Source organism: Candoia aspera, chromosome 11 (genome assembly GCF_035149785.1).
Source record: "Candoia aspera isolate rCanAsp1 chromosome 11, rCanAsp1.hap2, whole genome shotgun sequence".
NCBI classification, from domain to species: Eukaryota; Metazoa; Chordata; class Lepidosauria; order Squamata; family Boidae; genus Candoia; species Candoia aspera.
Genome location: NC_086163.1, coordinates 19,320,451 through 19,464,629, shown reverse-complemented (window position 1 = coordinate 19,464,629; position 144,179 = coordinate 19,320,451).

Below are 144,179 nucleotides of genomic sequence, written 5' to 3'. Positions count from 1 at the left end.
AAATCCAATGTCTTTTTTTGAAAGGTAAAATAACAATAGCCAGTTTATTATCAACACTTATTTTATTTTCAGTTGACAAAAATAGATGACATCAGATTTTTGTCATTGCTAAGGAATGATATTTTCTGTTAAGATTTCACATTACCTTGTTTTAGAACTGTTGGCTCATTATGATACTGTGATGACTATTAATATATTTCATATTGCACTTGGTGAACTGGCTCACATTTTTTGACGCCTCTGTGGCATGTTAATGAGAAGAAGGAGAAGAAGAAGCAGAAGAAACTTTTTCCTTCTTAAGTCTCCTTAACTGAGAAGGACACTCAAATCTAATAGTAAGTAGACTTAAGGGTGAACTCAGTATATATATATTGAGTTATATATATATATAGTGACTGGTTCATATTGGAACACAATGTTCTGCTGTCCTAAAGGTTATGTTGGCTAGCAAATCTGCAAATTAATAGGTTCCTGAGTATTGTTTTGATTTTTTTATTGTTGGCCTTACCCTTTGGATATGTAGCTTGAGTTCTTTGCTTGAATGAGTTGGGTTTATTATAGCCTTGGTCTGCATATGCTGTGGCCTGAATTTCTCAACTGAATCTATGGGGAGCAGCTACTGGAGAGGGCTGAAATTCTCTTCCCCTCTTCCAGATGCACAGAACCCAAGCACAGAAAAGCCCAGGGCATTCTAGTACCCAGATGTTTTGCTTGAGGACAGCATTGTTTTCCCAGTGCTGCCTAGTTCTTTTTTAATCCTGCCCACTCCCTTGTACAGTACTACGGTAATATTACATTGCTGCTTATCAGGAACTCCTTCAGCAAAGAGTAGAAGATAGGCTGTAATCAAAAATCAATGATTCAAATTGAGCTTTCTTGTACTATGATGCAGTTATGTAATTTGATAACATCAATCCTGATAGAGTTAAATATAATCTATTGTTGTTTCAGCATGCAGAGGTTAACAGGGAATGCAATGCCTCACTTCCCAGCAATTACCACTGATTACAGGGACAGCATTTTCATGCAGTGACTCTTCCTTGCTTCTATAAATAATATTTGGAGAACATGGCAGCAGCAGTCAATAGCATACCATGTTCTTGCCACAGCTCCACTGCTGGATCAATACAAGCCCTTCAGAGACATGAGAACACCTCCCCCCCCCCATACACACATACACACACACCACTCTAATGAAACTGCCTTTTTATGATGCTGAAATCATATATGCTTCATTCTTGGTTTGCTATTTAGGTTGCCAGTGATGGTCAATGGGATCTTTTTTGACACTAACCTTTGTGTGTGTTTCCCATGCTAAATTCTATTATGCTCTAGTATTAGTTGAAATGCTAGAAAAGATTATCATTGCCAATATTCTCTCCCTGTGAGCATCCTTGAAGCATCTGACTCTTTAGCTAATCATTGTTTGCATGGATAAAATAGACAATGTAGCCTGATCACTCAATAATCTTCCTTCATATAGAATGGAAATCTGACTCCATTCAACTTCCAGTCCCATTAGATTTCATATATGAACCAAAGCAGCACTGCCTTTTCTGGTAATCGCCCTGCCACCTAATGCAAACTGTTGAAATGCAGTATTCATTAGGAGTGTGCAAACTGGGTCTGATTTGGAAATTAAATCAATCCAGTTTGGATGTTGAGATGTTTGACGTGGACCTGATTTTTGTCCTGAACCAATTCTGACAATTAAAATTAATATATGTAAAGTATCCAAATCTGTATGACTGTGTCTGCTTCCATAAACTGAATTGATCCATTAGTTTAATTCATTGAAATGATCTGATCATTCCAAATGGTCCTAAAAAAACAGGTCAAATGAGGTTGCAGAACCATTGGGTTCATCTTACCGTATTTCCAGGGGGAAAATGCAAAGAGGATAGTCAGTTTTTCCTTACAGTCTGTTCATATCTTCTTCCCAAACATCTACTCTGGGTGCAGAACTTGGTAGAAACTGCATTTTCAGATCTACAGTGTAACTACAAAATAAGATTGCTGTGCTGGATGGGATAAGAGCCAGAGAATAAACAGAACTCTTGAAAAGAAGCAGTTGGAATCTTTTATTTTTAAAGAAGTGTAATGAATGTGTCATTGAAAACGATAGATGGTTATGTTTATATTAACACATCAATGATATCCATGTTTAAATCCTGCATATGATCAGTAACTGACATATGATTATAATAAGGCAGTTCTTGGTAACGCAGCTTGTAAAAGCACATTGATTTTATAGCTCCCCAAACCAATTACATTAATATCTGTGTATAATTAGTTTGCGCATTACTAAATTACTGACAGATTAAAAGTGAAATAGTGCAGTTCATACTCAGCCGCGTAACTGCCAGAAAGGAAATTAATATGAATTCAAACGGTCCTTAGAGACGTACGTTGAAAAAAGCAGGAATCGAAAAAGACTTGCTTGCATTAGGAAATTTCTACCTCCAACATGTTTGTGGCCAATGGTTTTTGTAATTTTGCATAATGTGGGCAAAAAGTTAGTTCAGGAAATGATGTTTAAATGATGCTTTTGCTATGGGGATTTTAAAAAAAAAAAAAAAAAAGTGTGTGCATATGTATGGGTGTTTTGAGCGCAGTTTTGATGGCAGCATTCAGCAGGCTCATTAGATGAGAATGCAAACCTGGAAACCTCAAACATTTGAAATGTTCCTAACTGTATTCCATGCCTATACAGGGTCAAAGAACAATAATTTACTCCAGCTGTACTCCCAGGAGCAAGAGTCTTAGCTTCTCTAGTGTGCCAGCTGCCAGTTCGGTGGGGAGTAACCACAGGAGGCAATGCAGAAGCGAAGTACTTTACTGGCAAGGTTATTGCAGGAGTAACACTACTACTACTATTTGCGAGGATGGGTGGAGACGGGCCCTGAAATCTAGCTTACATTTGCAAATGGTTATTTCCACTTGATTATTCTTCTACAGTCAGATACCACTTTGATGGCTGAAAGCGAAGAGGAACTGAGGAGCCTTATGATGAAGGTGAAAGAAGAAAGTGCAAAAGCTGGCTTGCAGCTAAACCTCAAAAAAACCAAGATTATGGCAACCAGCTTGATTGATAACTGGCAAATAGAGGGAGAAAATGTAGAAGCAGTGAAAGACTTTGTATTCCTAGGCGCAAAGATTACTGCAGATGCTGACTGCAGTCAGGAAATCAGAAGACGCTTAATCCTTGGGAGAAGAGCAATGACAAATCTCGATAAAATAGTTAAGAGCAGAGACATCACACTGAGAACAAAGGTCCGCATAGTTAAAGCAATGGTGTTCCCTGTAGTAACATATGGCTGTGAGAGCTGGACCATAAGGAAGGCTGAGCGAAGGAAGATCGATGCTTTGGAACTGTGGTGTTGGAGGAAAATTCTGAGAGTGCCTTGGACTGTCAAAAGATCAAACCAGTCCATCCTCCAGGAAATAAAGCCAGACTGCTCACTTGAGGGAACGATATTAAAGGCAAAACTGAAATACTTTGGCCACATAATGAGAAGACAGGACACCCTGGAGAAGATGCTGATGCTCGGGAGAGTGGAGGGCAAAAGGAAGAGGGGCCGACCAAGGGCAAGGTGGATGGATGATATTCTAGAGGTGACGGACTTGTCCCTGAGGGAGCTGGGGGTGTTGACGACCGACAGGAAGCTCTGGCGTGGGCTGGTCCATGAAGTCACGAAGAGTCGGAAGCGACTAAACGAATAAACAACAACATTCTTCTACAGTAGAAGGAGTGGGACTCTACTGCAAAGACGGACAGAAGCTCTGATCCTGCTCAGCATCATTTCTGTCACCATCTTGACCTGTCCCAAATTCCCTTTCTCCCCTGGAGAGAATATGAAAAGTAGATGATGGATGCACTAAATGTTCCTTAGATCCTAACAAGAACATCTTTTCCCACCTGGGGCTGCCTCTTTAAGCTCAACAAGCAATTGAGCTGTCCAAGAAATAGTTATTGTGGCAGTCAGACTGGAGAGGGGCCAACAGACCAGTCAGTCATACTGAGAGTTAATGCAAAGGATGAAAGACAGAGCCAAAAACCTGATTAAACATAACAGAGCAAGGAGGCCTAATGCTAGGCAAAGACAGCCATACTTTATAGCTCTACCTATCCAGGCTGCACAATGGCCCATTAACCCAAACAAATCTTATTGGTGGTTCTGCTGGCACCTAATCTCAGTTACTAGGTCAAAAATCAGCAGTTTTGGAAATACAGGAGCCCCCAAGTTGGGGTAACCTTTGACCCTTTGCAACAGAAAAATATTGGAAGGACATGGCATGGTTGCTCTAATCAGTCCATGTTTGGAACCAGTGTTAGTAAAGCAGAGATTTGCTATTTTAGTTGTCCTTTCTCTTGAACTCTTACTCTTCATCAATCAACATTAACTCTCTCTGTGTTAGTTGACTATGTCAACTAAACCCTTTTTGGGGTACAGAGCACATAACCTCTCTCCAGTGATCTGGTTAAGCACGTTGTGAGAATGGGAGAACAGTGTTTTGTGTGAATGCCAAAACCCAGTTGAACTACCCAGCCAATTAACGCTGAAGGATTTCGTTTTAGTTCTAAACAGAACTGGATGTTTTAATAGCTAAACCAACTCCCCGTAGTCAACAGTTTCTCCATGTTACATGAACTGTTTACTTGAGAGTTAACTGATACCCATGATGAAGATGACATGTTTGTGTGCACTTGGCATAACTGTGCAATCATTCACTTGGTTTTTTCCATATTCCGACTGATCCCTCCCTTAAATTAACATGGAGGCTGATCTCATGAGGTTTCAAAAGGCCCTTAAAATACTTTTCTTTTATGGTCTTTTTTGTAACTGGAAGAACTGTCCTTTTGGGTACAATACCAAGTACCATCTTAAATTATGGTAGTGTTTAGATAATGCTGGTTAGATAATGATTTTGTGTGGGGTGTGTGTATGTGTGCGTACTTTATATTACGTTGTTATTTTATTGCTATCTGCTTATGCTATGCTTTTACTGTGCTTAGGTATAAATACGTATGAAATAAAAAAATCTACTCCCTTCTGCAAGAGAGCTGCTGTGAAAATGGGTCTGTTCTAAGCATCCTGTACTGTATCTTTGCCCCATCACTTTTGACTATCATGGGCATGCAGAGGAGTGAAAAAGGTGTAGAAAGGAGTGATGGATGGACACAACCGTTCAACCTTGTCTGCAGTAACCCTGATCAAGTCACCACAGGCAAATAAATATATAGTCAGGAAATGGGAAGGAAAGATTTCTTCTTCCAGCCTCCTTTGAAACATTGCTGCTAGATGACTGAGTAATCTTGAATCATGTGAAGTCAGTACATGGAGAGGGGTCAGCTGGCTGAGACAAGGGCATCACTGGAAGACCCAAGTTGTATGAACATGGCTATTGTGAGGTCCCCATTATGCAATGGGACATACGCATCTTTGGTTTAAGTATGATCCCAGCCCTACGTCTTCTATCAAGTAATGGCAAAATACAAAGTTAGGTTAAAAGAACTAAGTTAAACTTTTGCTCCAACACTTTAGGGCAGTGTTTCTCAGTGCTGGCTAGGGACTTCTGGGAACTGTAGCCCACCCATCTTAAAGTTGCTGAGACTGAGAAGCACTGCTATAGGAAATGGATTGACTTGTTTTTCTTTTTGCTATGCTCTGAAAGCCAAACGTTCCCATTTAACAATTCTCTGACCTGGAAAGTCTGGATTAAGACAGACCATAAACTAACTTCATTCTCTCTTTGAAATTCAATAGGCTGAGGCCAAGGTGGGACAGTTTTGAAAAACCTAAATGAAATGGCTTTTTTCTTAAGCTGTTTTGAAATTATTATTCTTTCTGTTACTTAAGAATGGTGAGAAAGCTGGCAGTTCTTGAAAGACTGGACGGCCTGAATTTCCTCGCATGCTCTCCAAATGAGTTAACCTAGCTATATTGTTGCATGATTGTATCGTAATTGTATGGTCACAGGGAGGAAGGTGAAGGGAAGGAAAAAAGAGGATTGCTTGTCACTGGATAGAAACCTAAGTCTTGCAGCACTAATGTGAAAGGAGGTAGGGAGGGGATTATTCAAAAATGAAGCAACGAGTAAGTCTGCCTCACTGTTTCATGTTATGCAGGAATTCTCTGCCGAAATGTGCTTTGCAATGCCTTAAAAGCTTGCCTTCTCAGTGAAAAGCTTCTGTTTTTCTGTTTCAGACTGAGGGTGCTTGAGAATTTCTTCTGAAATTTTCTTGGAGGGGCTTGTTCATGAGCTTGGCTGAAGGTTGGAGATGCCAGAGAGGATGCTGTGGCCTGTGACACATCTTCCCATTTGTAACAGTATGTGGGAAAGACCTTGGGAGACAGGGCGAAGAGATGCTGCCAAGGGAATGGTCTGGTAAGAGACATCTGAGCCTGCAGCTGGATAGTGGGTGGGGCAAGAGGGGTCAGAAGGGACCGTCCCTGATTTCTTGGGCTGTAAAGGAGATGGTGGGGGAGAGATTGTACTTTCAGACTTGCAAGATTGATGTTGGCCTTGTGGGATAAACAAGATAGGAATCACAACAAGTTGAGCTAATTCTACTTTATTGTAAAGCTAAAGTGACAGAATCTTGCTAGTCTGAATGTACAATTCTCCCCCTCCCCCATCTCCTTTACAGCCCGAGAAACTAGGGACAGTGTCTCCTGAGCCTCTTGCCCCACCCACTATCCAGCTGCAGGCTCAGCTGTCTCTTCTCTGACCATTCCCTTGGCAGCATCTCTTGGCCCAGTCAGGTCTTTCCCACACACATTATTCTGTGACTCTCTGGCTGTTCCCACTTCCCAAGCTGGAAAACTCCCAAGAGGGGACTTCTCTTCTGATGACTCCTCTTGTGACTTAATGGAAGCTTAAGGGATGTGTGGGAACCTAGGGAGGCTTGTTGGAGAGATGAGTGCCCAGTGAAAGGCAGGACATTTGCCCATGTTCCTTGGCCACTTGTTCACTAAACAGATGCAAGAGCACTCCACTTCATCTATGAGAATATCGGTGAAGTTCCCATATCCTTTGAAATAAATTTTGAAAGCAAATCTAAAAGAAATCATATCATGTCTCCAAGAAAGTTGAACACTCCCACAAGCTGCTTTGCCTTCTCTAAATCCCTGGCAGCCCCCTGAAACCAAGTTCATGAATATTCAGCGTTTCCCCCCTCTCCACATTTGATTCTCTTGACATGCTATTGATTCACTTTATTTTCCCAACAATTTCCTGACAGGCTTCCTGATGTAGATTACGATAATACTTTGATATTCATCGTGGGTCTGCTGTTGCAAGGCATGTCAAATTGAGAGCCTCAGCCAAAGAGAATGAGGCGGATTTCCCTTGGAAACTAGAAGCTAGAATTGGAGATAACTCATGCTCTATGTTGCACCACAAAAGCCCACTAGAGAAAGATCTCCTATATCCCTGACAGAGCCAGAGGAGGAGGAGGTTGCAAATTGCCAATATCTTGGTCCCAATATCTGGAGAGATGGCAAATGCAAGAAAGGAGGGGACTAACAGGTGGATCTACCAAAGTTGACTCCAGATTTATTGGCTTGGGGGCCCTCAACGTCCCTTTCTGATAGCAGCAGTGGGTTGGTAGATGGGTCAGTTTTTATTTTTCCTTAATTTCTCATCATGCAAATCTTTTATGATTCCTCCTCCCCCGGCTTCTCATTTCTGGAGAATCTTTTGAGTTCAGTTTTGTTTACTCTTTTAAACAGTTCACACCCAATCTTTTATATATATATTCTCAGGTTTATTTCTCTAAACAGATTTTTTTTTCTTTTCGTCCATCTAATGCACTCTCATATGTTATTTTCATAAATAAATGCATTTTGTGCAGACTCTTCCCTAATCACTTTTTTTAGTAAACGGTCCTGAATAATTCAGATGGCTTCAAATGTGGAATGATTGCCAAGATTTGCTTTGTGTATTGGTTCATCATGTATCAAATTCTATACTGGCACTTAGAATTCCATCCACTGAGACATGAGAAATGTGGGTTGGCCCATAGCTGTTTAGGGAGCTTTCTACAAAATGTCATCTGGTGGGTCTTCTCCTACACTGACTGTAGTGCTTAGTCCCATGATAGCTATCCATGGAAAAGGGTGCTGAATGCCGGAATAGAAAGCAGGAAGGGTTTTATAGAATCAGACCAAAGGCCTTTCTTGGTCATCCTCTTTCCCATTGTGCCAAAGCTGTCCCCAGACATTTGCTGCTCAAGGTGAAGAACAAGAAGATGATTCTCCATACTATGTATGAAACAGCTGACTAGCATGGTCTTTAACACTGCTTATGGATAATGTTCTTCAGCATGCCTGGAAACAGCAAGAAACTTAGGAAGTATAGGGGTGGTCAACTGCAACATAGACCCCTCCTCTACACTGTTATTTCCACCTCCCAGAACTTGCTATCTGGGACAGCTGCTTTCCTGGGCCTTATAGCAGAACTAGACACACCCACGATTAAGCGAATGACAGGAAGAGCACAGGTGTGTTAGCCATGTTCTGCTGGCTGCTCCCAGTAACTGGATTTCACTGATGTGTTGATACAAAGTCTGAACCAGTGCTCACATATCTTTGAAAGAGATGATTTAATTGCAAACCTATCATTGTTCTGGTCACATTTTAATGAATGAGTTTAGCCTTCCAAAACATATTATTTGTCCGGTCTTTCATGAAGTCTCATAAATGAGCACCAAAAGTTAAACATAAGATGTCCTTCACCCCTTTCTCTTCTAAAGCCTAGTTTCATATCAGCACACCCCCCACCCCCTGCCACATCACGCAACTGTATTGGGAATAGCTACAGACTGAATAACAAGCACAATGACCTATGGAAGGGACAAACATACTATCGGCTACGTTAACTGCTAAAGAGCAATCTATGAGCCTTGACTTTGAATTAATTATCTCATTAACCACAGCCATTTGGACCTGATCTCAGTAAGAAGGTCAGGAATCAGGAGGCAAGTGGCCACAAGTCAGAAAGAATTTCCAGAGTGGCTGTGAGCTCAGAGTATATGTTTTAGAGCACTTTGGAGAGGAGAGGGGCTTTGTTGTGTTGTGTTTTGCAAAAAAAAGGTCAGAGGCTGGGAAAATAATGTGAGCAGGTTTCTTTAAGGCAGCTTGAAATGCCACTGCCCTGACACAGCACTCAGAGAAAATGCTTTTTCCTGGTGCCACATCATGAGACAGGCATGAAAAATCTCTTTTCTGGTGGTTCATCCAGGACATGGAACATCTCGACTCTGCAATAAGGTCACCAGATTAAGGCCAAGCTGAGATGCTTCTCCTTGTCTCATCTGGTTTTAAGATAGTAAAGGTGTGCAGAAATCACTTGCATTCTTTTGAAGGGAAGGAAAAAGAAATATACATTCTGGAAGAAATATGTTGTGTGCGGCTAGGACCCTTCCTGGTATTTTGAGGACTGGAAGCTATAATTTCCCCTGGCCCCCCAGGCAGTAGGAAACTGTTTCTTCAATCTGAGGGATCTCCTATTTGACTTTTTTTTGCTTGTTGTATTTTATATAAACCCAGTTTCTGGCAGATCCCAGCAGTTGACATCATTAAATCAAACAGCTGTATAAAACAGATTACAAACGAACAATGTATAAACAAATAAATAATTGTTTTCTTTCCTCGGGCAAAAATGCAGTCGTCAGAACATCTACTACAGGACCATGAAATTAGCAGTAATGGTGGTGTAAGCCATAGAAGCAAAAAAAACATTAAGGAACCCTTACGGCAAGTTGCCAATTTTTCAGACTGAGGACATTTGGGTTATCTTTACTTGAGGTGTGCAGTATGGGTTTAGAAGCTCTGAAGACATCTGGCCTTATTTCTTTCTTTATTTGTAAAATTCCTCTATTCTCCTGAAACCAGACAGGCTCTTGGTGGCTTACAGAAACGAAGTGGTAAACACAAGATGTACAGCTGCAGATATGGATTTATTTTTTAAAATTTTCTCAGAACTGGCTTTTCTTTCAGGGTAGTGTTAATTCAATATTTCTTTTTTATTGGTAGGTTTTAATGTCTTTCTTTCTGATTGAAGGGTTCGATTGATTGATTGATTGATTGATTAATTCAATTTGTATGCCCTCTCCCCACAATGCAAAACAACTTTGGGGAGTTCAGAACAAATTTAAACACCATCCAAAAAACATCAACCTCGAAACCGAACGTAGAGCAGCCAAAGACCAACATTCATCTCCATAAAACTTCTCTTAAAACATCTTTGAGATTCAGAGTTGGTAGCTCATTGTCTGTGGGAACAGCCAGGTCCTCAGTGCCTTTCAAAAGGCCGACATGGTTGGGACCATCCAAATTTCAGGAAGTAGGGAGTTCCACAAAGTAGGCATTTTATCTGAGAAGGCACACTTCCTGGTCTCATCAGATGGCATTGCTTAATAGAAGGAATTGGAGCATGCCAGCTCTTTTGGATCTGGTGGGGTGGGCAGAATTAATAGGGGACAGGCATTCTAGCAGCCAATGCATCTCTGGAAATCAATTCAGCTTAGAAAACCAAGATAAAAATATTGAGTAACAATAATGTCTATTGTTGTTTCAATAGGCACAACAATAATGTGCCTATTGAAAAAGCAAAGGGGGGGGGGCAGAGCTAGTAAGCAAACCGCCCCCCCCCCTTCCAAACCTGTGTGAAGTATTTTCCTTGACCATCAATGACTGAAAAAGGAAAAGAAAATAGTAAGAAAATTAAAGGATAAGCTTCAAGTCAGCAACATTCTGGACATCGATGCTATTTTTAAACAGAAATGTGTATTTAAACAGCCATTAAATCAAAACCGTTCCAGATGTTTGTAGCTACCAAAGCCCTCTATTGGAATTATTAGGAATAACTTCTTCACTGCCCACTTTGCTGAGTTTTGAGTATTGTGCCAAACGGTTTCCTTTATGACTCTGAGGTGGAAATGAAAACGTATATGTGAAAGCCTAAAATATTTCATATGTACACAAACTCACAGATATGCTTTTTGCTTGATTGAAAAGGGAATTTTCCAGGCCTGCCAGAGTCCTGTAATAGGTTTCTAATGTTCTTACCTGCTGGTGTAAGTTGCATCCGTTTATTTTAAAATGCATGGTTTATATAATATGCTTTTTATACATAGTACTTTAATTTCATTGGCAGCAAGACATGACATGGAAGGGTAGGCATTCAGTGAGATGGTTCAGTAAAATTTCCTGCCAGTTAAGTGTGCGAAACATTGCAGCCTTGATTTGTAGATATATGTTGATATTCTTGCACACCCAAATTTAAGCAAGTAAAATCCCCTTTTTCTCCCCTCCTCCTCCTCGTCCTCTCCCCGCCCCCTGCCCCCAGTAGCCTAAGAAAAGATTTTGGACACAGTAGCAAATACACATGCTTAAGTTTTCATTGAATAGATTGTGTTTGACGAAAACAGCCTACACTAGCTTTTGGTAGCAAACCAACAGTATTTCAGGTTTTTCAAATACAAATCACTTCTTATTCTTCCACCTTTACCTCATCTTTCTTCATTGCAGCCTCCAAATCTGAAGTCAAGGAGACTTTTCATTCTTCCAAAACAATGGGGAATCAGAAAATTCCCTCCACTTCTAGGTTGTAGACATCTACCAGAAGTGTCATGGTGCATTTAGAATAATTTCAGACCCAAAACCTTCATGGTGGTATCTCTCTTTAGATAATGTGATTGACTTCACTCTGGAGATGGGTTGGAGGGTGGAATCTGCCCATTCAGCAGAAGGATGTCTTATCCTGCCTATACTGTCCTGTTGTGTAGATTCCATTCTGCTGTAATTTGAATTAAGAGGAGGGTTGGGGTGAAATCCAATGAGCCACAGCAGGATATTAGTGAGCATACTTCTAATACCTCCCATGCAAAAAGGAATGTTTTCTAGTGCTGCCACAAATGAGAGATCTCTCCAATATATTGTGACACTTGCAAAACACATTAGAGCCATACAAGCAGGGTTGGGCAAATCCGTATTCTGGTCCATGTCAATTTTGCAGTGTTCATCCTAAAGTCTGTGCCACCATATTTCCTCCTACAAACCAAAATGCAAATATTCTGATTTAAATATATATTTCAGTATGTATTCTTGGAAAGACTATTCATTACTTTTCCATCCTAAACAAGCATCCTTAAGCATTTTAAATTAATTTTATTAAGACTTTGGACAAGAACTATATCAGAACATGTGACAAATGAAAATGTCAGTCCCTAGCCCCACATTCTTCTCCTCCTGCTGCTCCTTCTCCTTCTCCTTCTCCTCCTCCTTCTCCTTCTCCTCCTCCTTCTCCTCCTCCTCCTCCTCCTCCTCCTCCTCCTCCTCCTCCTCCTCCTCCTCCTCCTCCTCCTCCTCCTCCTTCTCCTTCTCCTCCTCCTTCTCCTTCTCCTTCTCCTCCTCCTCCTCCTCCTCCTCCTCCTCCTCCTCCTCCTCCTCCTCCTCCTCCTCCTCCTCCTTCTCCTGTTCCTTCTCCTTCTCCTTCTCCTGCTCCTTCTCCTGCTCCTTCTCCTCCTTCTCTTTAAGAATGGCTTGAAGTTCTTCAAGGAGGACTGCCTTAAACATTCATCCTTATCAGGAGGTGTTCAGAACCTAACGTATAAGAACAGAAAGCCTTCGTCAAGAATGAGATTTTGCTCTGGTTAGAATGTTTTTCTACTCTGTAAAAAAATATTTATTTATTTATCAAATTTTTATCACCGCCCTTCTCTCCCACATGGGGGACCCTGGGCGGTTCACAATAAAAACAATTTAAAATTTCAGTAAAATCATAAATACGACCAATAATCAGTCAGCATAAAATGCAATGAAATCCAAGCCATGGCGGATCTAATTCAAACCATAAGGGAATAAAACCGGTCCCCGCAGAACTGGGGGATCTCTCTCTCTCTCTCTCTTTTTTGCTACTGGTCTTTTCAAGTGGATCACATCTATACCATGAAAAATTGGGTGAAATTCTGGATGTTTTTAAATTCTCAGACTCAGGTACAAAACTAGACTCCAGTTCCTTGGCAGTAGTAATCCTTGATCCTTGAAACCAGCAGATGGTGCTGGAAAGCATGATATAAAATTCTATTGCCAGTGGTGAGCAGAGTTTTACTATGACTAAAAGTTTCTAATGCAATTCCTGAGCTGAAACAAATGTTTGTAAGATTAAGCTTTCCTTTGGACTGGAAGACTACTTTACTGGCAGTGTTTCCAGCCTTCACATGTTAAAATGTACCATCCGCTGGTTTTCTTAATCCACAACGTGGATCCACGAAGTGCCAGTTTAACCTGAGATTGCTGCTGACTTCATCCAATGACGGTGAACACATCTGATTCCAAAATACATCCTTGTTCACACTGATCAGGGGGGAACAAAAAGAGGTGATAACAACTATAAATAATATCTGCAGCCAAAGCTTAATTTTTTTAATACAGAGCAGGGAAGAATATGTTTTTAAAACCATGCAAATATATTGTGGTCTGTTAATTTAACAGTTCTACACAGTGTAAATATTCACCCAAGGATGTTGATAAGATAACTGCATAAAAAAGTATAATACTGTATGCTTCCACTGATCTTCTTTGTTTGTTTGAAATCTCGTCTTTTAAAGATACGTTAAGAGTTGAAAGAAAGGCAAGGGTGAAAATGCAAATCTTTTCAACTGTAGATTGGATCATTCCAAGATTTTCAATTTGGCTGTATTAGTCTGTGACAAGTGCCATGCTTTTTAATGCATGCCATAAGAGAAACCTTTCTCATAGTAAACAAGAAGTGATCTGTGTGCGTTTGCAGGAACTGGCTAAGGAGATTTGTATACAGTGTTGTTTCAAGAAATAGATTCAGGGCTCCAAAAAAGGAAAACAGTGTACATTAAACAGATCCAAGGCAGAAAAAAATCTAGTTGCTGAAATCTTCAGCCAGGATGGAATAAATGGGAACCTGCCAAGATGGGAAACAATTCCTTGCATCAGATCAGAAGGAAATTGGTTGATTAGTGCCTTTCCTATGGGTAACTTCTAAATGTTATATCTTCAGACATGGAAGCATGCCTGTGTGTGTTGTCGTTTACTCTTTTTAAAAACCTTTTTCTGATTTTTTTTTTTCAATTTGAAGAAATAAACTGAAGTGCAGAAGCTGACATCCCACTAAAGTAGACAAACCTTCTTAGGAAACTACCCTGCAAATCTCACTGTTCAAACTGTAATAAATTAGGAATAAATAAAAGAGTTTTATTGCCCCTACATAAACAATATGCAAAATCGAAGAGTTTTTTTTAGGAGGGGGAGTGGGGACAGACAACGAACTGAAGGACTGTTCCTGGAGCAAGTACAAATGATCACCAAGAGTCTTGCTTTACAAAATGTATGAAGGAGGCCTTTTAAAAGCAGATTGTCTGAAAGCGAGTAGTAAAATGATAAAATAAAGGCTAAAATTGTTGCTTAAAGGAATCGAAAAAAACATGGGAATGACAACCTCTCTTTTCATTTAGTTTATTTTTATGAAAAGCAAAATCCTGACTAATAGCACACACAAAATAATAAAGTGTGGGGTTTGAACCTTTTGTTTAGTCTACAGATATTTATGGAAATGAAATTTAATGGAACACTTTGATTTAATTTGAAATGAAAACTGCACAACATTGTGCAACGTACTGTAGGTATGGAAAAAATGTTCTCTCTCTCTCTCTCTCTCTCTCTCAATACATACTTCTTTTATCCCTTGCTTAAGATGTGGTTTAGAGCTTGTGTGTGTATGTATATGTGTGTTTTAGGGCAGATTAATGATTGAAAATGACTAATACATTTTATGACACATTGATATAGTAACTATATTTATTTGGTAATACCACAGACTTCCTTAACTCATTTTTTATTAAGGAAAGCAGTGCTTTGCGTTTACTGTGCTCTTGATAATCTGGGAAGCCCAGAAGACAAAGGAAATGTAGAACATAAAACTAGATAAGAAAACAGTTTTTCCTTTAAAATGCATATTAGTTGCTAAAGGAAGGTAATAAATTCTGCACAAACTATTTTATGCGCCCACATCCCCACCCTAAATTTTTATAGAACTGGAACTATTTTCCACTTGCAAATGATGCTTTTAATGCTAGCTAGGTGTTTACCAGGTTCACTGTCCCAGTTAAAAATGCATCCTAATCTCTGAAGTCGTATGCCAAAGCAAATGTTCAGAAATGAAACATTTTGAAAACGGTTGCAGCGAAGGCCTATTGAAATATTTGTGAAGAAAAAGATGTGCAACAGAATGCAAATGGAGAATGGAATTACAAGTTGGCATTAGAACGATTTTTAATCAAAAGGAATTGAATGCAACTTTTTCTCAATTATTTAAAATCATCTTTATTTTTCTTAAAGATAACGATGACAGCAAATGTTTCTAATATAAAATGAACATTAAAAAAAAACTTTCTAAGATTTTGTTGTTATATTTTATGGAATGAATTAATCAGCTTTTCTGGTGAAAATTTATGCCTTCAGTTTATATCCGAAAGTAAATGACAGGGGAGAATGTATAATCTTATACCATGTCCATATTTCCAACTTTTCAACCTTAAAAAATGCACAGAAAATAAGTTTTTAAAATGGTGTATTTAAATAAGCAAGATGCTTCTCTTAGAATTAGAGGAGGATGCCCTCCTATTTCATAATTTAATTTGGATTGTTATTAAATCATCCTGATTATTGGGTCATAGTCCACTGATGGAGGGTAGAATACTGTTCTAATAAAGCAGAAACAGCAGCCTAATTACTCAGGGAGATGAAGCTACATTGGCAGAACTACCTTCTTAAATTTCTGAAAGATTTTGTCAAATCTTCTCAATGAGTAAGATGTATAAATGTTGGCAATATAATGGAACTGGAGAGGGGGGCAAACTGCATTATTCTTAAATTAATACCCAACTCAAAGCACAGTTGTTTGGGAGTCAAATCCAGTTTCTTTCAATGCAACTTGTTTCCAAGGTAAGACTATATTACATTACAACCTCATCGTGTGGGGTGTGCATGCGCATGAGCATATATAAAAATGTCTCTATATTTTCAATCTTCCAGACAAGGTAGATTGTTGTTCTTGATGGGGACACATCAAAATTAAAATGTCAAGGAAGCATGGAAAATGCAGGTTAATAAAGATTTGTTTGTTTGTTTTGCAAGGTTTTACAAATGTATTTCCTAGGGATTCTTGAGTAATTGTGTAGGCTGTCAATTGTGTGAGAGACAGAAATATGGATGATATAATTCACCTCCAACTGAAATTGCTGTTTTGCAGTGAGCTCAGTTTGCATAGGTTTTGCCTTGGCCCTTTTCCTTCCACCTATACACAGACAATGTCCCACTCTATCCATTAAGCCATGCATTTAACTGAATTTGTTAATAATTACTTTGCATACTCATTACATGTTATGCTATCATGCCTGCAATTAAATATTATTGAAACACAAAGAGTCTGGATTTTGAGGGAGGATTTAACACCATAGATTTACTTGCATACTTAAACTTATATTTTTTAAGAAGCAAATCTTTTATCAGAATCTGCCATTTTGTTGTTTCTGATGGCTGATAATAGTTCTGCATAGACATCCTGCTTACTAGATAGTGGACAGTCAGATCAACACTGTTCCCTGCATAAACCAGGAAATAAAACATTTTAATTACGTACTCTAAGCTACTGTACATGCATCTGTGTTTTGAACTAAAATGAAATTTCATACATAGTCTGATTTTTACATATATCACTCCCTGATCTATCTGCACTAAGCATGTCTCGGAGTATACAAGTCAGTGTCCGGATGTTTTCTTTATGAGGATGACAGTGTAAAAGATTAAGCTGTTATTAACAAGACAAAATATTTATAATGTGTATATTATGAAGTAGAAGAGGGCAAAAACTGGGTTTAAGTTAGCCTCCTCTTAGTGATCTGTGTTTAAAGCAGCCTGGAGAGATTAACTCTATTTTCATTTCAGCTGAAGTTTTACAATTCAACCCTGCGCTGTCTCTATTTTTAATGTAAGTGGATTACATTCTTTCAATTTTTTTTGGCTGCACTGACAAAAATGGGCCATATTATGAGGTATGGTGAGTTCATTGTCCCCCAGTCTATTAAATACATAAAACCATAAGAAGCCTCTTACGTTCAACTCATGCTAGAGAGAAGATGATAGATTAATATTTGATCATGCAGAAGTGCTCCTTAATCAGATTGACTGATTTCTCGACCGAGTGTTTCTGCAATTATCATAATTGTTATGCTAAATATATTTGTCTTTATATCTGGCTTTGAACGTAATCTTTTCTTCCCTACCCCTCCACCCCTCTGCAAGACAACCCCTCCCTGCAGTATTGAGATTCCTGCACAAGACCCAATTAATATTAAGATGGCAATCCCCAATGAGTTTGCAGGAGGCAGCAGTTGAGGCCATTCTGTAACATCCTTAAATACGAGCTCCTTCAGTGATCAAGAGCATCCAAGGGAGATATACAATTCAATAATCTCCTTTCTCAGGCAAGTCAAGGGTTCAGCGATATAAGAGCGAAATCAAAGGAACACATCAGAAGGAAAATGACTCGTACAGTCTTGTAGCGTCTCTATTAAAATGCAAAAGTTATGGATTTTTGTTAAGGATGATGGGAACCTTTTCTGATCCATTGATTTCTTTTGATAGTTTGATGATTTCTCAGAGATTATCTTAAAAGCTTAAGGGGGGAAAGAGGCCTCATCAAAAGGATATCTTACATGACAGGTGCATACGCCTTCAGTATGCATCGCTACTGAACACGTTGCACAGATTTTTCTACTACTGCTCAGGTGAAAGTTATCAGAAACCATATTTTAAGGAAATTTATTCTTTGCCTTCCCCCTCCAAGAAAGTAAGAAAGAAAAAAAATCAGAGCCCACTTTTTGGAAGTTTCTCTAGATTTTTTCTGCTGCCACAAATTAGTCAGGAACTGAAAGATGTTGCACTTAATTTTTCTAAATTTATGGTGTAGCTACAGGATCTTTGCCTGCTTCTGAACAGTTTAAGAAACCAAATGTATTTAAAGCAGAAGTGCCTATTTACAAAGATGCTTCTCTTTTCTAATGCTTCTTGGAATGACCATGCAAACATGGTTACTTATTTCCTATTCTGGGAAATATTGGGGGGTGGGGGGTGGGGAAGAAGCCTTCTGATCTTTATAAAGTCCAGAAATGCTAAGGTCTGCATTCTTGGAGTTTTAATATAAAAAAGTGCAAACTCTATCCATCTCTGTAACAGACATTTTTCTAGGAAAGGACAAGTGCAAGGTAAGGATAAATCAGACTTTATTCCTGCCAATATATATCCTATTGGGAATTACTGATTACTTCAGTAATCAGCAGTATATCAAGATAAAACAAGAAACAAATAATAAAATAAATAGGAAAAGAAGCACCCAAATTTTCTCCCAGGAAGATTTAAACAGAATGCTTTATCATCCTTACTCCGTCATCTTCATTCCAACATCAAGGATCACCATCCAAGCCCACTATTTTTGTGGCCTGGTGTTCTCTGTATTCATTTACTCTATAGTTGTCAGTACTCTGCTGCTGAAAAGGATAGGAGAATGTCCGTGTGTTTTAGGTAAGGACACATTCCAAAAATGTAATTTTTCCTACCAACTGTGACAAACTGTTTAAAATATATCTCAGCAGATGCAGGGTATGAAATAACAGATTTCAGTGTAATGGCCATGCACATACACTGATATACAAAAATATCTGCCATGGCTTTCATTTCAGTTAGTTCTAGGAGCAGTTGAGAATTAATTCCTCTCAATTTTTTATATTTTTTTCCAAAATTCACATGTTTCTTCGCATTTGAAAATAACTGGTTGGATTGCTGCATCCAAGCAGAAAAAGTTTTGAGTGATAAGTTTGGAAAAGTCTAGCTTTGATATCCTAATCAGCCAAATAAGTATTTCTACCCCCCCCCCCTTTTTTTTTTAACATGTTGCTCAGAGTTATCAGCTACATGGCCTTTTTCCCATGCTGGGAATATCAGTGCCTGTTGAACATTGCCAAATTTAATTGGGTTCTTTTTTCTAAAACTACTTCCCAAAATTTGCAAGGTCCTTCATTCATGAAATAGAAAGAAACAAAGTTTTAAAAAAAAACTGGGAACAAATAATAAAAGAAACTTGACAGATTCTTCCTCAGGTCTTCCTGACATGAGCACTACGCTTACTGTACGTTGGATAGGGTTGATCTTTGTGAGAGTCTTGATAGTCAACTGAATCTTGAAGAATTCACAAATGTTTATATAAGTACAGTACATATTATTTCTGGTTGGGCTTCAGGCCTGGGGGCCATGTGGTTGCTCTTCGTGATGAGCTATGAGTTGATAGGGGTGAGATCCTTTGGTCCTGCTAGAAGATCCTGCTAGATCTTTCAGATCATTGGGCCACCTGCAAGAGTTGGAATTGGGGCACTGTTTTACACTGGGTCCACTTCTTTTTGAGTAGGCAGTTCTGATCAGTGTAGTTGGAGGAGAAGTTGAGCCTTAAGCAATCCAGTGTGGGGCAACCCAGAACTCAGCCCAATTTCGTATTCTGTTCAACATAGCCATGAAATCACTGGGAAAGTTTTTTTTATTAATAACATTTAGTTACTTTTATTGCTGCTGCTGCTGATGGTGATGATGATGATGAAGATGAATATGGAAATCTTATTGTGTGCTTTGTAAGCTGTCTAAAAAGAAAAGTGTCATTATAAATAATTGTTAATTAATTAATTAATGAGACATCTCCACCAAGGCGGAAAACTGAAAAAAAATGCAGTGATTTACTGAGCAGCAGAAAACAGGGAATATCACTGGTAAACAGAGATTCTAGAGCAGACACAGCTTGCTTTATACTTACAGTATTACCACATAACAGCCACTACCACTAGTTTTCCTGGCCGGAGATGACAACCTGCAATCAGATATTGGTTTCCTGTCATTTTCATGCAGATTGAAGGATCATCTTGATTTTTTTAGAAGGCAGGTTGATTAACAAAACTCTCTCTCTCATTCAAGTGATTGTGCAGGTCTCTGTGAGAATCTGTGAAACAGCAGGGCCAACATTATCTTCTTTATATGTATAAATGAAGTATCAACCACATTTTGGAGGGGAATTGAACGTCTGGTTTTATCCCTCTGCCCAGTAACACATCATTGAAAGTACATAGGTGCCATCTGCCATAATTACTTGTGATGTAGCAGAATTCACACAACTTTTCTTCAAAGGAGCCCTTCAGTGAAACTTTGAAACAAAGGACCTATTTTGACAATTTGAGATTTGCACAGCTCTAGTTGTCTCAACAGCAAGGCAACACTCTGCTTCACATAAAATGCTAAGGGATAATCTAGTTTACCTAGTTTAGTGTGGGATGTAAACTGACCCATTATGGCTTAGTATTAAGTATGAACTGGACTAATTTGTGGGAAACATTGTAAACTTTCTAAAGTTCTAAACTTTTCCCAGAGTTGGTTCAGGTATGATTTTCCAAAAAGGAAAAGAAAACAACTCTGTGCGTTCCTTGATATGTCTGGACACACAATCAAAATAAGAAATTCAGCATAAATTGGAATATATCTCAAGAGTGGGGAAGACTGGACCCAAGCAAATTATATTCTTGCTCCAGCTTCTTTCCAGTGGTCAGTTTTGATGAACAATCTCTAGTCTTTCTAATCTCCTTTTTTAAATGTTTTTTTTATTTTAAACCTAGACTGGATTTTGTCAACTAGATTCAAGAGACTATCCTCTGTAAAAGATATATGACTAGAGGCCTCTTGTCTACAATTTTCATAAATTCCCTTCATCAGACTTATATCTATGCCCTTTTGCGCTGATATTCAAGAAAATAACCACTTATTTGGTTAAAATCCAGTGGAAGCACCAGTACACAAAGGTGATTGCTCTGTAATCGTAGACGTACCCATATAAATGTGGGCATGTTACATCCCCACCAGAATCTTTTGATAGTAATTATGGTGCCAAAGCGTCCCGTTGGCACAATTATACCAAGGCACTAATTAGTAGCAGTAAGATTAGAATCCCTACATGTTAAATCTGTAGCAGCAACGCTGAGTGAAGGGTTTAAAACAGTTTCAAAACATTGTATTGTCTTTATTACAGTCTTTATATTTCCGTAAAGAAGGGTTTTCTATAAAATGCACTTTAAATAATCTGGTCCTGTCACTAAAAATAGGGAAGGAAGAAAGTAATCGCATAAAAAATTGTGCCCAGTGACTTTTCTATTGAGAACCTTTTATAACCAAAGTGGCAAAAATTGTGAACTTCATAGGCAGTGGCATACAGTTGGATTTATTTGATTTACCCTTTTTTCTTTTCTTTATCTCAGATGGTCAAAACTTTTATGTAAGTTCTCTGTAAGAGCCCTGATGAAGACAAAAACATTTGGTTGTTCTCGTGGTTGCCAGGAATTAAGACAACAGATATCTTAACCTAATGATTGGTGAATCTCGTATTGATGGGGCTCTAATCTATAATACTATTACCCAATTGGGAACAGGCTGTGTGCCTGCTAACATGGCAAGTGACAAGGTGCAACAACTTGTCTTCTCCTGGGCTTAGAGTTCGACATCTGAGAAACCATGATCTTTACATTAGATTTCTGGGTCAGAATTCTTCATGGCTAAACAGCAAAAGAACCCTTCTTCGGAGGAGGTCAACCACTACATATGGTATATTGAGAAACAGACATAGAGATGCCAGAAATTTCACTGTGAGGCTTGATCCACCGTGGGGTTGGGGGCCAGTCACAAGTCACACTGTGAAAGCAAAGTGCCAGCAAAAGCCAGGTATTTGCAGATTCATGTTCAAACAGCTTCAAAAGTAAAAGCTACCTAGGTAGGGAATAGATCCTTATTTTGAGGAGGAATTCTTCCTGAAGGAAGAGGAAAGCCAAGTGTGGCCCACCTCTGTAAGAGAATTTGCGTATCCCTAATCTTTATAAAGTATGTGGATTTCCATAGTTCCTTCATTACCCAGCTTGATCTGTGAAACTGCTTCTCACAACCCTGCCTTTTCTTGAGTGGACAATCTCATGGTGCGGTGGCCAACGATGTGTGTGGATTCCCTCTCCCTCTGTTACAAATTTCTGTCTCTCTGCAGCCACCTTAGTTAACCTCACTTCCTGTTTTGGGGAAAAAAACACACACTAGGCTTTCCCACATGATATCTTCCATTGAGATATTCTTAAAGCTTATCTCAAAAGCCTGGAAGATTGCTATATGCTACTATCGATAGTACCTTGAAAATTCAGGCTATTCACACAGATCCTCTGGATGCTTTGTAATTACAGTAAATACAGAGGCCCGAGCAACCCAAGTATGAAAATTTTACCAAAATATTCTTCCTTGGGAGAAACAAACAAAGATGAACACAATTTATTTTCTATCACTTTGAATGACAGTGGTAAACAAACAAAATATCAAAGCCCCTTTTTGGTACCGCATCAATTTTTATTGCTTAGTTTCATTGCATTAGATTACTTCTACTTGATTGTTTCCCTTTGCAATTTTCATATAGGAAAGTCACAATTCTTCTTTTGAATGGCAACTTTCCCCAAACTTCTTTTATGCATTATAATTTTAAAGAATCTGAAAAAAGTCAAAGTATATTTTTCTTGTTGGTGAAGAACTATTAAATGTATATTAGCTTGGTTGTTTTTATTTAATGGAAACAAATAACTGTTAATCTTGTTGGAAGGTTAAGTGGGTTTACTCTGTAAAGGGCAAATCCCAAATGAATGTTTCCTTTAAAACAAATCAAAACAAAAAATAGCATTCGCCTCTGACAGATGGCCTCTGTCTGCATCTTTCTGTAGACAGATACCGTGTCTTCTTACACATTTATGAAAGTTGTAGATATACATATTGATGTTTATGCTCCAACAAAAGATGAGGATGATCAAGCAGTAAATTAGCCAGAATGAGTGGATTAGATTTCTGATCTGAGACAGATGGTTGGTTTAATAAAGGGATATATCCTTCAGAAGACTGTTTACATGCAAAAGTTATGAGTGCATTGCACAAAATAGCTAGACTCTGAAACTCAAACCACACAAGATAGGGACAGAGTCATGTTCTGGATTCATACTAAACTATAGTTTGTTTAGTAAACTGTGGTTAAAACACAAGCAACTTTGGGGTTTTAATTTTAACCATGATTTGTCTAACCATAGTTTATCTTAGCTTTAACTGTGGTTTGTCTAATAATAGTTAAACAAACCATAATTATCTAGCTATCACATAATGCTAAGGTTTCCAAGCAACAGTGGCAGGGTTCACTCATTATGCTAACTCCAGATCAAATTACAATGATGGCTTCATGCCATGTGGGAATCCAGCCATTGTTCATTGTTCCGGCCATATGGGAATCCAGCCTGCGATTCTTTTTCTGATTGTTGGGATGGAGGCTAATTCCTTGATCAGAATGACATTCAGTTTCATCCTAGAAATTATATCATTTAGTTTTGATCCAAACTTTTATAAGACATGGCTTCATCTTCAATTTATTGACAGATAAAGCAGGAGCTTGGTGGTAGAATTTACAAAACAAAAGGGAGATTGTGGAGAAGCTTCTATTTCCCTGGGTGGTCTTTGATATCTGATTGAGCCCCACCAGCTGAAATGATCTACACATCCTTGTAGGTATCATAACAACCAAGCAGGATAAACAGGCTGGCTGAGAATTAAGAGATTTGAAGTCTAACATATCTGGAGGATACCAGGCTAAGGAAAACTGTTCTCCAGGGTTTCAGGGTTATAGCTCATTGTAGATCTACAGCCCACTCTGCAGGCAGAAAATCCAAGTTTCAGTTATTGACATCTCCAGTTTGATAATTACAGTAAAGTTCCTGGACAGTAGAGAACCCAAATAGTTAAGTAACAGGAATTAAGAGTTTCTAGAAATCTTCTAGAAGTCTATGTTCCCCAGGGTACAGCACCCTGTCCATGGAATTTCTTCCTAGAGAAATTTGGTTAATATTGCTTGAGTGTTCCTATTAGATGTTACAGATTTTATTAATGATTCTACTGGGATTCTGTCTTCTGCACTTTAATTATCTGAGTAATTATCTTTAAAATATTTTTGTCTATTTTAAATTTTCCATCATCCTCTTTGGCACTTTATATTGCAAACATTACTTAATACATACTCGAAGCTAACATAATATTTCACCTGAACTTGGTTTGGGCCTAAGAATTTGCATTGCTATAGCACAAAGGAGAATTGTATGGCCCTAGCTAGAATCTTAAGCCCATGTTGTCTCAGTACTGTCCTTCCTGCCTGCCTGCCTGCCTGCCTGCCTGTACTAGACCATATATTAAAAGGTTTGATGGCACACCTTAAATCCTAAAACTTTCTGCTAGTCAATATAAAACAAAGTTTCATTAGATGAAGCAATGGTCTGATTAAGTAGAAATTTGGAGGGAGAACCTCTGAAGTCGAAAGGAAAGAGTAGAACAACCATAATTTTGGGGATCTTTAATTCCAGACCAGAATTCCTTTTAAGATCAATTAATTCCTTCTTTTTCAGTATCCCATGACTGATTAGTGGGGTGGAAGCTAATTCCATGATCCTATACCATTTATCTTTGATCCAAACTTTTATAAATACCCAGAAATGGGGGGGGGGATCACTAAATCAGAAAATCAGTATGCAGTTTGCTATCCTATTGCACAATTTTCATAAAAATCAAGTATTTTCATCCCCAAATGATCTGAACTAGCTTCTGTAATCCTCCTGGTTAAACATTTTATTTTATTTTTATTTTACTGCTCACTCTGTATGCTACATTTAAAGTAATAATATCATTATAATCTTAGTCAAACAGCCATATACCATATTTAGTGGTGATTTGTCACACTAAAATTATTCATAGGTGTCTCCACTAAGTCTCTTTTATATTTTATGTGCATTTCCATACTGTGTTTTTCTGGCAATACACTTTGCAAGATTTCATAGATTTACTGTGTCTGCTCTTTTTTTTTATGACTGACATAGCAATAACCCGATTGCAAAGATATTTATGCTGTTTGTGGCTTAGTGAGATAATTAAAGGATATAAATTAATCAAGTGCAATTAATTAGAAACTTTATGTTCACAGCAGTCCTTCTTTGCATGTATAATTTATATTTATTGATTTCCTAGCTTTCATTAGCCTATGAGATAAGAGCAAAAAATGCATTAAGGACAAAAATGTACAATTAGCATAAGGGTGAACCCTGGCATAATTGATTGATCAGCACATGTTTGGGGGCAAATATAAAGCTCTGTTAACTGTCATAAATAGTTACAATTGATGAGTAAAACTTCACCACATATCTCTCAGTTGATTAATGATGATGGGTATGCATGTACGTGTGGGGGGATGTGGATGGGTGTTTTAAAGAGTCCTTTTAATGGGAAGCTGATAGCTTAGTGGAATTTACATCTTAATCAGTGTATTTATGATGGAGGCAACTGTAAGAAATTAATTGGGAAAGGAGAAAGTACACATTTGTAAGGGATCTAAGGGGAAAATGGTACATGGCAAGCACCACAAAATAGAAGGTAGGCCTGTGCAAGGTGACTTATATTTGCTTTCAAGGTGACTTATATTTGCTTAGCTGAAACCTTCCTTTCTCACCCATGCACTGCCCTCTCCATTCCTTCATAATTACTTAAAAGATGGGCCCATCATTTCTGGAGCAAATGTCTGGAGCACTGCATTCTTTTTATGCCTGTGGTTTGCCCAGTGTTACTCTTCAAGCTTCTTCAGAAACTTCAGGATGAATTGGGCAAGAAATCAAAATGTCCAAATAAATGAAATTAGCAGGGGTTTCTGCAAGGGGTTTAAAAGATAAGGCTAACTATTAATGCCCACTCTAGCTAATCCACTGACATCCATGGATAAATCTGGTTATGGCAGCAATGCTGCTGATGAGCTCCATGACTTCAACATCTGTTCTTAGGTTGATTAAGAAAGGGGTTACCTTCTCACCTATGAATCAGATATCTAGAAAATCTCCAACCTGCTTTTTCCATCTTCAAACATTTGTTTTTCTTTAAAGATGTGTTTATCAGTTCAATAACCTGAAAGAATGCGAATAGAGTGATTGTAGGTTTAAGAGTCATTCTTTGCCTATAAAGCAAACCATAACCAAGATGATAAGGGGACTAATGAGGAATGACTAATGGTGGGTATCTTTAAACTGGGGAAGGAAAACATGAAAATTGCCTTCAGTATTAGAAAAGTTGTCATAGAGAACACAGGGAAGAATTATTCAGATTGTTGCAAAAGACAGGAATTAAATTACAAGGAAGAGTCTGATTGGACATCAGGAAAAAATTGCTAATAGTAAGGGCTGTTCACCAATGGAACAGATGATTATACTGTCTTGGCAGTTGGTGGACTGTCCTTCATTGAAAGTGTTAAGCAGGGACTATATGACTAGTAGTGGAGTTCTCAACAGGGGCAATTGGACTAGATGATCTGCAAGCTCCTTTCAAACTGCTACATTCTTTAGTTTCACAATGGCAAGACAGGACAAGAATCTTATCTTCTAGGAATTCCAGTGGACCTGACAGATAAGTGATGGGCTTTTCATAGCCTCAAGATCACATCTAGCCCAAAATCCTCCTCCTCCTTCCTTCCCCTGGAGCTTCGTCTGACTGTGCCATTGAATTTTGGTCACACAAAAGCTAATAAAGAGTGGTTCAATGTTATTCAAAATCAAAGTTGGAACGTGTGTATCTCTTGGGGGGGGGGGAGATAGACTGGGTGTCATGACATCACATCCCAACATCAGATGCAATTATATAAGGTATAGGGGTTGTTTTATGATGTCACAATGAAAGTTTTGTTTGTCCTCCATTGTTTCCTTCCTCACCTTCCCCACCCCCCACAGACACCTTTGAGTAGAAATACATGAAAACAATACTGGATGAAAATAGGCTTACCCCAATTTTAAAAAGCAAAGAACCCTCCCTTACAAAAGAAAACCCACGGGGGGGGAGGAGGAAATTATATAAGATGGCCTATCCCCTGTGAGTTAATACTCTACTTACTGTATTCCTCAGTTCCTCCCCCTAAAAATGAACTGCAGACCTAGATAGATAGATAGATAGATAGATAGATAGATAGATAGATAGATAGATAGATAGATAGATAGATAGATAGACAGACACACACCCCTCCAGAAGAAACTATTGTTAGAAAGTGAAAAATGTGGAGATGTTTACTTTCCAGCTTGGGATAATCCTATAATTCAGCAGTGTGAGCTGGTTTAACTGAAATAGTTTTGGGGATAATAAAATGTAAATTATTTCATTTATGAGTATTATATTTGGGCCTGGAGTAGGAGGCACCATTTGGATTTTGGGTACCAGGTCCTTGAATTGTTTCAGGCTGCCTCTGATTCCAGTGGTTTGTACCTCATTTCCAAGGATTTCTATGTTCGTATGAAAAAATGGCCAAGGAAGCCAAACATCAAAGGGGAGAAATATAATCAAATCTGCCTACATTTGTAAGCATGATCAGAGACATTGCTTCATACCAAGACTGTTTGCAACACCACTTAAAATGGGAGCGGAATGAAATATTGTGCATGTCAGCTACTGTAAAATATTTTAAATAAATGTTTCCTTGCTTCTCAGTTTACAGCGGAAATGAATTTGATTCCTAGGTTATTCAGCAAATAAGGAGACCCTATTGTACGCAGAATGATACCCTTGTGTTGGATGTGATATATTCTGCTGTCATCTTGAGAGAAAAATGAAAATTACCAGCTAAGAAGGTTTCTGTATTATTGTAATATGAGTGAATGCAGTTACCTCCATCATAAATACACTGATTAAGATGTAAATTTCACTAAGCTATTAGCTTCCCATTAAGAGGACTCTTTAACACACAGACACACACACACACACACACACAGATACACACACAGACACAACACATATTTTCTGTTTTAGCTTTAAAGTGATTTCTTTCTGCATTCTCAGTTTTCATATTTTCAAGCCTCTGAGGGCAATCTAAGGAAGATTGACTGTTGGTTAGTCCAATTGGTCATGTTAGGGATTCTCTTATGTCCTCAAGGAATTTGTCCAATTTCCTTTCCAAGCCACCTACATTTGTGCCTCTCTCACATCTTGTAGCAATGAATCCATAGTTTTGTTGTGTTCTGAGTGAAGTATTTCCCTTTGCCCTTTCAGCATCATTACATAACTCCAAATTTCATTACAGCATCCTGTTTGAAAACATGTTTCCCAAATTGGAAAAAAAAAATCTGTGCTTGTCAACAATATAGCCTATACATTCCAGTCTACTGTTAACTGAAAAGGCAGAGGGCTCATGTGATGGATCCAAATGCCATTTCTCTCGTTGAACATTATATAATGTACATTTACATTTCATGAAAGCAGGGGCCACCATTAGGATTTCCATCTTAGGGCAATTAATCTTTTGAAAGTCCTCCACTATATTATGGAGCAAATTCGTGAAAGTGAACTATTTTATCAAAAATCAACTTTTTTGGAGTCCCCAGTACTTTCTGAGCTTGGTTGTTTGCTTGGAGATGTTTTATTACCCAACTAGGTAACATCATCAGTGCGAGGGAGTGTGGGGTTTTGCTCCCTATTTATATACAGTAGCTTGACCTGCCAGTGTTGGTGGGAGTATGGTTTTCTCCTTGGTAGTGTCTTGATTAGGGTGTTGTTTTCTGCTTGATTGTTTGTCTGGTGTTAATCCCTGCTTATCTGGGTGTTGGGGAGGATGTGTCCTGGTCTTTTTGTTTCCTTCTTAGCTTTTTGTTGTCTCTTTTGAATGGTGTGTAAATATGGTTTATTTCTTGTGTCTGTTAATGGCTGATTTGTCTGAATGCCTGGCCATTCAAAATAGCTACCGCAAAGTATTAGCTCAGCAATATTCCAGGCACATGGCCAGTGTCAGATGACTTAGATTTGCTTTGATAAAAAGCTCCACACCTCTGAGGTGACAATTTTCTTTATCTAGGCAAAGCAGTGGCCCCATTGACCACAATGAAACACTTCACTTTACCTCACAGCATCCTGATAATTTTATTTCTCTTCCTCATAGCCTGTTCCAGCACCTACAAAAGCTAGAAGCAGCTTCTACTGCACCTGCACAGCAGCATTGTCCAAATTTTGCTAGCTCCAGAAGGGACTGTGGGAAAATAGATCGACCAGAAGAGATGGTGGAACAGATAAGCAATTCAGGAGAAGAACTAGGAGGGCATGTCATTTTGCAAACCATCTTAGCAAGGATGCTTCACTCAAACCTGAATCTCAGCTAAGCATCCACACAAAGATCTGGAGTCCTATCAGCTACCAAAAGGTCATGGTGTCCCTTTCTGGTTCCTGCATCAGTAAGAATTCCCAATTCAACGAAATACACACTGGAAATATTCCCCTCCTGAAACAAAATGTAATTGTCATATGCTCATTAGAGAGAATGGCTCCATGGAAAAAGAAGTTACTGTTTTTTTTTTCTTTTAAGCAAAATATTTGCCTGAAACTTCCTGTAACCCAATTTACCATTCTTAAATTGCACCTGTTCTCTGTGGCCATTATCTAATCTTCTCTTAGAAGTTTGCCCTCTCTAGTAAACCCTTTGATGTTCAGATCAACTGGATTTTTATGGCCTCCCAGTTATATACAGTACCTTCTTTTGCAATAGTTAATGCTATAATGTACCTCACATTTCCCCCCTTGGCTCTATGCTAAGGGATGGATGACAAATTGTTTAGCAGATTAAAGAACTATCCCACCATAGACTGCCTGTCCCAAGCCCTAAACATCTGCTCTCCTGGGGACTTCTTCTGCATTTCTTAAAATGCACAGCCGCAAATAATTATGCTGAACTGACTTATTTTTACACTGTCTATACCACTTTTCAGCTGGAAGATCCTTGCAGTTTACAACAAAAATCCAACCCAGTACCTTAATGCCATACAGCAACACACAACAGTCAAGAATATATTTAAAAGCAGCAGATTAAGAAACTCTTTAAAACTGAACAGTGTGGCCAGGAAGAATGAAAAAGTGTTTGTGAATGTGAGAAGAGAACAGATTGTAGACAGGCCTATTTGGGAGTAAAATTTCAGGAAACTTACCCACAAAATAACTTCATGTTGGTTACAAAAGAGAGAGAAAGAGAGAGAGGGAGATGGATGGATGGATGGACAGACAGACAGGGTAGACTTTAAAAAATGTATTTGAAAAAAAATAAGCTGATGATCAGTTATGCTGGTGATCAGAGGTTTCACACATCTGTCTTTTCTGATTTAGACCCAAGGGGGAAAAAAAATCCCTACCAGAAATTAGGATTAGGGTTGGATGGAACATAATTACCATGTTTAAATCTCTTCTTTAGATAGGTGTCCAATTTTACTATAAATGCAGCACCATTCTCTAAAGCAGTAGGCCATCTGATACCCCTTGCTCTCCAGAAGGGATACCCCAAATTTCACTGATCCTAGCAAATGTGGCCCATGGCAAGGGATTGTGGGATTCATAATTCAGCACAGATGGTAGGCACCAGGTGTTTACCTCTTCTGTACATATAACACTTGTGGGTCCTAATATGAGGTTAAATCCTCATACACATTTGTTTACTTGGAAGTGAGTTTAGCTATAATATTGCTCATGTTGGCTTTTAATAATAGGTGGAAAATATTAAAAAGCAGCTAATCTTCCTCAGATACAGTAGCTCTCTTCCCCATCCCAGGAAGAGGACATGTTGGAAGAGGACATGGAGGCCAATGGCAAGAATTCAGATCAAAACATCCCTGGGAGGTGGCTGCCAAGCCTGTCTTTGAAGGTGTCTAGACAGCCAATCACCCCACTTCATATCCAGGCCCTTTGATGGTTTTTTAGTAGCCCTGCTATTTTATGCTATGATGCAGTTGTTGACTGTCTTGGAGTAATAGCTCTATCTGGATGGTTTACCTTGTGCTAACTTTTTGGTGGAAGACCAAGATATTTTTACTTTTCCAGTGTTTTATTGTTAATTCTATCTGTGCTGGGATGGAGCCTTTTAATTAATCTTATTTTTGTTCTCTAGCACCTGCTTTAAATCTTTAGCTTCTTGTTTCCTTACATATGCCTTGTCAGCTGTTATTAGCATACGTTTTATGCAGCTGTTTTATTTTTATTTTTTTATTTTTAGATTACTCATTTTAAAATATTTTGTAACCCACCCAGGGGAACATATGTGTTTTGAAGAGCAGCAAAATAAATAAACAAGCAAACAACAACAACAACAACAACAAATAAATCTTTTGTTTCTACTTTTTCTTATTGTGCAGGTATGGTAACATACTGTACATTTATTAGGAGAAGCAAAGTCTTGAAAATGCCCCTTCCATCCACTTCTGGCTCTGAAAACTTTTATATGGAAGTACCTAAAAGCCAGCTGTGCTGAGAGACTCTTCTTTAGCACTGAAACTTTTTGTTCTCCAGTACTTTTCAGATGAGCAGGGAATGGAAAATTCATGGAAGAGAAAAAGGTAAAACTGCTATCACAACCTGGTCCTTGAATTACACTAAATGGTTGTTTGTTTAACCATGGTTTGTTGAATAAGCCACAACTGACTTGATTCACAAACCACATTCAGCTATGAATGAGAGTTGGCAAAGCAATGCCTAGGTTCATTCCACATACTAATCCCAAATCAAACAAAACCTATTAACATCCCGTGTGAAGCTCGTAGTAAGAACTACATTCCAGATTGGAAACAATGGCAGATCAAGGGAAACACGGTAATATTGGAAAGGGTGATACAGATCCTGAAAGTTTCCCCAGGGGATTTGAACCTCCCTGAGTTCCTCTGAGTTGGAAGTCATAACAAAGTCTTGGTTATTCTTAAAAATAAGCCTCCAAGCACAAAGAAATTGAAACGTGATAGGAATTGCATTTTGTTCTACAATCTGTACAAATATCTATCATGCTGTATGGCATCAATGGTAGATGCTAAAGGGGTGAGGAAAGTTCATGGAAAGCTTGGGATCCTGTCATGAAGCTTTAAGATAATAGCATGAGCTGAGGCAACATGGACATGGACAAGTTATGGACTAAGCATCTAAACCAGATTTGTGTCCTTACTTTAACAGTACTATAGCTGCTGCAAAGCTGACCTATGCTGAGTTAAAACATCTGTCCACCTAGCTAAGTGTTGTCTGCTTAGGTGCTCAGAAGTTCTCAAGACCCCGTAAGATTGAACTTGAGGCCTTGTCCATGCAAGGTATGGGCTCCACCATTAAGCCATGGTTCTTCTTCACTTTTTAATCATGCTATGGGTCCAAACTGTCAGTAAATGCTAGAAGAAAGAGAACAGCTCTAATGGAATCTTGAGTTCTTAGGAATGTGGTTTTATATGCTTATGAGCTTGGTATTTTACTCAGGTTCAATTGTGTCTTTTGGCTTGAGGCTTTATGATTTTTATTTTATTTTTTAACTTTTAATCACACTGTGGATGATTTAAGATTTTCCTGTTATCTGTCATGTCAACCCCTGAGAGTCATTGGGTTATCAGTGGGATATGAATGCAATAAATAAATAAAATAGGATGGACTAGTTGAGTAGGGTTGTTTGAGGACATGGCCCCAGAACTGAACTAAATGAAACTTTCTGAAATGTATCATTTGACAAACATAGTTCCAATGAATTTAGGCTAAAATAAATGCTTTGTTCAAGGCAAAACAAGCCTTGTGTTCAGGCTCTGCAATGTGCTTGCTTGATGCTATAATGCAAGTGTTGTATGCATAGCAACTTTATCTGAGCATGGGTTGGCTTAAGCATGAAATAAATTGTCAGTGCTGGACTCCTGCAATTATTTAAGCTAATACAGAGTGTCTCATTCCCAAAGAGTAAATCACAGTGGCTTCAGTACTATATTTTCCTTCTCGTACATAAGTAAACTGCACGATCAACTGGGAGGTTGAATCAATCTGCTATTTATTACCACGAAATGTGACACCTTATTTTAAGTGCCTTATTCCCTTATGATTTAGGCTGAGCACTGCATTATGTCCAAACAATATAGAAACCAGCTTTACTTAGTCGTGGTTTTTTTTTTCATGTTAGCTTTGAAGGATTTACACTGTAGAAAATGCTCAGGACCTTGATACATTATTCTAGAGGATGGAGACTGAAAACAACAAATGGAAAAGAACCAGGAAACGCAATTTAAAATATACTGTTCCCATAGATTCTACAGTCTCTTTTTCTCATTTTCTGGCCAGATGCAAGTAAAATGGGAACCACCATCAGCCAGTTGTTGCTTCCCAGGTGCTCCGTTAAGCCTGTTGCAGTTCAATATTTCTTTAAGACCATGTTTGCTAAAACAGTAATTACATCCTGTGGAATTTAGGACACTTTAATCACCTTAATATTCAGCAATTATATTTCTTACCAAAGCACCTGCCATCTAAGTTAATGATTCAGTATGATGCCCCTACCAAGTTTTTTAGTAAAGTTGTACACAGAGTAGCTCCTGGTTCCAGTTTTGGGTAAAAATAAAAAATTCAGGGAACATTTAAAAAAAACACTTGGAACTGTTCTTCCCATTTTTGCACCATTATATTTTCCTGGTTGTCACAAATGCTTGGTATTATTATTATTATTATTATTATTATTATTATTATTATTATTTTGTTCATGCACTCTTAACATGCTTTTGCCACGTGACCTGTTTTTCACTCATATTACCCATCACTATAAATAAGGGTCCAGGTGTGTTTCATCCTGGAGGGAGACATATGAAAAAGTGCTTAATGTAATTTATCAAGAGTTATGAAAGATCTCTGTGTCACCAGTAAGCAAATGCCTGATAAGGCAATAGCCTAGACCTTGTTCCAGTTCATGAAAAAACGGTCAGTCTCAGCAGTAATGGAAGGCTGGCGATAAATCTGATGCACATAAATTTGGATTTTATTGAAGTTTAAACTTAAGCCTTATTTCCCCTCCCTGAAAAAAAAGACCCAACAACCTTAAAAGCACTCTTGTAGGGATTTCTGGTTTCCTGAAAACAGCTAATATCTGCCACATTGGGGACAAAGGTAATGACCTTGGGATTAATTTCATTTTTACTGTGGTTTTGTCTACTCCAATTTTACCCTGATATATTCTACTTGAATTCCATCAACTAAGCTAAAAATATATATAGCAAGGTTAATATATACCAAGGTTAATACCAAGTTACAAATCTCTTGGGATATGGCAGTGAGATCAATATTAGAACTATTCAGCTGAAGTTACATTAAGTTATATTAACATACAGAGATGACTATATTAATGGCTCTTAGCCACAATGGCTCAAAATGGAATAGCACCTTCAGAGTCGGCCTGGCTTTCGAGCAAAGTGAGGCAGTCATCACAGGCAGCAGGTACCGGGGAGTGGCATCAAAACTCTCTGATTATTTCCCTATGTTGGCAAATAGAGAGGTTTAAGATATTCAGCCCATGTGCCAGTCCAGTCCATTGCCAGGGTTGAAGTAAAATTTGACCTGCTCTCCAGGCAGTTTCTGTAAGCGGACATGGGAAGGTGCATTCTCTTTTTTGTCATCACTGTCCTCTAGTTCAGGTAAGAGAACTTCCCCTGCATACCTGTTTTCATTTCATTTCATCTGATGGGAGAGAATTAGTTTTCAAGGCTGCTTGTAAAGAAGACCATTTCCATGAAAGTATCAAGGGTAGAGAGGAGCATTCTTGCATTTATTTCATTATGTGTTGGGTAAAGGGAGTGTGTGTGAAAGTTTTGGGCAATCCAAGACAAAATGTCAAGTGGGAACTCCTCTCATGGAGGTTTGAATTCAGCACCAGCCCTTGTTAGAGGATGTGTTCCCAAACATAAACAGAATGCTCAAGGATTACTGAGTAATTAAGTTGCAGAACATCCCATTAAGAAAATAAAATATGCTCATAATATTGTTGCCTTAGATTCAGAGTATAGGCTTAGCCCAGCTGTCAATAAACACTAGATCTGCAGCACAGAGACTCATTTAAGTAACAATAAGCTAAGAGAAAAACAGATGGAAGATCTGTTTTTCTCTTAGCTTATGGTTGGAAGATCCTTCCTCTTATCTAGCTCCAGATAGATAACCCTTCCTAGGTGCAAAGAGGATGTAATCACCAACACATTGCTACTTTCAACACAAAGGGCAAGTCCTATCCTTAAGAAATTGTTGGAGAGTTTTCTTTCTCTGTAGAAATGCAAAGAAGCCATCCATTCATTTTCTTTGCCCGCAGCTCCACCATCTGTGTCCTGGTACTGCAGAGACAGGACAGAGAATGTTATCTTCTTCAAGTTCCATACATAATTTTACTTGAAGCCTGAAGCCAGCCACCACTATTGGTGAAGAATTTCCTTTCTCCACTTCAAACTTTATCTTATAAAAGAACCGCTGGTTAATTTATGTTGGCAGTGCATTGAAGAAACAAGCTGGCTTGCATGACTGGGAAGAAAAGACAGCTCAGTGCTACTTATTATGAGTAATTTACACAGAGAAATTAGAACTTTTTTTTCAGGATAGTTTTTTATGCATTTATATGCTTATATAAGAAAGCCAGTTTGGTGCAGTGGTTAAGGCATCAGGCTAGAAACTGGGAGACCGTGAGTTCTAGTCCCACCTTGGACACAAAGCCAGCTGGGTGGCCTTGGGCCAGTCCCTCTCTCTCAGCCCTAGGAAGGAGGCAATGGCAAAACACTTCTGAAAAACCTTGCCAAGAAAACTTCAGGGACTTCTCCAGGTGGTTGACAGGAGTCAACACTGACTTGAAGGTACCAAATAAATAAAGAAATAAACAAACAAACAAATATTTTTTTTAAAAAAAGCGTCCTCATGCCAAAACACCGAGGGTGGTTTACAATGAATTTAAAAGGATGGTTTACAATCTAAATTACAAACAAAAGGGGAGGGAGAAGTGAAAACGAATAAACAGTGAGTCTGAGTCCAAATAAATAAATAAGCAGCCACTGCAGTTTGGTGGCTCTGCAATGAGGAAGAGAGAAGCAGTGGCTGAGACAGCACATGCTGGTGTCAGCAAGGAATGCAAGGCGGAGCAATATTGGGTGTGTCTTATGTATGATACTATGATACTTCGTACCCACTAAATTACATCCTGCTCTGACATGCAGTGGAAAATGCTTGCTTCTCTCCAGCACAGAAATACTGAAATTAAACAAATGCCAGTTCCCTCGCCCCACGCCACCCTGATTCTTCCATGGCTTTCTCCTGACCCTGCTTATTTTTGTTTTCAAGGCTGCCCCAGCTTGTCAGTGGGAGATCAAATGTGTCCGTTGATCCCCCCCGCCCCCAGAAGTGTCCATATATCCAGGCTAAACATAAATAGTTCTGCATTTAGGAAACAAAACCAGATACATTCACTTGAGAATGTGTGTCACTGAAATCAGTGTTATTTGCTTCTTTGCACAGGATTACAGCTGGGTGACCAAAAAAAAAATATGTTTCAGTATCAGAATGTCGACTTCAAGATACACTGATGGGATTTCATTTTAAAGTAAAGTATTAATGTGGACAGGCTCAAATTATCTACTTTGGACACATTATGTGAAGGCCTAGCTCTCTGGAAAAGCTCTAATGCTGGGGAAGGAGGAAGGAAAGAGAGGAAGAAGACAACCAGCAGCAAGGTGGATGGACTCAGTTACAGTGGTGATGGGGCACTGTTGGAAGACCTGAAAGACCAGGTTAGGGAAGTTCATCATGGAGAAAATCCATCTATGTGGTCGCTAGGAGTCAAAAACGACTTGATGGCACATAATCAATCATAATCATTAATGTGGAAAGAATAGAATTATGCGTTTTTTTTTAAAAAGTGTGGAAATTAATGTGTACCAGCTTTCATCATCCATAATCTTTTCCTCTATAAGTTTATTAATCTAAATGTGAAATCACGTTTCTTTATATACTAATTTAAACTTAGTCTCACAACATGATTATTTATAAGGAAAAAGGCTATTTAACTTGACAGTTGCTCATATTCTTTCTTTCTCCTCCCTTTGATTCTCCCCTCCCAATTTTTATAACACACACTATATTCCCCTATAAAGTACAGGAAAGCAAATGGCCTCCAGTTTGAACTTCTGCAATTAATCCATCCAAATACTATTTCTTTGGAAAGTCATTTTTAATTTCATTGCAGTCTGTTTTTGCATTCTCCCACACAATCTCCTGAACAACATTTGTATCAATGGGGAACGACATAAAGCAGGGCTTAACTAAGAGGGGAATGCTGTTTTACAGAACATGGAAATGCTGAAGGGATGGGTTTTTATGGCTGTTTGTATACAAGGTGTGTAGCATATCTAAAAAAAGGGAAGATGCAAAAATGCACCCTGACCTAATCTGTATCAGCTAGGTTTAACATTTTTCTTCCTACCCTTCCTGGAAAATATTCATATGCTGATATACTGGAAGAGACATATAAATTAGTCCCATAGGAAGACTGGCTTTGTCAAATCAAATCAAACTGTTTTATTATGATCATAGGTCAGAAAAATAAAATTTAAAATATAAATTACTGAACAAAATAAAAAGTTGAGGGTGTTAGTTGATCTCTGTGTGTGTGTTTGTGTGTGTTTGTGTGTGTATCTGTATTTAGTTAACATACGTGGCTTAAAAACAGAGCAGGGCTGGGGAGGGTGCAACATTTTCCTCTGATGCTAAATAGACATTGTAATTGAAAGTAAAAGTGCTCATTTCAAAAGGAAAGTAGATTCTTAAGTGATTCATTTTGACAGATGAGGAAAATCAACTTCCTAGCTCCTCACTGTAGAAAAAGATATTTATCAGAAGTTAGCTTCAATGGCTGGGCATTAAGCCAGCAGAGTGTTACACTATATAGCTAGATAGTATTTGCTAAGGCATACTGCTCTTAGATTATTAATCTGATTTGTTTTCTGATTTTGTCTGCTGAAAGACTGGAAAATACTAGCATCGGCCAAGCAGCTTGAATCACATTCAGGTAGCTGGTCCTTAGCTATCTATATAACTTTTAAAGGTTCAACTGTATCACATTAAGCTCTTGACAGCTCACTTTTCGATGTGGTTTGGTGTTGAGCTGTTGACATTTGGCAGGATTGCATTAAATAAGAGTGAAGAACAAGAATGGAGCGACAGTGGGAAGTGAAACACTCTGATTTCCATGCTTAACCCAACCCTGCACAAATTATTTATTTATTTATCTATCTATCAAATTTGTCACCGCCCATGTCCTCTGACCAGAGGGACTCTGGGTGGTTTACAATACAAAACAATAAATATACAATAAAATTCTAATAAAATCCCACTAAAACAATTTCTTAACTACCCCAGCTCATAAAATCCAGATGGCTGCGATCTCCTTCAGTCATTATGTAGGAGGGGCACTTCAAGGCACTAGCCAATCCCAAGCATGAGTGACCGTTCGAAGGGCCTCTTGCTCCAGGAAGGGGCGTAACCGGCGCACAGCACGGAGTTGCGCAAAGGCCCTTCTGGCCACGGCTGCCACCTGCTCTTCGAGCAGGAGTCGTGAGTCCATGAGGACCCCCAAGTTACGCACCGGGTCTGTCTGGAGCAGTGCAACCCCATCCAGCACTAAAGATGGCAAATTCCTGAGGACCGAGGGGCCATTAACCCACAGCCACTCCATCTTACCAGGGTTCAGCTGAATAATAAATGTTCATAGACTTCCTCTATGAGAGAATTGGAAAGACACATAAAAGGTCTTGAATTTTCTTTTTCCCTTCTTCTTTTGAGCAGAACTGCTGCAGAGCTGGAATAAGAGAACTTCTTACATAAGCTTTGCAGGGCTCAACAGGGCACTTAACTATACATGAGATTCACTCCGAGAAAATCTCAGGTGACGAGAGAAGAGCCTTCAGAGTATTAATCCTAATATAAAACATGCCCATATACTGACAAACATCTCCAAGCTTAAGTAATTAAATATCTTTTTGAAGACACTCTATGATAAGGAGATAGAGTCTTGAGCAGATTAAATTTCCACCCCATGTATCACCATTTAGTGTTGAACATATGCAGAGCCATTGCTCCGTTCTCTTCCCTGCTCCTCCTATGGACTCTCTATTATTATAGAGTGTCTCTTGAGGGTTCCTTTAAACCTTTATGGTACAGTGACTTTCTATATAAAAGAAAAGACGCCAGACGAATATTCCTCTCTGGATTCTCGTTTTATGTATATTCTACCTTATAAGCAGTTCTTTAATCCTATTATCTTACTTACTCTCCAAGAACATCCAGCCCTTAACAGAATGTAAATATCTAAATATTTACTGTAACGCCTTAGCATCAGTTTTAAATCTTCCTTCCTTCCTTCCTTCCTTCCTTCCTTCCTTCCTTCCTTCCTTCCTTCCTTCCTTTCTTTCTTTCTTTCTTTCTTTCTTTCTTTCTTTCTTTCTTTCTTTCTTATCTGTTAGCAATTTCATGTCAGAAAGCTAGGAAAGAGTCTGTCAGGGGACAGGTACATAACCTAAGCATTAAGCATCATCATCCCTTCCCCACCCCCACAAGTAAAGTTCTTAAAAGTGAATGAAGGAAGTGATAGCAAGAAGAAAACATGTCATTCTGTGGATGCTTCACCTTTGCCAGTAGATCTGAACATAAATTAAACAATTAAATAATTACATTACATTACCTTTAAAAAATAAAATAAAATAAAATAAGACCAGAGGTAGATAGTGCTGGGAGAACTAAAGGCTGTTATTTCATTTAAGGATGTGTCTTTGTGTGTGTGTATCCTCTATCCCATGAAAATAATAAAAAATACCTTAAGGGGGAGAAAAAGGCCAAACATCTCACCAAATCATATGAGTTGTTAATATTTTCATGAAATTTTAGAATATTTTTGCAGGGGCTACCCTGATTCTGAAGAAATGCTCAACCCTTCTTTGAAGAACAGGAACTGCAGGATACAAAACAGGAAATTAACCATTACATAAGCATGTAAGTATGTGAATTTTTCAGTGTTTATTTCTCTCACACTTCAGGATATATCAGAAGAGACTCCAAATCCACTTTTAAAAAAGGAAGATCTCATGAGCCCTGTCTCTGCTGCTGATGCATCTAATGTCTGTATGTGTAGGGTATATCAGATGGGCTACTATGAGCGTGTACCAGTGTTCACACACCCCCAGTCTCTACACAAGATACAGTCTACCACCTCTTCCCAACAACACCTCCCAAATGCCTAAGAGAAAATATGATGCTACTGGTCAGGCTACTTGATAACATCCTGACTCACCAAAAAATGTTTCTGCCCAGTGATTGAAAAAAAAAATTCTACTTTCACAGTGAGCAAATAGACTGAGGTTATCTCTTGTCAAACCTTAACTGAAACCATCACAGACCAGTATGCCCAGTGATTTTTTAGATATTTTCCAAAACTACCAAGTTATCAAACTCTAAAGTGATGCTTAAAAGACTGTCATGGTCTTGAAATCCTCTTGCCTTAATCTGATAATACTTAATTAAATACTATTGCAGTGCTGAGGTGGTACAGTTGCTTGGGAACTACTGAAGGAAACAAAATTCTGGGTCCATTTGGAAAGTTCATGACAATGAAATAAAAATCTTGAAAGGTTATTTTGCACTAGACAGGAGATGATCCTACTACTGCTCTGGATTCTATTTCTTTTGTTCAGTGAAGCATAAAGAAGCAGGTTAAAAGAAGGGGAAAGAGACCCTTTTCGGAATCTACAATTATTTTTAAAAGGCTTTCGTGATATTTTGTGGTTAGACCAGAATCCTCAATTCTCCGAGCAGATTTTCCAAGCTAGCCTAATAAAATGCTTGCTTGCTAACTCAAAATGACCTGATAGCATTTTCTTCCCAATACATATGCAGATTATGGGATTAGCTAGTCTGAAGGCGGTTTCCACTACATTTGAGACATCAGTCTTGTTTAGCTGGTTTGTTTCATGCCATGGACGATGGTGGTACACCAGCTGGACATCAGATTGCTATGATGACTGTTTCTGGTTTTGTTGTTCACTTTTAACCCTAGGGTATTTCTCAGTATAAGGTACTCAGAGTCTTCTAGGACTGGGGAGGGAGGGAGGGAGGAAGTCCAACAGCATCCTTCATTTCCTTCCCAACATTTTCTGCCTGAGCTTGTTTGCACACACAGACTGGAAATAAAGACATGCCTGTTCCAAGTATAAATATCTTCCAAACATTTGTTGTTGAAATTCATTGTTGAAGTTAGCATTTCTCATTTTTGCTCATATATATTTCATTCACTGGAGATTTCATGGGGGCAACCATGGGCCAAACCATACTCAACACTCATACACAAACTACGCTAGGGATATTATCAAAAAGGTTGTATGAATATTCACTTTGGAAATTTGATTTGAATGAAATCTGATCAATTTGCAGGTAAAATCTCCCAATCAGTATGGAGGGGCGAAACAAATTGGACACTTCTTCACTGATTCAGAAAAAATTGGTGCCAATTTAGAGATCTTGACAGCCTTTTCCATGTCCAAGCAACTCCTCATCCCACCTCAAATCAATTTGGCAGTCCAAATCAAAATTATTTGGATTTCTGAATTGAATTGCAAATCTGGATTGGAGTGGATCAGCTTTGTGGAAAAGATCACAAATGAAGCCCCACAGCCTCTATTCCATCACTGAATTGGGAAAAAGGGGGCTGATAGCCATGACGGTCTCAGCTTGTGCTGTTTCTCAAAACCCGGTTTTTTGCAATCTTATTTTACTTCTGCACAGCTGGTGTACAAATGGGTTTTTGCAAATCTTTGCCACTTCTGCCTTGATTTCAATCTTCGGTGTTTTGTTTATGTTGTGCCTAAATTTGAACATGTACTTGCAAAATAAAATCTCTCTCTCTTTCTGTCTCTTAGTACTGTGAGTGCCATATGTCTCTGGATCGTCTTCCAAAGACTTGTCTTAAGGCAGCATCTATTATGTAGCCAGAAAATGACTATTCATATTAATCTAATAAAAATCCCGCCATTCCCAGTTTGTGGATGCTATAAATCAAAACTGAATCCTTGATATTCAGGTATTTGGGTCTCAGATGGTCTGTTCCAGGTATCTCAAGATGTGTTGCTGCTATCGCTAAACTCAGATTTTCAATCCAAATCCTATTTTCTCCAAATCCCATTTGTTCCAGTGACAAAGAGGATGTTGTTGGCTTGCTGCCATTAGTTGTAACTGAAGAAAATGCAAGGACAAATCCATGAAAAAGGTGAGATCCATGGAAAGATTTTTGATGATGCCCTGTACATTCTTGGAACATTCACAGAGATGGGTTACGATAAATTCTGAAGAAGTCAAACTTCTTTCTCTGCTAATTGTGTTTTGGTCTCAAGAAGCAGTTAATTTTTGTAACTCTCTACTGGCTTCCCCAATAGTATAAAGAAGCTGGAGTGGAGATCTATCTATCTATCTATCTATCTATCTATCTATCTATCTATCTATCTATCTATCTATCTCTATCTCTATCTCTATCTCTATCTATCTATCATATCTATATCTATATCTATATCTATATCTATATCTATATCTATATCTATATCTATATCTATATCTATATCTATATCTATATCTATATCTATATCTATCTATGAGACTCTCCTGTAAAGAAAGCAGGAAACAATAACTGGTTGTCACAGAGAGCTGATGTCTACCTTTGATCAGCCAAATGAATGTTGCAGGCATTTCTTATAAAAAGGAGATTGCTTATCGATCTATATCAAAATATGCATGCTAATCCCAAGGTACAGAAAGTATTTCCAAGTGGAGTTAATAATCTGATTGCTGTCCTGTCTTGTGCAATTCACTGAACCTGGAGCTCTAATCAGTCCTGGGGTCTTGCAGTCAAATGCACTTTGCTTTTTAAATTTGGATCAGTGACACTGATTGAGGACTCCTTGTAAAGGGGTTGACAAATCAAATTGTTTGTTCCAGTGGTGTTTTGCCAGAGATCAAGTCCAAAGTAATAAGCAGTGAATTTGTTCATTACTAGTAGGGTGCAAAGAATGATAAAATTCACCTGCATCATTATCACGAGACATGGTATCAATAAAACAAAAAAATGAGATGGCTGGGAAGGGAGCAAAAAATAGGTGTTTGCTTGAATTTCTTATGCAATTGACAGTGCCAGAATTTATAAAATCATATTTAATATTGAAGTGATAACTATTTAACATGGAATGTTTCAAAAACCTTGATCAAACTGCTGAGAGCTGTAAAGGGAAACTGAGGGGAAAGAACCTTTTTTTATCCTTAGTTCTAATTATTTTATGATCTAGGAGGAAAAAAAATCCAGATATTGTACAGGTATGTAATTATCCTCTCTGATGGAATCACTAACAACATTAATTTGCAGCCTGAAGGCAAGAGGTGACATTTTTTATCTGCATGACATTCTGTGGTCATGGCTTTGGAAAAGAGACCCACATGAATCTGGCAACTGATGGCACCCACAGAGATGCCTTTTCCTTAAATCTCCCCACATACAGGGTTTAAGTTTATGGAATCATAAGCAAAAAGAATAATAAACTAGACATAAATGAAACCAGGGACAGGCAATTTGTTGGAATTTGGGCCATCAATTTTTTTTCCAAGGAGAGAGAGAGAGAGATTTTGCCAGAGGTCATAGAAATGATGCAGTGATGTTATTGGAGACATTGGGCTCAAATTTCCAGCCTGGTTTAAGGTTTGAAGGGTTTGGAAAGTGCCAAAATATTAAGTTTGTGCAGGTTGGCTCCAAAATGATTTGAAGATCATATTCCTTTTGGATCACCAGTTCAATGCAGTTAGGGAATGTGAATTGATTGGGAACACTGAATTTGATTTTTCTAATTGATTTGGGGCATGTGCCAAAGCTCTTCCAATCATCCAATCAATGCAGAGGCATCCTGCTTAATTGGATGATTTAGTTCAACTTTCAAATGAGATTTGGAAGGACAATTTGAATTGGCTTGGAAGAAATCTCTGAATGGAAATTACATGATGGAATAGGCTTAAAATTAACATTTTTGACTCATATTTTTTTAAAAAAAACAACTGAAAGAAATTTGCTACTGAAATTTTTTATTCTGATACCAGAGTTGGGCTGCTTGGACTTGGGAGGCTCAGGGAACTTCAGGAGAACTCAGGCCAGATGCTGTGAAGGAACTAGGCAACTTTAACTTCCTTTGTCTGAAACTTCAAGACAGATTCCCTTCTAATTTCTTAAACTTTTAATTCTCTAATTCTCAGCATGCTTTAAAGTTCCTTTAGAATTTCTTGGGATAGAGTTTCTTCCATAAATTGTTGGCAGTGACAGCCATTCTTGCCATCTTCCTTATTTTTTTTTTCTGTTACACCACTCTATCCCTTTACAACCTCCTTGGCTTGCCCCCATTACCTGAACTGAAAATGCACCACAGACAAAGTTCAAGGTATTATCTCTTGGAAATTAATGGACATGTGGAAAACCAGGGAGAGTGCTGGACGTAGCCTCATATTGGGAAGGACAGGTCAAACGCATGCTCACTTCTCAATCATTTCTAATTTTAGTTGATGCAAAAAAACCTTCCACATCTAATCCAGATAATTGCATTGAATTTTTTTCTCTCCTTTAAGAGGAAAAAATAGAATTTGATATCCATCAATCTGAATGAGAACAGTTGGATAACTGCAAAAAAAAAATCAGCACATTATTGTCATACATGGAGAGACACATTTATATTTTCTGGGTATGTACACACAAAAGATAAGTTCTTCTGGGAATTCAGCTACATCCCACCTACCCCTCCCCAATTCTTCTTCTATTAAAAAAAGAGATGGTGTTGGTGAAATATGTATACTCTTCAACCCTGCCAGAATCTGTTTCAAAACCACACCAGCCATCTGGCCCTCCAGAAGGCCTGCTGTTCTTTTCATGTTTGGAAGGATAGTTTGATAACAAACTTGTCTAATAAATATAGAGCTCAGAGACAACAGAGAAGTGCTGCTTGCTGTCTTCTGACATTTTTGATGTTTTCCTAATTTATAACATTAAATATGGTTCAAACAGATGGGCTTTAATATATTCTCCCATACAAACATGTGGCTTAACTTGTGTACAAGAACAGCTCACAGGCTCCCACTGATGTCATTTGGTTCATTCGCTTTAAGCCTTTGGAAGGAAGAATTTCACTGTTTGCAAGGACTTTGTTAATATACTGTAATTTCATTTCTTCTGTTTCCACTTAAAGAGCTGACATACAACTATTGGAACATAGAAAGTTGCCCTGTACTGAATCAGACTCTTGAGCCAGCTACATCTAACTCCGTATTATTAATACTGATGAATTGCCACTTTCCAAGTTTCAGGCAGGTAACCGTAGAAGACTGAGGACATGCCTGACTGGTTCTGCTGGACAGGGGGCATGCTCCCAAAACAAATAGGTGGATATAATGACCATCCAAATCCAATTCACTTATTACAATTTCAATTACTCTAAGCTGTTTGATCATGCCTCCTTCTGCTTCATTGAAAATTAGAATTTGTTGGCAACTTTTACAGCCTGTATGTAAGAATATGGCCCTATGTCTCCAGGTGATGCTTTTCATATATTGCTTCCTTCCCCCTGCCCCCTTCTTTCTGAAGATATTGACTTATTTTGTTCAGCAGTGCTTACTCCCTAGTAAGTAAGTTTTAGGATTGAAGCCATAAAGTTCAATCAGGGCTAAGTTACCTGAGAGTAAGACCGACATGCACTATTACAAATCCAAAACATAGGCTTTCTATAAGGATTTGCTTCCAGATGACAGCCTAAAGGTCTCTCATACCTATGGCCAAAAACTCACAGAATTATATATTTCTTTATCACAGGCAATGAGTCTCAGTATCTGTTGGGTGACAAGCAGGTTGTAGATGCTGTAGTAACTCTGCTCATATTTTATTTGTCCATTAACTTCCTGACTTGAGAGGAGTATGAAGGAACTGTGTCCACGGAACAATAATTCCAAATCTCTGATTACGTTTCAAGAAAGCTTAATTCTGCTTAAGTGTTAACCATACTGAAACAAAACCCACAAACACTTCTCAGGCTGTATTGAAGATATACTTTCATAGAACCATTAACTATCTTCATATTAATAGAAGTTCAGTAGGCAAGCAGAGAGGAGATTCCTTTGATTTGTTTAATGTTTTGAAACTATGGAAGAACATTTGTTTCAGAGAGGGTGGAAGAGTTATTTGTTATTTGCCCTAGAAGCATTTACCCAGAGTCAACAGAATTCCCAGTCAGTAAGTGTTGGGTGTGCGCACACACGCACACACACACACACACAAGTGGTAAATAAATCTGTTTAAGTAGGAGTGCATTAATTAGTGATAAGAAGTTTTGTTGGTTAATAGTCAATATTGTTGGCCTTTGGCTGGAGCAAAGAATCTGTCTGAGAAAATCAGGACTATATACTTCATATGCACTACTCTGTAGTTAACACAACTGTGCCAGCACAATCCAGACAGGTGACATCACACTCCAGAATGCCTGACATTGTTCACTGACACAGTCAGCTTTACCATTCGGCTGCCAAGGAGTAAAAGTCAACCATTTATATTTGCATTTCACCAGGGAAAAGCCTATCTTTTAATAGGGACATTTCCCACAAGGCTCAGGGGCTGCAATAAATCCTATTTGACATTGTCACTTTAGGGGAGGAGCATATTGATGGCTTCTAAATATTTCATGGAGGTTCAAACAGCTATGGTGTTTCTGGAGCTGTTTTCCCAAGGGTGTCATGGGAACACTTATTAGAGACATTTATTACACCACGAAAGGGATCAAATTTTCTCTCACCTTTGGTAGTGAAGTTCAGAAGTTCCCTTTCAGATACAACCAGAATGAACCTGAGAAATCTTTGAAAGATATGTTATGCACCCTGATGAGTCAGTCTTTGTCTCTTTTTTTCTCCTTGCATCTCAAGGCTGAACTTTCTTAATGAGCTTTCAGTAAAAGCCCCAGAAAGAACAGTGATTTTTAAACAGACTGAAAGAGAAGAATAGAAACCATCAAATAGGAGGAATACTTAAATTCATGTAAAACTTTGGTGAGCATCTAGTTTCTGCTGGGCAAATGGCCCATGTTTTAAAAAATAATCATATGAGTACTAAAATGCATGCAATGAACTCAGATTTATTTAGATATGCACATTGACATTAAGGACATAGGACTGAAGACAGTTAATGTACTATTCATGAATGTAAAAACTCCTACATACTGCTGGGATGGATGGTGGACCTATTATTATTAATTTTTTTTTTAAGAGATTCTCTTCCTTAAGCCAAAATTCAGGAAGTCAGGAGGGCAGTACAGAAATAATCTTCCAAGGGGAGTCCATTTGGATATCTTACTTAACAGTAATAATCAAAATTCAGGGAAGGCATTTCTCTGAGTTTGGGGTGATACTGAATTATAGAATTGTAGATTTAGAAGGATCATCTAGTCCAACCTTTTGTGATGGTGCAGGAAAACCATTTGAATAATCCTGGAGAGGTGGGTGGTTTATGAATGCCACTGAAGAAGACTAGAGAAAGTGGGACCCAGAGACATTTCCTTCAGACCTCTAACTCTCCCTGCCCCATCTGAGGTTATGTTTTGATAAAATTATTTAACTGAAAATGAATGCACAAACATAAGGTTGCCAGAAGGTGCTGGCAGATGCTAAATAGAGTGGCGGAAAGCAAGCTCACCTCTTCATCTGCAATAGCGGGAAAATTCTGCCTGTTCCAATGTACTTCCTGCTCATATTACTGCAATATACAGTATATTCCAGCAATGTGGAATATTCATGAATTACAGACTCTTTCTCTCTGTGTGTCTCTGTCTCTTTCTCTCTCTCCATACACACACACACACACAGCAGGGAAAGAATATAGCACCTGGATCAAAATGCTTAAATGTTGCTGTGAATAAAATGGAAGAAAGAAGAAAGAAGAAATTCAGAGACCGCTATTAATGTTGAGTCACCACTTGACCCTTATTTTGCCTTTCACTTATCCCCCAAAGCCCCACTATTTCAAAGAACTCCAATTCTAATCTCCAAACTAAATTCAACTGAACATACATCGTGGCAAACTTTCAACACAGCCTCACTGCTGTCAAAGGCCTTTTCTTGAAGAGTTTTCAACTCCTGCTAAAAGCTGTCTAAACTAATGTCCATCACTGTGTGTTGGAATTCATGGCAGTGGTTTCTAGAAAGTATTGTGTTAAATTCTTTGTTTTGTCTTAACCCCCCAATCAATGTCAGATCATTAAAATCCCTGCCTTAGATCCATTTTAAATGTATCAGCCACTGTGACGATCATTTTCCTCTAAAATAGAAAGCCTGTGGTGCATTATAGTTTTGGTTTCTTAATTGCTTAGATCATAAACACACAGACACACACACACAGAAGAAAAATGCTCGGATTCATATATTTCCTATATTCAAGATGTGCATTTGTGTCTGTGTGTGTGTGTGTGTGTGTTTGTGTGTGTGTGCGCCCCATCTATACATTTATTACATGCAAAATCTGTATAATTTCTGAGCTGGCTTGTAAAGCATCCTGTAGGTTTCATGTAACTCTTTAATTATGAACTGCAGGGGACACCACAGAGCAAATATTTAAGATGTCTAGACAGCCAGTCATCAGAGGGTAACCATTTAATTGGGTCAAGTTAATGCTGTTAGATCCTGTGAGTTCTGAGGAGAAGGGGAGATGTAGCATGACTTTAACTGCTCTACACTTTGAAGACTCAGATGGCATGTATACATTGTCTGATGGAATTTGCTTCTGTGTTGTAAAAGAATAAAAACAAACAAACAAACAAACAAATAAATAAATGGCTGGAACTTGAAACAGAACGATCCCTCTGTTATAAGCTGAGCTAAAACGTATTCTGTTGGCATAAGTTACCAATATTGATTCTTAAAATCCATCAACACCACTGAGTTCAAGTGGGTTCGCAAATCTACCTTTCAGGACACACTAGAATAAATCGATTCAGAAAGGGTTAAGCTAAATTTTCTAGAGGAGAATCCGTAGCATCACCAACTGTAATTCCTGGAATACTTTAAAGGATGGTAGGCCTAAGACAAATATGATCTATTTATTTATTTTGATTGCTATAGCCGCCCACCTCAACAAGTGACTCTGGGCAGCATACAATCATTTAAAAAAACATAAAACAACTAAAACAATAGGAAATAAATGTATATTGTCGCCGAGGAAACATATGTCATAGATGTTATTTTATTGATTGATTTGATTTCTATTATGATTATAATATAACAAGTTGCACAATATGCATTACATGACAGTGGAAGGACTATTTCTATGTCAGTCCTTCAAGGTAGTCCAGGTCAGGAAACTGAGTCTACAAGCCTGATTGGAACTATACTTTAGTGATCTAGGTTGTAGTAACAGAATCTTGAAAGTCTCCCTTTTATATCCCAGGGAATTAGGGTGGAATCAGTCTGAAGTTTTTTCTTATACCTTCCTCATTTCCCAGCCTTAAACCATGTTTTGTTTTTGTGACTGTCACTGCATGGTTTCCCCAAGGTCAGCTTTGTGGCTCTCTGCACTCTGCTCCTGAAAGTTGCCCCAACTGCTTTCATGTCTGGATAATAAGCTACCATCCAAAGGGCTTGTGTCAAGAGTTGTGATATTTGTTCAGGGTTCACACCCCATCAAGGAGAAGGAAATTCCTGACAAGAATTTCCTGGCTCTGCTCCTCCTGTCTTCTGCTTCATCTCCTTTTCCCAAACTCTTATGGTGTGATGGAGGAAAGCATTGTTTGTTTGTTCACTGGATCTTTGCAGGCAGTTATAGCAAGGATTAAGTCAAGAAGAAGGAGATGGAGCAAGAACTAAGACAATAGATTCACCCTTACAAAGGAGGACATTCAGGATGTCCAGAAGGTACAAACTCCAAAGCAGCTACTACCCAAAATTCATTCTGCCAAGCATGTGTTTTATTCCAAAGAGAAAACACAACCCTTCCTATAAGTTGTATTGTGTGATTCAGATGTTATTTAACTGTTGCATCTCAAAAGGCTGTCATATTGCCTACTTCCATGAACATTTTACAAAGTATCCTCTATAAATGGCCATGTCTAACTGCTGTAAATTTAAAAGGCAATATATGATTGCATGATCTCTTCTTTATCATTATTTAAAGAAAACCATAATTGTCTTGAGCAAGCCACTGCATAGATAAGGAATCTTCAATAACAAAATTACATTAATTGCATATGCTATTAAATATGATTGATGGCAAAATTGGAAGCCAGCCTACTCCTTCCTTGCCACACAAAGGCATACAGTGCTTCCTAAGTTGGTGTTCAGAAGTATCATTGATGCCACAGAGAAGAAAAACAGAAATGTAAGCTCAAGAGCCTTCTCTGACTTATGACTGTATGAGTTATAAATTCCCCTTCATATATGGGAAATCATCCCATTTCTGTCATCACAGTTATGCTCTGTTTCACATGGTTTCTATAATACCCTTCTATTTTAAGAAGATGGCATGACTCATACATTTTGAACTTAGAAGCAGTGGCCAGAGTCATTCTTGCTAAACCGGAGTAGTGTGGTCACAGTGTATACAGTTAGTCTTTGGGTAAAGCAGCCACCATTCACAAATGGTTTCAAACTATTTTTCAAAGCATATCAGAACTATAAGCTTGCTAGATTGGAATTTACCAGAAGGTAGAACTAGCTTTTCATCCAGGATTCTGGAATGCATTTCTGGGACTCCAATAGCATGGCCTGGAAGTTACTCATCTCAGAAAATTGGTGTACATTCATACGATGCACACAGAATTTAGAATCCCAATTGTGTGATCTTCTGAACCAGAGTGGGACCCCTTTCTTGCCCAGAAACCTCCCTGTTTCAAATGTAAGGAATAATAGGGTGGAGCGGGTTGGATGGGTTACAATGACTGTGGATTCCCTCCCCCTCACATGGAGGAAACTGGAACACTGGTTTGATTTTCCCACTCCCATCCCACCATCTCCCCATCTTGAGTACTGGAAGATTCTATAATGTCTATAATGCTGAGCAGAGCATGTATTTGGAGTAAGTGATTCACAGCAATAGACTTGAAACAGATACATACATATCCAGGAATCATCATAGAAATTTAGAACTGCATGAGGAAAAAAATACCTGAAATCCGTATTTCTTAGAAGTATAGAGAACTAAGAAATATTTCAGAAATACGAGGTCTAAGAACTAACAAGGGGAGAGAAGTAGTTAAAACATTTCAGGGACAGGCAAACTTTTAATGACCAGGGATCAACCTTAATCTTTTTGGAAGGTGAGGAGTCATAAGGAGTTCAGCAGTGGTGGAAAATATACCATAAATACACACATACTAGAGTCTGGATATTATGGTTGTAGTGGGTTTTTTTCCACCTGTGTACTTTATATGTATTCGCAACTTGAAGACAATTACCATAAGATTATAATGTCTAAATTTATGTATCCATCTGCTGAAGCCCTCTTCTTTCAAAATTCTGGAGCCAATACTGCCAATCATCATAATAAATGAAGCCCATACTATCATTCATATTGAGGAACAAATAAATATATAACTATAAATGCTCAGATCTTATTGCTCATTTATTTTATTCCCATCTGTTTCCTCCTCTTAATTGCTTCTCCATGTTGTGGGTTTTTCTCCAGTTGAGAGTTTAGCAAGTACAACCCTGCATGAAATATTATTAATATTGTCAGATTAATTCCATTTCTTTTAACACCTTTGGTTCCTCCTTTTTCTTTTTAACAGTACTATATTAATTAAAGGATTAAATTTTAACAGTACTATATTAATTAAAGGATTAAATGAAAACATATTTCAGTGAATTTTACATCTATCTTTTAAATCATAACACTATAAAACATTACTAGCATATGTGTAAGAGAAATTCTCATTAACATGGCAGTGAGTTTAACAGTAACATCAATCTTTTTTAAGTGGTTTAATACTTCTAAATTAAATTTGTTACCCTTTTTGTGCCAAAACTGGGGCAAACTTTTGTTTCTTATATATAGATCAGCTAAGAACAGATTGTATCATTCATTTCCCAAAATTATGTAACAGTTGGAGAGAAGAGTTTATTTTTATTTTTCCTTTTAGCTAGGTAGTATAATTAAGTGCTAGAGTAATTTTACCAACAAGAAACCTGCCGTATACATCTTTATTGATGAGAGTCCCTTACATTTAATTTTTACTAGCTTTTGATAGATCCACTGAATCTGACTGTGTGAAAGTGTTGACTCTCCATCTATTAGGTACGCAAATTATCCCCCATCCTATTTGACCCATTGATCTATTTCAAATTTTCATTTTGATGTAACTAGATTTCCTAAATCATTTTTTTATGCCTATGCAAAAGTCCTTCTGATTTATCAAACTGCTTCAGTTTGGCAATTTGATCTGAATCCTTAGTCTGGCTTGGAAAGTTGATTCAATTCAGCAATTCAGCTGAACTGCCTCACATTGAATCTCTAAGTCAAATGTTTGCACAGTTTTACTAGCATCTGTACAATGTCTATAAGCCATAGTCAGACATTCAAATCCGTAAATTTGAATGTGGCGAGTCTTTTGCTGTCGTCTCATCACTTCTGCCTATGACCTCGGACTTGCACTGGAGAAATAACATTCAACTGATCATGACTACCAAGGTCCATACAAATAGGAAATGTGCCTTACGCTCTGTCACTGTGTTTTGTTACATAGCTGAGCTGAATTAACTATGTTTTCACTGCAAACTTCCAGGAGGTGATTGTCAGCAGCTTGTGTTCTTGTGGCCCTTTGTGCAATAAAGTATGAACAACAAAGGAATATGAAGAGACAGATGTGAGTAGGAAAAGGATAATACAATATTCTTATTTACTCAGATTCCTGGTCCATAATGGCTGACCAACATAGTAAATGAATGGTTAGAATTACAGTATCTCTGTGTCTGTCTGTCTGTCCATCTCTCTCTCTTTCTCTGTCTCCCCCTATCTATGAATGAATGAACAGTTTGATCCAGGAATGCACAGCTAATTAGATCCATATGTATTAATCGATAGATTACAAGCAGGAAGATATAATTCCATAAAATACACAATATGGAGGACACCATAACATGGAGTCCTTGGTGTTCTCCGAGCGTGGTTGATTGCTTGCAGATGTTGAGAACTGATGATGTTGCCTAGTAGGGTAATGAAATGTCTGCAAGCAAACAACCAAGGACTCCACAGTTCATCCTTGAGCTATATATATTTTATTCCATTGGAACACCATAATATATCTTAATATATTATAAGCTACTTGAAGAATGTTATGAAGTGTTGCATAAAGATTCTACATTAATGTTCTACACACACCCTGAGAGGGAGAGATTTTCCGTCGGAATCTATTGAGCATCTTTTTGTGGCAAGAATTGATACACTACTCCCTTCTCATTTCTACATCTAGTTCAGAAGTATCTACTAATTAAAAATAAATAAATAACCATACCCAACACCTAAACATTTTCATCTTTTGATTTAATGTAACTGATTACACCACCAGCTCTGAGGAAATATACCTTTAGGTGGCAGAGTTCATTAAATGTGTAAGTTTGTCGAAACTGCATGTTATAAGATTTTTTTTTTTAACAGTGAACTGGTGTGAAATGTGTTTTTATAATAGTCACTTGCTGACAACATCTGAAGTGAAAATTATCAAGTCCCTTACATCTTTACACATTTCTGAGCCGGATCATCATTTCCTCCAAATTCCAGAGACTTGTGTGAATCATGCCTATGGGGTACATATGTTAGAAATTAGTGTGCATGCACACACACAGAAACACACACATTCCCACATAAAATCTCAGAAATCCATTATACACTCCAAAGGCAGGGTTTGGAAGAAGACTTAGTGACCATAATTAGTTATATAATTATAATTTTGAACTTATAAAACCCCAAAAGAATAAAATTCATTCATTAAAAAAATAATAAATCACAAGCTTGCTTGCCATTGCTGGGGAAAATCATAATGTTGTAAATACAAAATATAACCTAGCCAACATATAGAGTAATTATAGTGACTCACAGTGTGTAGACTGATATGCTAAGGCCTACATGGAAGATTTGATGGGTAAAAACTGTTGAGTTGCCTTCATCCTTCAAATGAACCACCCAGAGTTGCTGGGAGTCAGATGGCATATAAATTTAATAGATGATGATGATGATGATGATGATGATGATGATGATGATGGTTGGTCACACAGTCAGCCAGATGTTTAGACTGGATTTGGCATTTTTGTGAATCCTCTTTGAAAATATGGCATTGGGGGAAAATTAAAACAATTGATGTCATGAACAGAATGTGTGAATGTTTTGGAGCACTTGCTGACTTTGTGCAAAACATTGCCATCTCCCTTTCTACCAAGCCTTGATGGAAGCCTTTATTCTTTTCTACCTGTCTTTTATGAAAACCATTTTGGTGTAGAGGTTAAGGCACCGGGCTAGAAACCAGGGGACTGTGGGTTCTAGTCCCGCCTTAGGTATGAAAGCCGGCTGGGTGACTTTGGGCCAGTCCCTCTCTCTCAGCCCTAGGAAGAAGACAATGGCAAACCATTTCTGAAAATCTTGCCAAGAAAACTGCAGGGACTTGTCTAGGCAGTCGCCAGGAATAAAAAACAAAACAAACAAAAACAAAAACACCCCTCCCTTTTAAAAGTAACCTTCAAAAGTTTCCACCTAATCCCTAGAGTAAATCTACTCACTTCCAGTCAGAAACAGGTAGTCCTTGCTTACCAACAGTAATTAGGACTGGGAACTCCACTGCTAAGCAACACAGTCAAAAAGTACAATGTCACATGCCTGTACTGACTTATGACAGCAGTTCCGGCAGTCCCAGTTGCCATCATTAGGCAAATCCCACATGGTTGCAGCATCCTGTGGTCACATGACTGTGACTTGTAACTTCCAGCTGGCTTCCCCATTGAGTTTGATTGTGGGAAACCATCAGTGAAGTTCACAAATGGTAATCATGTGACCATGGGATGCTGTGACATCATAATTGTGAGCTCTTTGCCAAGCACCTGGATCACAGTCTTGTAACTCCCCCTTGTTCAGTGCCATGATACCTTCAAACTGTCGCTGAATGAGTAGTCATTAAATGAGGACTACTTGTGTTTTATAAATCCTAAACCCTTCCCCATCGTGTTACATTACTTCTCTGGCAGCTCTCCACTGCTGAGGAATGGGACATAGTGAAAGAAGATCCACTTTTTGTGGCCAAGACTCTGGCCATCTTCAGAATAGCTCATCATGAGGAAATGAATGTTTTTCCCCATGCCCACATCCCTGTAGAATCTCCAAGAAAGGGCCTCTTCATGGTTTGCCTTCTCAAAGCCAGAAACTAATCCAAGGACTTAATTTTAAAAAAAAATCCATCAAACTTTACGCATAGTTCTGAAAATGGCCATCTGTAATGTGAGGCAATGTAGCATTAACTACATATGGTAAAATTAATTTATACTAGGATTGTGTTTCCAGATGTTGTTATAATACAATATTTATATAAGAAATAAAAGTGTTTTCCAGGAGGAGATACAAAAGCCTACAATACAGTACGTCCTTGTAGACTATTGAAGGTCTACAGCCTTTGAACCTTTGGCTCCCAACACACCTAAGACAAATTTATTCACTCGTACTACCAAATACCTGTCACACTTTTTTTTTCTTATATAGTAAAAATACTAAAATAAACAGTAGTTTACAGCATCTGTTGTCAGTGCTACTACTATTAAGGATCAATTCTAGTCACATTTCAGTTATGAAGCCAGATTCAGAAGGTATTGGGCATAATAGGTTTCATTTACATCAAACCCATTGTTAATAACTTGATTTCAGATTCACCCCAGCCAACTAAATGGGCACTCAAGGATGAACAAAAAGGAGGGCGGGAATTAAAATGAACCTAAGGTAAATAAATAAGTTCTTTCTGGAGAAGGACCACCCCAAGATCTCAAAAACAGGACAACTAGCCTTGGAAGTTGCTGGTGTGTAGTGGATTTGTCCTCTGGTTGACAAGAGGTTCTCCAGATTTTCAGCCAGGGTTGTTTTTCTTCTTATTTCATGGACTGGATCCTTTTAACACAGAAAGGCCAGAATTAAACCCGGGCCTACCTACAGTATATACAGAACAAGGGCACTACACCTTTCTCCTCCTTTTCATAATGAAACTTTCTTTTCTACCATCATGAAATATGATTGGCATAATATTATAGGAACTGTAGTGGCTGACTGCCTTTTGATTAATCGTTCAGCAGTTCCCAGTCCCTGCCATGAAAGCTCAAGAGAATAAGCATAAAGCATGCTTAATAATTGCATAATTATGACATCTGTTACTCTCCAGCACCTCTTAGTGGGAAATTAACTGAAGAAATAGCAGGTTCAAAGATGTGTTAACACTCTGATAGCATATTTAATTGAAATATGAAGGGTGAGGGGACGTGTAATGGAGATTAAATTAAGTGCTCAGATAATCATCTGACATGCATTTAATTGAGACACTCTTCTCGAGGCTGAAGATCCTATCTAAGGCAAGGGGACTAGATGGTAAATGGGAATCTTCTGCCTTGTAAGTAAAGGGGAAAGCTTTTTCTACTACACATATTGAACCATCTGAGATAGGAAGAGTGGGAGCTTTTGAAATTACAGATCACATTGTCCAAATAGGTAATCAGAGGATGGTTCATTTTATTTCTTGTCCATTGAGAGGGAGAGAGAGATCTGCCTGAGTTATCTTTTATCAAATTACTAGTGAGCATAAACTACTTGTAGTTTGACCTGGGACAGGGTTCCCGCAGGTTCTAGCCTCAACAAGCCAGCAGGAATAGAAATTTCTTACAAGCAGGAGTGCATAATGTTTTATTGGCTGAAGCCATCTTGGTCTTTCAATGGAGCAACCCTCTCAAAAGACATGGAGAGGAGTAGAAGCAAGAACAGATCTGATTTCATTTCACTCCTATTGGAATCCTAGTTCGCATTAGACCACATTCACTTCCTGTCACATTCAAATTCGCAATTTGTTGACAACTTTTGGAGATATGGCCCATATTCAACCTGTAGCCCTGTATCTTCAGGTTGTACAACTGCAGCACGTTGTAGTTGGATGTCTGTCCTGTAAGCTTGTGATATCATATTCATGCAACATGACTTTAAAGAAAATATAAGAGTAATAGCTGCAAATATATCTATACCATTGACCCATATCCCTAGGGCCACTTTGGTGACAGAGAGAAGACAAAATATGTTAATCAGCCATGTCATTTAAATGAAATAATTTATTTGCTCTGGTGAAATGTCTCATTGAGATGTTATTTTTCTTACTTACTCTATATATCTTTAATAAGTAGAGACAGATCTTCATAGGGGAAAGTGTATGTCACAAAGACAGACATGGGCATTATGAAAAAGCCATAAGGTTTATTTTCAACGGTGATTTCTCCTATAATTTCTACATGTCATTTGTCATTGATTAGAGATTAAACATCAGTCTTTTGTAGTCCTGAAATCTGAATTTTTTAAATTAGGATGTCACTATTATGCAGATATACCAAATGTTAAATTGATTTTTGAGACCTTTTGAAATAATAGCACTGCTTCTGTAAAATGAAAACCATAATAGATTATTGATATGTATGGGCTTTGGACCAAGGGCACTTCCCCAATGTCAACATTTCCAATATCTTGTATTTTATGCAAAGAGACAATCATAATTAGTCTTATATTAAAAGTTGGTGTGTATTGACTCCATTTTATTAATGACAATAACATGGCATTGATTGTCCTTGAATTATAACTACAAGCAATAGTGACTATTGCTGATATATTTAAACACAAAATAACTATGATGTCAGGAAGGAATTATAGTATTCAGATACATGGGATTCTTCGCAACTACAGTAATTAACTAACATTGGATGTTCTTAGTTTCACTTTAGTTTCTCACTGCTGAACAGGAGTTTGAATTCACTATAACTTTACACTGTTGGGATTTTCTACAAATGGAGAGGAGGTATACCCCGAGTTGAAATCATATCTCACAAATGGATGTGATAGACTTGGAAAATCCATTTTGGGGCCATGCACAGTACATAATGCACAGTGCATAGTATATACAGTGGTAAAGAAGGACCTGTCCTTTAAAATGTAGGCTGTGAGGCAAGATGATGACATCATTACAATGTGTCCTGAGGTACTAATATCATAAATAGATTTGTACTTCACTTAATCACTGCTTATCAGAAACAGGGGTGGCAGCCAGCTGAAGACCTCTGGCTCCGAATAAATGCTTCTGAGCTGACCTAGTTCTATACAACAGAGTCCTTTGTGGCTATTTCACAATTAAAGCAGCAATGACGTTTCATTTTAAGCAAGCGGCCTTTCATCTGGCTGCCCTTTATCCTCCTCCCAACCAAATCCCAAAGTAGAAAAACTGTTATTATTGACATTCAAATGTTTTGATTCCTGCCTATGGTAACATTCTCTCATTTAATTTGCTAATATTGTTTTAAGCTTAGTTTCTCATGTTGCATGAAGTCACTGTGTGTTTCCTGACTGCAGTCTGCAAAACGTATAAGCCAGGACTTGTCCCCACCACCATCACTTCAAGAAGCTGTTGGAAAGTCTTCTTTTATAGAACTCAATATAATCAAAGTAAGACTAAAGGAAAGTAATAAAGCAGCTCAGACCCCCAACATATGGGGGGCAAATATGGGTCCAGAAGGACTTTTGTTAAAGTAATGCTATACATTTGCAATGACAAAAGGCCAAAACAACAACAGTTTGGCTAGAGACACAACAAGGCACTAAATGATAGGCCTTCTTCTAACCACCCAGGCTGAATTTTCATGGAATTTAAGGGAAACAGTGCATTCATATATTAATTGAAGCAATTTGATTCTATCTCACAAAGAGGAAAAATAGATGGCTGCTATTATTTTTAATGAAGTTAAACATTCATGGGCATCCACAGGATGGTTTTCCTTCTTGGCTCTTCATCTACTTTTCTTGCTCAGCCCTGGACCAAGAATGCTTTTGCCAAAATGGTGAAAGAGGTGGGGCTGCTATTGCAATGACATGATGCTGCTTTCCTCCTTCTACCTCTCCATCCACCCCAATTCCCTGCAGGCAACATTATAGACCCTATAAAGACTGCCAAACCATCCTGAATTATCATATTTAAGGGAAACCAGTAGAACCCCTCTCCAAGAGCACCATCTAAAAATAAATAATTCTTGATAATTTGGGGGTGCATGGATATATGATGACAGCTTTCCCTCATGAAATTCATGCCAGATGGGTTAAACTCTGACTCCACTCATCCCCATCCAGAGGAGTCATTAGAGATAATGAAAAGCGGAGTCCCAGGTCTGCTCCAAGTCATGTTAGAGCTACTGGAACCAAAGCAAATTTACTACTGGTGGGTTAGTTGTAGCCCTTCTAGTTGGGATTAAATTGGCTTCTGCCATCCTGGCTTGACTGGCAGTAACACTAAGGGTTGGCGAGGGACACTTGGAAAGGTAGTTCAGATGCTCCTTCATCCTGTCATATAACTTATTTGGGAAGAATTGGAGGAGACAGATGGACCAAACAGTAACCAGTTGTGGCAATGTATGCTTGAGCATTGTACCTTTGACAGAAAATAAGCTTACATATTAATATGACACGAGGGCAGATTAACAAGATATCTCGCTTTAAAAAAAAACCTCTTATTTTATCTTTTCTTTCTTTTTTTATGCCTAATATTCAATGAAAATTATTTTCAAAATCATTTTGAGTGTTTTGAAATCACAATTGTTATTTCATAAAGGCTCGGGGGATTTTGTCATCCTTTTAAATTATATTGGGGAAATGTTTCATGAATTTGTATGAAGAAATACTTTTTCTCCATTAATTTTTTTTCCATTCACTTCCAGGCATTCACTTATAATTCCCTTCATTCAAGGAACACAATGACAGATATTAATAATTCAGGGCTTTCTTTGTCATGAAATGTGAAAAATAGAATATTCATTCTATGAACCATGCGTTAAAAATGTTTTTCTCAACGGGGGCTCTAGAAAAGATGTTTTTGAAGATGTCATGGAATTTTTGCTTAATTTTTTGTTTTTAATGTGAGCAATTTTACACCTCACTGCTGCATACCAAACCTTTATACCATCTTCAAATATTTGATCTCTCCTGAAGTTACATCTCTATGGAAACTTTATGATTCCTGGAACCCATGTAGATCCTTGTTCCTATCAGTTTTTTTTTTCCCCAGACATACCCTGAGCCTTTTTTGTATCCTCCAAAACTGCTAGTCTTTCTCCACAGGGACCTTCACTTCCCTATGCTTCTTCCAGTTTGAATCACATTTCTTTCCTAGTGTTTCACTAAGATTTCTATGGAGAAGATGGCAAAGCATTTCTCTTGTACACAGAAGGCTGCTGGATTCAGTCCCTGGCATTTTTATTTATTCCTTCATTTATGAAATATATATGCCACCACTTTTTTGATTTAAAAAGATCAGGCAATAGAGCTGCTTCTGGCAGCTTCCCACAGAGGTAACAACAGTGAGGTAGATGGACCAGTTATAAAGCATGTCCTTAGTATCAACAGTATCTATATCTATCCATCTATTTAATATTCATAACAAATGCACCAAGAGAGCTGAGTTGCATGATTTCAAATGTATGTTTAATCTCTTTGTAGAACATTACATTTTAGCAATAACTCAGGACATAGTTAGCAAGCCACAGATGCAGGAATCTAGCTCATGATTTGAAAATATGGGTCTGATCATCACCAGGATGAAAATCATGGAAGAAATACATCAGAAGCTCTCTTGAGCAACATCACCAGGAAAAGTGTGCTGTATAGATAATTTACAAATGCAGATTTGTAAATTATAGGTAAAGGTATAGGTATAGGTAAAGATACATCCTGTCACTTTGACAAGGTTGCCATTATTCAATTTTGTTTTGTGTACAAAATCACAGGTTTGATCTGCATGGCTTTTTGAACAAATAGGATGCAGTGAAAACAGTCAAAGTGAAGCATTTTAAAATCCCACTGATTTGAACAAGAGGCATTTAAGCATGTCCTTCAGCTCTCCAGGTGAAATCAATAGCACTTAATAGCACTTAACCATAGCTGGATCATGCCACAGATTTGAGATTATTGTTCCTCATAGGTTGTGCATGGCTAAAGAATCCAACTACCAGCAAACAAACAAACAAAAAGCCCTGAGTACAGTTGTTTTAAGGGAATAATTGTTCAGGAAGTTGGGCTTTACTAAAGCCAAATTTAAGTACTCAGAAACAGGAAACCATTTAGTATGTATGTTAGATGTTCCTAATGACTGGTTAACTAGAAACAGGTTGCTGTCCTAGTGCTGAGCCCCAAGCAATTACAAATGGCTTTCTTTCCAGACATCATTAAAATATTTACTGCCATATGGATGGAAGATTTTTGACACTGCTGTCAGAAGATTTATACATACACCACTTTTCTTTCCTTGACTTTCAATAGGAGATGGGAAACTGAGAACAACAATCTTCTTTGGGTTGCTTATTATAGGCCTTGATGGCCAAAGACTGTCTCAACTTTGAATTGTATGATGGTCCAATCAATCTCCTTCATGTGGCCCTAACATCCTGTTAGAAAGAACTTTTACAGGCATATGATGGCCTTGCATCATGATAATGAATAAGCTGAAGCAGGTCAAGGGTTCCTTTTTTAAGAGGAAGACTGGGGAGAATTTTGAGTGAAGCTAAGCATATTTTATGAGGTTAACAAAATGTTCTAGATATGCTGGATAATTATTAAGAATTCTTCAGAGATATTTCACAGCTACTTGGTTTTCCTTTTCTTTGGTGTATCTTTTGCCCTGCTATTAGAATGCTGTCCATGAAGCTCATTCATTTCAACATAACTAGCCATTATTTTTCATTCCCAATGGCTTTGAGAATTGTTTAATCTGATTTGGGTTGGCTTGTGGCTATGGACAGGATTATTGACTAGATGGACAATATGCTGGACAATAAACACAACAATGTCTAAGTCATATAAATATGGTACATACATACCTTCCTTATAAATTGCTTCAACAGATGGTTCTTGTTTTGAGAAAATCAAATAAAATGCTCATTCAGCCCAGTAGCAAATAAGCATTGTTCAGATCTCCTTTGGAATGAAGAACATGATACTCAAATATAGCAGATCTGTTCTTAAACCATGCAGTCGTGATGCGTAGTGATGGTTCAGAGGAACACTTTGAAAATCATATGGTGCACATTTCCAGATGAGTGGTCTCCTGAATGAGAAAAGCCAGTGTTCAAGAAGCTGGAAACAAAAAGGACAGGGAATTAATTTGTGTGGAATATATGAAGGAATTTTATGTGCTGTATTTACCCATAATCAGATCTCTGAGTGAAGGCAACTATCATTCTTTGGTTTTTGTTACCAGAAGCCATCCTGCTTATATAAGGAATATAACACTATGTTGACAAAATGGGAATATCAATGTGGGATATCTATAAATAACTATATTCTACGAATAAAATATTATAGATTAGATCACTATCTATCTATCTATCATCAGTCTGTGTATATCTATCTATCAGTCTCTGTCTGTCTGTCTGTCTATATCTATCTATGTATCATCATCTATCAGGCTATCTATATCTATCTATCTATCTATCTATCTATCTATCTATCTATCTATCTATCTATCTATTTTATACAATATAGATGATAGGTAGGTAGGTAGGTAGATAGAGCCATAGATAGATAGATAGATAGATAGATAGATAGATAGATAGATAGATCTCACACTGAAAAAAAGAAACTGGCCGATATGTCATTTTGCACCCCCATAAGCATTTTAGCAAACTTATATTTTGCTAGCAAGAGAAACTTGGCCCAGTTCCAGAACCTTGAAACACCCACAAGGTAGAAGCAGATTAAACCTTATTTCTTTTATGCTTAATATGATGAAAAAATCTTATCCAGGAAAAAACTGAAACTTCAAACATCCTGACATTTTTGCTGTTTTCAGAGCTGTGGATTCTCCTATACAGATAAAGACCATCTGCAAAATTTGGATACAGATCAAAGTCTGGCCAGTGTCTCTCCCACAGAATAGACTTTTTTCACCCTCTCATGAAGTTTAGCAAAATATACATGTGTCAAGGTTAAAGAGAAATCAGCAGACCTCAGAAGCCAATACTAATTTCTCTTGCATTTGTTGCAGTAAAATATAGTGCTGGGGTTATCACCAGAACTGTGATCAATATTCCATGTCAAAACACTGGTATTCATTAGTATAGCTTGTTGATCCCATGAATGAGACTTGGATGGGGCAGCCTACCATACTGCAAAAGAATATGCACCCCCCAAACATTTTTCTCTTACTTCTTCAAAGGAAATGAACTAAAATTATCTCCTTCCATTTCAGACATATAAATAACAACATCAATGATTTGTTCAAGTACTTTGGGGAAGAGATGACTTGGTTGCCCCCTTTTGGTCTAGAAAAGTTCCTGGGCCATCTTTATCTGCTACATGGCATGCTGAAATCAGGAGATAACTGGTGTGTCAGCACATGACTGAGAAAGCCATGTCAGCTGAACATGTGCAGCTGTTAAATGAGCAGGAGTCTTGAAAAGTTATAAACATTTATCGTACGGATCTGCTACTGAGCATATGTATATATTTACAAACACAAGCCCCATCACTCAAGATAAAATGGATGAGATGCACTAGCCTATGATCACATCTCCCACTTTTAAAAAAAGAGGTGGAGGGGGGAAATGAAGCTGGCACAGGTTGAGAGTGGTTGGCCTTTTAATTCATACCATTTCCTCAAGAGTGTTTAAGTGAATGGAACTGCTTCAAAGAAATACCTAAAGGATGAACAAGGGACTGGCAACTAAGTCCTACAGGGACCATCTAAGGTAATGTTGTACCTTAATGGAAAATGAAAGAGAGATAAAGGAACTTCCCCCCCTCCCCACACACACTTTTTGGATATATGGAGGAATGTTTCTAGAATATTGCAAACAGGCTGTGATAGCCACACCAGAAGAAGAAAGATCTTGGTGGATGCTGGCTTTTAGTGCCATGTTGGGCAAAGGCAGGGAAAGGAGAGAAGAATGAAAGGATTGAAGTCCATGATACATTAATCTTTCCTCACATCAGATTGACCCTTGTGATCAAATCATAGTTGGCCATCCCAATCGCACTAAGTGGGACACGTGATAAGGTCATGAGGACAGGACCTCTTAGGCATTGATGGCACCATTTAGACCAGCTGGAAAGATGGAGAATAGCAGAGCAGGGGTGAATTTCAGTCAGACTGTGACTGCAAATCATTACCAAAGCTTTGGCAAATGCTGCAGAAATTGTCTGAGCAATAGATTCAATTTGGAGACAAAAACAAATACAGCAGAAGATGCCTAAGATGAATTGTTGAGCACTAAAAGTTATGATCCAATTTGGGGTTCAACAGATTAAAATAGCCAACAGAGATCAAAATGGCATTGTAAAACAGGAAAATGATCCCTTCGTTTTTCACCTGTCCAAAAGTTTGGCTGGATGGCTTGCGTGAGTCTGTAGTGGAAAATGCCTGCAGTCAAATTCATGCATCCCTGGCCTGGTGCACTAAGGCTCTCAGGAAAAGTTACTTTTAGAAGCCCTGGTGGGAAGGAAGGGTTAAACTGAAAAGAAGGTACATTTTTAAATACTGTTTCTCAAAACTCAGAATTGGCTGTTGAATTGGCCAATCTTGGTACAGGTATCATCCATCCATCCATCCATCCATCCATCCATCCATCCATCCATCTATCTATCTCTCATCTATCTATCTCTCCTACCTATCTACCCACATACACACACACATATTTAGTACATGGGTATGCATGTGTCCCAAATAATTTTTAGCACCTGCTTCAGTGCTTGTCTATAATTAAAACAAGGAAACAATGGTTGAAAAGATATTTTCATCCCAGAACAAATGATAAGACATGCATTTAACTCAGTCTATAGTTTTATTTGCTTATTGTGAAAAGAAAAATGAAAAGTTAGTATTGATTGCACTTAAGCTGACGGTGGGATTATATCTCAACCGAATATTCACATTCAGATCTTTTATACCCTTTTCTCAGTGGCCTGGGAAAGAAAAGTAAGCACAGGTGATCATCTGATTGGATTTCATCAATTCATTGAAAACGATGGAAAAGCATACTTTGTAGAAAATAGATTTCCGTGAAAAGAATTGTGTATGAAATATGAACATCTAATTTTAATGCGGGTGGGTAGCGCAGGGGACAAATGAGCTGGAGGTGTTTCCTCGGCTGAATGTCTTTTGTCTACTCTGAGAGGGAGGTTTTAAAAATAATGCTCTGAGATATTTGCAAACTGTTTTATTTGGTCAGGGTGTGACCATTCCATTGAAGATCATATTACAAATATGCTGCATATTTTAAATATTGCATGTGTGGATACGCAAGATAAACAAGGGGAACCAGAGTATAAAAAAGCCACAGTGTTAAAGAATTCAAGGTGACATCCCCCCCATATACACCATATACTTACCTCCCCACCCCCCCACATGAATAATTTGTCATTACAAGTTTGCTAAAAAAAATTGTGACTTGCTCAAGATCATCTAATGACTGATAATTAACTGAGTGGACAAACTTGCATTAGAGAAAAAGTAGGTTATACATAACAGACTATATTAATAGTATTATAATTATGACAGTGTTTCACCTAGAACTAAAGTGGCAGCAGTTTTGGAGATAATTAAATAGAAAAGGTAGTCCCTCGGTATCATTCCAGTGATGTTCTTGGAGAAGATTGATGTGACAGTAAGTAGGTGGAGATGGCTGAAAACCTCCTTTAGGTACTTGATTGTCCTAAGACACATCGGACTTTGAAAACAAGGACCCAGCCTAGAAGTCTGTTCAAACATGGACTGGAAGAGGAGAAGTAGGATATGTATTTAAACACTGTTGTGTGTGTGTGTGTGTTTAATCCATTCAATTGTGTCTGATTCTCAGAGACTGCCTAGACAAGGTCCTGGAGTTTTCTTGGCAAGGTTCTTTAGAAGTGGTTTGCCATTGCCTCCTTCCTTGGGCTGAGAAAGAGGGACTGGCCCAAGGTCACCCAGCTGGCTTTGTGCCCAAGGTGGGACTAGAACTCATGGCCTCCCAGTTCTGAGCCTGATGCCTTAACCACTACACCAGACTGGCTCTTGTTGTATTTTTAACTGACTGTATCTTCCAAGCAGCCTTCAAAAGCAGCCCATAAATTATGTTACAGTTGACTAAGTGGAAGTTTACTCAGATATGAGAAGCTGTAGCCCTACTTGCTCAGCATATGGCAAGTACAGCCCAACAACTGGCAAATTTTGTGCATATTTGATATATACCATATTTGAGAAAACATCTCTCATAGAAAAGACTGGATGGTATCTAAACGTAAGGGAACCAACCTTTGACTCCTCAATTAATGGTCAAAGAAGGTCATAGGTCTTCAGCTGTTTGAAGAGCTGGGAGACATTTCTCCATATCCTGTTGGAAACACTGGTTGAGGCTTTGAGCAACACAGAGCACCTAAGCAAGGAGAATTGTGATGACTTTGGGGCATGGTATGACTCATTCAGATTTTGGCAAGGCCAATCTTACATTGTTATTGGCACAGCATCCTCTGTTGTACCAAATTGTTGAGACCAAATTGTCTACATGTGTCTACCATCCCAATGCCTTCTTCTGGGGCCTGAGAATGTCCCACTCTGCCTAATAATATTTATTATTCAAATTTTGCTACCGCCCATCTACCCCAAAAGTCTTGGCTTGGACTATTTATAAATTCAAACTTTAGGCGTCTGATGGGGGTATTAATTTGATTTAGGGGAATTTAGCACCTAATTGTAGAATTTGCCTACTTTTTAAAGTTGTTTTGATTAGGAGAATGATAGAGAATCAAGAGAAAAATCCAAAACGTTTGTTTGAGAACTTTTATTCTTCAAAATCCAATTGGAGGGGCAATTGGTTATAAAATATGTTTTCTGAGACATTTTTGTTCTTTCAATAACTCTGAAAAGCTACTTACAGAAAGTTTTTTGTAACTTGCCATTATTTTTCTCTTGAATGGATTAATTCATTGGTTGAAAGGGGGAGAAAATTAAACAAGTAAAATAATTGAATAAGCAGCAGACTGACCGAAACTGAGAATAGACTATACTTTCACTAGGAGGTATACAGGACATAGAAATATTAGATTGTGATAAACCATTCCCCAATAAAGAGGCTTTAAGTTTTAAAAGCAGAAACAAGCCAGATTTTTTTCCAAAAAAATCTTCTTTTCTCTGTTCTTAGGTCATGAGTCAACACCTGTAATTATGCCAACTCTTAAGTGTCATCGTTGATGTGATAGTTATGGTCTGTAGCACAACAGAAACCCCTACATAGTGATTCTGTGACATGGATTTTTTTTCTCTTTTTTCTTTCTTTTCTCCCCAAAACTGCTTCCATTTCCAGAGGCATTTTAATAGCATGATTTACAACTTAATGAAACTCTCATTGCAGCCAGAAAAATGACAAACAATAAATATATGGAGCATTATGTTAACAGCCTGTGCACAATAGCTTGTCAGTTATGACTTGATAGCAGTACATTTTAATTTTGCCTTTCATTAAAAAAAAAAACTTGGCATGCATGCCTTGTTTGAACACAAGCTTCGAAGTCAAGTGTCTCATCCAAGCACAGAGTTTATCATCCTCTATATTTTTTGTCCTTTTCATCAAATGTCATCTCTATGGTAATAGGTATTGCACCAGAAATCATTTTCAGAATGGCTTATTTGTTGAATACAGGTTTTGGGTGAAGGGGGTAAGGCTGGATGGTTCAATTGGTTTAAAAAAAAAAAATTGGGGTAAAACTATCTTCCCCAACATTGTGCCCTCCAGATATGTTGTACTTTCAACTCCTATGCTAGCTGGAATTATGGTAGTCTGGAATGTCTGAAGAACATCAAGTAAAGGTAAGCTGGGTTAAGTTATATCACTCTTACAAAAGAGATTGGCAATCTATGGATTCATTTCCTGGTGGCTCACTCCAAGCTTCCTAAAATTGTGCTGCTCATAGTTAGTAGCAAACTTCCAAAGAAGAAAAGTACAAATTTCTGGTTCTTTGTGTGTTACAAAATAGTATGATAAGCCTGTTGAACCTCCATCGTGCTTTACACTGATGAAAACTAATCAGTCATTCCCCCAAAAAATGGGGGATAAAAGGATTGAAAATTTGTACCATGGCTCTTAGCAAGAGATGTTTGTATCCTTCAGCCTTTAGTCATGAAAATGAAATATAGACTTGGTTGAGGATAAGACTTGGCTTACAGCAGTGTTTCTCAACCTTGGCAACTTTAAGACATGTGGACTTCAGCTAAAGCATGGCTGGTGGGGGAATTCTGTGAGTTGAAGTCCACATGTCTGAAGGTTGCTAAGGTTGAGAAACACTGGCTTAGAGAGAGGCATAGGGAACTGTGTATGCATATGTAAAGAACACCAGCTACTGCAAAATTTAGGCAGAACCCAATGTTACCTATGTCACTATAAAAAAGCTGAGAAAGTGATGCTAGTGAATATTAGTGCCCTGCTGATCTGCTTTAGTTGAACAACCGGGCAGAGCTGAAGTACTTGAGAAGTTATCTTTTCATATGTTCATCGCCTCCTGTCTTTGGATTCTCCACTTCCTTCAAGTCTTCTATTCAGCGAACGCCATCAATAGATGTCAAGTGGATTTCAAACACTTGTGGATCCTTTGGGATCAAAGACCCTTTTGGATCCTCAACATTACGCAATAGAAGAACCTGATGGTAACTAAAAAGTTTACTCCAAGTCCATCCAAAGGGATCTGATGTTGTACAAAGCTAAGCATACCTGCTCAGCTTTGTAGCCATAAAAATGAAATCGATAATTTCCCTGGCTCAGAGACTGTTTTCTCATGGCTAAATTTGATGTAAGAAGTTACGGCTGCATGTTCGCCTGGATTTATTCACACCAAAAAAAACAACAACCTAGCATGGTGTGGTGTTGATATTCCCTGAGCCGTGCTGGGCTTCAGCTTAAAAGCCACTTAGATAAAAACCACTAGCAGTTTGTTCCCTGCTGGGCAGGCGATGCAGACAGTGCAGAAAAAGGGTTTATATGTTCACATCATGCATCAAGCAGAGTTTGTAGCTATTCTCTCAAAGACCAGCGGTTTACTCCAACAGTGAAGTACTTACATATTAGTAACTTTGGCACTGCTAGCAGAACTGAAAGTAAAACCACCTTTGTACAGTCACATCTATTTAAAATGCTGAAATGTTTTAGGAGTGGCGAAAAAAATGATTCTGAGTTGGTCCTCATGATCCTGTAGCCAATTGGACAGCATAATCCTGCCCCATTCTCAGCATTTGATATTAATCATAGAGATGGAGCAATATCTTAATTATAATTTCTGTGAGGTTCTCACGATTTGGGACTTCAGTTCAGGGTGTCTCTTTTCTATGTGAATGTGATTTTTTTTTTAAAAAAAAGAAAAGAAAAGTAGAAACACGTGCAAATATTTATTTTCTGCAGCATACACACTGCCGTATGCAATGTTGTTTTATATACGCATTATCGCAAGCTCTTTTTGTTAACTTGCTGCATGTTGTGCTTGCCTCCCTTTTAGTCACAAAAATGAAGCAGAGAGGGAGGGACTCAGTCAATACTGTGACAACAGCAGAACATTTAGGAACTTTAACAGGCAATGAATTTTTTTTCTGGCAGGCAACCACATTTTATATTAGAAAAAAATGCCTGCACTAGCCACTGGCATGTAGCAGCTAATATGATGGCACTAGGAGGTGAAGCAGAAATTTAGACTGGGGCAAAGTTGAAAGGAGCTAGAGAGTTGAGGGGCGAAAGTTGTTGTTGCTGTTCTTATTATCTAAAAAAAATCTATACAAACAGGCTGCTGCCCCAAATCAACATTTTTGCCATTAAATTTCACTGGCATGAATTGGGAGAGACCTGTAAGTGTTGTCTACCTTTTCTTAAACTGTCGTACATTACTATGGTATCCCTGGGATTGTGCCAGAGTAAAAAGCTACATAGAAACCATGATAAGTTCAGCCCCAGATGATCCCATTGAGCTTCCAGGCATTTTAGCTGAACAGGATTCCAAGATCATTAACCAACACGGTTTGAGTTTGGCAGCGTAATCTCCACTGCTCTTTCTCCTGCTTCATCCTCCTAGACAACAGGAAGAGGAAGAACAGGAGGTCCACTGTGGCTAAGACTTAGCTAGGTGGCCCAGCAGGTGATGCCAAGCCGTGGCACTGCCTCTGAGGGCTTTGCAAACTATTTGAAGCAGTGAAGCTGTACAAGAGGCCCACCAAATCTGCTGCTTGGAGTATCAAGGCAATGATGTCTCTCAGAAGCTATATGGAGGGGCCCCTTTCTTGAGCTTCTGAACATGCAGTGAAGGTGATCCTGGTAGAATTGCTGCTGAAGCCCAGTGGTTTGATCTAGGCTGGGAAAGGACCTTGAAGCAGCCACACAAAGTCTTTGAGAGACACAGTTGCCTCAGTGTTTCAAGTAGCAGGTTCACCAGAACACTAACTGCCCCTCGGCATTTTGACAGTCTGCTACCTCCTCTGATCTTGAGTTTGATCCATGGGCTGGGCTGCCATAATTCTATTTTTCCAAAGGGTGAAGGCTATCTGTAACAAATGAGACCAGGTTTAGATCTATAGCTATGCATGTGGAAAATGGTGGTGATTGAGGATATTCAGAAGGGGGAAATGGAAAATAAGAAGACACCTGAACATCTGCTTCTTGGATGATTGTGGTGGAAACAGTCTGCTCAATTTTAACAAGAGCTGACCTCATGTATAAAGGTTTCTGCCATCATTTCGGAACTAAGTAATGTTTGACTGGTTTTATTCTTATTCTTATTTTTAACCTTTTCCTAAGGGGTGAGTTGCTTTGGCAGAGTAATTTTGCAAACAAAATTAGTAGTCCTCTACAGTATAGTTAGGCAGATGACAATAAACAGAAAGAAAGAGACTTACATTAAAAAAAAAAGAACCTTAGAAAGTGAAGTTACCAGAAGCAAAGTTTATAATACAGGAGGGTTTGGGTCCCCCCACCAATTTCCTGATGAAAAACATCCAAGAGACCAAGGTGGTATAAAATGTTTTAAAACTGCCATTTAACTATGTCAAGAAAAAGAATAGAACCACTTTAGTTCACTTATATGCCATAAAGCACCCCTTTTTGCACTTTATTTAGGGAGATTCTACTTAAAATTAAACATTGAAAGCCCATGAGGCATAGCAAAGAATATTTTTGACCATATGCTCTGAATTATTCTCCAGAAAATTGTTGCTCTTATTTTTCCAGGGGGAAAAAAAAAAACTTTTAAAAGCCCCAGAATGTATGTGTGTGTCCAAAGCATCCATTTAGATGTAAAAGGGAAAAGGGGCTGCAAAGACTGTCTTAACACAGTGGTAAAATATATCAGAGAAGGTGTCTTTGGAGTGCTTCTATGCTGCATTTTTCATCAATAGAACCTAAGTTAAAGAGATGTCTTCTCTGCAGTCACAAGAATGGCTGTTGGATCAGATTATGTGGAATATTTCTGGGAGCTGGTTTACTCATCTCTTCTGGACTAGCCAGCTCCCAGAGCCCAATGCACTGAGGACTTCCTCGAAGATTTATGCATTGTTCAGGAAAAGTTGGGACCAGCAAAAGTTGAATTCCCCTGATATGAACCCTTGGATCTTGCTGAATTTAAGGTGTTCATTTCTGTTTGCTTGCTTGCTTTATTGATTGATCATCTTCTTAAAAAGTAATGGCCAGAAGTGGATATAATCCTTGAGGTGGGGTCTGATTAATGCAGACTAAAATAAAACTCTTCTTTATATCTATGATTGGAAACTGTGCTTCTATTAAAGCAGGCTTAATCTACATTTGTCTTTCCTACAGCCATGTCACTGTGACATTTCCATTTATTGGGGGAAAATTGAAGCAGTTGATATGGTTATTATCCTTGTATTTTAAAAGGTTCCTCTTTTAAAACATTAAAAAAAGTGCTACATGATAGAAATTCTACTGAGTTTCATGGATTCTAAATCCAAGGCTTGGATTGGGGAAAGTGTTATGGACTGTTATGTCTCAAAATAGGAATATTGTTGGAAATATCTAGGTGTTTATTAAACATTGAGGGCCCATGTGCATGAAACAATTTGTCCTTTTTAAAGCAGATCCTTAATCAATTCAACTTGATTACATTGCAGTCTTTACAACTGCAAAATTTAAACTGGCTTTGGTAAATTGAATCAGGATAAAGCAAGTGTTGAAGTGTCAACAGACTTAACCTTCTTTCCGGTAAGTGTGTCATTAACAGTTGCTCTTTGCCCTGGGGATATTAAACAGAGAGAAAAGTTGGTAACCTGACACCAAGAGTTCCACTTAAGTAGTTACCTGAATGTCTAGTTATCTTTCAAAAGAGACCAAGTGGAGGAAATGAAAACACTTCCCTGTAGTTGCCCTGACAAAATAGTCAGTTTCGGCATTTTCAAAAGGAAGGTCATCCCTGGCTCCTACGGAAATCACTAGCAACCGGGGCATTGACTTTGACCTAATAGGATCAGTCAACCAGAGACATTCCTGAACAGCCTAACCATATAGTTCAACTGAAAAAGACAGGAACGTTTTGAAAAGGGTGAAATTAAGTACCTTTGAACAAGATCGTTTGGGTGTGCACCTTCTTCCGTGATCCAGCTGTTGCAATCAGCTAAGGGAGAACATTTCTATACATAGGTGTCTGCTGCTGATCTAACCAGCTTTATCTTTTAGCCACTGGTTTTTGCCTCCATGTTCTATTCATAGAATCCTACTATTGGAAAGGGCCACTGAGTCCACCCCCTGGTTCAGAGTAGCATTCCCAAAATGCCTACAAGCCAAAAATGGCTGAGGGTTCCTGGACAAGAGCATTGGACCAAGACAGGGATGTGCCACGATGGATGACTTCAAGAGGTGACCTGCTCTTGAATTCTTTGGAGGAAGAAGAAAGTCACTATCAACCATCATTATACTCATTTTTTCCAATGTAAAGATCTTAGTATTCTGGGGAAAATTTAAAAAAAAATGACTTATCCTCCCCAAATCTATTTCCATGGCTGGAATTCACTCAGCTGAGTCAGGGATACAGACTGAAATTCTTTGCCTGTTCATTTCAGCTCTACCTTATGGCAATAGCAGTGTGCTGATGGTGATGGTGACAATGATGCTCTTCAACATAGGTTGTTCTTATCAAGTTAACTCAGGGAACTTCTTGATGACTAGGTCAGCTGTTCTCTTCTTTCACTGTGAATTTCCTGGTTTTTGCCGGATGTTGCTGCTTCTGACACAGGAGGCTCCCGTGTGTGCTGTTCAGAAATGTGGAAGTGAAGTGATGTGGGAGGAGAAACACACACAATTCTAAATTGTAATGATCCTTAAAATGAATGGCTGGAAGAAAGTGGGGGATGCCTTAGGGTGAAGGTTAATTTTGGGCTTTACATCCATAAGTTACTGTTGGCCTATCCTCATTCTGATATTCCTAATGTTCTTTTGCTCTAGGACAAATATGTATTTGGTTTGGGGTTGGTGGTCTCCCTCCCTCTCTCTCTCTTTCTCTTTTGCCTGACAGTAACAGCCTTGAAGCTGAATTCTTTTCAGCTGCTGGAATACTGAAGTACTACTATTAGTATTAGATTTCTCTAAATACAGCCACAGTTTCTCCTGCTCATTTTACAAGCAATGTTATTTTTTAGCATGCCGGCATGTGTGTCTTAGCTCCATATTATACCTCTGAATAGGTTTTAAGTAAATACAAGAGCTTCAACAACTTGGAACAAGGAAGTAGCGCTCCAGATAACTTTTGGGCCATGGTGCTGAAAAACTCTATAGGAAGTAGATACCATCTTAGTGACCTAAAGGTCTATGAAACAATGAGTACTTGCAATGCACTTCTGTCTAAAGCAATTTTTCTCAGTCTGAAACCACCTGAAAAGTGTTGGATTTCAGTTTGCATAACTACCCACTCAGCATGGCCAAAGCCCATACCATGTAGATAGTCAGCAGCTCCGTAGATAGTCCAACATACCTAAAGAACAAAATATTTTAGGAACACAGTTTAAATTAGTAATATCCAGACTGTCCTAGAAATGGATAAGAATGTTGTAGGAATGTTTTCCGAAGACTTATGAAATCCTTAGACCAGAGTTTCTTAACCAGGGTTCCGCGGCACCCTAGGGTTCCACGAGAGGTCATTAGGGGTTCCCTGGGAGATCACAATTTATTTAAAAAACAATTTCAAATTTGGGTAACTTCATATTAAAGAGGTAAGTTTCATTCTTTATTTTCAGTTTAAGAACACTGTTAAGGCATCTATACAGGCCTACCCATGAAACAAATAGAATAATTTTGTAACTTCTGGCCTATATTTGAGCCTGAATGTTCAGGGGTTCCCCAAGGGCTGAAAAATATTTCAAGGGTTCCTCCAGGGTCAAAAGGTTGAGAAAGGCTGCCTTTAGACTGTCCAGGTGCTCAGATCTTAAAAATCTGGGATTGGCTTTCTATGTATTCAATCTTGTTTGTAATTTAACCAGATGCCTCTGTGCTAGGAACACGTAATGAATTTGGCAGGTGCAGGTAGGTGAGGATTTCATTCAGTTCATATTGTTTATAAGGGCATACCAACGTTTTCATTTTTTTTTTCATGGATGGGAATGCAAACAACTCGACTGTTTCTTTTTTTCACTCCTCTAAACAAGAAACTGAAGTGAAACTAATAACCAGCCTAACATTGGCTGGACTATGTGTTCTGTGTTTCATGTAGTGCTGCAAGATTTGACAACATAGACTTATGTTCAAATTTACATTCAATCAGTATGCTGATTTAGTAGTTTGGGCCAGTCTCTTCCCCTCACCTAATGTTCCCATAAGGATTTTGTAAGAATAACGTGGAAGGTTAGAAGGAACTGTGTCCTTCTCACTGATCTCCCTGGAAGAAAGGGATATAAGATAATAAATAATTAGGTAGGGCTGCCTATGTCATTGTTGTGTGTTGCCCATTGTGAATTACATTCTGCTTCCAGATTAACCAGTGGCTTTTTTAAATCCTGAAATTTAATTACTCACAATGATCTGCCTATATGTGTGCATCTTCTCTAAGAACAGTACGATGTGGAAATAAGCATTTTGATGCACTGAAACTGCCAGCCTCCCAAGAATTGCAACTTCTGCTTGATGGCAAAATTGCAACCTGCATATCACTAGAAGCATTGCAGATTGCATGGTTTTGCAATGGAATTCACAGAAATCAAAATTCTGGTTCAGAAACTCATACCAGATCCTGGGACCTATGATAAAAGAGTAGTGTGACCTTTATATCATGTCCTACTTATGCCACCAGAAGTATCAGCAGGCTATCTGACATGGCATCATTTATTTCAAGGTTTGGGAAGCAATGATTTTCCATACAGTGTTGGACAATGATTCCCATCGTTTTGAGTAGGGCTGTTGGAAATAGAATCCCTCAATATCTGAAGAGCATCTTTTTTTTCTCTGTCCTGTTCTTTTCTTATTGTCTGAAGCAGTTTTTCTTAAACTTTTTTCTCTCAGGACTCCTCCTCACTTTTAAAAATTATGGAGGACCCCAAAAGAGCTTTCCTTTGTATGGGTTACATTTATCAATATTTACTGCATTAGAAATTAAAATGGACACATTCGCTGCCACTACAGCCTCTCATGATCGTTTGATGGGATTTTAATATTGTATTATTTTTCCACATAGGCTGGCAAAAAAATTTGATTTCATGGATTCCTGAGAGGGTCTGGGGGTCCTCGGACCACACTTTAAGAAACACTGATCTTAAGAAATAGAATGCCTGGAAAGATAAGTTTTAGTGGAAATCACATTTTAATAGTGCCATAATTCTTTCTCTGCTTGTGGTGAACTTGTCAGATCCATTTTTGTTACTGGGAAGCATCTTTTAATGATCAAAGGCAACGTCCAGATTGTCCTGTTCTATCAAAAAACACTTTGGTGTTTCTCTTCCTTTGATGCCACCAAGGGATTCTCTTGGCTGGGTTTTCTTTTTCGTCTTGACTTCCAAGGACTGCTGTTTCCATTTGTTTATGAAGGTGCAAAATCAGCTGTAAAAATGTGCCGTATTTCACAATCAGCCCAGCAGAATCAGGACTAAGCATTGTCCATATATTCATATTCATTCGTCATGACCACCGGACAACATTGGAGGGCCATCAAAACAACAGACAGAAGAGAATATTTGTTTGTTGGTCACCAACCATTGTTACTTTGGACCTGTGTAATGCGAACGATACTTCCCTTGGATAGTGATAGTGCCCGTCTGAACTTATTTAAACGTGTGATGTTCCACCCAGAATTCAACCCATCTTTTATAGACAGTGTTTTAGAGGACAGACAAGGTCAAGCTGAGTGATTCTAACATGGCAATCCTGATGGACAAAGTGAAAGCAAATTCCACTGGCCACAATTACATTTAGAAGGGATAGGTTTTATGTTTCAGTGGGAAGTGGAAACAGTTTCTATTTGTTTGCATTTTGTTGTGTGAAGAGGGACACAGATCTAACAAGACCCGAAAGGCAGGTTAACATTTAAGGAAGTGGAATGAGATCCATTTCTGTGAGAATAAATGTGTTAGCCTTTAAAAACTCTTTGCCATGGAAAATAATTTTGGAAGACTCATCTATTTTAAGTGTGTGTGTGCCCATGCACTTAACAATAAGAGAGAGCTGGGGAGCTGGGGTTATAACTCCAGAACTCCAGGCATATGAATAAGTGACTGCCAAATTCCAGAGCAAGTCAGCTGAATCCCACATGCTATCCACCTCCTTCTCTCTCACACCTCGCACCCTATAAAATCATAGAAATTGGTATACTAATATTACCCCAGCAGGTGGCAGCACCTAGCTGCCCTTAGGTGATGTGGAAGAAGTTAAGCAGGAGACCACTAGGAAATCTGGACTGTAGCTTGGATTAGGAAGTTTAAAAAAAAAAATCAAAAGAAAGCAATTTCAATACAAATAATAATGCACACATGCATACATGTTTCCTCCTACAATAGTATGAGAATAAAACAGTAGAAAAACAATTCCATAGTATTGCCAAGAAAACAACATAGATGTAACTCGGTACTCATTAGGAGTACTGCTCAAGTTGCAGAAGACTTTATTCAAGGAAGAGGAGGAGGAGGATGGCTTGCAGAACTGATTTTTTTTTTTAAATTGTAGCACTTAAACTTTCTCTTCAGGAAGATTGCTTTGGAATCTTCTTTACTTCCTTTTCAATATCAAAATGAAACATTTCAATTTTTTCAGGCGATTAATGAGGGGTCATTTATTGTGATATATCTATAGCTACAAAGATCAGAACCACGCCAGCAATGGTTTTCCCTTTGGCACTCTATGGAAGTGAAAGTTGGAGTTTAGAAGAAGCAGGATATATAGAGCACTTTTGGTGTTGGGGAAAACTCCTGAGAATACCTTGGACAGCCAAGAAAACAAATAAATGGATCATCAAATGAATCAACCCAGAGTTCTCACTCAAGGCACCAAGGAGCAGGCTCAGATTATCCTACTTCAGACACACAATGTGTAGACCCCTTCAGAAGTCTGTAATGCTGGGAAAGGTGGAAGGAAAGAGAAGAGGAGGACCAGCTGCATGGTGGATGGACTCAATTACAGCAGCCATGGGTGCACCATTGGAAGACTTGAAGGACCAAGTTGGGGACAGATGGGGAAAATCTCTCCATATGGTTGCTAAGAGTGACACTGACTTGATGGCACCTAATCATTTTATTGTGGCCTTTTGATAGCCTGCTCATTTGAATGTTTTAGATTTGGATCAATGCGTTCTTCATAGTTTATACATTGCTGGGGAAATTAAAGCTGAAGAAAATATACCTAGTGTATCTTTCATCATTCACAGTTAATAACATGCCTCCATGATCAATTCTAAATGCTAGTTTTGCACTTGCGTTAAGTCTTGAACCAAGATAACTTAAGACAAAACAAAACAAAAAAGAACTCTATCTCTTTAGATCTTCCTCTTCTTCTTCTTCTTCTTCTTCTTCTTCTTCTTCTTCTTCTTCTTCTTCTTCTTCTTCTTCTTCTTCTTCTCCTCCTCCTCCTCCACCTCCTCCTCCTCCTCCTCCTCCTCCTCCTCCTCCTCCTCCTCCTCCTCCTCCTCCTTCCTAGCATTTTCCTGCTATCACGGGGCCTACTTTTCGGATCCTGAAAAGCCACTTTGCCCAATTGTCTGCATCCTCAGGGCACAGACCCTCGGTTTGCATGTCCTTATTGATGGTGTCTTGCCATCCCTGTCTATCAACTCTATCTCTTTAGATGAATGTAGATGTTGATTTAGGGTGATTTTATAAATGAGGGATTTGGGTTTTTTCCCTCCCATGATTCTGGATTGTGGCACTTTTTATTGAATCAAAGTAAAATGTGCTCAAGGTAAACCTATGGTTTTTATGGATCTGGAACTCGAAACAAAGCCTGAAACACCCCTGAACTTGACTATCTGCCTTGGAGGCTCAGTCTATTTAGCCGATGGGGTAGATTTAACTTAGTGGGTTGTGCAAAAAACTGCTTTAGGTCCAAAGGAAGATATATATTGGCTTCTCTTGCACAAACAAGCTAGTTTCACAGTAAAAGCACTGCCTTATTAACTAGCACACTGTGGTTTCAGCTTGATGAGGTGATGTTGAAACCAAATCCAGGGCAGAGAAAGGAAGAGGGAGGAGGCATCTGGGATATGTTTTGGTGCGGGATGGTACTAACAGTTGAAATTTATCTAAGCCTGACTCAAAACAAACCTTGAACAAATCCAGATAAAATGTGGGCGTGAAAAATAAATAAATTACAAAAACCTGTTAATCTAAACACAAGAGTTATTTTTTTTAACAATCAGCTTTCTCCACATCTCTGAAAAAGAACCCTTACTACTGGAATAACTTTGTTTGAAAAATACTGGAATCTCTTTCTGTCCGATTCAAGCCAAGTAATCAAAATGCATTCACATAAGCCCAAGAAGATACGTTTTGGACCATCAACTGCCCCTTTGTAATAAAGAAGGTGTGCTCCTTATCCTTTTTTTTTTTTTAAGAGAAAAGTTGTGCAGAGTTTTTATTGTGGTGGCCAACTGTTGGTAGCATGTGTTTTGTCCTCCAGAGAACCTGCGGTCTCCGGGGTAAATGACTCACAAATGCTGCTTTTGTTATTTTGCCCATCTCGTAAATAGTTAAGGTGTTTACCGAGGCACCTCTGCACCAAAGCAGTGCCGGTTTATTTATTTATTTATTTATCTTATACCTTTTCAGCTGGACAAAACTGGAGGTGTCCACTGAAGGTGATGAATGAGGCTTATAAACAGCCGTTACTGTCAGTTCCTCCTTTTGTGTCCACGCATTTCTAAGCTAACCACTGAGCCATACATAAGACAGAAGGTTAAGAAAGTGACTGGGTGGTGGGGGCCAGGAGGAGACCAGCTTGACTCTTTGAGAAAGATGTATTCTGTGGATTAGAAATACAGCTGGGGGACCAAGTTGGGGGGCAGAAGAGGGGGGAGAAAACAGGGGAATCCTCCCCTGTTAGCTTCACACCCTTCACCGTGTCAAATCCCCTGTGCCCACAAATCATGACCTGAGAGAGAGGGACCCATTTGCTCTTTTATGCAACTTTGCAACAGCTGCATTTTGTTTTCTCAATGTGGGGAAAGAAAACCTGGAAAAAAAAACCCTTCAGGGTGACATCTCCCCAAACACTCCCAAGGAAGAAAGATGGCACTATGGGAGATTTGAGCAAGGAAGACTTCACAACTTGTTGACATAATGAGGGGCTGTTGGGCTGTAATTAAGTCAACCACAGAAACAAAAGGCTGAAGGAAGATGGGATGAGATCTCCCACAACTAAATGTTATTCCACTGAAAGACTTTTAACTTAAGGGTTGAGTGTCACTAGTGGAACAACAGAGATATTGAACTAGGAGGTCAGGTCTACTAAAAAAAGGGATATTTTACTTCCAAGTATACAGGCCCATGATTATTTTGTTCAAGTACTCTTCTTAATGCCACCATTGCTGGTCCAAAGCCCAGATGAAGGAAAGAGGAAGGCTGAGTGTCAGGCTAGCAAACCAAACCCATAAAAACTAAAACACTGAAGAAACAGCCAATGAAAGGTTTTTTATTAAGCCCAATTGCACTGTTTCAATTTTCAGCATTAAGTTTCTACTCCAGTAGCTCCAGTGAGCACATTGTGTGCATACAGACTTTTTCTTGACTTGTGCATTTTGTCTTATAAATAGAAAGCTTCCTTCTATAGGGCTCTGGCTTTTTTTTTTGAAAAAGTTGGACCAGGTGTGTTTTCAGGAAAACACACAAAGAAGTACCAAATTGTCTTTTTTGTCTTCTGCAACTTCTTGATCTAAACAACTGAAACACTTGGATGACCGAAAAGCCATATTAATAATGCAATTTGAGACTCCATTCATGCCACAGATCAGGGGCATAAATAGTGGCATAAAGGCAGGGAAGGCAGGAGAAACAGCCCCCTTCCTGCTTGCGAAGGAACAAAAAGAAAGGGAATGGGCATGCCACATCTGGGCTGGAAAAAAATTGACAATCGCTAGAGGACAACAAACAGACAGAGAAAACATTCTGTACTGCTATTTAGTGTTCATCAGAGTTTTGGCAATTTATGCAATGCCTAAGGGAGGAAGACTTTCAGGTAGCTGTCTGTGGGTGTGTATCTTCTGAGTGTAAGAGGTCAAGCAAGAGGAAGAAATCATCCTCTGGGGGAGTGAGGAGGTATAGGGAGGCCCTCCTGGGGTTCCGGTCCTGCTGCTCCTGCTGGGTCAAGGAAGAAGTGTCTTAGCTGCCCTTTATCCCACCTTGTACCCCCAGTGGTTACATCTTGGGCTGCTCAGCCTCTGAACTTGCTCATCATTGAGTGGCCCTGTCTGAGAAGTTTTCCTGGAAGCCAGGGGAATTCTACTTAAACTCCTGCTACAAATGTAGAGAAACTTTGATACATGTTACATCTCATATTGAACTCCAAGTGTGGAGTTCTGGAAGTTGCAGCTTTCCAAGGCTGTCCCATTTTGCTGCCTCTGCTGAAGGATAGCTTATCCCCTTCTCTCCTCTTTCGTTCCATGTACAACATCTAACTTTACCGGTAGTTGCATTTTCTTTCAACAGAGACATTAATACTTGGCCACCCGAGTGTATTCAATTGGGGTAAGTGATTTAGGGAGAATGCTTAGAGGAATTCTTCACATCACACTCCAGCATTTACCATCTGAGTCAACTGTTTCACTCTGCCTAATGGTAGGTCTGTTTATTTCTGACCCCAAAAAGATCTGAGATGTTACACCCGAGAGAGAGAGGGGGTGGGGTAGGGGAGAGATTTGGCTGGGAACCAGTAATACATATAGCTATGATGTGAGTTTTATACCTGAGTAGTTGTGACTTAAGGTCAATGTTCCTAATTTCCACACCAACACATTATCTGGTTTTTATGCTTTCCGTGTCATGACATTAAGAGCTGGATGTTAGCTGAACTATGCCTTGGGGCCAAGGCAACCAAATCTTGGCTCAATATGCAGATACTAGAAGCCCTAGTGCTGACCAGAAAGTTGGTTACAGGCTTATAATTGTGGTTTCTTTCCAATCCTCAGTTGTCTTGCCCATGTTTCTTTAATGTGTCAGTATGCTATCCATCTTTAGCTTCTATAAATATGAAGCTCTATATTGAGAAACTCAAGTGGCAGAGCTCCAGGATTCATTTACAGTCCACCTGGGAGAGAACAAATAAACCAGGCTCCTTCCAAAAGGGAAGAACTCCCAAGAGTTTTATAGTTTACTCCTGTCATTGACTAGGGAGTACATTGTAAACATTAAAAAGAGAAGGATTGTGGAGGATGTTGGTAAAATATCGTGGAATCGTCACTTAGATTTGCTTAAGGAACTGGGGCTTTAGAAAATTCATTCATAAGAAGAATCTTTCTGGATTGAGTTAATGGCCCATCTAAGTCAGCATTCACAAGGCATGGCCAACCAGTGGTTCGGTGAAGTTCAGAAGCAGTACAGGGGTGATTCCTTATTTCCTGGACACTTGCCAACAGCTGGTGATATTCCAGGGACATGATTCAAAAGAATATGTGCAGTCATTAAGACTGAGAGCCAGCTTGGTGAAGTGGTTAAAGCACCAGGCTAGAAACTGGGAGACCATGTGTTCTAGTCCTCCATTAGATACAAAGTCAGCTGGGTAGCTCTGAGCCAGTCACTCTCTCTCAAACCTAGAAAAAGGGAAACAGAAACCACTTCTGAAAAACATGCCTAGAAAGCAGCATAGACTTGTCCAGGCACACACGCACACTCACACATACACACCATTAAGATTAGTATAGCACCAAATTTCATACTTTGGGTTGTGCTTGTGAATCATATCATGCTTTGGTCAACATTAAGGAAGAGGAACTGAGCCAGGAATCATTAGTAGATCCCCTCATTGGGATTTATGGATCTTAGTAGGTACACAAAGACCCCAAAGTCTTGGCCAATGTTCAGCATAGATCTTATCAAGTTCATTTCTCAACCCACTTTTAGTGTATTTCACAAGACTTACAAATGGAGATATTTCATGATGGAACATATGATGGTGGTGGTGATGGTGATTATTAGACTGGAGAGGATGGGTAATGCAAATATCTGAAGGATGAAGCAGTTTCGCTTGCTACAGAGGGTAGGATTAGGACAGTGAGTAGAATTTCCAGGAAAGCAAACATGAAAATATTTAAGTGGGGACAAAGTTGTCAACTCTCCAGGATGCTGTACCTGTTAAGATTCCTGCACTGAGTAAAAGTAACATATTTCTGAATTGAGTTTGACTTCTGTTCACTTTTTGGACATGGTTATTTAGATTCCTTGGGTGCAATATAGTATTGGTCATCTCTAGGATTTCCTGATGATACTAAACCAGGTTTGACCTTCCTGGGCTTTTCAAGATTCATCATTGACTTGATACCTCACTGAGTAGTAACTTGCACTACACAGTTTTCAAGTTCCCTTCCAACTCTCTGATCCCTGCAATCATCCAGTCGTACTGTGTATGATTTGACTTCCTACAGTTTTATTTCTGCAATACATTTCTTCAGTAAACAGTACATTTATGCCTGCAGAAAATCTCTTCTTCTGGAACTGTCCAGTTGCTTGTACTTGTCCAATGTTAACTTCCCCCCCCCCTCACTTCCCCCCCCTCACTCTGGCTTCCCCCTGAAAGTTCTAGATAAAAGAAGGTCTTTGAATGCTTGAAAAATGTGAAAAACAAATCTTTTGCCATTGTCTCTTGATGCCCTACAAACCACTGCCTGCTTATTCAGCTGTTCAGACCTCCCCATATGCTGATCTGAGCCCAGAATTCTTGGTTATGATTCAGTGATCATACATGGTATTTCTAATGGAAATTGGAGTTGGGGGGGAGGAGAGACAATTTGTGTGTTTTTGCTTTCTCACCACTTTGCTGCTGTTCCCTAGCACCCAGAATGCTTGAAAAGGACAGGCAAAAAGGGGAGGGGGATTTGGAGTGGAAGAGACCCAAATCTTTCTCTTTCTTTTCATCTCATAGGTACTAGTGACTAATATCTCAGACAAAAGATGGTTAAATTCTGGCTGGAGATAAGCATTCTCCTCCAGTGACTCATCTCCCTTCACAATAACCGAAATGGAACTTCTGTTTATGAGAGCGCTGATGAGCAAATAGAAGTGCCCAAGAAAAAGAGGTTAATTACAGGAAGGATATTCATGGCTAATAAACAAGGGTTGTCTTCCTTTGACTTTGTGTCATCCAACCATCTAAACAGGACTGTAAGTTTTAGCACAGGAGATCAGCAATAAAAGAAGAAAGGGATGAGAAGGGGGAAGGGGAGAGAATCAAATATACCCAGACAGAAATGCAGCAGTGACCACCTTTTTTGCTGTTCCCATTGCTTTGAGTGGACTTTTAACGCATGTGGCTCAATCATGAGTTCACCAGCTGTTCAGAAGATCTTCCTCCCCTGCAAATAACTATTTGTTGTACAGTTTTGAATGTTAACATCTTCAGATCCAGACACAGGAGAATGAAAAAGTTAGCCACTCTAGTTGCTCCAGCATTTCCAGTCTTCGTTGATAGTTTTGTTATTGAATTAACCTAATGGCTGAGTTATGCAAGAGCTAGTCTGGTCTAGTGGTTAAGGCAAAGGCCTAGAAATGAGGAGACTGTGAGTTCTAGTCCTGCCTTAGGCATGAAAGCTGGCTGGGTGACTTTGGGCCAGTCACTCTCTCTCAGCCCTAGGAAGGAGGCAATGGCAAACCACTTCTGAAATCTTGGCAAGAAAACTGCAGGGACTAGTCCCGGCGGTTGCCAAGAATCGGACATGATTGAACGGAAAAAAAAAGGCTGAGTTCTGAACCCAAATGTTTGTATAATTTCTCCGCCTTGAACTTTTGAGATGGCCTGAGGGGTGAACCATTCTTGGATTCTGGTTTCTGTCTGCAAACGTGTGCATAAAAGTATTAACCTACCTTGCAGATCTGTTGTAAAGGTCACTGAGAGGATTACACTCAGTGCCTTTAACCATTCTATGGAACTATGTTGATTCCAGCTATTTTGCTTACCTCCCAAGGATTTCCCAGCAAGAAAAAGCAGCATGAATACTGAACTGCTATGCCATACAATTAAAAACAACAACAACAACAACAAAAAAAAACACTGATTTAGTTCTGAAGATATTTAGGGGTGCTCACTTTTTCTGTGACACAGTTTTTCCCCTTTGGGACCAGGGATTATTAATAATTATGGACAATGAATAATTTTCCAAGGAACTTTAGTCAATATTATTCTGATATTATTCTGAGCTGAAAGGCTGGGGCTGAAAAAGTGTAGGTTCCCTACCAGGGATCTCCATGGTGGTGGTGGGGAGACAGAAAGTCCAAGATGAAGGTCACATGATCAAAGCCTTGCCTTTGTTAATGTGTGTCACATGATACAGGTAAAAAAGGGGCAGGGCTGCAATCTTGTAGTCACACCTGAGATCTTGACTTTTCTGACCCCACCCCACCCCACAGATGCCCTGATGGCAAGTGGTCTTCCTTAGATATTCCTTCGATTTGTCCAGTGTATAAGAAAGAAGAGAAGGATATAGAAAACCTATGAAATGGCCAAATGATTTTTACATATCTCTAAAACAGATGTTTCCATTACGTACTGAGCTGCAGAGCTGCAGAACTGAGAGATGAAACAGAAGGTTTTTTGTCTCCCCTGCTTAGGTAGGCCAGCTCTATCTTCAGACATACTAAAACAACTGCTTTCAGGGACAGACTGACCTGGCTCAAGTCCCATTTTGCTTGCCTGGCCTTTCGCCATCAGCTGTTTTTCAAAACCTGTTTTTCAGTAAACCAAATCTTCTTCTTAACCTCAGTGAAACCACTTCTGTATTTTTGCCAAGAAAGCTGCATGGATATCACCATCACCATCACCATCACCATCAGAGATTGCCTTGATGGAGACTTGGTGGACCTTTCTGCGGTGAACAAAACCAACTTCCCAGACTTAAGGCCACCACTGCCTATACCTGTCTGAAACCTCCCTGAGGTCTTAAAGCTTTGCCCTGTGGTTTTATGAGTCAGTAAGGCCTTGCCTTGTCTAATGGCTCGATTGCTCTTCTCTACCCAAACCGGACTGTACATAACAAAAAGGTGAGACAGAGTATCTTTGGAACCATCTGCCACTTCTGAATCTTGAATTTCATCATCTTGTTCTTGCTTCCTCCTGTCTCCTCGTGTATTCTATCTTTAAGTTAATAAAAAAATAAAAGGGGACCAAAATGCTGTCCTTTGGTGCCTCACTGCTGTGAAAGGTCCAAATAACCTATTAATATGACATTATGAGTAATCTAATAATATCATTGTCTCATGCTTTATTATTTCAGAGAAGCTAGTGGAGATTGAAAAAGGTGAAACTGGATTCTTTTCTGTTGGCATATATCTTATATAGTTTCTAGATCCGCTTATCACACCAGTTAGATTTTAGCTTCTGTACCTGTGGCTTGCTCTTATGTTGTTATACTGAGAAAGAATTTGACTTTAACCGTAAATTGTATTGTGTGTTGCATCTATTATATTGCGGTTCATGTTGTATTACCTTGTAATCTTGTTATCTTAGTTGTGGGCATGAAATACATAAAGTTACTATTATAATTACAACTACTTTCAAATTTCAGCCTCCCAGAGTTGCTGGGATTTGGGCAACATATAATTTAAATAATAAATACACATCTACACATGAGGGGGGAAGGAGGAGGAGGAGGAGGAGGAGAGGGGGGCAAAAAAGCAATATAGATATATAACAAATAAAAGGGACTTCTTCCATATTGGGAAAATATGTGTGTACATGTGTGCTTGCACAATTTGAAAATGCAATTTGGGCTTTAAGTGTGACCCATGCTTCTACTCCTTGAAAAAAAAAATTCTCTGACCTTGTTTGGAATGGTTACCCCCCCACCCCGATCGCCCCCATCCCTTTTTAATGGACAACCAGTGTGTTTTATTTATCTGACAAGGTTTCTTCATATTGTTTCAGGTTATCAGCACTGCCTCTCTGATCATATTACGGTTTATGCTGGGATTTGACCCTCGCCAGGGTTCATTTTAAATCAGATCCTTATCATTACTGCTGTGATAAATAGAGATGCTTTGGAAGCAGTATACAGATAATTTATTTGGTCCCTGTCTGTATCATGTTTTATACAACCCAGGATCAATGTCAGCCCTTTATGGATATAGCTTAGGTTGCATTCAGAAACTACAGCCTAAAGCTCTTTAAAGAATGTTAATGTAATAGCTGACATTTTTATGATATAAGGCTACAAGGAGAGGGTAGGGATGAGGAGAAGACCATGTTGCTGTCTACCATGTGGAAAATCATCATCAGAAAAAGGAGGGAGGGGGAACTAAAGGCTTCCATGGATATTTTTTGAACACTAAAGGAAAAATACTAAAGGAAAACAGGTAGCACCGGAATATGTCAAATTTAAGAATGATGCATTAAAAAAGGGAAATTAAATGGGTTTTTTTTTCTTTCCTGCCCAAGAAGAAGCATCACATACAAATGTCATCAAGGCAAAAACAGAGAAGTTTGGAGAGTAAATGCTGATTGTGCCAAGATAAGAATGAAACAGTTGATCATACAATAATTGGAGGCACCAAATTCTATGAACTGACTACCAAAAAAAAAAAAGCATGATTGAGTTGGGAAGATACTACCCTGATACTTATGTAAAAAGTATAGGTTCACAGTCAGTAAGAGTGACTGGAAACATGAAATCACAGATAAAGTCATTGAAAATGGCAGAGGAAAAACTTTATCAGATTTTAAAATTCAAATCCTGTCAGTGCTGGAGCTGCAGAAGTAACCCCCAAGAAGTTCATCTATGAAGCATCTTCTCAAAGCTCTTAAAAGAATGGAAAGAAATGTTCTTACTGACCATCATCTGCCCCTTCATTAGAAATGTCTCACAGATGCATTAGAGAAATTTTCTACAAAAAAGACAGCATTAAAGCATTTTTTTAAAAAAGCATTAATTAACTAACTAACTAACTTATTACAAATGCTTCTGTGCCACATCAGTCATGTGACTTTAACTGGCCTACAGCAAAACATACAATACATACAATACTTATAATAAATCAGAATTATGAATTAACATCTAATAATAATAAAAATTATCAACATAAATACAACATCAATTAAAAACCAGAATAATAGAATATTGTTTCCTTGTGAAAGTAAAACAATTTCTAGGCAATGAATTGGAAGTGGCTGCAAGTTTTGGGCCTATTCTAGTAATTAATACTACCCCTTCCTTCCTTTCCTTCCTTCCTTCCTTCCTCTCATCATTCTCCTTCCTCTCATCTCTCTCCTTCCTTCCTTCCTTCCTTCCTTCCTTCCTTCCTTCCTTCCTTCCTTCCTTCCTTCCTTCCTTCCTTCCTTCTCCAAAGTACTCCAAGCATATTCAGAGAGGCAATTGCAAATGAAATAGGAACAGTGGAAAGGGAAGAGGGAAAACATATGCAGATTATGGTGCCAGATTTTCTTATTCCATTTCCCAAAGAAATTATAACATGACTGCAAGAAACATTTATGGGAGGGGAAGCGCCAAGGAACCACTAAACTCATCTGGCCAGTGTCACAATAGATAGCATATCTTTAATGTTCATCCATTATTGTTGCACTCTCTATTCAAGGGAAGCTTGTTTCATTCCTCCTTGCATGGATTTCTCTCTCATTTTTTATCCCCCACTCGACCCTTGTTAAACAACCTGAACAGAATTTGTTAACTTCTATAAAACGTTGGAAGCTCTCTGCCTTCAGGTATAGTGGAATGGAATGGAATGGAAGATGATGCCATCTTGCTTTCAGATAAGGCAACAAAATGTCTGCTCTGAAGAAACCAACAGCAAATGAGGAATTCAATTCACCCAATGCTTTAAAAACTCTCAACATGCCCAAATGACCGTTAAAAATGTCATATCTTGAAAGAGTTCCTCATAAAATAAATAAATAAATAAATTTAGCTGCAAATATTAAACTAGCAAAGAAGAGGAAGAGATCTGCCTATAATCCCATCAGCCTCATTTAGATATTTTCCACCTAGTTCCTACATTCTAGTAGTGTAATTCTAGATACATTCACTCAAGCAAAGAGTATTCTTATTTTTTAGGGTAATGTATAATGAGTGTAAGGGCAAGTATATTTTCCAAGGCATTCCTGCTGATGTGCAAGAGAAAGGCTTACTTTCAATGTAATTGCCTGCTTCAAGCATTGCATCATTCTTTTTTAAACCAATTGCTGCTTACAGCAGGACACCTTTCCAATAAGATCTCAGTGCAAACTGTCTTGTGAAATTCTCCATGAAATTTGTGGGCAGGGAAAGTGGAGAATGATTTTTCCTGAATGTCTCCAGGGCATGGAGACATTCTTCTTCCCACTATTTCTCAAAGGTGTGACACCTTCTTAAGTAGTGACAGAACACCACTACTGTAAATGCCCCATGGGAAAATGGCTTGCTGAAATCTTCCACTGGGATTGAATGGAAGTGTGGAAAACCAGGGAGGCTACAGATTGCAGAAGAGATGATTATGCAGTGAAAAGTAGGACATTCATACATATATCCTTCACCACCTGGATACTAAATAAGAGCTAGAACACAGCCCTCTGCTCATGAGAATTTATCTAAAAATCATGTCTCCTTTTGAAGAAATTGAATGACACCTAGTAGAAAAAAAATGCAAGAAAATTTCTACCCAACAGCCTTGTCAGTTGGACAAAAAAAATACTTGGGTAGTGATTTGATGCATGCTTCTCTGAGAGAAAATCCCACTGAATGCCCTAGAAATGGACATGTGTCAATTGCAAAACACATAGAGTCATGTTACATTCCTGTTCACTGGTAGCTGTGGACATCCAACTGAGCTCACCACTCTTGCCATCATCGTAGGATGGGTAATAGAGTAGAAAAAAGATCAATTCACAGAGGAGGGTGAGAATGAAAGCAACTTTTCCCTGAATGACAGTTAAAGATAGTCTTGAAGCCTGGTGGGAGATTGGTTTATTCACACCACCCTTGTGAGAACATTAATATTGCTCTGTCAGCACAGAACTGAAATGTCCAATAAATCTCTATCTAAAGGGAAATTTGTAAACAATAAACTGCAGAAGCTGTAACAGTTTAATTCATATCGAACGGGCTACATCAAATGTTATTTGCAGGGCAGCCCAGAGTTGTCAAAGCATTTTCTTCAGAGTTGGGGTTAGAACAAATTCACAAACTGGGAAATATGCATAATAGGACAGTTGTGCAAGCAGTAGAACTGGTCATTTGATTGGACTCAATGTTATCAGTTTTTCTGCAATTAATAATTAAAATGTCCAACTTGCCCCCCTTGATGGGAAGGCTGAACACATTTTAAAGCATGTTAACCAGTGGTCTGTTACAAGCATGGCTTGGAAACCCACAATGCATTGGGGTTAGGGTGCTAACCACCAGAACCTCTGCTCATTTATGCTGCTTGTTGGAAAGCCTTTCCTTTTTCATTATGACAGACAACAAGGTGTGGTGATGTCCACCAACTGAGATAACATGAAAGGGGATTTGTCAAATTAATGGAGGATCAGAATGGTTATATCCTATCTCGAGAATCACCTACAATATATCTCTGAATTCCAGCTAATGGGAAAGAACAGCAAAAGAGAGTTGTGGCCATAATATCTTGTTCTGAATCTTCCCATAGGCAACAACAGTATTCAGAATGAACCCCCCCCCCCCAGTTAAAATTTGGACTAGTTGCTAAGGATCAGGGTCTTCCCCCAAGGAATAATTTAAAGCAGATGCTAAGGATCAGCTATAAGATCCAAGAGAACTCTTTCTGTTGAACTTTGCCCATCCTCAATTCATAGAGTCATCTCCCTGATCATGGACATCCATCCTTTTAAAAGATTTCTCAAAAACTAACTTCACTCATTCTGACTCATGGCTTGCACATGTTATATTGACTAAACCATAATGATTAAATCACAATGTGTGAATTCAGTGAAGAGTTTTAACAAGAGTCATCTGAATCAATCAGCAGAAGCTGATTGTCCAGGAGACAGCTCTCTCCAATTGTAGGTCATTCATAATTACTATGTGGAAAACTACATGGAAGTTATACTTTACATCCCATAAAAGTTGAAGCTTGAGGACTGAACTATTAGCTGACTCACAAATCAGAACAGCATTTGGGTCCAAAGATAAATAATCAAATATTGAGCTAAAACAGTGGCTTTCTCATTTTTCTGGGGTCCTTAACTCTGATTATCCCTCTCTGTCTTCTTAGGAAATGGCTATCTTTGTGAACATTTTAAGGCTGGTATTTAAAAAAAATGGATGGATGGAAGAATGGATGTTAGGGGAAAAAAAGTTCTTCACCACTTCCCACCATTTCAGAACCTATTTGGAGACAACTGGAAAATATTTTAAAGAGCACTTAAGTATCGGTAAAATTAATTAATTAGTTTTTTGGATGCACATCCAAATGGAGTGTTAATCTGTGTCTTGCTTTTCAATTTAAAATTGAATTTGTGATTAACAGCAGAGTAGGGCAGGGGTAGGGGGAGCCAGCCTCTGACATTTCATAAATGAAAAGCATTCTCTTACTTTAAATAATGAAAAAAGCCCTATATATAGGAGATTATATATCTATGTAACCAGTGATACATAATTTTACAACCTTACAGATGTATTTGATAATTAACAGCATAAATTAGGAAATGGACTATTCAGACTCTGGAATGGGCCATTTTGACCTTGAAACAGGTCATTCTGGTACATGAAATGCACCTGTTTGGATGACTTCGGGATCACTTTGGATGGTCCCGTTTCAAGGCTGCAAAGCTCTGTTCTGAAGTCTGAACATTCTATGATGGAACATTGTAAATATGGGAGTCCTTTGGCTTTGAAGAAGACATACTGTTGTGCAAATTGCACAACAGAAACCTGTGCATGATGGAGCTTTACGTGGAACAGTTGTTGCACAGGGGCAGACTCTCAGCATAAGAGACCTTAATCCAGTGGCACAGAGAACCGTTGCAGCTGGAGACCTCTCCTGCTGCAGTGGATGACCAGGACGTCTAAGTGCCTTGTTGTGTTCTTGGCTCTCCACAACACCTGCCTTGCTGACCATTGGACCGTTGATCAGTCTCCTCTGCTCCATCTGCCAGACTTCACATGCTGGGATAGACAAATCCCCTACCTCACCAAGAGTTGAAGACCCATTGGCTACTCTCACCTGGTTTGGCCCGTCTGCTGAGATGGTTTACCAGGGTGTAGCCACTGCATGTGTTACAGCTACTTGGAGCCACAGGTGAAAGCTGAGTGCCAGTTGGGGACCAAAGGTGAATGAGCAGACCTAGAAAGGGTATGGCAGGCCGCTCCACCAGAGGTGCTACCCCTCCCTGGACACCCCATACACACCCCTAAAATGAAGCTGTATAAATAGCAGTTGGATAATATGGAAAGAAGGTGAGCTCCTGTTAATTCTATGGGACAAAGTGAGTAAGTGAAAGAGGATAATATGACTCCAGGACCATCTGTCAGGGGACTGTTCTGAAACTATAATTTCAGGGGTTAACAACCAAAAAGAGGGGACAACCAAATCACTTTTCAACAGATGGAGCAACAATAATAAAGTAGTATACTTTTGATAGGTAAAAAAAGTATAAAAAGAGAACCCTGTGTAAAAAGCATAATCTTGAGATTACAAAGGGATCAGAACTTCAGTATGACACTTGGCCAAATGATGCACTTTGACTTTCTTGCTTCCTTGAGAGCAAGTCTCCACATATTTTAATTACACAAAGAAATAAAGAATAATTTTGTATCTTTCTCACATTTAGATTTCTGTCCTGGCTGACAATACACAATATGTTACTATTATTATTATTATTTTATCCAGTTCAATTGTGTCCAATTCTCAGAGACAGCCTGGACAAGTCCCTGCAGTTTTCTTGGCAAGGTTTTTCAGAAGTGGTTTGCCATTGCCTCCTTCCTCGGGCTGAGAGAAAGTGACCGGCCCAAGGTCCCCCAGCTGGCTTCGTGCCCAAGGCAGGACTAGAACTCACGGACTCCCGGTTTTTCAGCTTGATGCCTTAACCACTACACCAAACTGGCTCTCTAATCTGTTATTAGGATTATAAGGATAAGAAACCAAATTATCCAAATTTGCCTACAAAGATCTAAGCATGAATCCTATGTCAGAAAATGGCTAATAATCCGTCTTATTTCTTTGAGGGTTTCTAGTCCTCAGTAAGTTTAAAATACTGTGAATGATACGATTACAAAACTGTGGTGGCAAAATGGAATATGACTTGAGCAGAGATCTCAGAAAGTTATCTTTGCACTTTCTTGAATTGTGTGGCCTTATAAATGTTTTGAACATATCCCATGGCAGTGCCGGGATACAGCGTTTTCCTATATATTCCCCTGTCATAACGATAATTTCACTGGTATCAGAGGAAACCAGTAGTAACTCTTGTGATTACTTGCTGTGATATCTGAAGCAAAAGAAATTACATGAAATTTAGTCAGTGAGATGGCAGAAGATCTGGTCATGCTTTTCTGTATTTGAGTAATTCAGAGTTGGTTGGCCTTTTCTCTCCTGACTAACACCCTCCTTTTGATGACTTAATTTGTACAAATATAGCTGTACCAAACAAATCTGAACACCCCAACTACAGAAAGGAAGTGGTTAATTCATGATAATTTTGAACTTATACTTGAACCATATATTTTATTTATTGCGCCCATAATAATGTCCTTCCCCAAAGCTTATAGAACTATAAATTCTTTGCCCTAATTGATTTTATTTCTTGAAACAGAATCAGAGCTTAAATAAATCATAATAATGATTTATTTCTTGCCATCAGCTGAAGCATTTCAGAAGAAATGGGCCATCAGTTTGTGCATTGGGTCTAAAACTAAATGCTGGAATTCAGTGGAAACTTTACAGGTATATGTTCAAGAAATTTAAAAAAAATCAGAGTAAAAAAAGGTTCTGTTCACAACTTCAACTTCCTGTACAGTTGGTTTAATGTTTATAGCACAAGATTTATAGTGGCTTATAAACAGACCATTATTAGTGGTTTATGTTCCCAAAATATTTTACCTGAAGGAATACCTATTCCCATACCAACTTGGCATACTTTAAGGTTGTTTACTAATGCCTTTCACTAGTCTCTTTGGAATTATAGAATGATAGGTTTTTGAGGTTGATATAGTTCACATCTCCTACCAGTCAATAATAAGAACCATAGACTTGAGCCAGTAAGAAGGTCAAGTTTTCAGCTGTGGTTGTCTTCTGAGTTACAGAAGACTTTCAGAAAGTTTATGCAATCAAAGTTAATGACATCCTTTTAAGCATGAGGCACCTTTTACCTTTTATCTACTATTTTGGTCTCTGTGATTCAAAATGTTTAAGCATTATTTTTGCATAAGGTGATATTTACAATTTTTGAGATAAAAATAAAAGTGGTTATAGCTCCAGTTTGCCCTAACATTTTTCAAGTCAATTGTTTCTTCTTTATTAACCCACAGCTGACCTATAGACTAATATACCTACTATAGCAAAAGCACCACTCCCAGGTAAATATAAGTCTTGATAAGGCAGATGTAATTTTCCCAGAATTTACTACTAATCACAGATTTGTCAACTCCAATTGGTAGACCTCCAGCTTCTGATAATAAAGTGAGATGTATTGCATGAAAAAGTAATACTTTCCCCCTCCATTATGTAGCAGGGGCAAGCATTCTGCTCCCATAAATTTGATGGGACTGCAGCTTCCATCCTTCCTCACTACTGATCTTACTGGGTGGACTCAAGGAAATGCTCAACAGTTATCTGAAAGCCCTGATTTATAGACTACAAAGAAAACATTAAAACAGCATGGTTATTTCAATGTATTGTCCCAATATCCATCATTGTCTCTCTCTGTGCATCAAATTACAGTCCCAGAGTCCTTTGTTCTTTTTAATCCATGTGTTTGTTTGTTCAACATCATGCACCTATCTAACTTCCTGATCACCTGTAGAAACCGGATGAGTTCCAGTGTCTTTCTCTATGTCACCCCTGATGCGCCTATGGTGATAAATGGGATTCTCACTAATGTATTGGCCAACACTAAAAATATGGTATATGTTATTAAGAAGTGCAGCTGACTGTAACAAAAGCAAAGCAAAACAAAACAAAACAAAACCCCCTTATACAGTATATCAGAGATCAGACTTGAACAACATAATGAATTCAGAAGTTATTATCTTTTTTGGATTCCAGTTCAGGAGAGGGATTGATATGGAAGTGTATCCTTTAAATCATACCTTGGGCTGGTCTTTCTGAAGGTCCTCTTCTTCTAACAAAATGAATTTCTTTTAGCTTAAAAAATATGCAGTCTTTGGAACCAACATTTGTTGATCTCTCCAACGTTTTATTGGTCATTAATGGCAAGTCACTCAAATCCAATCAGCTCTGCAAAGGCTCCTGTGTGATTCAAAAATTTGCTCACTGGATCCCAATACATGCTAGATGGGTCCCAATAAAAAGTTAGGGTTTCACTTTTTTCTTCGTTCTTATGTATTTATCTGCTATATTTTAGAAAGCATCTCATCCCCACCACAACACACCACCTTGCCAAATCCCCTATTATCTTTTTGGCAATGATCAAAAGAAGAAGGCAATCCATTTTGCATGAAAACATGCTTTAACTGTATTTGTAACACTCAATAAATAAATTACAGGTTTTATAACATTCCCAAAGAACTGCGGTTATTAACTTCACACGCTTGGAAGAATGAATTAAATGCCAGCCCTTGCTGAAAGCTTCTAGGTTCTCACTGCAACAGTGTACCATATTATTCTTTCTTTCTTTCTTTCTTTCTTTCTTTCTTTCTTTCTTTCTTTCTTTCTTTCTTTCTTTCTTCTAGTTCACCCTTACATGGAGTAAGAATAGTTCCTGAGGAAAGTAAAAGCAGATGGGTTCCCATCTTGGATAGTTTACAGCATCGTATAAATTCCGCAAAATGAAAATGAATTATGTATTATTGGGTTTTACATAAGGTCACCATCTGACCTCTGACCCTTCCCTTTTTTCTCATTTGGCTCAATTATTAGAGGAAATGACAGATTTGATCTCTTTTCAAACTGTATTAGAAAAGGCTTCTTTATTTTGGCCCCCAGCAGCAGTGCTCTGCCAGAAGTCACCCAAGTGCATTAATTATGATTGATTTAGTGAGTCTATAAGGTGATTATTTCTAGTATTCTACTGCTGTGCTAAAACCTTTTGACCCCTCCCCCCCAATAGGCCACACAGCCAAACGGAAACCATCAGAAGATTTAAGAGCGTTGAGGTGACCAGAGAGATTGCTTCTCTTCTGTGTTTGAATTCAAAACATTTCAAGACACTCAAGCAAATCCAAGGGATCGAATTACTAGGAGTTTCTGCAGCTATTTCACAGTCTGAGGTCTCAGATATCTCTATCTATCTATCTACCTATCTATCTATCTATCTATCTATCATCTTTAACTCTATCTATCTATATCTTTATCTATCTATATCTGTATCTATCTTTATCTATCTTTATCTATCTATCATCTTTATCTGTCTATCTATAATTTATCTATTTTATATATCATCTATCATCTATCATCTATCTATATGTTTATCTCTATCTCTATCTATCATCTATCCATCTCTATCTATATCTATCTATCATCTATTTATCTATCTTTAGCATCTTTATCTATCTATAACTATCTATATCTATCCATCATCTTTAACTCTATCTCTATTGATCTTTATCTATCTATATCTTTATCTATCTATATCTTTATATCTATCTTTATCTAACTTTATCTATCTATCATCTTTATCTGTCTATCTATAATTTATCTATTTTATCTATCATTTATCATCTATATCTTTATCTTTATCTCTATCTCTATCATCTATCCATCTCTATCTCTATCATCTATTTATCTATCTTTATCATCTTTATCTATCTCTATATCTATCTATCTATATCTATCTATCATCTTTAACTCTATCTATCTCTATCGATCTTTATCTTTATCTTTATCTATATCTTTATCTATCTATATCTTTATCTATCTATATCTTTATCTATCTCTATCTATAATTTATCTATTTTTATCTATCATCTATCATCTATCTATCTTTATCTCTATCTCTATTGCTATCTATAATCTATCCATCTATCTCTATCTATATATCATCTATCTATCTTCAGTATTCACAGAATGATACCACAGGAAACTGCTCCAACATATCCCAGTCTGTGCTGTGTTGCTGAAAAAAAAAAGAAAGGAAAGGAAAAGAAAATGAATCTAACCTTGACCAGTATCACCCATTCTCAACTTTGGCACATCAAACACTTTGGGGTGGAACAGCTACTCTTCTAAGTGATAGAAAGCAATGGAGGGTGAAGGGGAGAATTCAAGAGTCCCATTCTTTTCCCTCTCAGCATATTTTTAAAATGACAGTACTAATTAAAGAAATGAAAGAAAAAAGGGGCCACTGTCAGTTTTGATGTAAAGTGCTGAATTTTAATAAGCTTAGTGATGGGAGTGAACTCAACTTTTCCAAATATCCCCTCCCCATTGTTTGTGAACAGGAGGGAGAAAAAAAACCTGCCTCTTGAAACTCAGTGGTTATTGAATATCTGAGTTCCAAGCTTAGAAATGAAATTTCAGTTGAAGACAATTAAATTTGGGACAGATGAGAATGGAGGGGGAATGGATATGGGAGAAAGATGGATGAGTGAGGGGTGTATATAATCCTAAATCTAGTCTGTAGCAGTTTTATATGTATCCTGTTTTCAGTCCTTTCTGTGGAGTTCCATATGATTCTGCAACTAAAAAATAACAAGAAAATTGTGCATTTATTTTTTGCACACAATTTTCCATAATAAATGCATTTGGTACGCCCAAGGAAAACGCATTTTTCTACATAGCTTTCTGACCTAGAGGCATTTTTGTACATGGTTCCTCATTCGCTTTAAGGCAGGAAATATTTTGGGATGGACACTGGCAGAGACCTCATAAATTATACATTTCTTCACACATGGCAAATTTTTACAGATCACATCTTTGCAATTTGATTTTTTTAAATGCGAGATGGATTTTCTTCAAATAGTCATCCTTTTCTGTTGTCACCACTAGCCATTTATTTCTCCTCCCCTTCTACACCCAATCTGCACTGCCACAGGAAGGGACAAGGGAGGAGCACACCAGCCTTCTATCTTAATTTCTTAATTTGCTCTTTACACATGGAGGGCTAAATGAGTAGAGGAACATAAAACATAACAATTGCTGGATTAGATCAAAGTTTCTATCAAGTCCAGCATTCTGGCCAAATGCATCTGGAAACTCACAAGCAAACCTGTCAACCATTTATAGCAGTGTGTCTCAACCTTGGCAACTTTAAGATGCTGGCTGGGGAATTCTGGGAGTTGAAGTCCATACCTCTTGAAGTTGCCAAGGTTGGGAAACACTGATTTATAGTCTGATCCTCTGTGAATGTCTTTAGTTCTCCTTTAAAACCATCCAAACTGATGGCTGTGATCTCTGATGGAAATAACTTCCATAGTTTAGATAGATAGATAGAATACTTTATTGGCCAAGTATGATCAAACATACAAGGAATTTGACTTGGTAGAAGAGCTCTCAACATATCTACACAACATCAAAAATAAACAATAGTAAAGCAACAATGTTATTTACTAAAACCATACAATCAAGAAAGAAAGAAAAAATTGAAGGAAATAACACTACAGCTATCAACCAACACACACTCATATTTAAAAGGAGAATTATGGACAGCACACTGCATCTGTTGTCCAACATACGTTCATATTTAACAGAGCATTACTGGTCACATCTTAGCAGTCATGTCTTACCATACATTGTCAATCATTATATCATGCTACATTAATTAGGAGTTCAACAGAGCAATGGCACGAGGAAAAAAACTGTTTCGATGTCTAGATGTTTTGACACACGGTACTCTGTAGTGCCGTCCTGATGGCAGAAGTTGAAACAGTTTATGTCCAGGATGCGAAGGGTCTGCAGATATTTTCTCTGCCCTCCTTTTGACCCTTGAAATATGCAGGTCTTCTATAGAAGGCAGGCGGATTGCAATAATTCTTTCTGCAGACTTAAGTTTAAGTTCTATAGGTAGAGGGTCTGCTTGAAAGTTAAATCTTTTGTCAACCCTATGTCCAGATGTTGATCGGAAAGATGCCTGGGAGAGGTTAGAGCTGGCAAGCTTGTCCCCTTATCCCGTTCCTCACTTTTGTAGCATACAAACAATCATAGTCTCTACTACATACTCTGTGCATAGATTGCATCAATATGCCACCTTTTCCTTTGCCAACTTCACAATGACACTGGAGTTTGATTTCCTAGACCTTTTGACAGGATAGGATTACCCTCTGCTGTCAGTTTCAAGTGAAAGGTAGTGATTTTATTATTTTGTTGTTGTGAATATGTGTGTGTGTCAAAATGAATCAGTGAGGATACCAGCACATCAGAAAGGCAAAGGCTGTCATTAAGGGATCTTGATCAGAGGCTGTGTATTGCATAATTATTCCAGCATCAAATTAAAGCTTCTGTTAACACTTGGAGGGATGTTGAATTCAAAGCTCTTCTATCTTGCAAGAAGTCTCCTGATTTCTCCCTGAGACAAAGCACATTGCATGCCTAGAATTCTGGGTAACCTGAGCTAGATAGCTCAGGAGCCTGATTCAGTCACCAGGACCTTCCTGTGATGGCAAGCAACTTATTTTCTCTTCTCCTACAATTCTCCATGTTCTCTAACTTTTGATCTAGAAGATGAGAAGATGGTAGCTTTGTCTATGATATCATCTTTGACCCTTCATTGATTATTGCCCATGAATTTAGCTTCTGTTCAAGTGAGCTATAACTCAAAGTCTGTATTCATAGAAAACATTTAACTTGATTATGAATAATCCATTTTCTGGATTCTGTAATGGAATTTGGCAATGACCTTGAAAGATGAGGGAAAAGATGCTGCCTAAAAGGGGGAAGAGCCCACCACCGAGTAACGGGAAGAGAAAGAAACTTAGAAAGGATCCACCTTAACTGATCAGGCAGTAAAAAGGGACAGGGGGAGATCTGTACTTTCAGACTTTCAAGACTGATGTCAGCCTTCCTAGTAAACCAGACAGGAAACACAACCAGATGAGCTAATTCTACTTTATTGTAAGGCTACATTAACAGAATCTTGCAGGTCTGAAAATACAAATCTTCCACTGTCACTTTTAACAGCTGATACACTAGGGTGGATCCTTTCTAAGTTTCTTTCTTTGCCCATTATGCAGCTGTGGGCTCCTCCCCCTTTTATCTGATCTAGGCAGCATCTCTTCCCCCTGTCTTCCAAAGTCATTCTCACATTCCATTACAGTTTCACACAATCCACCAAATTATAAACGCTGATGACATACAACAAAAAAGGGCACAAATACCCTAATCAAGTTTAGTATATTGCATGGATGAAATTTTTAAATTTTTAGCTAACAAGGCTAAGTATGGTATACAAACAAAGCCACAGCTGGAACTTTGAGGACTGTTCATAAGTTGCACTTGTTCAGTGCCATTGTAACTTCAAATGATTGTTGAACGAGTGGTTGTTAAGCAGGGACTACCCTATTTAATCTCAGCAACAAATCTAGTGGTACAATAACTAAACACTTAGTACCTGTTCTGTTGGGCTTCCTGCAGGACTAAATAGCTGCCTTCTGCAAGAGTATAGTGCTCAGCTCAAATGACTTCTAGCAGTTTACTACAGAGTTTGGAAGAAATATTTTATCCCCAGATTCCCATGGTGGACACTGAAGGGTATATCTACACAATGGAATCCAGGACCTGTTGCTGAACATTTAAAAGGTCTATGTTTTTTACATCTGATAAAAGGTTTTAAGAAAAAAAAAGTTTAGGGAGGGGAAGCCCTCTTGAATACCTAGATATATTCAAGTCTTCATTATTGAAATTTTTGCAACATGTGATTGAATAGAATTACCTACAAAGAGAATGTGGCATTTTAACATTATACAATCAAGTTACTTGTGGCAGCTGACATCTATCTCCTTGATGGAGACTGTATCTCAAAACTGCATTCACAGAAAACTCTATAAATTCAAATAAACCCTGCAATTTAATTTTCAGCATATCCATATGTTTGAGAACTGAGCCTTCCCCAGTCAAACACAGTGTGTTTTGACAGAACTGTATTCAGTGATTTATCAAAATGCAAAAGTCAGGTGGCCTTGTAGAGTTATAGCCCAATTTGGCATTGGGGAAGAGAAAGACTGGGAGTCTAACACAAACCCATATGAATGAAATTTCCCAGACGTTGGTTCTTTCTTGTTTGATCAAGTACACCATTTTTCATGGCTTAGAAGAACTGTGACATTATTTAGGAACACAAAACAGCAAATGTGTCATTATATAATTTGGAAATACTCTGTATCATGAATCCTCCTCCGGAATGACATAATCTTCGTTGTCTGCCTCCTCCTCCTCCTCCTCCTCCTCCTCCTCCTCCTCCTCCTCCTCCTCCTCCTCCACCTCCTCCCAGAACTACATTCTTTTGTCATTCTGAGCAGTGAGACCTTGTTGTCACCTGTCTTTCATCAATAGCTGATTTGCATTGCTGGAGATGGACAAAGATGGCTTTAGTCCATTCAGATAAAGATAGGTAAGGGGAAAGGTCAGTAAACTGGAAATATGTTTTATACTTCCCAGCTTGATCTTTAAAGGAAAGTAAAACTAAAGAATAAGAGATGGGAAGGCAAAGTATAGTGTATTATTTGAAATAAATTGTTTCATTTTTATTCAAGACAGTAAAACAAATCAGTTTTAATTCTAAAAATTATTTCCCCATATTTCATACTTCTGTTTACTAGGTCATGGACTTCAGTAGACAGAAGCAAATGGAAGAAAAATTGCAATGACGTAAGATGCAATGAGGAGAAAGTACAGAGGAGGGAAAACTCTCAGGGACATTCTCCCTCCCTCTACCCCCATCAGAGTCTTAAAAAGACTTTGAATAACTTTCAAAGACCCGCTATAAACCCAACCAATTATTGTTGAAATATAACAGATAGTTTCCATAGGCTAAATCAGAACTTAGACTTCCTGATGGATACTTTTTTAGAGAGAATAGCAAGGTCCCCCTATGTGATAAAGTGATGTTATAATTTTTGTAAACTAATTAACTACAAAAATTAGTTGTTTAAAGTAGATCACTTCATATACCATACTTTAAATTCATTATAAGTTGGGCAAAATACTGCTGATGGTGCATCCAGCTGTGCTTTAACTGTAGCATGTGAGTAGGAATGGAAATGAGTTGCTACAGTAGGATAAGCAACCTTTTGGAAGGGAGGGCCAATCTAGATCTTTCTGGGACTTGCTACAGCCCCTTTCCCACTGTAATGCTGTGTGGGAATGACCTTGGGAGACAGAGGGAAGAGCCACGGCCAGCAGAATGGTCAGATAAGAGACAGCTGAGCCCGCAGAAGGAATGCAGGCATGGTAAACATCTCAGAAGGGACCCTCCCTAGTTTTGTGGGCTGTAAAGGCGACAAGGGAGAAATGTACTTTCAGACTTGCAAGATTCTGCTAATATAGCCTTACAACAAAGTAGAATTAGTTCATCTGGGTGTGCCTCCTGTCTGGACTACCTTGCAGGGCTGACACCAACAAAGTGTTCAGGTCCAGCTCAAAACTACATTTGATTTAAATTTAGGTAGAATAAAAAAAATGTTTTTAATGTAATTTTTATTGAAGAAAATTTTAACAAGATAAAAGCAACACAATTATTAGAAAACAAACAAAGAAAATAAAGAAGAGTGAATAAGAAAGAAAATCGGAATGGAATGGAATGGAATGGAATGGAATGGAATAGAATAGAATAATAGAATAGAATAGAATAGAATAGAATAGAATAGAATAGAATAGAATAGAATAGAATAGAATAGAATAGGACAGCAATTATAAATGCATTTATATTTTAGCCTCTCTCTCTAATGTTACTTCATAATTTCCTTCTTCCATAAGCTACCCTTTCAATCATCAAACTCATAAATCACAAGTTCATTTTTTTTCCTTTTTCAGCAAAAAATCCATAAGGGGTTTCTAGTCACTAATCAATGTAATAGTTGATCTTTCCCTAAGCAAACAAGTTAATTTTGCCATCCCTGCTAATTCCATCACCTTCACCAACCATTCCTCCATTGTGGCTATATCAAAGTCTTCCCATTTGGGGGCCTATAATAGTCTCACAGCAGTGATCGTATATCTGCCGTCTTGCTTGGGGCGGAGAAGGGAGTAGCTCCGCGTGGGGATGGCTGGCACCTCGCACACATGGATTGAATTAGATCTTGCCACTTGGATTTTATTCTTATTCTTATTCTTATTTTCATATCTATTTTTTTATTAATGGTATTTATATTATTATATATTGTATTTGTATTTTATATTTATTGTTTTAATTGACTGACTTTGTTGTAAACCGCCCAGAGTCCCTCTGGTGGGAGGAGATGGGCAGTGACAAATTTGATAGATGAATAAATAAATAAATAAATATGTAAATATATAAAAATAGTCTTCCGTGGCTCTTTTCTAGTTGCCTGTCCATTAATCCCCAAAAGAAAAGTTCTGGTTTCAGTGGAATCTTAGTCTTTAAAATTCTTTGTATCAGTGTATGTATCTGAACTCAAAATTTTCTGGCTTTTGTACAAGTCCACCAGGCATGATAAAATGACCAATAAAAATTTAAATTAAAACAAAGTATCTTCGTGCCTTTAAACATTTTTCTCCCATCACAATACCATTTACCAGTTGGTGAAAACTTTTGGAAGATCTCTGGGAAGTCAGCCAATGATTTGGGAAGGAGGTACCCAGAGCCACAAATTGTGGACTCCTGAATTAGTGGCTAATCAAGCGATTCCTTTCCTTTTGGAAAGTATTACAATGTGAAAGAATCTTCTGGACTTTCAATAAAACTTTGCACAAACACCATCTGTTTCATTCATTATCCTTGCCTGTTTCCCCTCCCAACCCCCGATTATTTCTACCCAACTTGCAAATTCCAGAATAAACTTCTTGAACCCCCAAAATAGAACTGCAGAATTGATGGTGGCAACTTGTGGATTTATGGCTTGGATTTGGGTCATTTGCTACCAATGCCCTCTTTTTTATGTGTCTTGGTATTTTGCTTTCTATTATAAAATAGTTTGCCTAGTCCCCACTCCCACCAAAAAAGGGGGGAACCAAGATCACAATAAATATTCAGGGTTGGGGGATGTATTGCACAGGCGGGGGGCATTTAAAGGACTTAATTAACAAGTTCCAATCTTATTGAGTCTTCTCTCTCTCTTTTTAAAAAAAAATCAAATACAGTTCATCCAATTAAATTTAAGCAGAAGAGAGAGTTTGTTAGCTTACAGTTTAAAAAGAGAAGCTCCTACAGATTGAAATCTTCCAGGCTGATTAATTCAGTGAAAAGCAGACTTGTGCATAGTTTCCACAAAGTTATAAGTACTTGAGCATTTTTAGAGCCCAAATTTAATTATAGCCTTTTGATAATCAGGCTTTGCTCCAAAGAAATCCCTCAAATTCCCATAATAGTTGGTGATGTCATTCTCTACTATAACTCCCAACTTTCCCCCTCTCACCCCTCCCAAAACTTCAAACATTTTCCATGTCAATGGGGGTGGGGTGGGGTGGAGAAGAAGGAATCCAAAACAAAACAAAGCAAAAATAAAACAAGACAAATCACAGCTTTTCTTTTCTTGAGCCTTATATTTCTTGCTTCGAAAATGGATATCTTCTTAAAGGAGAGCGTCCTTCTTGTTTTAAAGCTCCTGGCTCAAAATTTATCTCCTGAAATTAGTTTCAAAGGCCGAAAATGGGGCTTCAAATGAGCCATTCTTATCCATCCACGTTTCCCTTGGAATGACAAATTTTCCTAGGAGAGATGTTGGAGCAAAAGGGAACTGGGGGTTTGTGGGGGGGGGGGGGGAATGGATAAGAGAAGCAAAAAGAGAGAGAGAAAATTTTCATTTGTATAAGCTGCCCACCCCCCCACCCCCCCCAGGCTGGGGAATTTTCAATTATATATATCTAATTATGGCTGTCACTTGATGAATTGAGCAAAAGACATTTTTGGGTGCCCCCCCTCTTTTTTTGTCTCTTCGTCATCTTTTCTCTGGGAATGATTATAGCACACTTTACACAACTAATTGCCTTGCTGCTTATTAGTGATACAATTATGCAAGCCAAGGCTCCTTGTGTGTGAACAACCATCTGCAGAAGAAGGGGGGGAGTGACACTATTCAAAACTATCCATAATTTAACCAATGTTATTCCAATGCACTGAGCTCAAACAATAATTTGCCTTCATATTTCATAGCCTTTCTGGGCTAAAGAAGGCTGGGGGCTGCTTTTCTTAACTTTTCTTCTAACTCCCCCCCTTCTTCTTTAAAAAATGAGAGAGAGAGAGAAAGAGGGAGAGAAAAAAAAGAATAAACTTGTCTCTTCTTGGTTCCTCTCTTGAGCCTTGTTGAGAATTTGAAAGAAAGGAACGGTGGGGGAAAAACGTCATTCAAATTTCAACACACACACACCAAAAGGGAGGAAGCCAGCCATGGCTAATGCTTCTTCTTCTTCTAATGGATCATTTTCTTCCAAACCTAAACCAGTGGATTCAGAAAAGGAAGTGCAGATATTAGGTTTCATCTTATTTTTGAACTAAGAATTGGTGAAAATTTGTAAATACCTTCCTAAACAAGAGAAAAAAATTGTCTTTAAAAAAACCCTGAATTTTGGAGAAACTGAAATGGATGGATTTCTCTAGCCAGGTTGAGGGCTTTCTGGATGCTCAATTTAAGATATAAATAAACAAGCAAAAACATGTTTTTTAATGTTCAAAGAATGTCTTTCTTTAAAAGAGAGAGAGAGAGAACTTGACTCTTCCAAAAAAGGCCATTCAAATCATATGGTAGTTGTTGCTTGTTTTTTTACAGTTTTTAGCTTTCTCTTGAGGAACACTGGAAATGGTATTCATTCTCCCAGCATATGCAGTAACATATCTACAGTATATGCTGTAACTATTCCACCTTTCGTGCATAGAAAACTGATGATAATTCATGTGATTCTTCTAACATGTTCTAATCTGATATCCTTCACATGTGAATGCTGAGATATGCTTCCTGTTTTATGCCTGCCACAAATCTCTGAGCATGATGGCACATGGGATCTGGTGGGGCAGAATCTGGAACCACCATTCCCCATACTATTGATTGCTTGGTTGAGTTTTGTGACTACCAGTTAAAAGATTTCTTGGGAACCAAAGACTGAGTTCACATTTCATTCACTTCCATAGCTTGCTTAATCATGCATTGTTGAAGAAGACACAATTGGGTGGCTTCATCCATTGTACTGCACTAAGCCTTAAACTATGGTTTATAAGCAATAATGGCAGAGGTCACTGAAGGTGCTAAGCATAATCCAACAAGCCACATAATTGTTTGGCATAATCTGTAAACCCAGCCAACTGTGGCTTCTTTAACAAGTATTCCTGGCCTTAACTTCACAGATGCCAAAACCCACTTGTGATAGCAAACCACTAGTATTGTGCTGAAGCAAATTTAGATCTTAGTTCCTTGGGCAAAACAGCATCTGTCTAATTAACCTCAAAAATGTTTTGCACACCATATTCCAAAAGCCCAGTAAAATTAGATATTCAGCATAGTTTCTCTATAGCACTCTTCCCATAATTCCCTCTTAGTCAGCATAATTAAATACAGTAGAACAGGGAATATAGGATTGGAAGTTCTATACATCTGGATGGTAGAGGTCACAAAACAGTACTTTAGGGGATCTGATTTTCTTAATTGCTACCCACCAGATTACTTTTTTGCATCCTAATAGGTTTTTCCCAACTGCCACAATCTTCAGTTACCATTTGATTCATTCTCAGTCATTTGACAAGCTAATGTTCCTCCTTATTATGTTCCTCATACCAAAGTTAATATTCAGGTGAGGTCTACCACACACAGAGAAAGCTGCAGACAGAAAGCAGGGCATATCCCTGACCATCCCATAATGCTGCCTGCAAGCTGTGGGTAGTGTGTCCCTTGGCTCCAAAGTCCTGGATCCTGAAAATCTCAGAAAAAAATGGTTTTTCAAAGTTTGGCATAAAGTTGTGTGTGTGTGTTGTATCACCTTCCTCCCAGCTCACATAGTGAAGATAGCAGGAGTAACTACAGTGCAGCAGGATTTCCATCCTTCCCCAGAGAGCTTGAGATCTATCTCCCTGGTCCTCCAACAGTGGCTTTAGGAAGGATTTGGGATGAGCTGGGAATTTTGTAGATTATGGTGTGTGAGCTCATCTGTGACTGGAAAAGAAAAAGAAAAGCAGCTGGTACATAATGTAGTCTGACATATCCCCAAATCAGGTTTTCACAGCTCCCAATGAATAAGGAGATAGAGTGACAAGTTTTTGAGAAGGCTGTCCATTTTCACTGTGATCTTGGAAGTAGAGTTTCTGTCCTTCAGCTAAGACAAAAGGCTTTGGATCTGGCATGGGCTGATCCATGAAGTCACGAAGAGTTGGAAGCGACTGAACGAATAAACAACAATGGGGTCAGAGCATGACTTTGGGGCAAAAGTCCAATGTTTACTCATTAAGGCAAGTGGCTGGGATTGGGGAAGACCCTAGTTTTAAACTCTACCATGAACCTGGATACTTTGGACCAATCACGCAGTCTCTGTGCTATCTCTAGGGCTATTGTGAAAATAGATTACCATGGTGGGAGCCATGTGAATCACCTTGAGGTCCTGGAGGAAATATAACATACAAATCAATCAATCAATAGCCACCCACCCACCCCATTCAGTATAAGGCACAGAAGGATTCAGAGCAAAGCTCGTTCCCAAAACATTGGAGTTAACAAGGTTAGAAGTAAAGATGGGATCTCCCCCATAAGACCCTAAACTAAACTTAGATAATTTCACCACTACAACTAGGACAGTCACAGTCAATTCCAGAGTTAGGAATTAAAAAGGCAATTGCCTCCTTTAAATATTTAAAAGCAATTTATGTGGGACAGGGGAAAGGGTTGTCCATGTCAATATCACTTTTCAAGAACGTTCAGGCATTTCTCCATCAGCTGCAAGGTACAGATAGGAGGCTCTAAACAGTAAGCAAGGATTCCCAAATGTAAGAAGGGTGGGAATCTCACTCCAAGACTGCGTACTCAATTCATAACTTTCAGATTAGGAGCTGATGTACAAAGGTCCTGTGTATGTGATCTCTCCTCAGCTTAAGACTTTCCTGAAAATGCTCACATAGGGCTAATATTGACCCATGTTACTAATTTGACCTCCCTCAAATAGTGATGAAATTTCCCAGAGCAATGAACAATGGATTAGCAGAGCCATCTGAGGACTAATGCTTATATTTACCAAAAGTATACAGAGTGTTAGAATGGGGTTTTGAAAGACATATTGGTCAGAGTGAAATCCTGATGGATTGAGGCAGCCATGTCCTTCAGAAAACTTGGCCTGGCTGTTTCTAAGATTTTTCCTGGTTGTGTGAACATGAATAACACTTCTATTAGGACTTCTAGTGAAGCAGGGGTAGTGGCCATGCCCACAATTTAAGAGATGATATGGGACAGCCTCTGCAGCATCTTTAGCAAGATTTCCAAAAGTTGGATGTATAGATAGTCCTCGTTTAACATCCACTCATTCAGCAACCATTCAAAGATACAACAGTGCTGAATGAAGGGTACTTAGGATGGGTCCTCATAGTTGCGGCTGTCATAGCATCCCCGCAGTCACGTGATTCTAATTCAGGTGCTTGGCAACCAGCTTACAATTATGACATTGTAGTGTCCCACAGTCACGTGATCGCCATTTGTGACCTTCCCTGCCAGCTTCAGACAAGCAAGGTCAGTGGGGAAGCTGGCAGGAGGTCGCAAATCACAATCACATGATAACCAAGTTTCCAGACCCAATTACTTTCGGTAAGTGAGGACTACCTGTAATACTTACATGGGAAACAGAAACATAAAGAATGCGCTGAAGGTATTCTAATCACTTCTGGTCTACAGTCATTAAAACCTAGGGAGAAATGCATGGTATTTCTACTGTGGTCAGCAATATTCCCATATTATTATTATTCTTCACAAACAAGAAAAGGAAAGTAAATAAGTGGGAGGAAAATGCTTTTTCCCCCAACAAACTGTTTGGGAAAAAAAAATGCAGAAGACATTTTCAGCATAGCCCTGAACACATTGCACATGTGTTCTGTAATTTGGTAGATGAAGCTAACTTTCTCTTCCAGGAGGAGCATTCGATAAAAGAGTTTTGGAAGCATCTGTGGTATCTCAAAAGATATAGCATTGGATGTTTGCTTGGAAATGCTGGATGTTTGTGCATCTCCCCCTGGCATTTCAGACTGTCTCTGATTTTGGTGCTAATAAGCAGAAAACCGAAAGTTGTTTGTTGTTCACGCTGACTTTCTATCCCCAAGCCCTGTTCTTATGAAATGTTGCAGTTTTCTGGAAAACTGTGCCAGAAGAACATGGCTCTTACATTAGCCATCAGTGCTGCTGCTCTGAATCATTCTGTTGACTTGACTTGTCATCTGAACGTTCCTATGTCAGATCAGTGCTTGGCTGGGATCATATCCCAAGCCCCATCAGCAAAACAGTAAAAAGTGCCCTGCAGCGTATTTTGAGGCAAAAGGAAAAATGTTTCTGGGGGGTCAGGCAACCCAATGAAGGGGGGGAAGTCACTCTGAGAACTCTCTACATCACTTTCCCCCACAGCTGCAAAAAATAGGTTGGGAAAACAAAGGGAACCTGTGAGGGCAGACCTTTTAAATGGGGCCATCATTAGGAGTTTAGTTTTGCAAGCTGGGCAGCTGCCAATCAGTAACACCATTCTCAGAAGCGATTTGCCAGAGAACAGACTTCTCCAAGCATGGTAGCCATGAGGACATGCTAGAAGACCCATCAAACAAACCACGGGCACCATGGCTGTTACCTCCAGAAAAGAGACAAATGGAAGTTAAGCCTGGAAAATTAACCAGCATGGAAAAAACCAACAGTCAATTGATTTGCCGTATCCCATCTCAGCCCAAGAGTATCTCTGAGATAGTTTTCCTCTTGGTTGTAAAAACCTTTGCTCAGTTTAGTACTCCAGAGAATGTAGGTACCATCTGTGCCTGTATTATTCTAAATTATTCTAGAAATAGCCCAAAGAGGAGGAGGAGGGAGGAAGGAGGGAGGGAAGGAAGGAAAAGAGAGAGAGAGGAAAGAAGGAGGGAGGGAAGGAAGGAAGGAAGGAAAGTTTTCTTCTCTCTCCTTTTATTTTACAGCAACAAACTACAGTTCCAACATAATCTGCAGCCTTTCAAGAAGGGATAAAATCCATTACTTATGCAGCAAATGTTTTTTAATGTAACAAAGAGGGGGAATAAAAATGCCTTAGAAAGAGTTTTATTAAAAACAAATTCCCACAGTAAATACATATACCCTCTGATTCCATGGTAAAGCAGCCAAGACATCCACGGTAAGTGCTATGGGAAGTACTTATAAATTACTTGAAATAAAAAACATTGTTGCCTGGACATCAGGGTTGAAATGCTGCAGTTTGTAATAAATTAACCCAGAACTTCACTTCCCCTCGCCTAACAAAGCGGCCATTTGTCTGAATAACCCACATTCAGCTGTGAGTTATATTTTCACAACTCCAACAGCATTCATTTGCAAATCATTCTACCGTTTTAATGCTAGCATTTTAAATACCTTAAGAACTAATAAATAAAGCAAAGTAGAGCAAACAGTGGGCTTTTTGCCTAAAACCCAGTCTCATTTGTGTAGACTCTCCCCACCCCCTTCTTTTTTCTCTCCTCTTTCCCTTTCAAAATAATTTTATGCATTCTAAAAGTTTTTTCCCCCCCCAAAAAATATGTTCTGTGCTTCTGGATGAAATGTTCCTTTGCAGTTTTAGTTTTTTAGTTAGAGCAAGATATTTCATATTTCCTTCTGTGGCTGGGAAGATTTGGAAAAGTTAGAATTTTGATGTGAGTTTTGTTTCCTTCTGCAAGGCCATAGAGATTAAGTGTATACGTGTTTCTGATAGATTTTCTCCCTCAATTTTTCCATTCCCACCAACCAGTTTGGATGCTCCCTTAAGGTATCTGCAGCTGTGAGACTCTCTTCATTACTCAATAAGTACATAAAGTACATAAATGCATGCTTACTTCATCTAAAGACCTAAAACAATCTTTGGAAGATTCTGATTCAACTTCCTTTCAACTATTTAGTAACAACAGGAATCTGCAAAGATTTCTTAGTCCATCTCTTAAGTGAACTGACTGAATTCACAGTTTTTAATACAAGAATTCACACCCACAATTTCACTTCTGTCAAGTCTACAGTGTAATTCTCAGCTTTAAAAAAAAGATCACATGTAGGCAAAAACACATGTTTTAGGTGCATATCAAAAAACTGCATGTTTTCTTGAAAAAATGTGTTCCAAAATATGTGAACTTTGCTAGGTATATCTTTGTTTTCTATAATGTACATTGCTGCAGAAATGGATTAAATGTATGCACACCAAACTGATTTGAACTTGAAATAGATCTTTCCATGCCTATAGTCATACAAACATAAAGAACCTCAAGCATGCATGCTTGTGTGAGTTATGCGTTGCTGGGTTTTATTTCAAAACTAAAATTTAAGTCATGTTTGAGACTGTTCAAACCTAGACTCTGTTGAATTCAAAGTGTGTTAATTCCCAGTAGCAGAAAACACAAAAGTTTTTTTTTAATCTACAAGCAATTCTTAAAATTGCCAACAAATAAATAAAAAGAACATACACAATTCAATCTGTTCTCAGTTCAGGAAGCAAGAACAGTTAGAGAGGCTGCAGAAGAACAGTGAGGCCTATCTCACATGCACACACACACATCTCCGTCACTTGGCAATATTAAAGACCATCTAAGACCAACTATTCAACCAGAGAGAGCCACCTTGGTGTAGTGGTTAAGGCATCAGGCTAGAGACCTGGAGACCATGAGTTCTACTCCTGCCTTAGGCATGAAGCCAGCTGGGTGACCCTAGACCAGTATCTCTCTCTCAGGCCTAGGAAGGAGGCAATGGCAAACCACTTCTGAAAACCCTTGCCAAGAAAACTGCAGGATTTGAAATAGATGTTCCTAGGGATCCTTTCAAATAGCTCGATGCAGACTGATCATGCTCTGCTATCCTGCAATTCTGAATATTTGGGTAGGGAATGGAAAACTCCAGTTGGGGTAAGCAATGGAAATGGAAGAATACATCTTTGACAAGGGTATGGCTAGAATCCTGAAGAGTATTTAGTGTCATAGCATTTTGCTGTAGGTCCCACTTGCAAGATCTTAAATTGTCAGGAATTACACACTCGTGGTATGCTCATTGTCAGAGCCAGAAATACTGCAAGCAACTTCTAATCATATTAAACTCTAGTGTAGTACTGATAATTAGTCCTTCATTAGATGCACGCTGAAACGTTCTGCATGCTGCAACAGGGTCTCTATTTATTAAAAATAGGAACTAAAGTAGCTCGGGATATAAAGAGGCTAATGGAGCATTTAAAAAAATTCATTAACTAATTAACAAGATTGTGTTTGTTTATCTAGAGTGCATAAAATGTTTCCATCAGGAAAGCCTGCTCGCTAAGGCTTGGTGGCTGCACTGACAGCAGAACATCTGCAGTTTAATTTAATGCATTTACTAAATGAAGTGGGTAAATAAAGGGGATGTTTAGCAGTATCTTCTACGCCTCTGGCCGTTGCTTGTCTCTAGAGTTTAGGACGTATTACGGATTTGCTCCCAGCTGCCGCAATACATGTAAATGAGCCAGCCTGTCATCAGAACTCTGGAGCATGTTGAATGGTGGGGAGGTGGGGGGTGTATGCAACTTATCTTTTGCTGGCTTTGCATTCTCTCGGGGGTCTATGAGAGGAGGAGGTGCTAAAAGCTTTTGGCCTTTCTTTTTCATTTTGAGGGTTGGGAATGGTTTAAGGATCCAACTTTCAGCCTTGCAGATGTTGAGCTGAGCAAGACTCTTGATTCAATCTGATGTAATGATTTGAATGGATCCAAAAGATGTATTGGGTCAATTCAATTTTTTCCAAAACAGTTCAAGGAAAAAAAACAAAAGGCTTTTTCTCCGTATGCAAACCCCCCTCCAAATGGTCTAATCAATTTGGAGATTTCTGATTCCATTTGACTATCTAATTTGCTTTTCTACTTGGAAGAGGTGGTATGATTTTGAGATGCCATCAAGTTGGCTTCGAAATGCATCTCTGAATCAAGGCTTTGCCCAGCTATCTAGAACGAAGAACACCAAAGCTATTATTTTCATATCTTGAGACTGTTCAGAGGGTATATTATTGGGTAGCTACACAGCTTGTTTCAGCTCTACACCCACCCCAGTTATTAAAGTTTGTGTGTTTCACAGCCATTATTCCCCAACATATATATAACTTTGTACTTCTACAGTAATGTGCCTTTGTTACAAGGCAGCAATGGATTAAACGTATGCTGCAGCTTTTGTTGATGGGCTTCACCAATGATCCCTTGCACAAAGCAATAATTGGACTGCCATTATTTCCCAAATTTATTATTAATAATGTATTTTGCAACAAGCCATATTAAATCATCAGGTGGTTTGTTTCTTTTCAGTTTAGCAAGTCAAGCTGTGAACCTGGTTTGTAAAACATGGTTTGGGGCTTTGTATTTCCAGTGAGCCAAATTACTTTGACTTTGTTGGAGGTATCAGCAAATCGGCATGCCTCATTAGCATGTGGATGAGTTAGTTTTAGGATGCAAATTCTCCATGTGCTTCTGGAGGAAGCTGTTTGTTGCCCCTCCCACATTCCTCACTTCTCTCTTCCTCCTCCTTCACCATCTGGGAAGCAGTATGTGGCTGCAACTTTTTCCATTTCTTGTACATGTGGTGGGCCTAGGGAAGGAGTTTCCCCCTTTCTCCACACAGCCTTCAGCAGCACTGAGGGCTGAGGGTCGATTCAGTTTAGGGAAAAGAAAGAAAAACAAAGGATCATTCTTCTGAATGGATGTAACTGGACCAAATAAATCAGTAAGACTCTTTTTACTTACTTTTGAACCTACTTTGTCTAAGTGTGTAATTCTTTATGCTCGGGTGAGCTAAGTGTGTAAGATCAATAACCTGTACTTCTCTAACGTGCTCATTAAAGCTATTTTAGATAATACTCTTTTTTTGTGCACATTTTTTGCTGTCGTAAGCTCTGCTCCATTCAGTGGTCCTAGCTGTCCACTAATGGCTTCAGATTTAGCATGCTGTGTGAATCCACAGCTAAAGCAACCCTAGAGTTTGCCATGTACAGTAATACTGTATGTGAATGGTTCTGTTCTGTTGCAAGACTTCAGGGAACTCACTTCCTGTGTTAACTTAGTCATCCTGGAGCAAGGTCAATCATGTTGTGATTATGATAAGAAACCTTCAGACAGGGGCTGATGGTAATCAAAGTCTTTCAGGCAAATGTCACCTACCTCTGTTACAGGGCTGAAATCATCCAAAGACAGGATATCTCCTAAAACACTTTAGTTTAATGAAATACTTGCTTTTCTTAAAATATAATTGCTTTCCTTGAGTAAAACAAAACAAAGCTGTCAACCATTATTCATTATGCTGGGAGGGAAGAAGCTGTAATCCAAGTTTTCTCAATAAACATCCATCAAATATTACCTATGTGGTAGCTCATCTTATACTCTAGTTATGCATTACCCATTTGCATCAGTTAAGATGAATAATTTCAAGTATCTGAAAGCTGGAGGATTTTTGTCCCTCTCTACTTTAAGTCCTTCGTTTAAAAAAAATTGCCATGATCCACAAATGAATCATTGCTGAAACTGTCAGAGTTGACTCCAAATTCCAAGGAGGTTCTTCTCTGAGCATTCTTACCTTACCTGAATCTTCCTTTTCAGTATTTCTTGCTTAAATTTATTTCATTAATTAGACTTACATAGCCACCCATCTTATGTACCATAACCCTTGGTGGCTCATTGAATGCTGAAAACTGTAAAAACCATAACACAAACTCCTGTTATGTGGCAACACACTTCTGTACCTCCACATCCAAATGTACTGGGCTCCAGACTCACTCTACCCTAATGGTGGGGGTCTGCCAGATCTCAGGGGGAAAGGTGATCCATAAGGTAGGAACTGCCATAGAGAAGCTATGCTTCCTAGGTCCTGCAAGATGACAGAATTTAAAGGAAGGGGCCTGGAGAGTTCCCACCCTATCAGAGCTGGTGGGACAGGCCAATGGCTTCTAAGCCCTAACATGAAGAAACTATGACCTCAGCAAACATTCCATTAATATGGATAGCTTTCTCCACTGCAGATGGTTGACTGGGTGCCTGGTGACAGTCATTCTCTCTCTGCCTGTAATGGAATGTGAGAATGACCTTGGAAGATGGGGGGGCGGGGAAGAGATGCTGCCTAGGGAACGATCTGATAAAAGAGGGAGGAGCCCTCAGCTGAGTAACAGGCAAAGGAAGAAACTCAGAAAGGATCCGCCATAACTGGTTAGGCAGTAAATAGGGACAGCAGGAGATTTGTACTTTCCGACTTGTGAGATTCTGTTAATGTAGCCTAACAATAAAGTAGAAGTAGCTCATCTGGTCATGTTTCCTGTCTGGTTTATCCAGGAGGGCTGACACTGCCCTATCTATCTTCCCAGATTATGGTTGTGTGGGAGCACAATGTACATCATCTTGAGCACCTATACAAAAGGTGGGATATAAATCAAATAAATAAATAAATAAATGGCATATAAATTGCCCTTACACACACCCCCACCAACTAGTTCCCACCTTCTTGTTTATCACTCATGGGGCAGGTTTTCTTCATAAATCAAAGACAGTAAGTTAAGTGGAAGCCTAAGGCAGATCTACACCCCTGAGATTGATTGATTGATTGGTTGATTGATTGATTGATTGATTTATCAAATTTGTCACCACCCATCTCTGGAGGGACTCTGGGTGGTTTACAATATAAAAAGATGATAGCTTTCAACAAGCAAGGAAGCTTAGATAAAGGCATTTATGGAACCTGAGAACCATAGCCTCTGCTGAATGCTAACCTTTGAAACTGGGGATTAAAATTCTTCCTACGTCATGCAATTCAGTGAATGATTCTGGATCTCAAGCTATCATTCATCCAGATCTATTTTTCCCACCTATCCATTGACAACAACAACAACAACAGGAAGATATCTTCTATGCCAGAGGTAGACAAGGAAGTGGATAGAGCAAATAACTTGATCCAACACATTTTAAATTAACATTCTGTGATAAAAATACAATTCAAATTTCCTCCAATTAAACATTAATTTTTGACCGTGACCTTTCAGAGAGCTCTTGGAAGGCACACACCAACCTGAAACCACTGTTTGTGAACATTCCTAGTCTAGTATGTTGCATTCCCTGAAAGCCAGAGATACTCAAGACAATGCATAGTGACTGATTCAGTCCTCTCTTCAGAGCCCAGCAGGAAGCATTGGTGTGAAGAACACTTAGGAAAGATCACAAACCTGCAATTTTGCAGGTATTTTTTAGGACTGTCTCAGAGACATGGCAACTTCCATGCCTCTCTGTGTTTCTTTGTCTGGAGTCACTGTTTCAGACATGTCACCAAAATGGGGTAATAATTGGGTCTCCTCCTTCCTCTATCCACCCACCAATCTCTCCTACTTGGGGGAAAAAAGCACCCTGCTGTGCTTCAGGGTGAACAAGTAAGAGAAAGAACATGAAGGGAGCAATTTTAAATCTTGCCTATATTTAGGAAAGGAAGGGTGAAACCATTTCTGAGCTGATTGGACCTTGGCATGTCACATTTACACTACATGTAACTATGCAGTAGCTTGACTTGATAAGCATGGATAAGGTTTGGGAAGATGAATAAGAAATCAGAGTTTCCCTGGCTGATTTTATCTCCTGTGCTTTCTCCTTTTTTCTGAATGTTCCTGATTTCCCACAGGGCTGGGAAAAGATTTGCACAAAGTTTGGATTCTAAAATTCAGTTTGAAGGGGATTCCTTTGAATCCTTCCTTGAATCACATCTTCAGATCCAATCCCCAAAGTCATTCAGGGTGTGTGCAGTCAAAGCAGGTGTCTTCCAATTGATCTGAAGATTCAGTGAAGTTCTGCAGATGCATGCACACGCTGTTACCCAATCTTTGCACCCAATTGTGAATGCAAATCAAGTCAACTCTTTGCATCAACTTACACATTTCAATCAGACCTTGGCTGATACAAGCACCTCTGGTAGCAAGCATCTGCTAGCATTTACCTGAATACTAACTTCTGTTATTCCTTGGGAGAAGAGCAATGACAAATCTCGATAAAATAGTTAAGAGCAGAGACATCACACTGACAACAAAGGTCCGCATAGTTAAAGCAATGGTGTTCCCTGTAGTAACATATGGCTGCGAGAGCTGGACCATAAGGAAGGCTGAGAGAAGGAAGATTGATGCTTTTGAACTGTGGTGTTGGAGGAAAATTCTGAGAGTGCCTTGGACTGCAAGAAGATCAAACCAGTCCATCCTGCAGGAAATAAAGCCAGACTGCTCACTTGAGGGAATGATATTAAAGGCAAAACTGAAATACTTTGGCCACATAATGAGAAGACAGGACACCCTGGAGAAGATGCTGATGCTAGGGAGAGTGGAAGGCAAAAGGAAGAGGGGCCGACCAAGGGCAAGATGGATGGATGATATTCTAGAGGTGACGGACTCATCCCTGGGGGAGCTGGGGGTGTTGATGACCGACAGGAAGCTCTGGCGTGGGCTGGTCCATGAAGTCACGAAGAGTCGGAAGCGACTAAACGAATAAACAACAACAAACTTCTGTTATTGGGTATCCTTGTAAATCTGTCCTATATTGGGGGCATTGGAATTGGGCTGGGGTGCTCATCTCCATTCCTCTTACTCAGTTTATCATATTAATACAAGGTAACATCTAAATGAGAGAAACCTTCCTTAGCAGACATTAGGAACTGCAGGAAATCAGATTGAAGGCAAATTTAGGCCAAAAGAGAGAAACACAGAAGAGGTTTTCTATGAGAATAACCTTCATCCCACACCTTTGATTGTACTTGTATTTGGGAATTCACCATCTCTCAGGGATGGGAGCCATTTTCAGGTTCAATGCCAAACTGACCTGGACCAGGATGTCAGTAGTGAGTGGGGTGCTTCAAACATATATTCACTCAATTTCTCATAGATAAGCTGGTTTGTTTATTCATTCAGTCACTTCCGACTCTTCATGACTTCATGGACCAGCCCACGCCAGAGCTTCCTGTTGGTCATCGCCACCCCCAGCTCCCACAAGGACGAGTCCATCACCTCTAGAATCATCCATCCATCTTTGATTAATGCATGAACCCAGATAAGCTGGGTTCGTGCATTAATCTGAGATGGTTTCTTTCCCTGAGGTTTGTTGTATAAGCCACAATGGAATGGTTGACCCAAAATGCAAAGCAGTCAATCTTGTCCAGTTTACAAAGGACGATAGCCGGTCATCCAACATGGGGAGCCACTCTACTTTGTGTGGACCCCAGTCAAATACACAGCTCCATTTCTCAGATGATTTGTGAAGGGTAAAATGTGCACAGCCTAATAGTGAGAGGCACTCCTTTTCTTGGTCCTGGGGCACCACTGTAGATAAAAAATAAAGCTTTTACTCTGCCCTAGTGCTAGGAGAGGAAGAGACAGGCTATTTCTAAGAAATGGGAAATCCCTGAGTGCCCCACGGAGCCCACAAGCCAGAACTTCATTGTGAAGGACAGTAATACGTAAGATTCTATTGTGGCCTTCTCCCTCCAAGGAGAAACCTCCAATCATCTTATTCCATAGCATCCCTAACTTCCACAATGACAGCAAAGTACCCCACCTGCTCCTAAATGTGTGGTAGAAATGCAGATGCTCTCTAGCTCCTGGAACTGTAGATGAAGCCTCCAGATTATGAAGAGCACCTTATCAAGCTGAATCATGACACTACCACACCCCAGGAAGGAAAATCTTGTAGTTCCTGTAGTCCAAAACACCTCAGTGAGATGAGAAGGTTCTCTTCGCCCAATCCCAGTGAACAAGGGAGGACCCAACCCCAAACAATCCTTAGAGAGATGTTTCTATCAGAGGGTTGTCATTGAAGGCACCTCGGAAACAGATTCCTCGCCCCCTCAACTCCTTGAAAAACGTGTGTGTTTGTTTGCTATTTTAACCAAAAATAAACAAAATCAGGTGCTGTGCTTTTGAAGGGAGGAAGAGATGCATGATATGTAATGATAATGGGGTGACTTCGAAAGCACTGAAGAAAATTACAGTCATTGCTTGTGTGGGACAGGAACAAACACCTCTTAATTGTACTTCATTACCACGTACCTTGCATGGCACAGTTGTATATATTAATTATAAAAAAAAATAATGTTGCAGAGAGAGAGAAGAAGCAGTACAATGCCTCCCCCCTCCTGCTTCCTTCTTCTCCACGGCTGTCGCCAGCAGAATAGGAGAACAATATCAACTGTCATCTACTGAAGGAGCTTTCAAAGACAAAATCATAAAGAATGAAAGGCTATTATGAGCTAACAGGGAGAGGGGGTGCTTTGATTGGAACAGATTTTCTCCTATTAATGTTTGAGGTTATCTGTTCTTTTGTTTATTCCTCTCTTTCTCTCCCCCCAATTCTTTCCTTGGGATTGTTTTGCGTGAGTTCTGTGCCTTTTGATTACTATATCATATGGCATACAGATTAGGAAGCTAATTATTAATGGGGGAGGCTGGGGGGGTGGATTTCTGGGTGGGGGGGGGCAGAAGGAAGAAGCCATCATAACAGCCCTCCAGAACTTAGAGGCATTCTCGGAGTGAAGTTAAAAAGATTCACCCCGTTAGTAAAACTGGAGTAAGGCTACTATGTTATCATGCAGACTTTCTTAATCTGATATTCTCCATCTCCATTGGGACAAAGCTAATGGGTCACCATCTGGCTGCCTCAATCTTCCCATCTATAAAAGGTGTGCTTAAAATACTGACTTGAGTTATTAAGGGTTTGCAGAGAATAAAGAAGTAGATCTATCTAAGGTCCCAGAGCAATGAAACACAAATACAGAAGTGAAAATATAGAAACCCCAATAAAACACACCGGGGGGTGGGCAGCGGGTAGCAGACCTGAAACAGTGAGTAAGAAGAAGAGGATCTCACCCAACTTCTGCAGACCATAGCTATGTGCTTTGTAGTGGTTGCCCAAGTTCAGTCTTGCAGAAGATTGTAATTTCTTTCTAAAGAATTATATCTAAATAATTTATTTGTAGCTTTCTGAATACTTGGCCATGTTTCTTAACATTATACAATGGTAATCATCAGCAGTGGAACTTGAGGCATTATGCAGTAGGGAGGGATCATCAGTTTATTGTCTAAAGTCGAACCAAGATGCTAGTTCAGGCATCTGATAAGAATTACTGGTCCTTTCCCTGTCCTTGGGAAAGAGAAGGAAGAACCGGAACTGGAACTGGAACCGGAACCGGAACCGGAACCAGAGCTAGTACCAGAGCTAGAACTAGAATTGGAACTAGAGCCGGAGCCGGAGCTGGAACAGGAACAGGAACCGGAACCGGAACCGGAACCGGAACCGGAACCGGAACAGGAACTGGAACTGGAACTGGAACCGGAACCGGAACCGGAGCTAGTACCAGAACTAGAATTAGAATTGGAACTAGAGCCGGAGCCAGAGCCAGAACAGGAACCGAAACAGGAACAGGAACAGGAACAGGAACAGGAACAGGAACAGGAACTGGAACTGGAACTGGAACCGGAGCCGGAGCCGGAGCCGGAACTGGAATGAGAACTAGAACTGGAGCCAGAACCAGAACCAGGAGCTGGAGCTGGAGCTGGAGCTGGAGCTGGAGCTGGAGCTGGAGCTGGAGCCAGAACCGGAACTAAAACCAGAGCCAGAGCCAGAGCTGGAACTAATGTTGGAAGAAAAATAAGTAGTGGGTAGGGTTAACAGATGTTTGGTTAACAGATTTTTGTCCTTGTGTCCTCCGTCAGGCATGGCCTTAAAATGAAATGTTGTCCAACTTTTTGAGTATCTAACAAGCTACCTGAGCAGCTTTTCTCTGCAGCGCAGCCCTAAAAAGTCCTAACGCAAGTTAACAAGGTCCGCTCTGTGAGCTTAATCAGTTGATTAGCGCCCTCTCAGCAGCCTGTGCTGCTGCCTGAAATTGACAAGACCTTAATCAGTTCCACGCTGAAGGCTTCTGCCCCCTAACCAGCTCTAGCACATTCCTGCGACTGAAAAACCAGCCTTTCCCATGCTGGAAAATGTAATTTCACATACATGTAGGCCTAAGTCTTTGTTTTGTTTTGTTTTTCTGCAGCTTTGCACTGTAATTTTTGTCATGGATGCCAAGACAGTTTAACAGTGTGTCCCCTTTCCACTTGTCTGAGTCCTCTTTTGCCTGTTCAGATATCTGGGAACCCTAGTAGCAGGGGAGCAACTGAAAGAGAGGTTGCCCCATTCTTCAGCCTCGTCCGTAGTTTCCACCTGTGAGGGAATGCGAGCATCAAAAGAAACCTCTTTTGTCCTCATCTGCTTTTCAGAGCTCAGCATTACTCCTACAAATGTTGCCATCCTAAAGTCTGTTAAAAGAAGGACTGTACTGATTAGGCAGAGTGTTACTAGAAATAACTTAAGGTTTCTTTGTTTTTCCCCACTAGCTTTAAAAAAAAAGAATGTTTTCCTAAATTGCAGAAGGTAAAATGTTGTTGCTAAATAAAGCTTACTGAAAATGAAATTCTGAACCTCCTGAAGCTGGCTCTTTTCGTTCTGTGTGTACAAAAATGTGAAAAAGTTTGCTCAGAAATTCTCAGAAATTACATAGAAACATAGTATAGTTAATATTAAATTTTAAAAGATTGTGCAACAGTTTAACTTTTTACATGGTGTGTGCTGATGTGTCCTCAATGCCAGACGTGTTTTGTTTATGATTAATGAATGACTCACCTTTTGAGCAATGTTTGATTCAATTCATGTTCCACTGTGAATTGAAGAGATCACCAGCTAGGGCCTTGAAGAAGAATCCTTTATATGTTTCAGAAAGGTAAAGGTGATAAATCTGAATACAAAACACATATAGTGATAACACAGGTGTGAATGGCCAAGTAGGACTGACGAGATGCCAATTTTGTACTACAAATGAACAAAAGCTGTAAGCACTTTCACAGTTCTTACGAAATGAAAAATAAAATTGCATTTTCCAGGAACATCTGTCCAGAGGCCAACTTCTTTGGCTTGGAGCAGGAGAAAACACTTCTGCCAAATGAGGTGCCATTGACATCAGCAAGGGAAGAAAGCAAAACCATAAAGAGTGCTCTTGTGCTTCTTGTTTTTGTTTATTTGTTCAGTCGCTTCCGACTCTTCGTGACTTCATGGACCAGCCCACGCCAGAGCTTCCTGTCAGTCATAACACCCCCAGCTCCCCCAGGGACGAGTCCGTCACCTCTAGAATGTCATCCATCCATCTTGCCCTTGGTCGGCCCCTCTTCCTTTTGCCCTCCACTCTCCCTAGCATCAGCATCTTCTCCAGGGTGTCCTGTCTTCTCATTATGTGGCCAAAGTATTTCGGTTTTGCCTTTAATATCATTCCCTCAAGTGAGCAGTCTGGCTTTATTTCCTGGAGGATGGACTGGTTGGACCTTCTTGCAGTCCAAGGCACTCTCAGAATTTTCCTCCAGCACCACAGTTCAAAAGCATCTATCTTCCTTCTCTCAGCCTTCCTTATGGTCCAGCTCTCGCAGCCATATGTTACTATGGGGAACACCTTATATCCATCCAAATCAGCTGCTCCTAATGAAAGTTTGTGAATGGATTAGTCTTGCGCTCCTAACATGGGTATGGGCATCTGTTCCATTCTCAGGTTTGTTCCAAAAAGGAGGAAAGGGGTTTGTACCAAGGTCTAACTCTTTTCCAATGGCCATCTTCAGAGACATTTAGGAAGGGTGAACCCAGAAACTTCTGGATTGCTGGTGTTACACTTCAGTGTAAACATCTGGCAGGTTGTAATGGAGTCTGTTTATTCTGGTAAGAAGCAAATGTGTACAATTTACACTCATTTCTATGTGATATGTAGAAAGCTTAAACTCACTAAGACTGAAAACAAATGTCAGATAACATTAATAAGCCACTTTGAAGATCCCACTAGCAGAAAAGTAAATCGTAAAACCGGTAAGCAAATACAACAACACATCAAAGAACCTTCAAGTCACTTGGACATGGAAAATTTGAGAAATATTCCCTTCAGGAAATGAGTGTGCATTTCAGAAACATTTGCACAATTTGCATTGCAAGGGTATTTCTTAGATTCCTCAGGTCTTACACCTGAGACTTTTGGAAACTGGGTGTGATCTGCAAGCTATCAACCCAATTCTTGGTGAAAAGATGAGGACTATACAATGCTTCAGATTCAAAGGTTAAAAGTTGCTTCAGATGGCATGGGTGTGCTCACACAGCACCTTCTCCAACTTTGTAAATTGAATGCATCTATCCCCAGCTCATACTATCCTTGGAAAAGATTTAGTTGCTTCAAGGAGTTGTAGACAAGCGTTACATTAATGTACCCCCTCCTCTCCCCAAGACCTTTTTATCTTTTAATTCAAAGCACTGCATAGCTCCTCCTAGAAATCTGGGTGATAGTTGTACTTGTAGGTTGGAAAGTTGGAACCATGACCAGATGACATGGAGCATGATTTGGGGAACCATCGTAGTAGGTGTTCCAAGATAACAGGAATGGTGCCCTTGAAAAATGACATACGAGATCTAGGAAAAAAGAAAGAAAGAGAATTAATTGTTTGAAGAGGTTGCTACAAACACCGAAAAAGGCCTAAGGAAAGTTGAAGTATGGGATGAAAGCTGTTTTTCTTCCTGCCAATATCTAACTAATCTGCATGGCAAGATACATAAGCATAATACTCATTGTCTGCTTCCACAGTCTGATGTATTTTGGTTGTTAGGCAGATAAATATATCTAAGAAAAGGATGGGATGTCATAAAGCTACCGATCGTGTCTTAACCAGAACAAAAACAACTCTTTTATTTCCCTAAGAAATCCTAATGGAAAATATTTGATGGCTGTTGGTTATTACCATTTTCCCCCCAAATGCACTGTATAGATTTAAGTTAAAAGGGAAGCAAACATAATTATCAAGGAGTAATACTAAGTTTATATGCCCCATTCTTTAAAAGTGTAATCAATTCTGTCTTATTAATAATATTTGTTTCATTCTCCTAAAACAGATTGAAATGAGTATGTCCTCTGGAAGAAAAAAAAACCCCCACTTTTATTTGTTACCAAAGCATCATGTTCATTTTTCTGTTGATCAAACGTATGGGATTTGGTCATCTTTAATTGTTTGGGAACTGCATGTTCCAAAGTTGAGTTTACATTTCATTATTCCTTGCAACCTCTATGATTCAGACCAAATTCACCTTCATATTTGTGTTGCAAAGTTCAGTGGTTTTTATGAAGAATAGTTTGTGTCATCAGTTTAAAAAATTGGGGCAGGGGTGGGGGAGAGCAGAGAGAGGAAGATATAACTCTACAAATGATTAGTAAATCCAGCCTGGCCTTTGCCCTCCAGTTTGCTTAATATTGTGGTTTTATGTTTTTCCACAATTTGCTCAGAACTATTTGTCCTCTGGATTATTAATCTATAACTAAACATTGTCCTTGGTGCTCATTGAACAGAATTTGTTTGGAACAAAATCAACTCTATTATCTTGCTTTTCAAAATGTGCGTCAAATTATTTGAGCCTCTTGTTTGATGTTGGTTTCTCCAGAAACTTAATTTTAGAGAGGACCAATGGCCAATTCAAGAAGTCAGGATATTTATGATAAATCCACTCCCAAGATAAGCTTAAAAATGGGCAAGATGCAAGTGGAAGAAATACCTGCGACTGAAGGGGTGGAATGCCCACTGGAAATTGAATTAAAAATTAAATTAATTACAAAATTGATTCTTTAAAATTAAAATGTTTGTAAAAACTGGTAAATAGACAGTCAATGCCTGCCCATCAAAATGGAATTAAATGAATGAGTGAGATGCACATATCTTTTTGAAAAAGAAAATAAGCAATACAAGATAAATATTTACACAAATCAGTGTTGCAACATTTATATCAATCAAACTGATTAGTTAAAGTTTTGAACAAATCATGTAAGTCTTTAGGAAGCAGACATTACATTTATTCAAAATTATATGGGGTTGATGACAATGTTGCTAATTCAGGCAGATGCTGAAAATGTCTGCATTTTATTGTTGTTGTTGTTTTACTGTATCTGATGCATTTTTGATATTGTAGACTACCTGGAAATGCTTTGCATGACAGCTGGTTAATAAACATCTGATCTAAATTATACCTTGGCTCATTATAAAAGTGATAGATGCAACACTCCATCTTCAAGGGAATATTTTATTTTCCTCTTCTGAATGGTTCCTCTTCTTTCACATTGCTGAACTCTCCAGGTTGTCACCAAAGGTCCAGAATACCTACAGTCACAGTCACTTATAAATTTGGTACATATTTTCCCACTGTTTTAGCATGTTTATCCCCATACCCTTTTCTTCTGTGCGATAGCCTCTAATAAATGTGTTTTATGAGCCCATACTCTGCTGAGAGTTATAATCCCTCCTCTTTTCATTTCCCAGTTTCTCCTCCTTTCTCCCCCCTCACTTTCTTTTTCTCACCTACAAATTCCCACACATCAGAATGTGAAATACTTTCTTTCCCCTCAGCCAAATCTGTCATTACCCCACCTGTGTGCAGAGAAAGTCTGTCTCTGTGCTTGTTAAGTAAATGATTATTGTTAAGATGGAGGAGACACAGTCAATCACATTAACCCTTTTGTCCAAGACTCAGAATAGTTTTCTTTGTTTGCCTAAATTAAGCATTTTTTTGCAAAGGAGGGGTGTGTGTGTGTGCGTGTGGGTAGATATCTCTTTCTACATGGATACATAGATATTCCAAAACTCTGTATGTGGATTCATCACATTTGCCAAATTGTAATCTGAGTCCTAGAAGACTTTCAAAACAGCAGGGCTCCTGAGGGACCCAATTGTTTTGCTAATCAAGATTATTGCAGGCATTGTAACTTTGTAAATTTGTCAGCTTCCCATGAAATAGTTCTGTCAGTTTAGTTAGGGTGCCAGCTAATATTAACATATAAATGAAGTCTCTTTTATCCCATCCGCAGCCCCTCACAGAACCCACCACTTAATGGATGCAGAAGAAAATATAAACAGAGAAAGAGAGAGAGAAAGAGAACAGGTTTCTCCCCCTTGTGTGCTTAATTCAAACAACTTCTTTTTCCCCAACTTTAACCCAGGTCCCTGGAAATCCAGTAAACAGGGGCGAAAATAAAATACAAATAAATAAAAATAATAATTTCTGCATTGCCCTCCTCCTCACACACTCTTAGACACACAAGTGGTCAAGCTGGGGGCCCCTGTTGATCACAACAGGAGACTGATTACAACTGGAAAATGTACAAATGGGGAGATGAATGCAAGCCATAGACCTCCAGAGCAGCACTGGTGGAATATTTTATGGCCAAAGGCTTGCAGGAGAAGAAAAAGAATGGAGATCATTCCAAGGACCAAGCACAGACATATGGAATTCCAGATATCTCTGTTACTGTACATACATTGCTTGGATATTATGGCTTGCACACCATTCTCCCCTTCTAGAAATACACTAGTTCCTTTTTTCTCATTCTCAGAATACATTCAGTGAAGATTTCCTCTTTAACAGGTGCAGGGCAGGACTTTGATATGAGCTTAGACCCTTCAAGATAACATGACATCCAGAACTGAAAACAGCTTATGTCTGCCACTGATCCCTATTATAATATAACCAGTGAATTCTCAAGGCACATCCTGAGGCCTGCAGGTTGCCTGCAGTGCCCAAAAGTCACTGCTGCAATTTCCAGAGAACTTCAAAAGTTGCTACCAAATTTCAGTTGTTAATGTAAGAACAAACTGCAATATCACCTTCACCCAGGCTGATAGCCAGATGTGGACACCTGGTGGTCTTACCCATGGCTCTTTCCTGGCTTAGCATGGCTATAAGAAAACCCATTAAAAAGCCATTGTATGAATCTAAAAGCAAAACAGAGATGCAGTCCAGATTTCTCACCTTGTTTTGTCCCTAGAAGTTTTCCCCAAAGAGTCCTACTGAGGACCTGAGGAGTCCTCAGATTCCTATTTGTTTATTTTTTTTTCTTTCTCTCTCTCTGTGGATGAGCTGGCAATTCCTATGAGGTACACGTCACTAGTTTTGGTTATTTGATATGAAATTAGCACCTGCAATTTTGGCCCCCTGCTTTTCTGTTGGGCACAGACACTTCAGAGGTGACTCCGAGGGGAAATTTGTTATAGTATTGCAAAAGCCTAGGTTTAAAGTAGAAGCTTCTTTCAATCACAATCCATTCTTGCTTTTTGAGCCACAATCAGATTATTCCTTTGTACCAGGCTGTAACAATGCTCTGAAACATGAATGAAACTTGGACAATGTGTTCTCTTGGTGAATTACATCAGTCTTTGTGCTTGTTAGTCTAACATGAAAAAACATATACTTCATGGGGAGGGGAGAATATTGGCCACCAGTGAGTTTATTACAAAAGCTTTGATTGGGAAACAATATAGGGCTGAAGGCAGCAGAGTGATCTTGAACTTGTTCAGAATTCATTTGTTCAGAACTTAGGGGGATGAGTGATGGGTTCATGGCTAAATTCTCACACTGTCTGTAGTTTGTTTGGCTTAGTGTATTGAGCTTGCCACATTGCGGTTTGTAAGTTATGCTTGGTATCTTGATCTGATATACAGTATAAAGAAAGCCAATTCTGGCATATTCTGCAAACTATGGTTAAATGGTTTGGTAAGCACTAAACTTCATGCCTTGGACTGCAAGAAGATCAAACCAGTCCATCCTCCAGGAAATAAAGCCAGACTGCTCACTTGAGGGAATGATATTAAAAGCAAAAATAAAGTACTCTGGCCATGTAATGAGAAGACAGGACACCCTGGAGAAGATGCTGATGCTAGGGAAAGTGGAAGGCAAAAGGAAGAGGGGCCAACCAAGGGCATGATATTCTAGATGATATTCTAGACGGACTCGACCTTGGGGGAGCTGGGGGTGGCGACAACCGACAGGAAGCTCTGGCGTGGGCTGGTCCATGAAGGCACGAAGGGTTGGAAGCAACTGAATGAATAAACAACAACAACAAGCACAATGTATAACCTGGTCTATTTCTACAGCTAAACACAGACAAATATTCTTGGTGTCTGATAATGCAATTCTAGGCAGGTTTCCTTAGGCGGGGCTCACACATCACACTACGCTATAATTTACTTAATTGTGGTTTATTAAATAAGCCATTATTGGCTGGATTCACATGTCGTGCTTAGCCATAAACCATTACATTCACATAACACAACTCAGGTAATGCTGAACAAGCCATCATGGCTCAGTGCAATGGATGAAATGAGCCCAGAGCCTATCTCTAATTTTAGTTGGAAGATTTTGGAAGACCATCGTCATTCATACTACCCCCTCTGAGTAAATGGCATTTGCTTATTTGGTGTTACAGGTAGCCCTCGCTTAATGACCACAATTGTGACCAGCAACTCCATCTCTAAGTGATATGGTCATTAAGCAAGACACCACATGACCACAACTTGCAATTTCCACTGCTGGCTTCTCCATTGACTTTGCTTGTTGGAAACTGCCTGTGAAGTGCACAAATGGAGATTACATGACTGCGGGACCCTGCAATGGTCATAAACACCCACGGGTTGCAAAGCACCTAAATCTCAATCACATGACACTGCAACAGTCATAAGTGTGAGGACCAGTCATAAAGTTACTGTTTCAGTGCTGTCATAACTTCAAACAATCACTGAATAGGGCAGTCATTAAGTGAGGACTACCTGTTTGATTAGAACTGTTTGAATGGGAATATGTTATGACTTGAAGATAATTTGATAAGCATCAACCTCAGCACAGGTGTCATTAATATTGTTTATTTTGGGCTAGGGGATTTTGTTCTCTGTCCTTTTCTTGCTAGCCATGGAACAGTGATTGTTAAAGTTATAGAAGAAAAAGAAACCATTAGGAACAAATTTATTTTATTTATTTATACTTCAAATTTATTCACCACCCATCTCACTCAAAGAGCGACTCTGTTTGGGTCACTGCAGGAATGAGAACCAAATTCTACCTCATCCCATTCAGATATGCCAGGTTTCTGAAACTGAGCACCTGATTGATCTCTCTCATTGATTTCAATTGTTAGCAAATGGTAATCCCTTCTTAAAATGACTTTGCTTTGCAAATGAAGCCATCCTAGCCTTATGAAGTAGTGGTTTTCTTTCTCCTGTCCCCATAAGACTCTCACATGCACAAAGACTGTTCTCCTTTCATGACAGTTTCTTCTTCGCAAGCCAGTTGCACACAGCAGGACTCACAAGTCAGGTTTTCCTCTGATCAGTGTGAAAGACGTTGAGGAGAAAAGTTACCACTGCCATCCTCCTCCTCCTCCTTTTTCGACATTACAAAAACCTGGAGGTGCATATTCATAATGCAAGCCATCAGAAGGTTTCCTAGTCCCTGTTTCTACTTCCAAAGGCTAGCCCTATCTTTAGACCTGGCACACTGAATGACCACTTATGTGAGTGATGCCTTATTAATAAGATGACTCAGCCACTTCCCGATAAGGAGAACAATGGAGGGTCAAAGCTGCAGAATCCCTTACAGGAATTAATGAGAACATGCTGCTGGTAATGTGGTCCACTGGAGATTATGCAGGATTTAAAAGGCTCTTATGTTAGGCTTAACATGCCAGTTGATGAGCCCAGCCATAGAGAACAAGGCATGACTGGATATAACAATATCCCCAAATGTTAACTCTGCATCTGGTGGGTCCTCTTTACTTAGCAACGTTATCTCCTGATACTGATACATCCCAAACTTCTCACCATTTCTGAGACTGTGTAAAGCTTTGATGGAGTGTTTTAATACAGAGGTGATTTGATTGGATCATCCCATTGAAACGTATTTGCAAAACAGCATAGCATGTTAATTTCCCAGAGCAGAGAAACCACATAGTTTTAGTCTAGCCAATTCACTTTGGCTTCTTCTCTAGCCTTTCAGCATTCTTCTGTTCTCCTTGCAACACATACATAGAAGCCCTTGCTTCAAAGTGAAATCGTCTGGTTGATGTAGCTTAGCTTTGCTTCAATGCTTTACAAAATAAAGATTTAGCAAGTTTTTGCTTTAAGTAGCTAAGCCCTTTGTACTGCCTTTAATGCTTGAAGCAGGGCACCAAAGTGGATTGCACCAGCTTGCACCAGATTGTAGAGGCCTACTCAGTTCAAGTCTCAACAAGTAGAGCACTGAGTTGATCTTGGCTGATTTGGGAATCTAAGCAGGATCACCCTGATTAGAACTTGCATAAGAAACCAGGAAAAAAAAATGGAGGCCTGTTGGTTAGATGTGAATGCTAATATATGAAGGATACTCTACTTACATTTTATCTTGTTTGGAAAACAAATTAATTCTTAATATGATTTGTTTGGTTTAGCATATTAGGAAAACTCAATCACTGTACTTCATAAACCCTGGTATATGGTTTAAAGTAATGTGTGAACCCAGCCAAATGGCATATATTCGACACACCATATTTAAGCAACCCATGGTTTTGTCCAGGCATTATTTCAGGGCCATTAGAGGACGTTGTGTACACTTTTTTTCAGACATCATGTCAAATGTTCTTTCAATTCATGTGGGCTGGATTTATACAACATGGAAAAACCTAAATACAAGTGATCTTTCAACTGAAGTTTTTGAACCTGAAAAGCTAAGCAGTGTTAGTAGCATAAGACTATTACTTGAATGGGAAACTACCAGGATATCCCAGGGCTGTGGGTTAGGCTAGGAAGTCAAAACACCATCCAGAAGTAGGCAGTAGTAAACCACTTGGTTGCCAAGAGAACAACATAGGTATGTCCTTACAGTCAGCAGGAACTGAGGTTGATTCAGAGAATATTGTTTTGTTTGTACTTTGCTCGTAAGAGCAGTGACAGGCCTAAACCAATCTTTTGAGCTCATGGCCAAGACGATATATGATTTAGACTCATCCTGATTTATAGCTCAGTCTGCTAAATTATGCTGTTCCAGCAAAAGGAACCATCTCTTTAATCTCACCTGAAGCTTCAGGAGAAAGGTTAAGATACAAACAAGATAAACAGACAGAAATGTATCTGCAGATAACAGGGTAAATGTTTTTCATTGCATTTTCAATGCATGGGGTAAATGTTTTTCAGACTCAGAGTATGATTCTGTGAGTTATGGCATTTTACACTAAGCCTAACACAGGCATTTTAGAGTTCAGATGGATTTTCAGTAGTTGAGCATCATATCTGAACCAGGATGGAATTAATAATCTCAATAATTACTACCTATATGATTTTGATTACATTTGAATTTGCTCTTACAGCATGAAATCCATTGGTCTACAGTGAAATGTATAACTAATGTGAGCATATTGCTAATATATTGCACATGCAAATGCATGTTCTCACGTGCAATATATTTCATGGAACAGCTTTTCCATGGCCGTTGGATGCATAATTACTTTCCAACTGAGTAAACAAAACAGCAGAGTTGCTAAAGGAACACTAAACTAGTAGCAAAAGGATGGAATACAATGCAACTGATGAAAACAAGATGTGACATCATTTCCCACCCAATGCCAAAACTAACCTGTAATAAAACGTTGACCGCAAACCTTGTCTAGAACAACTAGGAAATTAAAACCAAGTCTGAGAATAAAATGCTGCCAGAAACAAAACCAAACAGAATTCAGGAAGCTCAAAAATTCTTCCTGGATATGGCAGAAGCTAAATCTTGATCTAGATTACAGCAGCAGAAGGTGGCAAACTTCTGGACTATAATATTTAAAGGTGCAAGAGGGGATTATTACTTTTAGGGTGGCCACAGTATTTAAAAACAGCTACTTTGAAGTCCTAGCCATTCCTTCAATGCTAGGTTTCTTCTTCTGAAAAGTTGGATTGTTTCCTACCAATGGGAAATGATATAAGGAACATCAATGTCACATTAAGGATTATGAGTAAGGATGTGCAAAATGTACCCTTCCAGGAATTGAATATTTCAAAGAACTTTGCATCCATCTCCATACTCCACCAGGGTCCATTTCAGGGATGGTCCTGTGGTTTTCTGGAAATTCATTCTCCAAACTGGAAACAGTTTATGATGTTCTAGACATGTGTTCTAGGGACGCAGTGGCGCTGCGGGTTAAACCGCTGAGCTGTCGATCGGAAGGTCGGAGGTTCAAAACCGCGCGGCGGGGTGAGCTCCCGTTGCTAGTCCCAGCTCCTGCTCACTTAGCAGTTCGAAAACATGCAAATGTGAGTAGATCAATAGATACCACTTCGGCGGGAAGGTAACGGCGTTCCGTGAGTCATGCTGGCCACATGACCATGGAGGAAGTGTCTGCGGACAGACGCCGGCTCTTCGGCTTTGAAACGGAGATGAGCACCGCCCCCTAGAGCCGGACATGGCTGGACTTTACATCAAGGGAAACCTTTACCTTTACCTAGACATGTGTTCTAGATGAAAGAGGCCTCTCTGGGGACTGCACCAGTTCTAGAATGGCCATATTGATATGGTCTAGAGGAGGAATGAAAAGTTCTGGCATTTTCCAGACTGTTCAGTTCCCAGAATAGCTGTGCATAGCTGATTTCAAGTTACTCAATTTAATCACCAGTAAAACAACCAAGTTTCACCACAATTTCATGTTCTTTTCCCTCCCTCCACTTCTATTAAAAGTGAGCTCTTATTGAGGCCGAGAAAGTATTTTGCTAATCGTCAAACAATTGGTATGCCAAAGCATGCTTTTTTAAAAAATCTGTTCTCATTCAATTTGATGAGAAAGAATTCGTTTTAACTGCTCTTTCAAAGGCGAATGTTGGTGAAATTGGCATTAGTGAATTTCATTGATTTAAGTATAAGGTGACTAAGGGGATGTGTGAATGCTGTAACCCTAGTCACTTTTTCTGACCATGTTTTGGGATGCACTGTCTTTGTCCTTCCACATGTACAGGGACTTTTTAATGATTTTTCTTTCTGTTTTTATTGTTTTTTTATTTTCTAATGGAAACTACCCAGAGTGGTCTAGAGTCTGGCAACGTCTAAATTTGATAAAATTAAAAATGTACATAAATAAATTGCATTGTAGATGAACCCTCTGGTGTCTACAGCCTCCCTGGCTTCCTACACATCCATTAAATCCCAACGGAAGACAACAACAGGAATCCCCCTTCACTGGAATTTTTGGGGGGTGGGAGGAATTGGGAAATATGGGCAGCCAAGTAAGGCTGCAGAGGGATGGAAGCATATATAAGAACACCACCAATAGCACTCTTTCTCATCCCCAATAATACATTTTAAACCCAAAAATGGCACCAAGAGAAATTCTAAAAGAAAGTCTCAAATACCCTAAATCTAAGAATGAAAACTCAGAAATGGCAACGGCAAAGCAGTTTTAGGGGACAGCATTCCTGTATATGATTAAAGGCAAGTACATTTTGCTATATGTGTGTAGTTATCCGGTATTTTAAAGGCTTCCATGAAAGACTAATCCAATTCACTTTACTGCCTTTGACAAAGTATAATGGCTCACTTTCTCTATTCTACGTACAGAAGTTGGCCAATCTGGCAATTTACACTAACTTTGATCTGGTTCTGCTCTGTGGCTTGGGACCAGGGAAGCAAAGTATGGCTGGAAAGGTTGGGACAGGAGAAGGGGCAGGGGCTGAGACAAAGGCACCACCAAGAAACAGGACCTTGGATAGCTCCAAAAAATTCCCCTGGCTGCAGATTTATCTCTATTAAAATATTATCTCTATGAGGCCCTGAAACAAATTGAAACCTTGAATAGATAATTGGGATCTATATTGTGGGCCACCTCCATGCTCTGTGGAGGAGCTGCCTAGACTGATAGATAGCAGCTGAGGAGAAAGAGGTCCTGTTAGGATTCCTTCTTCAAGTTGGAGGAAGATGGCAAGGTTGAAGCTTCTAAATGATTATTCCCTGACCTGTCCATATCTTCTTCTATGTATTTCAGAATCCAAAGGCTGGATGTCATGGAAAGAGTGGCAACAGGACCATCTTCTGGAATGCCAGAAGTGCTAGTGAGACACACAATCCCGGCCTTCAAAGGTCTTGCAACTTCTGCCAAATATAAGGATGGATTTTGTATTTGTCATACCGATAGCCTGCATTCTAACATTATAATTTTTGATCACTTATGGTTTGTTCTAAACAATTTTTTTTTTTTAATAACTGGAGTCAGTCTTGCAAATGAGCAAAGTATTTATGCTGTGTTCGGCCAATTCCTACTTTGGTTTCCCGCCATTTATAGCTATTCTTCCTTACACTTCTGTGGCTACAGACTTGAGAAGGGCCCATGAAGGATCTCAGGAATAGGTCAGAAACTACCAACAAACTATGAATCCCTGTTCACACATCACATGAACCCACAGCAAATCTATTGTCAGAGAACATGTTTCAAATGTACTGCCCTAAAAGAATTATTGTTTATTTAGTGAGTCAACCAAAGAAGAGGAGCAAATCACATTAGGTCTTACCACTGTGTGCAAATGCAGAAAATATCTGAGTTCACAAATCATTAACAAACTATAAATGGCATGTTGTTCTGTCTCATGAGGCCACTACAGTATGAAGGAAAGTGTGACATTATGTTATGAATCCTGAATGCAGAGAGGGTAGGGAAATAAAAAATCACAGTTGGGAACCAAGGTTTGTAGGATATGAAGTTGATCTGTGTGGTTAGCACAACCACAGTTTGGCTAAAACTGTATTTTGCTGCACAGCTTCATTATTTTGCTCCTATATTGACAAGTCTTTGGCAGTAAAGCAAAATTCAGTGTTTTGACGTACAAATAGATCTGCTTTCCCAAAGGAAATTTTCCAGGTAGTCCCAATAATCCTCTACATTTTATTTTATCCAAATGTTCATGTAAGTACAGAAATCACAAATGGAAAATATACTGTAATTAAGTGGAATGCCTGCATTTGCTCAAAGATTGGAAGCAAATAATTTCCAGTGCATGTTCATAATGATATAATATATTTCAGATGGCAATACAATGACAGACTTGTATCCAGATCTGGGAATGTTTCCTGACTAATATGTTCTTTCGGTTTCCCCACCACACTTCTGCACTTTAAAAAATTTAATTAAATTGCCTTTTTCATTCCTATTGATTAGGGAACCTTTGCAGAGGGAAGGAATGGGATGGCTTTTATGCTGCTTTTTACACATCAGTGGCTTGCTAAAAATGTACAGACATTTTAACAACTTTTCAAACTATATCCCTGCCTGTTATAAATACATTAAGCTCTGGATATGAAAGGACTGTAAAGTGATGAAGTAAAAGTGCTTAGTCAGATCAGGCAAGACACAGACACGCACCACAATGTGACAAAGGCAAAAGTGCAATTGCCATTTGTTGCAATGCAGTTTTCACTAGATACTGGCCCATATGCCCAATCTAAGGAATCAATTCTTGTTTGTTTATTATTATTATTATTAGTAGTAGTAGTAGTAATAGTAGTACTAGTAGTTAAATGTATTGGCCACCCAACTCCAGTGGACTCTGATGTGACACTCCAAGGATATATTATCATATTTTTCATAGAAAGAGCTTATATGCTTTAATTCTCAATCAGAGTATACATCTAGTCATCAGCACGGTAACTTCTGGTTATCTTTTCTAGCCTACTGCCCTTCTGACGGCCATAATGCATTTGGGGTGATGGAAGTTATAGCCCATCACATTTGAAGGCCACTAGTGTGGTGTGGAACAACCCTGGTTTTCTGTATGGTTTGTCTCAAAGAAGCCATAATGTAGTTGGCTTCAGCATACTTAGCTGTACAAACCATTGTGCTATACAAATAATGGCAGTTTAGAGCTTAATGTGAGATGTTAAAACATTGTCTGGTCTAGTTTTATTTGGGAAGGGACAGCATGACTTCAAATACATGGAACATTGAAAGTGAAATGGGACATATTATCAAATAAACTGGCATAATGGCAGTCCATGGAGGCCACTTGAAATAGGAGAAAAGCTAAATAGGAGAAAGTCTGAAATGATCTCATTTTTAGATTGTTTAGACTTGTCCTTCACAGGATAGTTCATTTTAAAGGTACCTTCAAATGGAACCAGTTTGGTCCAGTGGTTAAGGCCCCAGGCTAGAAACCAGGAGACCGTGAGTTCTAGTCCCGCCTTAGGCACGAAAGCTGGCTGGGTGACCTTGGGCCAGTCCCTCTCTCTCAGCCCAACTCACCTCACAGGGTTGTTGTTGTGGGGAAAATAGGAGGAGGAAGGAGTGTTAGGTATGTTCACTGCTTTGAGTTATTTATAAAAATAATAAAGGTGGGATAAAAATCAAATAAATAAATAAATACTAGTGGGGCAAAAAAATCCATTGGTCACAGTCTGCCCTTGTCTTAAGCATCTATCATTAAGCAAGGTTTGGACTGTAATTATCAAATCCCACTTTCACACATTGCCCCTGGGAAGGTGCCACCATTTTGATTTCTATCATATATTGATTTGTCACTTTTAATCTGCCAGTTTCACTTCATAAGCATTTCTAAATTCATTTTGATTTGTGGTTTATACAATAAATCATTAATGTAACTATGGTTTAACTATGATTGTGGTGGAGGGGCTGATTTGTGAGTTCATGCAGACACACAACACAGCCTTAGCCCCAGCAATAAGACATTGTCCCAACTCAGCTATCGTGATTTACCCAACAAACTATGATGATGCAAACCATGCTTGACTTTGATGTCTCCTTACAGTTAAAGAATGGCTAAATGGCAAAATTTATAATGGAAATATCTTTGCAGTATTAGAGACGGGGATAACAGTTTGCTTTAGCCAGTGGCCAACTATATAACAAAGTCATATCCTGAAAAATAATTATGAAGAGCATGTGTTATTGTATGTTGCAAATCTTTTAAAAATACCCAAACTGAGTCAGATGCCTTGGAACACCCTGGAAGATAGCTCGTATTTAGAGACTTGAGTATTTTGCTGTTCCATTGATATTTATATTTGGAACATCATTTTCCCTCTGATAACTTTAAACATCTTATTAATAATGACAAAAGCTTTGACGACTGAAGGGTTAGGGTTCCAAGTGAGCTTTCAATTTGTCCCATTGTGCCCTGACATGGCAAGGGTTTCCAAACAGTTGGTGGTCTTACATATCTCATACACACCCCAACAATGCAACAAACCATGAATAGGGCTTAAGCCTCCACTCAGAATTCCTTCTTTTGTGAGTTTGCCTCTCCAGCATGTTGAGATGCTGGTTTTACAAGTTGTACAATCCCTACCACAGGTGGAAGCCAATGCTGGAAATGTATCACCATGTTTCTTTTATTACAAACATAGAAAGAGTGAACAAATTGACAGTAAATTCTTTGCATCAGCATTGAAATGATTTTCTGTGATGTGAAAGGTGAACAGGACATAAAAGTAGCCTGAACTTAGAACCATCTAAAAAAGAGAGCTTTGTCCTACAGCGGAAGAATGGATGATAAAATTAATGGAGCTGGCAGAGATGGCAAAACTGACTATATTGATTAGAGAAAATAATTTGTCTAGCTTTGTTTCTGCTTGGAAACAAGTAGACTTTTGGACTTTCTGCTTGTAACTGAAAAAAATGAAGTTTTGATTTTGGGATGTGATGATTAGGTTGGTATAGATTATAGAAATAATGTTTATTATGGTTAAAATTAGAGTAAGAGATTAATGTATTTTGTACTTGTATCTGTGCTGGAGAAGGTCAGAAGTCACTCCTTTTGCTATATTTCTTTATTTCTGTACTTCTTAGTTTATTTCTTTTTTTTTTAGTCTCTCTTTAATCTTTTTCTATCTTTTTGTATTTTATCTTTATGTTGAAATTTTAATAACGCTTCTTGAAAAAAATAAAAATAAAAAGAGAGCTTTGATACTGAACCAGCCCAATAACCAATTGTTCAGGCTAATGCAAATGTGTAGCAGGGGAAGGTACTGGGATAATCTAATCTTTGTGTTCCCCTCTAACCCAGACCATATATTTGTTGCAGTCCTGACAAAATGCAGAAACAAGGAAGATTTTTACAGGCCACCAGAATGCTCACATAGAAAATAAAAATTCTAAGCTTTTTACAAATGGTGTGGAGTTTGTGCAAATAATGTCTGATAAAATTAGAGAGAATTTGTGAGCAAATGCAGTGCTTTGTGATGTTTTATTCCTCCCTCTTACATAGCAAACAAACAAACAAACAAACAAACTTTATTGGGTTAAAAAAAGGGAGGGTCCTACTTTTTTAAAAATTATAACCCAGGAAAAGATTGGAAGACTTATACTTTTAAAGGATACTTTCAAGTTAGGAAGACAAAGCAATCAAAGCTATTGCTATTAAAATAATGATAATGATGGTCCATTGATGATTGGGAGCCAGCTTTCCTTATAACATTAAAAAGACCAGCATAAGCGCAGGGGGATCTGAACAATCACGTTAAAAAGTGCTGTTACCTGGACACTGACCAAAATAGTAATATTAATATCGATCGAACACAAAAAAGTATGGAAGGGTTTTTAAAAAAGAAAACAGCCCATGCTGGAAGACAAATAGGTGCAGACTGAAGTTTTATGGAAGTGCAAAGAGAAAAAGAATTTTTCTTAAAAGAATTTGTAATTAAGAAAAGCAACAAAAATGAGCAATAAAACCAGAGGGAAAAGATTGCTGATGTTATAAAATACCCTGAATATATTCCATGTGCATATGTGTGTAAGAGAGAGATGTTCAGTTTCACAATGAATCTGTTTCATAAAAAAAGCAATATAAATAAAATGGGGAAGCAATGATATTAAAATCCAATGCCTGCTGCATTTTCTTTATGATTTAAAAACAGAAGTAGCAGAGAACAAAGGAAAAAATTGCTAGACAGAGGAAATCATCATGACTATTTTAACAGTACTCTCTGTATGCTATTATATTATTCTATCCCATTCTCCCAACATTCTGTCATACTACAGAAGGAAAATAAGGAAATAGAAGGAAATAAATTAGCAATGCAGATTAAGGTGGGGTATGCAAAACTCAATGGCCCTGATCATTTTAATTTTAATTTTGCACTTATTTGGAGTTCACACATCATACAATGCCAAAACGTATGGGTTATTTAGTGGTTTTATGCAATGTGTTGGCCCAGGTACTGAAGAGGTAAAGCATAGTTCAGGTCAGCAAAATGCATACAATAGGCCACTATGGTGGCTTCAATGGATCATGGTTACAACAAAACAAAACAAAATCATAGCTTAGTGCAAACTTAGTGCAAACAACACCATGAACTCTGGAAAGTCAAAGGTAGTGGTTTTCTCAGATCTTGGTTCTCTGAAATACTTTTTAGTGAAGTTAGCAGGGTTCAATACATTATTATACCCTCATTGGTCTCTCCAATAGATATTCTCCAACTCAGTGTTTCTCAACCTTGGCCACTGGAAGATGTGTGGACTTCAACTCCCAGGATTGGGAGTTGAAGTCCACACATCTTCCAGTGGTCAAGGTTGAGAAACACTGCTCTAACTGATTCCTAGGTTATTCTGCCTGCATAGGTTTTCCCTGCCAATGCTAAGCATAATCATGAATGCTTAAGTTCCCTCTTCCAGCTGCCTTCAACCAAATTTCCCATTCTTCTTTCATGGAGTACTTAGCTGGCTACCCTTTTACGTTCAAAAGAGAAGGCTCCACCATAGACCAACTGATGCATCCTAAAGCAAGTCACCTTCCTTCTAGAACAAACATTCTACATGGAGTGAAGACCCCTCCCTTTCCCCCGGCCCCATCCCTTGATTCAGAGGCAATGCCATTGCTGTACATCACTATTAAAAAGAAAAAGAAAAAACTTTGAAGCCTATAATTCACATGCCAACAAAGGCAAGAGGTGGTGGCGTCTGTACGAAGGGGGAGGGGAAGATTCCAATGATTTCATAATAAAACGTTGAAACACTTTGATCAGGAGCTGGAAGGAGGTGTGAACTAGTGCTTTGGCAACAGACAGATATTTGTGTAATTGGTCCTTTATGTATTGCCAGTTCAGAATAATCACATTTTTTAAAAAAAATAAAAATAAAAAAGGCCCAACTTACCTCATCTGCCTAGTACAGCCAAAGCATAAATAAAAAAGAACAATGGAATTACTATTACTCACTCACTGACTCCCAGCTACATCACACTATTCTTTATAATTGCTGGCAAGAAGATTAATGTTTTGTAAAATATCAGAGTAAGGTCACAAGGGGGTTGTGGGGCTGTCTAAACACCAAGACTCTCAACTCCCTCCTTCTTTTCCTCTTTTTATGGAAATGAACTTCAGAGCATTGTTGCTAATTATTGTGATTTTTCAGATCTTGGAAAAGTATCCTCCATCCTTCTCTCTCCCTCTCTCTCTTTCTCCCCCCTCCCCCGCTTTTAATTATTCATTCCCATTTTGTCACGAAAAACTCCCCAAAATACAAACAGGATTATTCACTGGTCAATCAGTTTTAACTAGGGCTGTACTGAAAAGATATGCAACATTTTCTTTTTCCTTTCTTGAGTGGGTTCATTCAATCTGATAGCAAAGAAATTGCTTAGAAACCTTTCTGCAAAGGAGGAAGAAGTTCTGTGACACTCTCATGAGTGTGAAGGTCTTGCATTATCTTTAGCCCTGAAATAGCTAAGGACTTTTATTGATTTATTTTCTATCCCGCCTTTATTATTTTTATAAAGAACTCAAGGTGGGGAACAGGCCAAATACTCCTTCCTCCTCCTATTTTCCCCACAACAACAACCCTGTGAGGTGAGTTGGGCTGAGAGAGAGGGACTGGTCCAAGGTCACCCAGCCGGCTTTCATGCCTAAGGCGGGACTAGAACTCTCCTACCACACCGGATTGGCTCTTGGGCTGAGACAGAGGGACTGGCCCAAGGTCACCCAGCCGGCTTTCATGCCTAAGGCGGGACTAGAACTCTCCTACCACGCCTGATTGGCTCTTGGGCTGAGAGGGAGGGACTGGCCCAAGGTCACCCAGCTGGCTTTCATGCCTAAGGCAGGACTAGAACTCACAGCCTCCTGGTTTCTAACCCGTTGCCTTCACCACTGGACCAAACTGGCTCTCTGTGAATGCCCTGTCTTCCATAGTACAGCCATCACTCCAGTAATCCAAAATGTCCCTGTCTTCTCTTCAGTTCAGTTTCAAAGGAAAACACGGTAAGTATTGGCATTAATCACAATTCAGTGGGACAATTGTTCCAGCTATATAATCCTTGTAACTTTTGGCTGCGTCAAAGTGGAATCCCTGCAGAATCCCCTCCATTTAAACCAATATTTCTTAACCTTGTCAATTTTAAGATGAGTGGACTTCAACTCCCAGAATTCCCCAGCCAGCACTGGAAGTTGAAGTCCACACATCTTACAGTTGACAAGATGGAGAAACACTGATTTAAATCATTGCTGTCTATCTTTCTCCCTCCCTCAAACACACACATACACATGCACACAGGCTCACACATTCACTGCAATGGCACAATAGGTGTGCCTTCGAGCAGCCTTCTCTAAGATGGGTTCAACCAAGCCAAGCAAATGATGTTAACTGTTAACCTATCCTGAAGGTGAACTCTTTTTTGCCCATTGAAGACATGTCAGTGGGCTACAGGCATTCATATTTCTTTCCAAAATGACTTCATGGGAACTGAGCAAAGCTGTCCTTGACTCAGAGGAAGGGGCAGAGTATTCATTGCTGCCCTTCCCTCTGTCCTATGTCACAGGCAGCTTTGAAGAAGTGCGAAGATGGCATTTCTGGCAATTGCCAGGGTCAGAGGAAGCAAATCCATGCTAACGAAAGAGCACTTGGGATTTAATGGAGACGCTGTCCAGCTGTTATCACCAGGTGCCACTCTGATAGTAAAACACTCTGAAATCAAGAGCTGCAGAAGAGGCCATAATGAATGATGGCTAAAGAATAAATAACAAGACCTTGTAATGTTATTTATTGGAATGCATCCTGCAGCAGCTTCTCCCGCTTAAGGATGCTAATTTTTGGTTTTATTGCTGACTCATACACATCTGCATTTAGCTAGCATGAACAGCATGAAGAAAGCCAGCAAAAGCAGAGATGAGTGGGTGATAGTAGACAAGATGCTTGTTTTGAAATGTATGTATGAGCTCATTTATATGGAGCATTGATTCTATTGCAGCATCCAGGCCCTGTGAAAGCAAGTATGCTAGACACTGTCTATTTAGCAGACATCTCTTATTTACTTGTTTTCTTTTTCTGGAGTCCACTTTCTGGCATATCAGAGTCTCTGTTTTCCAACAGCACCATCAGGACGGGCCTTTAGAGCAAATGTCTGGAACTTAACTCAGCAGAATGAGCAGGAACATTGCCAAAGATTCCAGGGCTAGGGGTTAGCACCTGTTCAATTTTGGAAAGGCATAAATGGCAAAAAAATTAATTCCTCCGGCAGACAGGTCCCAATGAGCAGATCTCTTTTGCCAGCATTTGTATCCAGTTCCAATCATTTCAGTAGGTCCAATTTTTTTATCTTTACAGTAGATCCCAAAATAATGAAAAGCGGGGTGGTTCAAATAAGCCTACGCAAAAGAGAATGTTACAGGCTCTTGTTGCTGTTGTTTGTTTTGAGATAGATAGATAGATAGATAGATAGATAGATAGATAGATAGATAGACAGACAGACAGACAGACAGACAGACAGACAGACAGACAGACAGACCGTCCGTCCGTCCGTCCAGATGGGAGATTCCACAGAAGGTCATGGAGAATGACAGGGCTAAGATCCTGTGGGACTTCCAGATCCAGATGGACAGGCAGGTACTGGCCGATCAACCAGACATCATGGTAGCAGACAAGGACCAGAAGACCGCAGTGGTGATAGATGTAGCAGTGCCATGTGACAGCAACATCAGGAAGAAGGATCATGAGAAGCTGGAGAAGGACCAGGGCCTGAAGGAGAAACCAGATAGGATGTGGAAAGTGAAGGCCAAAGTGGTCCCAGGGGTGGTAGAAGCACTCAGGGCTGTGATTCCCAAGCTGGGAGAGGGGCTCCAGCAGATCCCAGGAATATCTGAGCTCTCCGTCCAGAAGAGTGTAGTGTTAGGAACAGCCAAAATACTGCGCAGAACCCTCAAATTCCCAGGGCTCTGATGGAGGACCCAAGGTTGAGGAAGACACACACCACCCATAGGGGTTAGAAGGTGTCTGTGTGTCTGTGTGTGTGCGTGCGTGCGTGCACGCAAAACCACAACAATGGGTGAGAAGAGATAAATTTTATTTTAGTCCCAGCTGCTTTTATATGCTGGATAGGGATTCATCACAACAGCCATACAGTTCCTAAGAATAATAAAGGCCTAGGTTCTCAATGGCCAAGGCACTATTGGATTCATAAGGTCAGACTTTACAACTCAGTTACAACCAGAGATAATAATTCTTTCACAGATATTTTATATCATCTTTCCCATATTTGGATGATAAAAACTGCCACATCGATGCTAAACAGAATCAACAAAGCCTGTCTGAGGCCTAGTGAAATATAAACCCATTCTGAAAGTCAAGCTAATAAAATATTATTTATGCAGAGCCATTAATGAATTATTGTTTGGTTTAGTTTTTAAGATTTAACTGGATTTTAATCAGTTATTTATCCAATGTCTGGTCCTTGTTTCAGCATAAAGTGCCCCTAAGGCTGTTTACTATAAAATACAGTAAGATCAAACATTAAAATACTGCTAAAATGCTGACAATCAATGCAAGAAATGCTGGTTAACTAGTCAGTTACATTCAAATAAATTTGCATATTAAATTCAGGATATTGAATGGTAGAGTGTCTCTTCTGGGGAAATTAAAATTTTATACATAAAAGCTCTCATCCATTGTAAAAGAGGCCCACCACTTTGACAATCTGGACCATAGATTATTGGTCTTGACAGCCCAACCAGGAATCTCACCAGCCTTGTGT